Below are 144179 nucleotides of genomic sequence, written 5' to 3'. Positions count from 1 at the left end.
TCCAACAAATAGGAATGGATCTACTTGGGCCATTCCCGGTGACCTCGTCGCCCAACAAATGGATAGTCATCGCTACCGACTACTTAACCCGGTACGCCGAAACCGAAGCTGCTTCCAAGCCAACTCGTATGAAGTGGCCAAGTTCTTTGTACGCCACATCGTCCTACGACATGGTGCACCGTCTATTCTCATCACCAACCGCGGTGCAGCACTTACAGGCGAACTTATGGAGGACGTTCTCCAGCTAACGCATTGCTCTCATCGCAAGAGCACTGCTTATCACCCGCAAATCAATGGATTAACTTAACGTCTGAACAGAACGCTGGCTGATATGCTCTTCATGTATATCGACGTAGAGCACAAAACGTGGGATGAGATTTTGCCGTATGTAACCTTCGTGTAAACACTACTGTACAAGAGACTACACAGTTTACGCCGTTCGAACTTGTATACGGGCGCCACGTCACGCCAACACTTGACAGCATGCTACCTCTGGCTGATAATAGCCCGCCCAGCAAACGCGCTGAAGAATTCGTACAAAGAGCCGAAGAAGCACGCCAGCTTGCTCGGCATTGTATCCGAAGCCAACAGCATACCGACTCCCTTCGTTACAACCAGGGTCGACGCGACGTCCATTACAACACTGGCGCCTTCATGTGGGTCTGGACGCCCATCCTTCGCCATGGACTCTCGGAAAAGTTGCTCCGCCGGTATTTTGGTCCCTACAAGGTTAGACGCCGCCTCAGTGACGTGATCTACGTAGTCGTCCCTTGCAGTTCTGACCCCGGTTCGCTCCGTCGTCGTCCTCGCCCGGAAGTTGTTCATGTAATGCGCATGAAACCCTACTATGCGCGTAGTGAACGCCGAGATGCACCTGAGGAGCTCCATTTCTTGTCGCCGAAATGGCGCCAAGAAATGTCGCCGGGGGGGGGGGGGGGGGGCAATTGACACAATGATGTTGGGCTCCCGCACCGCGGCACGGCGCGCGCAAAGGTCGGCGCCATGAAAGACGATGAAGCACGTGAGCTGCACGTTCTTCTCCTGGCCCGCCATTAAACAGAAGCGTCTATTTTGTAAGACTCCGTCTTTCATCTGCGTTACAATATTATTCCCAAATTAGGCTAAATACTAACGTACACATTCAAAACGCCGTCTTATACGTTAAAACCCTCAAATATGACAATTGTTTTGCTGAATAATAACATCTTTATACCACTGTAATTAAATGTCGAAGAAAAGTTATTCGAAATGAAGCCTGTACTCAAGAGATCACGCGACGCATCATCAGACCATTAACCGCGATCGGGATAGCCCGTGTAACTCTGGCGGACTACGGCTCGCGTTAACCCTGGTTGAGCGAGTTAACCACGGTTAAGTTTAACCGCGGTTAAGCTGTCCGTGTAACTAGGGTATAAGTAGACAAAAGAGAACAAGAACATAGCTTCATTTTTTTATCCTTGAAATGGGCAAGACCTGGAAACCTGCCGACGGACTGTAATGGCCTTGGAGGGGGAGAAGGAGTTAGGGCCGGCATGATTTTCCAGTGACATTCCCCTTTGTTTATAATGCGTGTTCAAGGAGCTCACCATCTGCTGTAGTGTACATTTGGCATCTCATAGGCACATTTTCTGAGGCGTTCTTGATCATGGTATAGGGGATGAAGTTGCACACTTGACTTCTTTTCCTTTTAGGTTCTCTGATGTTGTGATTGGTGTCCGGTATACTTCATCCTTGGTGTAGCCCCAGAGAATGAAATCGAGAGGAGTTCAATCTGGTGACCATGCCGGCCAAGCATGGGCCTATGCCGCCCAATCCACTGCTGCGCGAATACTTAATGCAGAGCTTTGCTGCTGCTGTGCGCGGGAGCACCATAATGCTGATACCATACCCCTGTATGCCCTGAGGCATTTACCCTCGCATTAAAAATAATATATCATTGATCCTAGCCAATGGAACTTCGCAAAGAAAATCCTCAAGCGTCTTATCAAGGATGTTGTTGATATATCTTTCGCCTATAAGCATGTCATCGAAGAACACGGGGCCAAGGATAGTGCCACCATAAATTCCATGCCACACATCAACCGACCACGGATATTGGTGATGTGTCTTCAAGACCCAGTGACGGATTTCATCGCTCCAATAGCGAGCGCTGTGGATGTTCACTTGGGCATTACGTGAGAAGGTAGTTTTATCAGTCCACACTAATTTTTTGGCAAAGCCTCTGTCCTCTTCCGTCTTGATTACAATCCAGTTGGCAAAGTCCTTTCGTTTTTGGAAATCGCAGGGCTCCAACATCTGGTGCAGGTGCATGTGGTACGGCTCAAGTTGCCTCTTCTAAAATACTCTCCACACTGAAGACTTTGACACTCCAGCTTCAGCGCCCATACTACAAGCACTTGCATGCACTCAAACACTCAAGAAAACTTTGACAGAATATCTTTCTCCACATCCTCGCCCAGGATTGGAGTTATATGTCGTTTTTTCGTTAAAGCCCCAGTTTTTTTCAGCGTTTAATATGCACACACAATCGTCATAAAGCTCGGACGCATACCTGGATTTCAGCGTTGAAATCGCTCAACTGCGCGCCTTCTATGTCCCCTTGACACACTAGAGCCAGAACGATATCTGCTCTTTCCTGATTGGGGTAAGCCATATCTGCTGCTCAACGCAGGTCACAGGCAAATAACGTCGCTGTGGAGAGCACGCAGGGATACGGGCGCCTGAGAAGCACTGGATGTATAGAAGTTGGCGGGAATTCGTTCAAACGACGCACAGTACATAAGGTATGATCTACATCCGGTAAACTGGAAGATCCTTCGGGCGCACTCTCTCAGGGACTGACGCGTCGGTTTTCGTGCACAATGGTGAAGCCAGACTGGGCCACCCAATATTATAACCACGAAGTGATGCGTACGTGCGGCCTGCAAGATCAAAAAAGAACGTCTGGTAGGCAGTAAGTGTGAGAAGGAGAGCAGACTGAGCCAGCACGAAAAGAGTCCTCGTCTGAAGAATACATGCGTAATCATCCTTGAATACTGCCAGCGTTTCCTTTTACCATTAGTTAGTTTTATCTCCATGGGATTTATCCGCTGGTATTGGGTCCTAAGTTTCAAAGTCGTAGCATCATCGTTCAATTCGAAAACTACTACAAGGTTATTTGTGTACAAACGCAAAATTGTAGCAGCCGCCATCGCCTTCCATCGTTCCCACGCGCTTCGCCGTTTCCTTCTTTGAAGCAGAATCAAAATGCTGCTTTCGCCTTTTCCTTTTCGTGGCCTTAGGCATTTGCACCGTCAATCGATAAGAGCCGCATGCCCAGATATCTACACCAGGCATAACGCCATGTCGCGGGCCAGTGTTGATGCAGCTGACTTTGTTCATCCATCGCAAGCTTGGGAGCAGCACAATATCAGTGCGCAAGCGCCCCGTCACGTGGTATTTTTCTTTTTCATTCTCGCGGCCTCTCTTTGGAACGCGAAAAAGGGACCACGTGAGATAAATCGTGTTGGAAACAATTTATTAAGAGGTTTCTCAAGGAGCCCTACAACCTTGCGTATCACACTTGGGGTCTGCAGCCAATACTTAAAAAGGTCACTAATTAAACACACGTAATCCGTCAGTTAAGGGTGAAATAAAAAATAGCCTGAGTAACTCTAAGCCAGTGACAACATTATCCATTCCGTTCAACACGCGTCAGGATTGCCTGTCGTTTTTAACACTTTGGCTGAAGGTATGTGAGGCAACATATATATATATATATATATATGTTGCCTCTAACACTTTGGCTGAAGGTATGTGAGGCAACATATATATATATATATATATATATATATATATATATGTGTGTGTGTGTGTGTGTGTGTGTGTGTGTGTGTGTGTGTGTGTGCGTGCGTGTGTGAATAGATTTTCAAGTACACTTTCAAACTTTTATGCCTATTCGTTGCGATATCTTGAACTTATAGATGAGGTATGATTATCGGTATTTTCTTTCTCGTACAGAACAGAAATTTGACTGCAAGGTGCAGACTTTAAGTTCAATGTTATGACCTGCTTGGCGACGACCTTGGGAAGCTTTTTATCTGTGTCCGCGCGATGTCCGTCCAATCTAACGTTCATTGATTGTCCCGCTTCACTCACATAGTCTTTCTTATATATATATATATATATATATATGTGTGTGTTTGTGTGTGTGTGTGTGTGTGTGTGTGTGTGCGCGTGTGTGTGTGCGTGTGTGGGTTTCCAGTTGGCTGATAAGCATGAATCTTTGCTTTAAATGTAACTTAGTCGTGCTAAACGTGAACATGTTGGTCCACACAAGCGATGCTGTTGCAGACCATGCAATGGCACAAAATACCAGAGTTTTCAAGACGCCTTTTTCGCAGTAAGGGACTTTCGCATAGGCGAAGTTGTCAGCGTCATCGAGTGGTACAGCGCAAAACTGTTTTTCCAATTAGCAGCGCCGTGCGTCCGTCGTTGAAGTTGCTCTCACTCGACTGTTCCAAACTGACAACAATATTTTCTTTAAAGGACCTCCAACAAAATAAGGCGACAGCGTTTTCGGGCTGTCTGGCTTGTATCGATTATTGCAAGCGTTTGCTCGCTCGTTGTCTGGAATTGTACATGTATAAGCGCATTCGCTTCATGCTTCTCAGACGCAGAAGCGGACCGGGCTTTCCGTAATTAGATGAAGCGTTTTCAGGCAACTGACGTTGTCTCGCTTTCCGCCTTCAAGCAGGGAATGAACACGCACAGCTCCCGTTGCTCAATGCTGGCCAACTGCAGAGACGCCTCTCAAACTTGATTAGTGGCCTGCTTTGCCTGTGGGCATAGAAAAACGTAAGAGCTCAAATTAGCCGCCTGCCGCCGCGACCCATCGGAGTGCTCATTCTTTTATTTACGTTTGATGACAGCAGTGTAGACAGGCAGCGAGTCGTGTGTCTTCGTCAGCCCACATATTATGTCAAAGAGCCTCTTCGAGCAGAAAACAACAAACATGCTTAGGATTGCCTGCCTCTTCGTGCACATGACAAGAATTGCGCATTTAAATATCAATGTGGAGCTGCTTCTATTTTGCGAAGTGGCAGAACCAAGCTCATTGTCTGGAACTTTCAATGGGCTGCAAAGTCAAGTTTGGTAGTTGTTTATCGTTAGAAAGATCCATCAGCAAAATGTGGGCCTTTATGGTGGTAGTGCATGCAGGACCAGGAGCAGTGGCTTCTACCGCCGCAAGCCAAAGGCTTTAAGCAGTCAGCAAAGTGAAGCGACCAGCGCATACATTCTTTGGGATCACGCGTACAGCATGCAGAACAGCATACGCTTCAATAAAGAAGCACAAACCAATCATCCGAAGCACATAAACGATGATAAGGGGCTCCTGATAACAGTGCGAAACACATAACGCTTCACGCATATGTTTCCCGGTAAAACTGTTGCCTAAGCTGCCGCGCCGACCACAGCTTGGGGCGTGGGGAGTAACAACCCCAACCTTTCGTATATAAAAGAACCAGAAGAGCAACTGATTTCAATGTTCTCGCAGTAGCGCTATATGTGGCGGCGTTGTGTCAAAACTACAGTTATCCGCCGTAGTTTCTCAGTGGCTATGGTGTTAGGCTGCTGAGCACGAGGTCGCGGGATCGAATCCCAGCCACGGGGGCCGCATTCCGATGGGGGCGAAAACACCCGTGTACTTAGATTTAGGTGCACGTTGAAGAACCCCAGGTCGTCGAAATTTTCGGAGTCCTCCACTATGGCATGCCGCATAATAAGAAAGTTGCTTTGGCACGTAAATCCCTATAATTTTTAAAGCGAAAGTTTTACTGGCCGCACACTTGCGATTTCGCCGTGGCCGTGCTCCGAGGAGGCACATGACGTCACACCGCATTCCTCGTCGTTGCGTTCACCCCTGCTCAGTTCGCCAGCTGCGTCGCATGCCTGATAACATGTCGGAGGATTGAAAAGGAGAGCTCGCGTGTGCCGCAGCCACAGTTGAGGCGGCAGAATGGACGGCGCATATTCTGATAAGCAGGAGGAGGCCTAGAATCGACATCCGAATGAGATGAAGAGGAAACGAATCGCCCAGGAAACAGACGATCAGCGCGCCGAACGACTGGCGAAACGCCGCAACATTGCCAGACAACCAGACTAACCTGCGCTTGCAATCAAGATTAACTAAGGCTAACCATGCTATGCCTTAGTTTTTGCTACGTATATCCTGTCATAGCCGAGCCAAGCCGCTGCCAATTATTTAAAACTACAGTTGCTCCCATTACTGCCAATACACTAAATTACCATTACTACAAAGCAATAAAGCATTGCAAGCCGCCGTCAGTGTTTGTAGGGATAATTTTCAGCACTTTACTGGCCATCCACTTTCGCAGGATAGGGATGGTGAGTAAATTTTTTGTAGAACAGGGAAAAGGCAAATAATACCAGATGAGCGCAGCACTCTGTAGACTAGTCCTAAAGAAATGAACATAAACTTTATTGAATTTTAGGGGGGCTAAGAATCCCTGAGATATTTAAAGAATGGAAGAAATTCCGGAACCCTGAAACCACTAGCACTGAGAAAGCGAAAGACGGCTAATATGATTTCAGCCTCGCAGCTATTGACCAACCTAACATTTCGCAACATTTTAGCAAGTTAACTAATATCACGTATAGTACTGTTCCAACTGAAGTGGAAATTGAGGGAGTGACGTACTGTCCACCAGAGTTGTCGAATAAATTTATTAATCTCTGTTTGTGTGGTTGTACTACAAGTAGCTAACCTCAGCTGGAACAGAAACTTATAATTTTAACTTACTAAAGCGCGTTACTGACGGGATTCGCTCGACAAGGTCCGTCTTTCGAGAAGGGGCTGCTAAAGTGCGTAGTGGGGTTGCAACCGTTGATCCCGTTCCCGACAGGATTTCGCATGTGGACGCTTGTGTTTGCTTGCCCGATTTTTGGACTTTCGTTGGACTGCGAAGCATGTGTGCATTTATTTTTAATGTGTGTCTAAGTGTAACGTAACTAATTTTAGCTTCACACTCCTCATAATTTCATGCAACAAAGAAAAAATCTGACTTGCCGCTATGGCAGAGTAGGTCACTCCCGCGCGGAGTGCCCGGGTTCGAACCCAGCAGAAGATGTATATTTTTATTTATCATTCCTGGCGATAGCTGCGACGGATACCGGCGAAGGCGGTCAACATCGCCAACCGAAAGCGCTAATGGAATGAGCCCATAACAGCTTACGGTGTAAAAAAACGCGAGAACTCATGTCACGGTGACAGCCGATGGTAATGCGATTAGTGTTCGAGCAATATTGCGACACAACGTGTCTAAGAAGTCGCGTTATTTGACAACAGTAGTGGTCAATCTGAGATTTTAGCTGCTTCGGCTATATGTGACACACTCCTATAGTGTCCCACTTTGCTATAACACTCGCTTGCCATAGCTCGCCATGGGCATCGGGGCATGATGACAGCTTTCACATCTATCATTCCTCGCCATTTGGAAACTCTATATCATCATCTTCGCCTGAACACTGCCTATGGAAACGGCTTCAGGTACCGCTTCGGTCAAGTGAGAAGTCCACACTGCAACAACTGTGGCTCAATTGAAACCGTGGAGCATATCCTGTTTGAGTGTCGAGCGTATGCCGATGAGCGTGCATTCTATGAACATTGCATGCATTCGCTTACACAGAGACCTTTGTCATTTGACTGTGTCTTAGGGCCTTTAGCCTGCCTCACACAATAGAGGTGTGCGATAAACTTTTTATTCACATACTTAGAAAACACTGGTCAACTCGACAAACTTTAGTTCTTCTCTGTCACACTCATGCACCTTTCTCGCAGCGAATTCAGTCACCTCATTGTAGGACGGTGCATTGTACTCAAGGACTTTACCATAGCACTCCATTGTCCATGAATCAGAAAACGCAGTGCCCAATTTTTACAAAACTTATTCTTTTTTTGTGCCTCTCTCCTTCTCTCTTTCTCTCCCCAATTCCCTTTCCCATGTGGAGTAGCATGTCAGCAATGTCTGTACACCGGCTAAAATCTCTGCCTTTCAAAAAAGGGTTCTCTCTCTCTCTTTTTATGACGTTGATACAGTCAGGTCGATGAAATGACGAATAAGTAATGACGTCGATGGAACGGAAAAGGCGGCATAAAGACGACGGCATGACGAAAACGAGATGACAGCTCTTAAATGATGACAATGGTACAACAACGAGAGCACGGCGACAGCAAGGTGAGGATAATGGTATTACAACCGATGTATGACGGTGATGGCGTAATGACGGTGGTATGGTGGAGCTGCAATAGTGATGATCGCACGAGCACGATGGCATGACAATGGGCGTATGGCAGTGACTGCATGATGACAACGTACTGAGGGCGATCGCAGGACAATGGCAGCACGATTACTATTGATTGATGAATAAGCAATGACGTCGATGGACCGGCCAAAGGCCGTATGACAATGATTGCGTGGTGACAATGGGATGAGGTCACTGAAGTGATGATGGTGTAAAGCGACAGCGCGAGTACGACGGCATGACGACAACAGTATGACGATGGTTGAGTGACGACGGTGATGTGGCGAAGAATGTATCACGAAGTGTGTGTGACGGCAATGGTATAATGAGAGCCGAATGATGAAGCTGGAGGGACGACGACGGCACGACCACGACGACATGACGACGAAAGCATGGCAACAGATGCACGATAGCGACTGTCTGACGACGACGCAATGACAACGATTGCATGACAACCGTGGCATAATCACTACTGAAGGGCGCCCGCATGATTTAGATATGATGGCGAATAAGTATTGGCGTGACAAAGCGACGAATACGGTGTGACGACGACGGCATGATAACATTGTGATACGTACTGAAGTGCTCACGATAGTAAAACGACAGCGGGGCGACAAAGACATGACGACAATAAAATAAGAACGACCCTGTGATGACGGTGGTGCGACGGTGACGGCATGTCAGATAACGGAGTTAGAATAACGATGGTTTAACGTACGCCACGGTATCATGACGACGGTATGTAGATGAAGGAAAAACGACGGCTGTATGATGACGATGGCGTGACGACGATAGCATGATTAGAGTCGGATAAGAAAACTAATGACCACGACGAAGGAAACACGGGGGCGGGACGACAACGAGCAGATACGCAGTGGTCCAAGGTATTGGACAACTTGGGTCACAGGGTCGCCGTAGAAGGCGCAACGACCACGGCAAGATCTTGAAGCTGCAATAATGACAATGCAGTGACCACAACAGCATCATGACCAGGAATGGGCGGACGGGCGGACGGGCGGACGGACAGACATACAGACAGACAGAAAGACGGATGGACGGACAGACATAATGACAGATAGAAGGACGGACGGACAGAAGGACGTACGGATGGACGGGCGGACGGGCTCAAAACGGCAAAAGTAGCTACGGAATGCTATTCACATTGACGCTTTATTAGCCTAATTAAAAGGCTTTACAAATTTTTGAGATAGCAAATGCTTTATTGTCTTTTTATTGTCGTTTATTGTCTTTTTGCTATAGCCAATTTTCCTCTGTTCAGCATACTGATATGCTTGTCTAACTTAACAAGTGTGTGATGCATTATTAGACCTAATACTGCTAAACACATTGTTGCTTGTTCTTTGAACAAATTAATGTTGAAATGAAATAGCAAGCCAGCATTGAACAAAAAGAAAGGCAACAAGAAAAAACATGTCTGGCAGTCAAGGGACCCAATGGCAACAAAAAGTTCGCAAGGGAATTAACATAAACGCACTGGAACATAAGGTTATTTCAGATAAATCTGATAAAGAGAACCGATACAGCAGGTCACACAAAACACATGAGATCGCAAAGTCCGCTGGGGCGAATACAACAAAAAATCACGACAGAGGTTCCTTGAAGTCAGCTTTCATACATGCACTAATGCGGAAAGCAAGAGGCCGCGTCACACAAATTTACATTATTACTACACTGACCACCGGTTTCAACAATAATAATTAATTCCGTAACCCACCAGAAGGTCACTAGCACACAGCCTTGTAATATATCTGGTGGCCTTAGACTTCAGATCTTTATAAGGCTAAATACATAGGGTCTATTCCGATAATAGTGCGTGTCAGATGGCATAATTCAGTCATTGTTTGGTTCAATGACACCATAGCCGTTAAACTTTGCAGGACGAGTAGCTCTGGCCGTGCTATTAACCTGCAGTATTTTCCTGCTCCTGGCTCACCAGGATGTCGGTTTGCCGGGCAGAAAAAAAGCGCGGTGAAAAATACTAGCACTGTTTGAAAAAGCAAGGTTTGCTGTTGTCGCAGCGAGAAGAATACGGTTCAGCAGCTGCATAATTAAGCTTGCTCCACCGCACCTGGCTAACTTGTTGTGGCTCTGACGGTCATAACATACAAGTAAAATGAATCTCCGATAAGACTACAAAAAAAAAACTAAGACGGACATCATTGTATTCTTCTGTAGTTACGTTCTAATTTCAGGTGGATACCAAAAACCTCCTTATTCAACAAAAATTTGGCATTAGCCACGCAAACGCTTTTAGCTGTGTAAACGCTCTTTCCGCAGACAAATGTCCTCATGCAGGTGTGAAGATTCCTTATTCAGATAATTCTATAAAGAGTACAGCAAGAGAAAGGAAAAAAAAATGCTTAGCTTCTGATAAGCTTTTTACATTTTCACGAAGAATGACTGATTTAACCCTCGTGGACTCGAACTTGCAATTGCCTACATGACGCTGCCCCTAGCGAATATTATATGTGTATATAAGAACGCAAAAGAAGTCAGCCGAGTAGAATATGGAGATGTACTTCAACGGAAACCAATGTTTCCGTTCAAGTCAAAAACTCGGAAATTCTGTCAGCTGTAAATGACTATGGGTGACACTATTCTGCAGGAGTGGGCTAAACTAGAGTGGTGGCTACATCCTCCTTAGAATGGCAACCTAAGGCGGGGTGGTGAGAGCACGGCATACAAGGCGCAGTTGTCTGTTGTGCTCTCAATGTCTGGTCTTAAGGGCTGTTTCTATCCGTTTTGGTAACTATCTTAGACAACGAAGTGCCTTGGAGTAGGTTTCTACAGTCAAAGGCTCCAAAGGCTTCTGAAGGGCAAGGCAGTGCAGCCGGATGAAGACAAATAGGAAGGAAAACAGCTCAGCGCTTCTGTTGTCTCGCTTCCCATCAGTTCTCGCCTTTCTGCGCTGTCTGGCACTCCCTAAGCCATGCAACTTCAACAAACACGTCATCGCGCACCTGATACAACCAGTTGATGCAACCAACTTCAACTGATACTAGAAAGTAAACGTTTGATTCTGTGTATTCAAGTTCTCGGTCCCACAATGCTCTGCGGGTTTGGTTTCGTGTCTTTTGAAACTGATGGCTTCTGGCCTTTTGCTTGAAGCGGTCCCGGCATCTCCCTCTTGATTGCAAACGAGCTCAAAGCAGACGTTCAGAATGATTCAGAATTGAACGTAACGCGTTGTCAGCCATCTATTCTGCTGTATTTGCATTGCGACTTCTCATGGGGAATTTTTCTCTTACGTGCACCGTCGAGCTCGACTCTACTTTGCACACACTGCGACGAAGAACAAACTACAAGCAGCTGTCCGAATTCAAAGTTGATCTTTGTGAAGTGGTGCAATCCAACGGGAACGTTCCGTTCGCCCCGCTCTGCAGGAGTAAGCGCGTGCCTGCGGCTGCAAGCGCCAAAGCCACCGCCTTAATCAAACCGACATTGATGGGTGGGCGGCGCACCAGTGTACAGGACTGCAGGCCGCAGCAACAAATAAAAAGTTAAAAAATCCCCTTCGAGTTCAGAGCGGTGAAGCAAAAGACAGAGTAATGTACGAAATAAAACTCAGCTAAGGTTGCGATGGCAGCCACAAAAAAAAAAAGGCCTTCCCTGGTGACCCACAGCACAAACGGAGCGCTTTCGAGCACGCAGTCGGTCAAACAGGGTGAGGACCCTCAAGCTAACTGACGAGACACACCCAACGCCCAACTCTCACTGGACCCCCTCGAAACCAAGAGGTCTCGGGGATTGTAATATCGTTCAAAGTCAACAAGTACGTCCGTGAAGCAAACGAGGTTTCCGCACAAGTAAAAAAAAACAAAATGGGAGCGGGAAACACGTGAAATGACGAAAAAGAAGACTCAACCGAAAGAGCAGGCAAACACATGCAACGTGCCTCTCGAGCACTGGCAAATGAACGAGGGAGCAAACGGGCCGGCGAAACGAGAAATGGCAACAACGCGGGAGAGCCTTGTTTGAGCGTTGGCGGCGTTTTCGGCTTGTGGCGCTGTCGGCGGCGTCTGGGCGAACGCTGTTGAGCAAACACGTGCGCTTGCTGTTTCGAGCCACCTCGCCATACCCTGCCTCCCTCTTTCCACTTCCCCTATTGCTTCCCTTCCCAAGCCAGTGCGGGCATCGCACTCGGGTGGGATGCGATGCATCGCACGTGCGCGGAGCTATCGACCACAATTGCGACTCAACCGTGCCGGGTAAACTCTTCCGGAACACACAGGTCGGCGGGGGTCGAGTGCGCCTTTATATCGCGGGATGCTAACATAGGCGTTGCGACGCTCCATTTACGTCCTTTGGGAAAGGAAACGAGCACCAAATGTGAGCCCGGCACTCTGGGTCTCCCTAATTCAAGACGCAGCTGAGAGACTGCCTCCCAATGGGTTCCCAGGCTCGAGGTGCGAGGCACAAAATGAACGTCGAACACAGTTCTGTAACTATAGACCAGTCGTGTTCGCGATTATTTGATGTGTGGCGTTTCCCTTCTCACCTTGTACTAGTTGCTTCATTTGCATACCCGCATCATTTTTTCAGAAAAAGAAGGAAGAAACGGAACGGTACATAGAAGCGGTAGGAGCAAGGCAATGCATTTCAAAAGCGTAATTTATGGATTAAAGCAATAAGGTACTGCATAAGCTATGCTACCAAATATGCTTAGACTAAATGCCGCTCCAGATCGTTTTGATAGCTTTTTGCGAATAAAATGATAGGTTTTATTCTGATGCATCTTCTGTGATTCAGCCCCGAAAATAGGCAGGATCGCTTCTACGCAGATTACGGCTTAATTTTCACTCATCTGTCCCCTTCTCTCTTTGTGCCGCGTCTTACAGCGCAGTTAATACCCATGTACCCATTGTTGGCTAAGAAAGCAGTTAAAGTTCACGCAACCTTGAAGTGGTTAAGACATTATACAGTGAATTACGCAGTGAATGCACGTTCATACAAGAAGGGTCGCTACTAATTTCGGCAAAATTCACGGCACTCTTTACATCTACAGCCACTCAGTATATTGTTGCGGTTCAACGTGATCAAGAGACAACACGGGGAGCAAGACGGCGGAACAGCCTGTTAAGAACCACCAGAAAAAATACGTCGTCTTCGTCTCCCTATTCCCCCAGCCCCATTACACGGAGTTCGTTAAAGCACGTATTTTCATCGTCGTCAACATGTCGACATACGGCAAGCGTCATTTTCCCTCTCTCTAAAAGAGCATCGCCCCGATGCTAAACAATAATGTTCGCTTGATGGAAAGGAAAGTCCGTCGTAGAGTCACTCGCTGACATAGGGTTTCATGCGCACTACGTGCACAAGTTCAGAACGGTGTTGGCGGCGCCTTGTGCAGTAAGGGTTATCTGGAACGACGTCGTATGTGACGTCACTTAGCCATCGGAGCACTTTGTAAGGTCCGAAATATCGACTGAGGACTTCCTCAGATAGCCCCGTTTTTTTTCGCGCAGATTCATACTCTGTCACCGGGTTCATAAGTTACAGGTCTGTGATGGGCATTATAGCGCCCTGTGTGGTAATCTTGCTGCCGGTGTATTCACAGGCGTGCGAACTGCCTGGCTTATTCTGCACTTGGCGTAAACACATCGACATTTATGTGAATGCCGTCAGGTTCGTGTCCTAGCATTACATCGAGCATCGTCCTTAATTCTGGTCCGTGACAAGGCTGAGCGGGGTCATCCGTGTAGTTTATTGTTTAGCCGTGTTATAAGCAAACGTGATATAAGGCAGAATCTCGTCCCAATCTTTGTGCTTTATATTCCCGTACATTGAAAGCATGTCTACGAGTGTTTTGTTCAGGCGATTTCTTATCCATTTGTTTGTGGATGGTAGGCTGTTGTCTCTGATGATTTGTGCCACTTAGCAGCAGGACGTGGTCTAAAATACGATTGTGAATGCGGTTCCTCAGCCTGTTATGACGATAGTAGGTGCGCCACGTCTCAGGACAACATTTTCAATGAAAAATCGTGCCAGCTCTGCTGCTGTGCCTTCCTGGATAAATTTTCTTTCGGTGTAGCGAGTAAGATAGTCAGATGCTGCAATTACCCAACGATAACCCGTAGTAGAGCTAGGAAGCGGGCCCAAGAGCTCCATACCGATCTAGTGAAATTGCGTTTGCCGTACTTTGACGGGTTGTAGCATACCGGCTGGTTCCGTTGGAGGTGACTTGCGCCACTGACAATATAGGCAGGTCCGAAACTGGTGTTTCACGGCAACAGGCCGTCCCGGCCAATTGTGTGTTTGTCGTACTCTGTTCAGCGTTCGCGTGTATTCTATAGATGATCAGAAGTGATCTCGTTGTGACATGCTTTCAGTCCTTCACAACGAAGAGCAGTAGGAAATACGAGCGAATAGCTGCATCCGCTCCAAGAGAAGTTAATTTTGTACAGAATTTGTTTCTTACGCAAAACGATAACGATTCTCTTGCGAAGGCTTTAGGTGTGGTCTGTGTTTGTCCGTCCGAGAAATTAATCAGGCCAGTCAACTGAGGGTCTTCACGTTGTTGTTGTGCATTGGTAGACGTGTCGAGAAGACTGAAAATTGATGTTTCTTCTTCATCCGAAGAAGGAGCCGACTCTATAAGTGACCGAGACAGGCAGTCCGCGTCAGTATAGCGTTTTCCCCTACTTGTACGTGACCGTCATATCAAACTCTTGCAGCTCCAGCGTGCTAATCGCCCGGAAGGGTTTTTCAAGGTTTGTGAGCCAGCAGAGCGAATGATGGTCACTGATAACTTTGAAGGGCGACTGTACATATATGGGCGAAATTTTGTAACCACCCATACGGCGGCGAGGCACTCCTTCTCAGTTGTAGATTATTTTGCTTCTTTTCTTGAGAGTGCTCTGCTTGCATAAGCGATCACTCTTTCTGCGTCCTCCTGGCACTGCACAAGCACGGCTCCGAGACCAACCTTGCTGGCATCAGTGTGAAGCATTGCGGGCAAGCATAGTGGGTGTTTGTTAACGGTTTCGGAACTCGGTAAATGCAGCTTTCTGTCCGTCACCCCATACAAAAGCAATGCCATCCCTCATGAGTCCAGTTAACGGTGACGAAACTCTAGCCTCTCCAAGCAAAAGTGACATTTCTCAGCCTTTGGGCTGAGGTCGGCGGACCGCATTGGCTAGAGAACTGCTTTAGGCCAGTAAAGGTGCTCTTCAAACGTTGCGGAAAACACGGTGACATGGTCGACATAGACAAAGCAGGTTTCCACTGCATCCTCGAAAGCACGGTATCCATAAGCCGTTGCAAAGTAGCAGGTGCCGAGCACAAGCCGAAAGGTAAGACTTTACATTCGTATAGCCCATATGGCGTGACAAAAGCGGTTTTCTCGCGGTTTCTCTGATCTACCTTAATTTGCCAATACCCAGTTTTTGTGTCCTTGGAAGGGAAATAACGAGCGTTTCGAAGCCTATCAAGTGAATCCTCTATGCGGGGAAGTGGATACACGTCTTTTTTAGCCGCCTGATTCAGCTTTCTGTAATCGACACGGCAACGCTGGCTGCCCTTCTCCTTGTTTACCAAAACTACAGATGATACCCAGTGGCTCTTGTAAGGCTGAATCGTATCGTCTTCAAGCATTTGCTTTACCTGGTGTTGTATCGCCTCGCGTTCTTTTAGGGCCACACGATAAGGGTTCTGGCAGATCGGTGTCGTTGTGTCCTCTGTGATTATTCGCTGCTTGGCTAGGGGCGTCCGGCCAACCCTTGACGTCGACGCAAAGCGGTCGTGGAACTCGGCGAGGAGAGCAAGAAACCGCTCTTGCGCGTGTTGCGGTAAAGTAGCGTTCACGTAAAGCACAAGTACTGGGACTTGTGCAGACGCTTCCTCGTGTTATAAAAAGCAGCCATGAACATCAGCGACGTCGTCAAAATAGGCCACAGCCAAGTCTTTTGGTAGGTGCCGTCACTCTGTGCTAAAATGGGTTAACAATAGATTCATGCGCACATCGGTGACATTTGGGATGTCTCGTGCAACGGAGATACCGTGAGTAAATACCAACGAGGTTACTTGGTCTGAAACCCCTTCACAATCAAGCAGTACGTCACATGCCACCGGAACAAGGATACATGACCGAGTTGGGACGACCACGTCATTTTCGAAGAGACGGAAGGAGTACTGTTGCGGTGATAGGTAGGAAACTAAATCAGGACTCTTATGAAACGCAACCGAGTGGTCCAGCATGTTGAATATGGCGCCATATTCCCATAGAACATTCATGAGTATATAAATAAATCTTTATAACATGCTGGAGGAACGACGAAAGTGGTGGCGAAGGAAGAATCTCCGATGGTGATTCTCCCAGTACAGCTTCCAGCAGGCATGAGCAGGTGGCCACCCGCAGTCCTTATGTGGTGTCCCGTCCAGGGTGTTTTTACTTTCATGAGGCGAACAGCTAGACCTCGAGTAAATATGAAATAATGGGCACCAGTGCCGAATAGCGCTGTCACTTGCTGTACGTGAACGGAAACAATAAGATTTGCGCTCACAATTTCGTCGGTATTCACAATTTCGCTCGTATCAGGGTTTGCCGGTTTCACGGCGTCTTGCAGCGGGGTTACTGGGTTTTTTCATCGTCTTGTTGTCGGCCGTCAACCTCACCCCCAGAGGTCGCCGTCGTTAGCTTCCCCGGAGTGGGCTGGACCAACACCACCTAGACACGCAAAGCCTTTTCACTCCACTTCGTGACGTCATGCTACCTGGCCCGACTGCCATGTAATCTAATGGGGTTGCACCCGAGTAGGCAACGCTGATTTTTACGTCACCGATTTCATCACGTCAGCCTTGTCAATGGTAATTTCGGGATAGCGTGACGTCACGGATCGGAGTAAACAGGCCTTGGGCTATCTAGGTAGCGTTGGCTGGGCGACCTTCTTCCCGGGAGTCAGCAAAAGGACGTCTATTCGGTGAAGAAGAATGTAGAGGGGACGGAGAGCGTGACCGTCTGCCGAAGTCAGTCTGGTGATTAGGCAGAGAGTTCGTGTTTATCGTGCGCGTTACAGGAGGACCTTGAAAAGCAGTGTCGCCATGGCGTAGCATGTAGTCGTCAGAGGTGCGTCGACCGTCAGACCAGAATTAACGATGCCGTAATCAGGCGTCGCGGTATCAGCAACATCGCACAATATGGCCAGTGCCTAAGCAGTTATAACAGAGGGGGCGCCTATCGACAGTGCGCCATACGTCCGTGTTTCGAATTTGCGGAGGCCTCGAAGCCCCGTCTTCTGGCGGTAACCAGATTGCAGCTAACGGCGGCTGGCCGTAGGACGGGATCGGCACAACGGGCGTACTTCTCAAAGTTTCATCCGGGGTTGATGATCAAGGTGAGGCTCTCGGTGGTTGATGGTAAGACCGCATGGGCTTAACAGAGGGTTGACGTCGGACAGCGTCTGCGTAACTTATGGGGAGCTGCTCGTGACTAGGATCGCCTGCCGAGAACATTTGCCTCATTTCATTACGGACGACTTCAGTGACTGATGCCACGGGTGGGCTCAGTACCGGTGTCCAGAGCTTCCGAAGTTCTTCGCGAATAATCTCCTGAATTAGGTTACGGAGGCAGTTGTGATGTCTAACGGTCGTCGCGTCGTTCAATACCAGTGGCTTCATTTATAAAATCAGCCACGGTACTCGGGGAACTATGCACACGTCGGGTGAACAGTTCTTCTTTGACTCCGCGCATAAGGTTTCGCAATGTTTCCTCAGGCATGTGACTCTCAGCTCTACGACACAGGCAGGTCATGTTTTAGCCAAACAAAGTTACGGCTTCTTTCGTTGTCTAGATGCGCATCTCAATTAGTTGCTCGGCATGGTCCCGTCGATCGACACTTGCAAATGCTTCAATGAGCTGAGGCTGGAAATCATTCCATGTAGCGATGTTCTCATGGTTTTCGAGCCATGTACGAGCACTACCGACAGGGGCGAAATAAAGTTGGGAGAGCTTTTGTTTAGCAGTCCATCCATTGACTTTGGCAACACGTTCGTACTGGTAAGCCAGTCTTCAACGTCGTCATGTGCACCACCATGAAAGCGATCGGTGACCTGTGGTTGCACGACAGTTACCTGGGACGTGCTGTGAGTAGAGCTGTTTTGCGGAACTCGTAGAACCTGTGGTGGGCTGGCGGTCGCCATTGGCAGAGGTAGACAGCGCCCGCAAGAACGTTCCTATAAGAGATGGGAGCTCGGGAAGAGAGGTGCGGGAGCACCAGTACGACGTTTAATTGTTGCTTGCTCTTCGTGTAGTTCCTCGCCTGTTTTTCTGAGCACAACTTCTCAGACGTCACATGGCCTGGGTTAGCTTCGTCTGACCTTGCTCCGTCCTTTTTCGCCGGGCACGTGAATCCCACCGAGTGTTTGTTCTTGTACTACCCTGTCACTGCGATATGTGACAGCTTCGGCGTGTCCTTCAATCTTCTGCAAGTCAGTCATCCCGGTGGTCTGCCCCTTGATCAGCCAATTACCGGCAACTGCCGGTCTATGACGTCAGCCACCAGGAGTATAAATGTCCGGTGCATCAATCCATTCCTCAGTGGGCTAGGTGGCAGCAGGACCAGTACGATGTTGATTCGTTGCTTGATCTTCGTGCAGGCACATTACTACTCCAATGCTGTATGTATCCAATCTGATGATCGCTTTTTGCTGCTGCTTCCTTGCCCAAACATTCTTGTGCCTTATTGTGTGCCCGTTTTATATTGAACGAGTTGTCTTGTCTTGAGCGGGGATGTCGAACTGCCAAAGAAGGGGAATAAACCTCGAGCCTGGAGTGCCACCGGTTCTAACTCCACTCTTGATGAGGCTGCTGATGCACATTCTTCTCCTTCACGCCATGACACTCATGATCTTTCTGCTTACGAAATGTTCCCTGAGCTACTAATCGGGCAAAAAAGTTGGCTCGAGCCATCGCTGACATCAAGTCCGTTCAATAGACTGTCGCCTGCCATTTTGATGCTTTAGAGTCGCATGTTGGGGCACTAGAATCCGCACCTAATGACTCCAGTTCTATTTGTGAATTACGTGCAGAAATCAATTCCTTATCTTGCCAAACTACCAAGCTGGTTTTAAAAAATGATGACCTAGAAAATTGTTCTTGAAGAAATAATCTTCTCCTAAAAAACATCTTCTCCTTCTAAAAAATTTTTGCTTCTCTCTTTTATCATTCCTTCAATAACCGCGCTTTGTGTAGGGTATCTGTGTGTAAGTATCTTGGCGTCATTTTTACGCATAGCAGGTCATGGTCTAATAACGTTGACTACATTTGAAACAAAGCACAAAGAAAAGTTAGGTTACCTACGTGGTACACTATAAAGCTATCGAAAAGATACTAAGCTACTATTATATGTATAAATTGCTTATCCGTCCTGTTCGCTATGCATCTGTCGTTTAGAACCCTTATAATCAGTGTGAGATTAACCAGGCAGAAGCAATTAAACAAAAAAGTTCAAAGAATTACATGTCACCGGTATGATCGTGACTTTTCACCCTACTCTGCACTTGGTTCCTTGAATTTACCTTCGCTCCATTCACGTCACCGCACAGTTTTCCAGCTTGGTCATGTGACTCTTGTCATACCATCGTCGTCGTATAGGCTTCGCGATACAGCCGTCGTCATGCACTCGTTGTTATACCGCCGTAGTGATGCCGTCGTGGTTGTCTCATCATCGTGGCTCTAACTACGACGTCTGACCATCGTCCTGAGGTCGTGGTCAGAGTCATCTAATAGCGCTTTCCTCATTCGTTCGCCGAAGTACCACCTTCGTCGATCCATCCCTTCACGTCAAACTCTTTAGCGATCTCCGTCTTGAATGCACTGTGTATGCGCCACTCGCCGAGTTTAGTCACTGAATACGTGCCGTTGAGTGCGCGGCAAGCGAAGGAACAATGCTCAGCGTTCGTAGGCACCGACTTGCCACGCTTTTCGTCTCAGAGGCCACGCACGGACTTCTCGGCAGTGTCTCTACATGGCGCAGCGTGTTCAAAAAGAAAATCTCAAGAGAGGAGCCCGGTTGCCGCATGAGGCCTTTTTCAGCGTTCGCACGCGTCAGCGCGCCATGCAGTTCGGAGGCCACGCAAAGGCTCCGCAGCGCCGGCGCTAGGTGACACCAAGTTTTCTTAGCGCAGCGCGATGGAGGAGTCCCGCTACAGTACACGCCTGATACATAACTTGTTTCGACTGTAACAATTCCTTGTGTCGCTAACTGATTCAATGCTAAAAGCCATTACTGTCGACAGTAATCGTGAGACGTGTCGTGCCTCAATTTTTCACTTTCAGTCGTGCACAGCTCTTTTGAAGGGCAGCCGCAGCAAATCGGCTACTCACAAGCCATGTCTAGGTTTCTTCCAAAAACTGTCGAAATCTTGTTCTGGGTACTCGAGAATACTTTGAAATTCGGCGTTCTTAAATTCTAAGAATTCTTTCATTCGTTCTAGAGACATTGTTGGCGCCAACTTGTATTTAAGGAAAACAATTGCGATATCCGATATTCCGCGTTAGGCATCCAATTAAACAACTTTTTTGCGAAGATATGTGCGAAAGAAAAGCAAGGCCAAGTAAGCTGTTTCAATTAGCATTGACAAGCCCTCCCATGCCGTGCTAGAATAAATAAGTATGCAGTGTGAAGCAACATTATCGACTGTGCGCATGGTGGTAGTGTGCAGTTAGCATTCCCGGCACCTGGAATGCTAATCGCATCAGTTTGTGGTATGTCTATATGCATCAATGTCCGCACATAGAATGTTTCCCATCAGCAGCGGGATGCCTAGTCGGGGAAACGGGGTTCGAACCCAACCGTCGGGCCAACTTGGATCAATTGATACGTTACTCATGGTAGATAGTGCTCTTTAATTAATCTCTCTGACGTCATGTCTCATTGTCTATAAGTCGCTATTCAATGAACCTTTTTCACGCAAGCTTGGGCCACAGGGTATGTGTAGCTTATCAATGAACCCTTTTCACGCTAAGTTGGTGCACGGGGTATATGGCGCTGCATATTCGCCGCCCTTCAGTGATCCAGACTTTCACGCCATCTTCTGCCAAGGGTATTTGCCGCTCTTGGATAAACAGATTCGACGCCAACTTTAGTCACTAGGTATGTGTCACTAAATGTGTGCCATTATTGTAGTAACCGTTAGGAAAAGCATTTTAACAGCGATAACCCGCAAACTGTAAGACAGAATGCTAATAGCATTCACGTCGCCAGTCTTCGCTAAATGATAGATGCACTACAAATTTTTTTTCAGGAAATCAGGGAAAAATATAAATAGCTTCTGACTTATTATTTTGTTGTTTCCGCACTTGCAACCTCACTGCTTCATTTGACTAAACAGGTGTTTCTCTCTCGAAATAGCTGGGAAGATGTCAAGTACTCAAAGGCAATGTAGAAGATACCTAATGTGTGGATGAACCGCGCGCTTTCATATCGCATTGAACAGTGACGAGGTTACCCATGTTCACACAGTATATCAACCTAAACATATGGAGCAAAAGAGTTCATCGATATGCATGAGGAAACTGCGAATGTATTGTGTGCCTTTAATGCAGTGGCCAAGCCACGAGACGCTGAAATACATCCCCGGTGTCCAAATCTAGGACATATTGAAGAGAGTCAAATGTGGTTGCAACTTTGTTGCAATTCCATGCTTTCTTTTAATGCAAACAAATTGACTGGAAGATTGCTGGATACGAGAAGCCGCATTGACTTCAAAGAGCGGCGCGTTCTGCGAACATGAGACAGTGACCACGTTATTCTCTTCCGTGGCGTCGTTTCAGTGCCATGATTTTAGTTTTTTTACACCGCATAAAGCGTCGTAGAAACCATTAAAGGCCACATGAAAACGAGGTTCAAGTTTGGATCGTCGATACCGCATCAAAGTATGATTTTACAAATGGTCCAAAGTCTCGCACAGACTCCTCTTGTGACGGAAATCTAAACACATGGAAGCTTTTTATTTTTATGCACAAAATTTTCTCTTTTTTACCGTTCCCATCTATGTGTTACCTTTGACCATTAGCCTAGCATTATTTTGACTATACTTGAGGCCTGCAGATGTCATTACAGCACCTCAGAGCGGGGGCATTTGCGTGTCGTATCGCATACTCATTACTAGACATTTCCAAAATCCTTCAGTCCATGGCTACAACGAGATTAGAAACTATTTGTAGAGCAAGTATTGCCGCTGAGTTTAAGGTTGTTATGTAAGGCTGAAGCCACAATCAGTAGTAAGTTTTTTTTTTTAACCAGCATGTGTAAAGAAAAATAACACGTTAAACATTAGTCTCTCGTTGATGCGACAAAGACCTGTGAAGTGTAAAGTAGCTCCAGCCTCACTTCCCTGCTGCTGTAGGCTAGTAGGCAAATATTTTTCTAAATTGTGATAATAAGAAATTAAACACCAGTACGCATTTACGTAATGAATAATTTATCCTATCGTGGCTGTCGACAGCCAAGAGCAGCGTTTCTTAGTGCAAATACTTAAAAATCTGAACACATGACCTTAATTTTAAGTGAATAAATTATTATGAAAACTACTTGATTCGACATCTGGCAGTAGCGATGCTGGATATTGCACCAAGGCTTTACAAAATCTACGAAGAGCGCACCAGTAAAGGGTGGAGCATTATTTACACCGTCAAAATAATGTGATTTTTGTACTTTGGTTGCGGCGATCAAACATTCACAGAACCGACCACATGCTGGGTGTACTAAATAATATGCACCAACCTTTTAGGAACATGCAAATGGCACGTAGCTGGACAGAACAAAGGTAATGTTTGCCGTCGCTTGAAAACAGAGTATTTCTTGAATTCTGCCTAATACATAATTGGCCCTAATTAATTATTCAACTTCTAAGACATTAAAATTGCAATAATTGTGTCAATGAGAAAGTCTAGAGCAACATGAAAAACTCCCGATATAGCTTTCTGTTTCTCAATACGTGCTACATAAAGGTGTTTTTCCGAGCGTGGGCGAAGCCTGCCAGTACACACACTATTGGCGTGCGCGGCCAGGCGCGCGCAAATTCGCGTGTATTGGCGGCCTTCTTCTTTTACGCTAAGCAATCCAATGAAAAATAAGTAAGTTTTGTTGCCTATAATTCCAAATTTAGCATAGCCAATAGATTCTAAAGTTCCCTTTGAAACGTAAATGCCTACGGGTGCAGTGTCTTAACTTATGGATGAGGTAAGTTTCTTTGTATTTTCTGTCTCGCGCAAAGCGTAAATTTCAGTCTAGGATGTAAATTTTGTAACAGATGTGCTCGTCTCTGCAATGTGCGTTCGGCGTCTGGAAAAGGGTCACTAACACAAGGCAGCCAGAACCCGAAAAACTGACAGAGCGAGACACACACGAACGTCAACTTCCTTCTTGCTGACACAGAACTGGCGCCGAAGTGCCCCAGTACAACACTCCCCAGGTAGAAAGGAGCCAACCTGGCAACCTAGGCAGAAGACAGCACAGGCAGGTCGTAGCAGGGTTTAAGCCGTGCGACATGAACTGTTTTGTGCCCTCCACAACGATTGTCGGGAGCTGGCTCCACCGGCTCGATGACATAGTTCATGGATGACGTTTGCTCTATAAGGTTATGTGAGGACCGTAGTATTTGGACAAGAGCTTGGTAGAAAGGCCTTTATTATTCGGCTCGTCGTGACCACTTACATAAAGTTAACGTACCCCGTCATAACACCGTCGCGTGCTCACAATCATTCCTTCCTAGGACTTCAGTCGACTGGAATAATCTACCAACATCTTTAGTAAGCATCAGTGACCCCACTCGTTTTAAGAATGCACTAATCAACATAAAATAATGTATGGTAGCAAATGGCATGATTATGTGCTTATTCGTGAACATTGTCTGCTTGCTAAAGTGTATTCTTTGTGTATTATCATGTTATGTAAGCCTCTGATATTTGTTATGAATGTATTACTACTTTTTTCATATTGCTTTTGTTCGTTGGAAATTCCTTGAACTAATCCTGCATTTTTTACTGTTCGAATGTATTCTCGCCCCTCCCCTCTGCAATGTACAATTATGTACCTTGAGGGTATCACAAATAAATAAATAAATAAAAAAAGGCCGAGTGTGGTGGATGGAACCCATAGCCAAACCACCATTCCTAGGGAATAGCGGGCAGTAGATGCAAAGGCCTCATGGCGAGCTTTTTGATGACAGTGGTCTTGGTGGTAAACGAACGCGCCAGTTGACGGCATTCTTCCGCATAAGCAGCCGTTTCAGATATAGGTTTCGCTTCAGAAATGTCAGGTTGGTATGGCAGATTTGTGTCTATGGAGTATAATCGTTCACGTCCATAGAGAATAAATAAAGGTAAGAAAGCACTGGTAGCTTGGGCCGCAGATTTATAAGCGTAGGTCATGAATGGAAGTACCCGGTGCCAATTCTTGTGATCGTCGGACACGTACATCACCGGCATGTCGGGAAGTATACGACTGAAGCGTTCGGTCATGCCCTTAGTTTGAAGATGGTAGGCTTAGGCGGTGTGATGTACAATATGACATTCTTTTAAGAGGGCTTCGATCACGTTTGAGAGAAAGACGCGGCCACGGTCGCTTAGTAATTAACGTGTCGGACCATGTGGCAGAAAGGCGTGATGAAGAAGCAAGTACGCAACGTCTCTCGCGCTGGCAGCTAGCAGTGCAGATACTTCAGCATGCCCTGTGAGTTGGTCAACGGCGACAATGACCCACCGGTTGCCGTCAGGAGTGTTCGGGAGGGGACCAAAAAAGTCGACTACAAGGTGGTCGAACGGTCGGGTAGGGCAAAGTAATGGCTGTAGAGGACCGGTGGTGCTGTGAGGAGGTGTCCTGCTGCGCTGACACGTAGGGCATGACCAAACACAGTGACGAATGTAACAATACATGCTGCTCCAGTTGTACCGCAGGCGAAGACGGGAGTATGTTTTGAATGTGCCAGCGTGGCCACATTGAGGGTCATCGCGGAAAACGCTGCAAATGTCTGAACGCAGATGACGAAGAATAACAAGGAGCCACGAGCGTCCGTCAGTTAAGTAATTGCGATTGTACAACAAGCCTTCGCGAACGCCAAAGTGTGGAGCTTGACGACGAAGGGTGCGTGAGGATGAGTCAGGCGAAGATTGAGATATATCGTCAAGCAGCGAAGCAATCCCGGTATATTTGCGCTGTTCCGCTGGCATGTCGGTGATGGTAGTGTCGGCGAGTGGTGGTGGCGTCCTCAGTCACTGCAGCGGGAGATAGTAGAGTACGACTGCGGAGCTCCAGGACGAGGAAAGGCACTACCCAGCACCTCCGCAAGATGTACCAGGCCGCCCTGCTGTTTGTCTCAGCAGTGTGGGCACGGCGTCTAGAAAAGGGCCACTAAAACAAGACAGCCAGAGCCCGAAAAACCAACAGAGCGAGACACACGAATGTCAACTTCTTCCTCCGTGCTGGCACAGAACTGGTGCCGAAGTGCTCCGGTACAATATGTAGTATATGGTAGGCAGGTCATAACTTCGATGAAAATACCCACCGTGATTGCTTGGTGGCTGTGGTGTTGCGTTGCTCAGAACGAGGTCTCGGGCTCGAAATGCGGCCACCGTCACTGCATTTCTATGGAGCGAAATGCCAAAATACCCGTGTACTTATGTTTAGGTGCGCGTTAAAAACCCCGAGGTAGTACAAATTTCAGGAGTACCCCACTACAGCATGCCTCATAATCAGATCGTGGTTTTGGCACGTAAAACCGCATAACTTAATTTTTAGCTTTGATGAAATTACACTCCACATACTACAGTCAGATTTGGCTTCTGCGCGAGGTAGAACATACAGAGAAGTTAGGCACATGCAACCAATACGCATCATCGATTTAAAGGGAGCTTTAGAGTCGAATGCGCTATGCTCACTTTTAAGCTATATTCAACGGCACTTAGTTATGTTTCATTGCGTTGCTTAGTTCTTTTGTTATCGGATGTTCAATAATATTCCAACCTCCCTTTTCTTTCAATGATTCCCTTCGTTCTTTACTTATATATTTATTCTTTCTTTTTCCAGGAGCACCATTTTCAGCCGCTACTTTCCTTCTCTCTGCTAGAGAAACGATAGTTCACTGACTTCCAGCAGAGCACATGATCGCACCCCTCGCTCCATCCCCGTCGTGCCGGCCCTTTCTACAAAAAGAGGAAATAACAGTGCCACGTAAACTGGCTGACACATGGCGCTATCTTACATTTCTCCACCGACATCCAGTAGCACAACTTTCTTTTCAGTTCTACAACTGCGGAAGGGGCGGGGGGGGGGGCTGCGAACACCGCTGGGTCGTTGCCTCTGCCTATGCACGTTAGCCTCCTCCCCCTTTAGAAGAACCGTACCTCTATGTACGGTGCCGATGAGAGTATATGTCGCCTTGAAAGACAACTCCACTTGTCGAAACGTTGGCTCCCGCTTTCACCTTGTTCGCGTCTGGCTGATCGTCTTGAATTACCATTTCCCGCATTTCCTGTGTTTTACCTGGATTCATATGTAACATGCATTACCTGGCGGAGGACGCCATAAGGCCTCGGAGTATGGGGAAGTTTTCCGAAATACCAGGCCGCCGAGACGGAGACCAAACTAAAATAAGGGCGCCTGGCTCGTAGCCCAAGTCGTGATGGCGTTGGTCGTGATGGGTCTTCTGTCTTCTCTGTGCTTACGCCGCTGCGGCTGTGGCGTCAGGAGCATACTCAGTCGGCGTGTCCAATGTGGCAGAAAGCGAAGTCTTGAAAGGTAAAGTCGGCTCGCAAACCCGAATAGAAGGTACAAGGGTGAGTAGCGGGCAGCATAGTATAGTTTACCTAGCCGAGTTCACGGCCGCCTGCGCACGCGAGAATTCCTGAACTACAAGGCCAGAACCGCTTAGAAATCGTTCTATATTGAGTTACTCGTTCTGTATTAATCTAAACCGCTCTATAGCGGATAAATCGAAGTTTTTCAGGATGTGGGGCCCTCTGGGCTGTACTTGTTGGCGATAAGGTAGCCTCGCCGCCTACAGTACTATTTGACTGAGCTATGCCGAATGCTCGGTTGCTATAGTCAGAAGTTCGAATCCTTCTATAAGATTTTTTAATCATTTCTTTTATCGATGGTGAGATAAAATTTCACTTCCCTCAGTGCACATCTGCAGGCTTGGAGTGACGCCTGACACCTGCAAAAGATGCCGAGAGCGAGTGGGGCTATACTAACCCTGGTACAACCAAATTAGAAAGGCGCACTTAGCTTGAACAAAAACAATCCCTCACCAGAATACGAATTGGCCTCCCTGGTGCCATATTCGGCCACTACCTTCCTGATGATTCCTAGAATTAACCCATGGCCCTCAGTCCCCAGTAGCTGCGGAGCACCTGACCAAGGCGGTGGTCAGACCTGTAACTCGGGAGAGGGTGCTAAGAATCTCTGGGTTCGGACAGGCCGCCAATGGAAATGGACCGTGTCAACCTTTAACAGCCGAACTCTGTCGAGTGAGGCTAGCTTAGCAGGACTTTTTGAACAACTACCAGACATTTTTTGGGATATCATCAGCCTTAGTGAGATTAGAAGAACTGGTGAGGCTTATACATTGCTGAATAACGGACATGTCCTCTGCTATAGAGGTCTGCCAGATAAGAAGCAATACGGGTTTGAATTCCTTATCCATAAGGAGATAGCGGGCAACATTGACGAATCATGCAGCATTAATGAGAGGGTAGCAGTAGTTGTAATAAAACTTAATAAGACGTATAAAATAAAGGTAGTACAAGCCTACCCTCCAACATCCAGTCTCGATCATGAGGAAGTAGGTCAGTTTTATAAAGATGTTGAATTCGCGATGACAAAAGTACAAACTCAGTATATTGTAGTAATGGGCGACTTCAACGCAAAGGGGGGGTGCGAACAAGCTAGTGAACAAGCAATTGGCAACTACAGCATCGATTCTAAGAACGCTTGAAGAGAGACGCTAGTAGAATTCGCAGAAAGGAACAAGCTTCGAATAATCAACGCCTTTTTCAGGAAGTGTAGCAACAGAAACTGGACCTGGAAACGCCCTAATGGTGCAACAAGAAATAAAATTGATCTCATACCTTCTACCAATCCCAGCGTAGTGCAGGATGTAGAAGTGATAGGTAGGATAAAGGACAGTGATCATAGGCAAGTAAGGACTAGGATTCACCTCAATTTGAAGAGAGAAAGAGTAAAATTGGCCAAGAAGAAACAGATCAACCTCAAAGCAGTAAGGGTAAAAGTAGACTAATTCAGGCTGTTACTTGCAAAGAAATATGCAGCCTTAGAACCTACAGATGAAGATGACATAGAGGTGATGAATTGAACCGTAACTAAGCTGGCTTCAGAGGTAGCTACTGAAGTGGGAGGCTAGGCGTCAAGGCAATCAGTAGGCAAGCTCTTTAAAGTAACAAAAGGCCTAATAAAGAAACGACGAAGAATGAAAGTGCCCAACTCAAGAGATAACACAGAATTCACATAAATGTCCATACTGATCAAGAAGGCGAAATAAGTGATTATCGAAACTATAACGTGACAAAGATTGAAGCTGTAAAAAATGGATGCAGCCTGAAATCAGTGAGAAGGAAACTTGACATAGGACAAACCAAGATGTACGCACTGAAAGATAAGCAGGGTAATATCATCAGCAATCTCGAAGGTATAGTAAAAGGAGCGGAAGAATTCTATACTGACCTGTACAGTACCAAGAGTAGTCAGGATACCTCAATTATAAACAGCAACGAACAGGATACAGAAACTCTTACAGAGACTACACTCTGTACAGGGACTCTGTACAGATACAGAGACTACAATAAGCCTCTCTATATAGGTTTCATAGATTACAAAAAGGCATTTGATTCAGTAGAGATACCAGCCGTCATAAAGGAATTACGTAATCAAGGAGTACAGACCGCTTACCTAAATACCTTGGAATATATCTACAGACATTCCACAGCTATCCTAATTCTACACAAGAAAAGTAAAAAGATACCTATAAAGAAAGGGGTCAGACAGGGAAACACCATCTGTCCAATGCTATTCACGGCGTGCTTGGACGAAAAATTCAAACTAATAAACTGGGAAGGCTTAGGAGTAAGGATCGACGACGAATATCTCAGCAACCTTCGGTTTGCCGATGACATTGTTGTATTCAGCAACACTGCAGACGAGTTACAAATTGACAACCTGAACAGAGAGAGTGTAAGAGTGGGATTGAAGATTAATATGCAGAAGACAAAGGTATTTATGAACAGATTGGCAAGGGAACAAGAGTTCCGGATCGGTAGTCAGCCTCTAGAATATGTGGAGTACGTTTACCTAGCTAGGTCAACTAATCACAGGGAACCCTGATCGGGAGAAGGTAATTCATAGAAGAATAAAAATTGGCTGCATCGATTAGGGCAGACAATGCCAACTCCTGACTGGAAGCATACCATTATCATTAAAATGAAGGTGCACAATCAGTGCATTTTACCGGTGCTCACATAAGGGCAGAGACTTGGAGATTGACAAAGAAGCTTGAGACCAACTTAAGGACGGCACAAAAAGCGATGAAAGGAAGAATTCCAGGCATAACGTTAAGAGACAGAAAGAGAGCGGTTTGGATCAGAGAGCGAATGGTTATAATCGATATTCTAATTAACAAAAAATGGAGCTGAGCAGGTCACGTAATGCGCAGGTTAGATAACCGTTGGCCATTAGGGTTGCAGAATGGGTACCAAGAGAAGGGAAACGCAGTCGAGGACGGCAGAAGACTAGGTGGAGCGACGAGATTAGGAATTTCGTGGGCGCTAGTTAGAATCGGTTGGCGCAGGACAGGGGTAATTGAAGATCGCAGTGAAAGGCCTTCGTGCTGCAGTGGACATAAAATAGCATGATGATGATGATCATCATGATGATGATGGGGAAGTAGCCAGCGGTCTCATGGCGTGAGGAATTGTAAGCAAATGTGACAAATGCTAGAGCAGTGTCGCAGTCTCGATGATCGGGAGAAACCCACAGTCTTGTTCAAAAAACCCACTGTGAACGGCTGGGGAGCAGCTGCGCTCCGCTATCGCGGTGCTGCCACCGTCGGCGCGCGCCGCTGCTCGCTTGCGCCGAGGATAAAGATGATGAGGGAACATCGTCTCTCACTGTCAAGCATCGTTTGATAACAGCGTTCTTGAAAACTAGTGCGGCGAGCGCGGCGTGAACGCGACGGTGGCGAAGCGGATGCCACCCGACCGGCTAGCATGTCGTTTGCAGCGAATGCTGTATGAGCGAGCGGCCGTTGTTCAACGCGATACGCTCAAATTTCGTAATTCCGAGTATCGTATGCTTCAGTTAATATTTTTCGGGACCAAATTAAAGAACAACGCTATGAATAGCCCTGCGCATTCTCAAACACGGACACATTGCGAGAATGGTAGCTAAGATCTGACTTAAGCAGCTTAATGATATATTAAATAATGTGCCACAATGGCATCTCGTATTTGTAATCATGAAAGTAACAAGTAGCAAATTAATCAAGAAATCATAACATTTAGCTGGCACCTGCATCTCTCGACGAAATCACAGGGGGAGCATGCCTTCAAGGCATTGAGCGTGGCTTTGTCTGTGGTTGCCCCGAACAATTACAGCTTGCCCATGTGGTTCACTGTAAACTAGCCAAGGTCTCTGGTTTGAAGGACGCTACGTATAGCCCCTTTTTTAAACTGCCTGTGAAGCCCTTTTTCGTAGAGATGAACGATACCTCAGTAAACTATATCCACAATACTTCTTCTAGTGAACCCGTGACAGCAACCGCACCGCCGGTCTGACGCCTTCACTATGCAGAAATCCTACAATCTCGTCAATCTCGGCGTCAGACCGGCGGGTTTACTTTACACCAATCAAACGCGTGATTCTCAATGCAAACTGGATGAACTTACACTGGCTTCAGCTGTGCATGAAAGTGGGCCCTAACGACGATGAGGAATTGTGCAGGAAGATATCAAAGAAGGCCAGGTAGTGCGCATTTTACAATATACCGAGGGAATGGGTCTAACTCAATCGACTACTCAGGCAGGGCAAACGTCTTCTAGTCCCAAAAGGTTTTCATAATTTCACTTTGGGTTTAATTAAAGAACTTCAATGCCAAACGCACTCGTGTGGTCGTTCCTTAGTGGAAAAGTGCGGTCAACGTATTTGAAGTATTGTTACGGTTGTTACAGGCCCTTTGCGAAGAGAGCCTTTGTAGTCGAAATTACTGCTTCTGGTCTCTGGGCGCTATAACGTAAAACTATTCCAAACTTTTCTATTCCAATTCTGCTATCAGCCCTCCACGACTGGTCATAAACTTTTTTCGACCACCCCCACTTCACCTGTCTGTCACGCGACGTCACGAAAACCGCGATACCTCCCCATCTGATATGATGTGTACACACTGATTATGCATGATTTGACAGAAAAAAGAAAAACAGTTATTTCTGATTCGACCCCTTTTCGACATTAGCCCTCGGCTATTGGTAAAAAGTTTTCGGGCTGCACCCACTTCACGTGCCTGTCACGCCACGTCACAAAACAGCAAAAACTCGCCGCGTCAAAGTGACGTGTACGCGATAAAGATGCATTAATATGCCGAACAAAACTGAATTTTCTTCGGAATAGCCGCAGGCTGCCCCGTTCCGAAGGGAATAGAAGATGGCTGCCGCCGATCGCTCAGACGCTGGCTACTCGCACCTGCCAGACAGCATGGGTGTATTTGCGAATAATAAAGCTTCTTGCGTGGCCGTGTAACGTTTTCGAGCACTTTCGGCACGTTTACCCCTCATTCTGCCAACTCTTCTTTGCTGAGGGTCCGTTTTAGCGTCATTCTTGAGCTTCCGTTGCATGCCGCCGCGATTTTCGACCAGCCATCGCAAGCTAAGTAAGGGAAAGCCGACCAATCGCCGACGCCGGCACCACCCTCTTCATCCGGTTATCGACTTTCAGTGCAGTGGCTCGGCCCCATCGAATCCCTCTCCACTTGAGCGTTCTTCTCGCTGCTTGTCAGCCAATTAGATACGACAAGCCGCTCAGTGTAGGCAATGTTATTCGTTTTTCAAGCAAACAAAAGTTACCTCCTATGAATGAGGAGAGCGTTTCATTGGTCTGTTCAGACAACCCTGAGGGTGACCGCCCGGTTCTTGCGTTGGTGGTTACGCAAATTTGACGTCACGAGATTGGAATAGAAACATATTGGAATAGTTTTACGTTATAGGGCCCTCTTATAAACGAACGTTCATTGAATTTTCCACATATTACAATAAAATCTGGAACAACGCTAGACAGCACTGGGAGATGTCAGTTTACATTTTAACCCTTGTTTTAATCGCACAGTGAAACATATTCAAAAGGTTTATCTAAAAGCATAATGCGAAGGCTCTCGCCTTTAAATGTGTAGGGTAAGATTGTAATAGGTAATTTAGATGATTAGGATCATTCTTATAGTATAATTTGCTGCATGGAAGCCGGGCAGTTTTGCCCAAGCGAGCGCATTTACAAACACGAACCGCCGTACCACGGCGGCCGCAAGACGACCTCGCAGCTGGCAGAACGAACGGTGCACTAGTTTTTCACGGGCGCTGTTATCAAAGGATGCTTTAGAATAAGAAACTTGCTTCCCTCGCCTCTTTAACCTTGGTGCAAGCGAGCAGCGGCGCGCGCTGGCGGCGGCACCGCTGCGGTAGCGGAGCGCAGCCGCTCCCCGGCCGTTCACAGCGGGTTCACGTTTTTTTACCACGACTGTGCAGGGAAAGCATGTCAGTTGTTGTCCGGTGCAGGCGTTCGGCAAGGCCGTTAGTTTAAATATGGTAGGATATGGCAAGCTTGTGTTTAGTTGCACATGATTTAAGTCGTCGATGGCTATGGCTAGGAAGTATTGTCCGTGACCGTTGAAAAGTTTGCGAAGTGCGTCGTGGTGTAAGATAATCTTGTGAAGCAAGAAGTCAGTGATGTTTGTAGCGCAGCTGGTTGGTGGGGCTTTTTTATTGGCATAGCGGGTTTTGTAGTCGTTAGCGGCTGCAATCCACTAATTTCCGGCATGCCGTATAGGAAATCGCCCCATAATATCAACTCCAACGCGAAAAGAAGGCTAGATCGGTATGTCGGGAGGTTTCAGCACACCAGCAGGAGGCATAGCTTGTGTTTCACACACGATCACATAGCGGCAGACAGAGCGGCTGAGACCGGAACAGAAAAAAAAAGTCGCCGAATGCGGTCATACGTCTGAGAGACACCAAGGTGACGAGCGGCAGCAACGTCGCGCAGTTGCTTGAGCACAGCCTGTCGAAGATGAGACGGAAAGTAGGGCATGTTGCGGCGATACAGGGTGTCATTCTTTAGCAAGAATTTGTGAAGAGATGGGTCAGATGGACCAGAGAGCAGGCGTTTCATACGCTGTCGTAACCATTATTCGCGTCGTTGTTCAGCGCCAATGTCGTTCAAGGCAGCCAGGAAGAGAACGCACATCGGTGCGACATTTACTAAAACGTCCGCTCAACCGACTGGATAACGAGTGTGGCAGTCAGGGTCCTGATGTAAACGACCCGACTTGTAAACCAGAGTGTATGTGATTTCCTCGAGGTGTAGGCCCAGTGACCGAGACGACCGGTGGGATTATTGATTGACGAAAGCCAACAAAGGCCGTGGTGATCGGTGGTAACTGTATACGGTCGACCATATAAGTAGGGTTGGCACTTGCCCACAACCCATACGAGTGCCAGACGCTCGCGCTCGGTAATCGAGTAATTGGCTCGGGCGGAGACAGGAGGCTGTTGGCGTAAGCGATAACGCGGTCATGCCCACATTGGCATTGAGCTAAAATTGTGCCACTTACCTAAGCACTAGCTTCAGCGCAAATTTCTGGGGTAGCAGAAGTGTGCAAATGTTCGAGAACTGGAAGCGTTGTGAGTAGCGTGATGAGTTCCGAGAAAGCAGTAGCTTGTTCGAAGCCCCAGCAGAAAGCAACGTCTCTCTTTAAGAGGTCAGTTAGAGGGCAGGAAACATGCGCGAAATTTCTAACATCCGGGTAAAGTAAGAGCTTAGGCCAATAAAGCGTCGAAGAACTTTAGCACATGTCGGCACTGGGGAATTCTGCACTGTAGTGACTACAGTGGGGTCGGGACGAATGCCTGACGAATCGACGAGATGTCCGAGCATGGTTATTTGGCGGTAGCTGAAGTCGCATTTGTACGAAATGAGCTGCAGGCGAGCGATGCGGAAAACAGAAAGAACAGATGAAAGTCGTTCAAGGTGTGTTGCAAAAGTTGAAATGCTTTTGCTAAGTAGCTTGGAGACGACTTCAAACAAACACCTACCCCAACCCCGTAGCCTATCACCACTACTACTCGGACCAATACCATAATAGGTGTAACCAATGTAAGAAAAAAGCGGATCGCTTCCATAATATGAATCGTGCCCAGCAGAAAATTACACAAATCACGATATAAGTAATACTGAGCAGTGAGAGGCCGTGTTCCTCAGCTCCGACCCTGACCTGCAGGCCAAGGTCATCAAAAGAGCTGAAGAAGCCGCCCGAGCCCAGGGGCTCGTGGCTGCCTAACAACAAGGTCATCCGTCAATACATTGTTTTCAAATAATGTCTTTACTCACTCACTCTGCCATAAACTACCTTGGTAAATAAGTCAGAACGCTAAAAGTAACTTGTTGTTGGCCATGCTGAACGATTGTTAGCCGTTTCGAAGAAAGGAAAGGTTTTGAGGAGATAGATATAGAAAATTTGGCAGCTGCTACACTCTTGTAACACAATAAGGCGAAAGCCTGCTGCACGTAATGTAATACATGAAGTTATGCAATCGGGGTTAGACTTCGTTGTAAGACATAACGGTAATGCATTGAGTTTTGCAATCGGGGCTAGTCTTGTCGCAAGACATCACGAGCCGCAATGGGAAGTACATGTGTGGCACTAAGGCGACATCTTCAACGCCATCTATCAACACTTAACGTGGTAACTAAAGTGCAGCATGTAAGTGCACGCACTAGGCCACACTTTTAGACAGCGAGATGACTGCGGCGTGACGTATGCAGTCACACATGCAATAGGCACACGTTTAGTAAGCCAGAACCGTGGAGCAGCAGTGACTTGAGGGAAGCGTGCTCGCCTAGGATCTCGGAGGCCCGTATTCGATTCGCACCCAGACCGAAATGTACCAAATTTTATTTTCAAAGCCACAAACTGACTTTGTTTACAGGAACCTCCCTGAGAAGAGGGACGCAAATCCGAGCATTTTCTGCAGCGTCTACCATTTCTCGCCACGGTGCAGCTTCGTCAACGTCAACCGCCAACATGTACAGCTAACGCATTCGACTTAGTGGTTACGTCCACGCAGCACAATAACAGGAAGCTTAAGCTGTGCGGCAGGAAGTGAACGCAGAGTGCGGTTTCCCTACGCCACAATTAACTTTATTTTATTAACACTGGAAGAACGAAGCTTGAGGTAGAAAAATTTCTCATACCTAAATATCCCAGTCTGCTGCTATGATCCTATCCTCAAGGTGAACCACCTTTCTGACTGGGTGGTAATGCTATTGATTTCGTTCCACGACCTGCGCTGATCCAAAGGAGTGTGCTAGTGAAGGTGAAAGAAAAAAAAAAAAAAAACTTGAAGCCAAAGTTATTCGATTTGTGAACAGGCTGCAATTTGGTGAAACTGCAGCTTTTGCAAAGCAACCCCGATGAAAGAAAATAATGCACATGAATGCCATCATACTTAATCGCTAAGACACAGAAAACTGATATTGTGGAGAATACACTCCCCTCTTTTTTGATAAACGCGGTTACGCCAAAGTCTTGGTTTAGTTACAATGAGGCACCTAGTTTACTTCACATTGATACAGTGAAATTGGATACTAAGTTTATTTCGCAGTGACACCAGTGGTGCAGGAAACGCAGGGTTTCTGGTTAGACGAACGAAATTGGGAGTTCCCTTGAGGTGCAGAAGTTATCAGTAGCATAAGAGTGCGCTTTATCATAATTCCAAAAGTCATCATAGATCCTCAAGTCTAAACAACTGCATCCGTAAACTTTGTTTCTGTAAATGCGAAAATATTACCCGCCAAGTAGCATAGGCCAATATTTCTTGAAAGCAGGAAGCGGAAATGTTAGATATTTTTATTGAATTAGCATATATGTGTACACTCTAGACGCATTTCTGCCGTCGCCGTGAGGTTCCATATAAAGTCCCTGCTGTATAAAGCCATTGCTGTTACGTGCAAAGCCGCATGCTGTACGTGCGAATGAAAGCGTGCGCAGGTGAGCTGGCGATCGTGGCTCAGTCTCATGGACGCAAGGGTGGAAAGTGGGCAGAAAAGGCGCCCTCTTCAGTTGCGCGCAAGGCTCCGTGGCAAGCCAACCGAAGGGGGCCGCGTTCTACTCTGAGCGGCACGGGCAGCCGTGCCAGCCCGCCCACGCCCCTGTATCTCGAAAGCCATCTGCGACAGAGATAAAGTACGGCGTGCGTTGAGCCTTCGCTAGTTAGTTCGCTTTGATGCGAGACGCAGCACGAAGGTCAATTCGCTCGCTGCTGCTGCCGCGCTTCCTCACTGCAGCGTTTTGACAGCAAGTTTCCGCGAACATCCGGTGGCATGTGTTCATGTTCCTTGCGCGCGTGTGACTCCAAGCTTGTTAATTGTGTTAGTATGCTTATGCCTACAAGTTTATATGGCTGATAAAATTACTATCCTTACTTCGTATAGGTGTCCAGTAATTTTCTATCGCTATCGACGCTTCGCCTTTCGGGCGAAGCTGCTACTTTCTTGTAGAAGTGTTCTAATACCCGAACTGACGAGCATATCCCACAAATGTTACTAACTATAACCGGCAAGGTCTCATGATGTTCACCCGAATGAAATGAACGACAGAAATTAGGAGCCCGCTTCAGCTTAACCGTTATGAGTGGAACGCGCTTGAATTCAAAGATACTTCACTGCTTCTCACGCTTCCCGGTAACTGCAGCGTATGTAAACGTTATGTTTACCGTGAAACGCTGGCGGCGAACGCTAGGCATGAAGGCGAGCTTTCTGGTAGAAGCGCAGCCTCTTGCGTGCGCCGCGCAGGTGAGCGCCATCCGGATGGCGTTTCAAGGAACCGAGCGCGCCACTCTATGAATGATAGAAACGCTGGAAAGGGGGGGTGTGTTTCAGTTTCCGCGCAGTTTAACAATGTTTTCTAGTATACTCAAATTACAATCCAACGCTATCAGGTCTGTATGTTGTGTGTCAGTCGTACTTTATGAATTTTCTGCCGAATTTTACTTCAATGACTTCAGTAACACTGGTCGCCACACGGGGCCCTTAACGCTGTCAGGTTAGTGCCAGACATCGTGGCCACATGCTCCGCGCAACGCACATGGGTAAATAAAGCGAGCAAACTAGAGGAAGCACGCGTGCTGCCATAGTGTAACAAAATAATAAAAAAAAGTTTCAGTAACGCTTCCCTTCGTGAATGTGAGCCACGCGCAAGCGCGTTGGTGCTATAGCGCACACTAAGCTATTGGCCCATGGTGCGACTAGATGCCTACACTGTACGCATCGCAAATCGTATTCAAGACAGAGCTCGCGCGGCCACGCCGTACGCAGCAGCCGCCGGAGTAGAACTCCCACTCCTCCCTCCGTGGGAAGACGGCGTGTTTTCGCAGCATCTCCCCCCCCCCCCCCCCCGCCCGTGGGAATACGGCGCGCTTCCCACACTTTCCTCCCTTGCACACGCGACATTGAGATTACTCCCTTGCGCACGATTTGAGTAGCTCACACAGCATAGTGCGCGCGAGGTACGTCTGTATCGCAAAGAAAACCTGTAGCAACTGCCAGAGACGGTCAACCCACCGTGCCTACGCCTACCTTCCCCCACCGCGACGCGCCACCTCGTTTCTCCTTCCCCTTTGGCTCAAGCCCCCTAGACTTCCCTCAAGGTGGGTTCTTTTTTACGTCAGCACCGCCTCTGCAGCGCTCCTTCCCCCCTCTGCCGAGACTGCTGCCCGCTGGAAACTGTACAGTACCTGCTCTGCAAGTGCCCGGCTGCCGCCACCGCGCCAATATCCCTCGTCAACATCTACCGTCAGTATAGCCTTCTTTATTCAGTGGTGGAACTCATTCTGCCAATTTCGGGCTGCAACTTTCCTCATAGGGTGTTGTCCCATGCTCTACCAATCTTCGACGATCATGCCGGTCTTTCCGACCGTCTTTGAGCTTATCCCGTGACGTGCCTAGCCATCCTCTGTTGTCGATCCTGCTGCCATCGCACCTTTCCCTCTCTTCCCCCTTGTGGATGGATCAATGGATGTTATGAGCGTCCCCTTTGGAACGGGGCGGTGGGTTCCGCCACCGAGCTCTTGCTATTATACTGCCTAATGTCCTACCTAGGTTAAAAAAAAGAGAGATAAAAACCAATATGAACTCCCACAACCAAATTTTCTGACCACATTTTGCGAACTTTGCTCTTGTACGTCTCCATTTTCTATCGTTTCCCTACTTTTCTTCCACTAATCTTCCAATTGCCTCTTACTAATCTGAATTGCAGACATGGTTACTTTCCCCTGCTCTCGCTGAACCCAATGGCTTCAAGGAGGCCAGTGGTGACTAAATCGACCGCTGGGCAGATGTCTTCACATTCTAATAAAACATGTTCCAAAGTTTCCCTAGATCTACCGCAGCAAGCACATGCTTCTTCTTCCTTCTTATATCTCGCTTTACAGTTGCATGTCCTAAGGCATCCCGACCTCGCTTCGAAAAGTAATGAGCTTCTCTTTGAGTAATCATAAATTGTTTCTTTCCTGATTTCGTTTCTTCCTCTTAAGTAGTTACTCATGGCCAGTTTCTTTTGCATTGCCGCCACCAATAAGATTATTTCAGCATCTCTGACTATCCGCTTGACGTTCCTTATTGCTCTGTTGCCCATCCTACAAGCTGTATACTTGCTAGTAAGCTTCCTAGTTCTTTTCCTCCACTGTGCACCAATGTTTTTCCTGTACAGACACATCAACACTCTCCCAGCCAATTTAATTTTTCCATATTCCTCAGTCGTTCTTCATAGTCAATTTTAGTGCGAGTTTCCCTCCCTTCAAAGCTAGTACAGCCCATATCACCCTGCACAGCTGCATTTGTAGTCTTCCCGTGAGCACCCAATGCGAGGCGTCCCACTGACCTTTGGTTCCTATCGAGTCCTGATTGTACCTCTGATTTCAAGCACGCAACCGCATTTCCAAAATTAAGTCCAGGAACCATTACAGCTTTCCACATACCCCGGAGCACCTCGTACCTATTGTATCCCCATAGCACTGTGTGCTTCATTATGGCTGCATTTCTCTTCGCCTTGACGGTTATGGCTTTTTCCTGTGTTTCCATATATCTATTGCCTTCGTTTATCCATATACCAAAGTATTTGATTCTGTTACCCGAGGTATTTCCTGGCCCTGTATTGTCACTGCCTGCTCACTGTTTTCATTGAATACCATAACACCTCATTTTCTAACACAAAATTTCAAACCAAAATCGTTGTCTTTCTGTCCACAGATATTAGCCAGACGTTGCAAATCATTTCGCTTGTTAGATAGCAACACAATGTCGTACGCATAAAATAAACCTGAACGCTGCTGCTTTACTACTGTACCCGCCTGTTTGTATGAGAGAATAAACCCGATATTACTTCCTTCCAGCGCCCTTTCCATCCTCACCATGTACATCATAAACAGCAGTGGGATAACTGGCACCTCTGCCTCACTCCCTTGTTGATATCAAGTTTCTCCTCGCTCCTCATCCCTTCCCATTCAATGCAAACAGTACTTTTAGGTAAATCTCTCTCAAAAGCTGTAGACAATCGTAACATAGGCCTTCCGCTTCCAAAATATAATCACAAAATGTTGCGGTGTACGTTGTCATACGCTCCTGTAATGTCTCAAAAGGCCACATATAAGGGTCTGTTTTCTACTCTTGATATTTGAATACACTGAGTAAGAACAAATAAGTTATCATCCTACGCCTACCTATTCTGAAACCATTCTGAAGTTCTCCCAAAATGCCAGTATGCTCTGTCCATGCTTGCAGCTTTAATTTGGTTGCCTGCACTGCTATCCTGTAGATTACCGATGTAATGGTCAACGGTCTATACGAGTGAATTCTGTCTTCCTCCCCCTTAGCTTTATAAATTAAATTCATTCTACGTTGTCGCCAACTGTCTGGTATCCGTCTATCTTTGAACGTTTTGTTCGCTGTTTTCACCAGAGCTTCCTTACTTTTGGTCCTAGTTCATTATTTAGCCTAACGGAAACCTCGTCTTGACATCCGGCTGTGCGCTTAGGATTTTTCTGTTCGGTTTTCTTCCAGTTGAAATTTGTCAGCACCAGCTCCTTTTCCACCTGGTCCTCTTTCATGCTCTCTTTTTTCTTCGAACACAACCTCGTCATTGGCTTGGAAAGATTCGGCTGTTATTTTTCGGTTGTAATTTAAAGCCGCTTCCCCTCCCAGTTTGTTTCCATCTTCGTCTAGAATGTGTTGTAATGCTGTGGACTTCCTGGCTAATAATTTTATGTGGTTCCTAAATAGTCTAGATGCGGCTTGCTTTTTCTCACGTATTTCTGACAACCAACGTTCACTTTGAATTTTTATCTTGGCGTGCACTAGTATTTGAACCAGAGACTTTTTCTCCCGGTATATTTCCCATTTACTGGCTACTTCATCCTGCAGTAACTGCGCCTTCATTGCCCGCCTGTGCTCTCGGGATGCTCTCTGTCGTTCGGCGATCGCTTCTCATTTCTCCCTGTTCCACCAGCTTTGCGGTTTCTGTTTTCCTTTCCATCGAATATGTTCTCTCTGTTTCCCTACTTTTGTCGCTATTACACTTAGAAGCTCACTGTATTCCCACTCTTTACTTGGCGATTTGCCAAGTTCTTCCTTGATTCTAGTGAATATACTAGTTATTTTTTCAGCGTTCAGATTTGGACAGGCCATTTTGCACTCCTTGCTCTCTTTCCCAACTACGGATCGCCATTTTCAAAATGATGCGTTTATGTTCGCTCCCTATGCTGCTGTACCCTCCCTCATTAATGACCATTTTACTTAATTTATCATGACTTGCTTCGGTCATCAGACAGTAATCAAAGGTTGATTGCCGGTTTCCCACTTCTCACGTGATCTGCCCTTCACACTTAGGCCCTGTATTCACGATGGCCTTCCTCACAAAGGTCTAGCATTGACTTCCCCTTGTTGTCGGTATATTCATCTAAATCCTGTTTTGGGGCATTCATGTCACCTAATAGGATAATTTCAGCATCATTCCCGAAATCCTCTATATCAGCACTTATGCATTCCACTAACTCTTTATTCTTCTCTTTGCAATTATTTCTGTTTCGCAAATACTTAAGGCGCAGTCAAGTTTTTCCCACTCATTGTATCTGATAACCGAAGATGTTCTTCACATATTGAATTTACTCTTTCCCATTTCATTCCCTGATGAATGAGCATTCCGACTCCCCCTCCCTTTCTTTCCGATTTAGTTCTGTTACACCCTTCCCAAATATAATTGTCAATCACTCGCCGCTCTTCCGAGTCTCTAAGGTGCATTTCTGCAACCGCATACACCCCTATTCTTTCTCTTTTTAATTGCTCTTCAACCTCTGCCCACGTTTTCTTTCTTCTGCCACCCTTCATACTTAATAGCCTGTGGCATGGCGAGCTCCCTTTCTTGCTTTCCTCCTTTTTCTGTTATTGACGGCCATGCTATTCTGAGTTTCCCCTGGGGACCTTCTTCATCAGTACCTGCTCTGGCCTCCTGAGCGCCCGTGTGCCCCCATAAAAAGCAACAACGTGACAACCAAGTCGCCAGCGCACTTCTCGTGCCAGCCTGTAATTGAAGTGAATTCGGTATCTTTTAAAACCACCACACCTTCTCACTCCCCTGCTTATTTAGACAACCTCGAAACCTTTCTCTCGGCTCATTTTCCATATCGCCTCATTAGCAGCCACTAAGGCTCTTTGTACGTTACTGTAACGTACAGGCACCTCCCTCACCGAGCACACCACGATCTGCACCTGAGGGGACAGCTCGCGCAACTCGTCCACCCCCTTCGCTGAGCGCTGGGCTAGTGCTGTCCCTTTTCTGTTTAAGACGGCATTTAAAAAAATTAATTAGGGGGTTTTACGTGCCAAAACCACTTTCTGATTATGAGGCACGCCGTAGCGGAGGGCTCCAGAAATTTCGACCACCTGCGGATTTTTAACGTGCACCTAAATCTAAGTATACGGATGTTTTCGCATTTCGCCCCCATCGAAAAGCGGACGCCATGACCGGGATTCGATCCCGCGACCTCGTGCTCAGCAGCCCAACATCATAGCCACTGAGCAACCACGGCGGGTTTTAGGACGACATTAAGCCCACCTGCTACTATGACAAAGTTGCGCACGTGGGCATTTTCTGCGATTTTTTCTTTTGCACGCTGCATGACAGAACCCAGTGTCCGGCCTGGAAATCTCCCTACCACCACTTTTTTATCGCATTTCACCCTCTCCACAATTGCTTCTGAGCACCTAGCCAGGTTTGAGTCACCGGCGATAATCACCGTTTCACTCCCTCCCACCTCTCCCTGCTTTTCTTTGTTCTTTTCCGCGTGAATCGGGCTCGACAAGGGCATTGTCCCCTGTGCTCCTGCTATTTTCGCGTGGCGGCTTCAAGGTAGGTGCCGCTCTTTCCACCTAACCCTTCACCACGTTGCACCCATTCCACGTACTTTGCTGGCACTCCCTCTCCTGTCACGTCGGGGGACTGCGTTCCATTGTCACGACCATTCTCTTACACAATGGCGATCCTGTTCAGCTTTTCCACTGCTGCTTCAAGTCTTTCTTCAACTACCTTCCGTGCATCAGGCTCCCTCTTTAGCTCATTTTTGAGCTCTTCCACCTGTTTGACCAGCTCTTCCTGGAACGCCTCTATTTTCTGCAGCTTATTATCGACATCTCAGTGCGTGCCGGTTGACTCGATTCCCTCTCCATTCTCATCCGTCCCCTCATCTGCCTTGAGGGACCCCCTGCACCCTGCCCGCTTTCCCGGCTTTCTTGCCATTTATTGCACGGCTTCTTTTGATGCGAATACTATAATACTATAATAATGCAGATCACGTGCCTTTCAGCAAAAACCAATACGCACAGGATCCAAATCCTCATGATGTCGCGAAGCAACTCTCACCAATGTTTCAAAAGCAGCCAATGCCGCGGAGACCCTGGGTATGACACGCTCTCGCACGCGCTCCACGCCGCGCTCAACCACACGCTCTACCACGTGGCCACGCTCTCACCTTCCTACCAAAACACACCCAGTAAAGCCACTAATAGCTATTATTCTTGCCACCTCCAAGCTGCCGTTTAAAAACTACAAAGACTCAACGTCTCACCCGGCTGCACGTGTTGAAGCACGTGGCGCCAAAGGACGCTCTAACCACCTTGCAAAACGAAATGTACACGAAACACACCCGCGTAAGCGAAATAAGATAGAGACAAAAAAGAAATAAAAAAAATAAAACCTCCCAATTAATACTTAAAGGCTAAAACATCAGCAAATCAAAAACAGAAGCAAGCTCAAAGCATGCACAAGAACTTATGATTCCGTCGCCGCCACGGAGCCCCGAAAAGCAGGTCCATTCGCCACAAAATCTCAAGCCTGTGCAGTGCGGTTGAGGTGTCTTCTATTGAGAGACAGTTACCGCGCCGTACTTAGCCGCACCTTTCCGCCCCCCCCCAACCAAGAATCTCCCTCTCCCTCTAGGTGGCGCAGCCTTGCCGCGCGCTCCTTCGTGCTGTCCCCGGCGAAAGATTCTCTTCCCCTCCACGCGCCTTCCTACTTCGCTTCCTTGGCATCTTCGAACAAACATTCGCCGACTGCGCTAGCATGCCAGTCACGCTTGCGCATAAACAACGTAACCCACGCATTTGCTCTACTCTACGGGAACCATCAATGAGCACCGCATAGCAATCAGATAAACCCTCCCTCACTGCCAACAATGACCTCGGGACACACAACACCAACACCCAGTTCGGCGAGCACATGTTTTGTACTACAATCAAAAAGTATTTCTTTCCTCCACGAGCTTTTCATGCACATCAGCATTGTAGCGCTACTTTTCTCGTAAATTTGTCTGTTTTTCCGTAACGCGACGCACTCGATACTTATACATGAGCTCCTAGAGGAGTATACATGAAAATGTCTTATCAATGCGCATGACCGCTGAGATACATGATTATGACATTACGTATTGAATACTGAAGAGGCATTAAAAGCAAATATAATTACTAAAATGTTAACGAAATCAATAACGGTGAAAGTAAGCCTAAATTAAAGCTAATCAAGGCTAATGAAGCCTAATGGAAAATAAATATTAATAAACAATTATATAAATAAATTTATACTTAAGCTCATCAATAGTAATTATTGAATAATTCATCATCATCAGCAGCAGCAGCAGTCTGGTTACGCCCACTGCAGGGCAAAGGCCTCTACCATACTTCTCCAACTACCCCGGTCATGTACTAATTGTGGCCATGTTGTCCCTGCAAACTGCTTAATCTCATCCGCCCACCTAACTTTCTGCCATTCCGTGCCACGCTTCTCTTCCCTTGGAATCAAGTCCGTAACCCTTATTGACCATCGGTTATCTTCCCTCCTCATTACATGTCCTGCCCATGCCCATTTCTTTTTCTTGATTTCAACTAAGATATCATTAACTCGCGTTTGATCCCTCACCCAATCTGCTCTTTTCTTATCCCTTTACGTCACACCTAGCATTTTTCTTTCCATAGCTCGTTGCGTCGTCCTCAATTTAAGTAGAAGCGTTTTCGTAAGCCTCCAGGTTTCTGCCCCGGACTTGAGTACTGGTAAGACACAGCTGTTATATACTTTTCTTTTCAGGGATAATGGCAACCTGCTGTTCATGATCTGAGAATGCCTGCCAAACGCACCCCAGTCCATTTTTATTCTTCTGATTATTTCAGTCTCATGATCCGGATCCGCAGTCACCACCTGTCTTAAGTAGATGTATTCCCTTACCACTTCCAGTACCTCGCTACCTATCGTAAACTGCTGTTCTCTTCCGAGACTGTTAAACATTACTTTGGTTTTCTGCAGATTAATTTTTAGACCCACCCTTCGGCTTTGCCTCTCCAGGTCAGTAAGCATGCATTGCAGTTGGTCCCCTGAGTTCTAAGCAAGAAAATATCATGAGCGAATCGCAAGTTACTACGGTATTCTCCATTAACTCTTATCCCCAATTCTTCCCAATCCAGCTCTCTGAATACCTCCTGTAAAACGCTGTCAATAGCATTGGAGAGATCGTATCTCCCTGCCTGACGCCTTTCTGTATTGGAATTTTGTTGCTTTCTTTATGGAGCACTACGGTGGCTGTGGAACCGCTATAGATATCTTTCAGTATTTTTACATGCAGCTCGTCTACATTCTGATTTCGCAATGCCTCCATGACTGCTGAGGTTTTGACTGAATAAAATGCTTTCTCGTAATCAATGAAAACTATATATAAGGGTTGATTACATTCCGCACATTTCTGTGTCACCTGATTAATAGTGTGAATATGGTCTATTGTTTAGTAGCCTTTACGGAATCCTGCCTGGTCCTTTGGTTGACGGAAGTCTAAGGTGTTTCTGATTCTATTTGCAATTACCTTAGTAAGTACTTTGTAGGCAACGGACAGTCAGCTGATCGGTCTATAATTTTTCAAGTCTTTGGCGTCCCCCTTCTTTTGGATTAGGAATATGTTAGCATTTTTCCAAGATTCCGGTACGCTCGAAGTGATGAGGCATTGTGTATACAGGGTGGCCACTTTTTCTAGAACAATCTGCCCACCCTCCTTCAACAAATCTGCTGTTACCTGGTCCTCCCCAGCTGCCTACCCCTTTGCCTAGCTCCAAAGGCTTTCTTTACTTCTTCCGGCGTTACTTGTGGAATTTCAGGTTCCTCTAGACTATTCTGTCTTCCATTATCGTCGTGGGTGCCACTGGTACTGTATAAATCTCTATAGAACTCCTCAGCCACTTGAACGATCTCATCCATATTAGTAATGATAGTGCCGACGTTGTCTCTTGACGCATACATCTGATTCTTGCCTATTCCTAGTTTCTTCTTCCCTGCTTTTAGGCTTCCTGCGTTACTGAGAGCAAGTTCAATTCTATCCATATTATACTTCCTTATGTCAGCTGTCTTACGCTTGTTGATTAACTTGGAAAGTTCTGCCAGTTCTATTCTAGCTGCAGGGTTAGAGGCTTTCATACATTGGCGTTTCTTGATCAGATCTTTCGTCTCCTGCGATAGCTTACTCGTATCCTGTCTAACGGAGTTGCCACCGACTTCTATTGCAGACTCCTTAATGATGCCATAAGATTGTCGTTCATTGCTTCAACACTAAGGTCATCTTCCTGTGTTAAAGCCGAATACCTGTTCTGTAGCTTGATCCTGTATTCCTCTATTTCCCCTCTTACCGCTTACTCATTGATCGGCTTCTTATGTACCAGTTTCTTCCGTTCCCTCCTCAAGTCTAGGCTAACTCGACATCTTACCATCCTATGGTCATTGTAGCGCACCTTGCCGACCACGCCCACATCTTCTATGATGCCCAGGGTTAGCGCAGAGTATAAAATCTATTTCATTTCTAGTCTCGTTATTCGGGCTCCTCCACGTCCACTTTCGGCTATCCTGCTAGCGGAAGAAGGTATTTATTATCCGCATCTTATTTAGGCCTAAATAAGAATCATTGAGTTTATCCGAACATTTTAAGGATTGGTAAACAATAAATTGATTGAGGCTAACAAGGATTAAGATAGGGTAATTGAGATGAAAAACTATCTTTATCACCAATTACGAATGCTCTAAAATTCAGTCAAGATTAGCGACCGTAATGAAAATTGTTTTCAACATATTCATTAACCCTAATCCAGAATAATTACGATTATGTGTGCTTTGCCCAATAATATTTATTGCGGCTTATTATGTCCCCCAATTTGGTAATTGAAACTGTTCATGGCAAACTTGCAGCGCAAAAAGTCAGCCTTGGCACAATCAGTCGCGCTGTACCTAACTCGACTATTCAATCAACCATTCGTTGCAGGAGTGCAAGATGAGCGATTAGATATTTAGCTTCCACATTATCTGACAAGTTCCCCTATTGAGTTTCTGCTGTACTGTTTCACGAGAGAGCTGACACTGCAGAACTGTTTTTGCAACATCTACTATGGCAGAGCCTGGGCTTATCGGGGCAGGCCGTAGCAAAGCTACGCACGTGTCTTGTGCGAGTCAGGACATTTATTTCTTTTATTTTTGTTTTTGTTTCAGGCACTGAAATCTCCTCCCTTTACTGCATCCTTTCTTACTCCTATTTGACAGTGGGCGTGGCCGTGGCTTGATGAACAAAATCTTGCCATTTTGTCTCAGTACAGCCACAGTGCCGTAATTTTTACACAGAAAAATGCGTAGAAGATGCGCACAAAGATGCGCATATGGAGCAATCAAAATAAATTCTTACTTTTCTAGAGTGTAAAATGCTCTTTATACATCAGGGCTGGCATTCACAAATAACCTTTACGCTGGAATTGTTCATAATAGAATTTTTTTCTTTCCCCTATGCTGCACGGGCAATAGCGAAGGCGGCTTGCCTATGGCAAAGATAACTTACGAACGATACGTTTATTGGATACGGCCCCATATCCTCGTTTCTCAAAAACAGTCGCCGTCTACATATCCAGCCTCTTGGCAGGTGCTTTTTGGGACATGCAGTGAGTTCTTCCAAGCAAACCTAAATAAAGAGCATTTCTTTCGAGCTTCGACTATACAAGTGTTCTTACAGCTGGTATGCACCCGCAAATGACCAGCCCACAAACTCGGCAGAACACGAAACACTGCCACCAATCCAAAACCATTCTGCAACAGAAGCTTCCACGTGTGTCAGAGAACGCATTAGCACAAACAACCTATTTCAAGTGGACATTGGTGAGCAAGCTCCACCTTCCTTGATAGGATGCTTCCTGTAGCAATCGCAATGAAAAGAATGGTACGCCCGTACCTATATGCAGCCTCTCTCACGTATCCTTGCGGACACAGAAAAGTCGGAAGTAGGAAGGGTCGGACTTGCCGAACGTAATTTGTATTCACAATAGATGGCACCTTCAATGGCTACTGCGGCTCCGGCCTCGGCGCTCGTAGTGCAACTTACTCAAAGAACACACGAGAACGGAATGACTCTGCCCATTTCCGAATGTATCACGTGACTGGACAACCGAAAGAACAGGCTTCAAGAGGCCACGTTTTCTTTCTTTTTCTTATAACGACACAAGCTGACGTACTTGCATCCATTGACGCGACTCACGTGTCTACGCGTTTTGTGAAATTTGCGCTACGAAGTACAGTGGTAGCACATATTGAATCTACCTATGTCATGTTTGCTTTTGTCAATTAAGCATGGTGACAACGAAGCACAGTAAACACGCGATGCAACGGAGGACTCACCAGCGACCCATTCACTTTTGTGAACTTAAAAAAATATATTATGGGGTTTCACGGGCGAAAAGCAACTTTCTGGTTATTAGGCATGCCGTAGTGGAGGACTCCAGAAATTACGACCACCTTGGGTTCTTTAACGTGCACCTAAATCTAAGCACCGCGGCAATGGAACTAGCAATGGAACTGCAGAATTTCAGGCGCAAGCAGGGACTCCTGCAGCAATTCATTTATACCAAAGGCACACCACCAGATATAATTATGCTTCAAGAATCTAATTATACACCCATGCTGCGAGGGTACAAGTGCCAAGAGAGCGGACGAACCGCAACCCTCGTTAGCAACAAGATTATAGCCATAGCCCATGACGAGATTGAGGTTACACAGATTGAACATGTAATAACAGAGGTTATACCTTAGAAGAAAAGGAAAGCCAGGAGCACCTTCATAGTAAACCTATACAGCCCCCCAAGGCAGAAGAAAGCAGATTTTATTAAGCTCGTCGCCGGGTCGAACAAGCTGGCCGGGAAGAACACCCTATTTATAGCGGGAGATTTTAACGCTAAGAGTCGGAGCTGGGGCTACCTCAATGACGAAAAGAAGGGGCGAAATATCTGTGTAGCTGCAGAGAGCATCAGATGCGAGCTCCTTACGGATGAGAATCAACCAACTAGACAGGGCAACACCGGTATCCCAGACACGTGTCCCGACCTAACCTTCGTCAAAGGAGCAAAGCAAGTGGAATGGGAGAACCTGCTAGAAAACCTTGGCAGTGACCATCACACTATAAGAATAAGCACCGTAGCAGAAAATGTCACGAGGAAGATCGGCACAACTCGCCTCACGGATTGGGACGCCTTTAGACACCACTGCCGGCAGCTGGAGGGCAACATCACCTCAATAGGGGAGTGGTGCCAACAACTTAAACAAATACAGGAAATGTATACCAAGGAGGTAGATCGAACCGAAGAAACACCTGAGGTAGACAAGCAGCTACTCCAGCTATGGGAGGCAAGACGCGGTCTCACCAGGAGGGGGAAAAGGCAGAAATTTAATATGAAGTTACAGAAGAAAATAGCTGCGGTAACACTCCAAGCAGAAGAGTACGCTACACACCTAGCCAGGCAAGCGTGGCAACAGTTCAGCACCTCGCTGAATGGGACACTTAGCACGGCTAAAACATGGCGTATTCTTAAGGCTCTAATGGACCCTACTAAGACTAAAACAGAAAGCGGCAAAGCAATTCAAAGGCTAGTGCACCAATATCAGGGAATAGAGGAGCAGGTCCTCGATGAAGTCAGAACCAAATGATACGGCACTGACGAACCCAAGGGATATGAAGGAGATTATCTCGGAGAAGAAAACTCAGATAAGGACAAGCCTATCACCAGAGAGGAAGTCACCGTGGCAATGAGAGCCATCACGAAAAACACAGCGGCAGGACCAGATCGAATTAGAAACTCTCTCATAAGGAGCCTAAGCGATGAGGCAGTAGATCAGCTGACGGCCTACCTCAACAAGCTTTGGGAAGAAGGAAAGATACCAGCCGAGTGGAAGCATGCTGTGGTAGTCATCATTCCCAAACCAGGCAAGAAGCTGCAGATCGAGAATCTCAGACCAATCTCCCTCACTTCTTGCCTGGGAAAACTATACGAGAGGATCGTCACGAAACACATCCAGCAACACCTAGAAAACAAGAGGCTGTACCCAGACATCATGTTCGGCTTCAGGGTGAACCTCTCGACGCAGGACGTGCTTCTGCAACTTAAAGAAGAGGTCCTGGAGACAATGCCCAAGAATGGGGAAAACATAGTCATGGCACTTGATATAAAATGTGCTTTTGACAACGTCAGCCATGCCGCTATAATGGAGGGGCTAAATAACGCCAACTACGGGAGAAGAATCCAGGACTATGTCAAAGACTTCCTGACCAACATAACGGCCACAGTGGGACTAGGGGAGTTGAGGAGTGATGTCTTCATCACCCCAAGCAAAGGCACACCCCAAGGCTCAGTCATCTTGCCCATACTCTTTAATGTGGCGATGATCAGCCTAGCAGAACGACTCAGCTGAATCCCGGGCATCCAGCACGCGATGTACGTAGACGACATCACGGTCTGGGTGAACCATGCATCCCTGGGAGAGAAACAGCAGAAGCTACAAAAAGTAGCAAGCTGCGTAGAAAGATTTGTAAAGGAAAGAGGACTAGCCTGCTCTGCAGAGAGGTCTGAGCTACTGAGGGTAGGAAGGCACCCCTCTGATGCACCACTCGAGGTGAAACTGGAGGGGCAATACATCCCGGAGAGGAACATATAAGAGTCCTGGGAATGTGGCTACAAGCAAGCAGGAAATGCAGCCACACACTCAGCCTGCTCAGCAAGTCGGCTAAATAGGTAGGCAGAATGATAACCAGAGTCTCCCACCAAAGGCATGGGATGAAAGAAGACGACACGCTAAAGCTCGTCACAAGCCTCATAGTCAGCAGGGTAATCTACTCGCTGCCATACCACCCCATGATCAAGAGCGAAACGGAACAAGCAGAGACAATCCTGCGGAAGGCCTAGAAGGCGGCACTCCACCTACCAAGAAACACACCGAACGACAAGCTGCTACAGCTAGGGATCAGCAACACCTTCACCGAACTGGCAGAAGCACAGCTTGGAGCACAGTTTCACCGACTCAGAGACACGGCTATGGAAAGAGCGCTCCTGACAAGGTTAGGTGGCGACCCAAGGAGGCATCTCGATCGATCCGCCGATATACCCGACAAGATCCGTAAGACCCTGCAGGTCAATCCCATTCCGAAAAACACGGATCCAAATCTCCACGCGGCCAGAAGGCAGGCGCGGGCAGATTATGTGAAAAGGCATTTAGCCAAACTAGAAAACGCGGTTTTCACGGATGCAACGCTGTATCCATGGAATAAACATACAAATTACATTAAGGCAGCTTCGATAGTGGTTGACAACGCAGGCAAGCGAATCACCTGCGCCACTACACGTAGCGCCAGGATAGTGGAAGCGGAGGAGGTCGCTGTTGCGCTGGCAGCGGCTGAGGGCTATCGAAAAGACAAATCAATGGTCATTTTAACGGATTCAAAAGAGACATGCAGGAACTACACAAAGGGTAAAATGTGCAGGGCTGCCTTAGCTATCCTCCGCAAGGCAGAACACCTTAGACACACCGCAACCCAGAAACTAAACTGGATTCCGGCACACACGGGAATAGAAGGAAATGAAAGGGCAGACAGCTTGGCTCGCGAGATCACGTACCGAGTCGAGCGGCCACACGCCCTGGAACAGCACTTCACCGTGGAGTTCGGCTATTCAGAGTTACTGGACTACCACAGAGGCAAGAGAATTAGATACTCCCCGCCACACAAAGCCTTAACACAGCAAGAAGCAGCTAGTTGGCGGAGGCTGCAAACGGGAACCTTGTCTAACTTACATATACTAAGCAAGATGTATCCTACACAATTTAGGAACACATGCCCGTGGTGCGGGGCAACCCCCACACTTTACCATATAACCTGGGAGTGTAAACGTAACTACACATTCCACCAACACAAAACCCCGAGTGCGGAGCAGTGGGAGAGCCGGCTTACCAGCTGCGAGCTCGCCGCCCAAAGGGCAATGGTGCAGCACGCAAGCGAAGCAGCGCGGCTCAGTGGAGCCCTGGACTAGGGGCCCAACCCTGCTGAGAAGGTCAAGCGTCTGCAGCGATGAAGACGAAGACCGAACGCTAAACCTTTAACGGACCAAATAAAGTTTTCTCTCTCTCTCTCTCGCATTTCGCTCCCATCGAAATGCGGCCACCGTGGCCGAAATTTGATCACGCGCTCAGCAGCCTAACACCATAGCCACTAAGCAACCACAGCGGGTACTTTTGTTAACTTGATCCACCTGAATCACGACACACAAAAAAAGCGCAGCAGCTACGACGATACAACAGCGATGGTCCGTAGCCGTCGGTCGAATAGCACAATTTGCGTCCACATTCCTGCCGCACTTTGGGCGGAATACTTTTTTAGGATTTAGGCTTATAAACAATGGACAAGCTATCGTGCTCCGAACTTTTTTTAATAGAAAGCAGGAATTATTCTAGGCGAATGAGTCTATGTGCATCTTCTTTGAAGTCTCGTTGACAAACCACCAGTAATTTTTTATTCGCTGACATCCAAGTATGAAATGCAGAGCAATAATTATCTATGCTTTATTGGTGCTTCTGATTGTCAAGATGTCAATTAGCGGTTGTAGATAATAGCAATACATATTAAAATTAGTTCTTTCCAGCAAGCTGAACATCGTGTGTCAAGTTTTTCAGCGAAAATGAGACAGTCCGCGAATGAGGAATAGAAAATGTCGCATAACTACGCGCCAGCGCACCGGGAACGTGGAACCGTTCCCATTTCGCGCGATTTCTTTCTTTTCTTTTACAAAAAAAAAGCAAGAACGTGATCAGCATCTTGGTCTAAACACCTTTGTCGTGTGTTAAGGTCCTCTGCAGCAACCCCACTGACATTTCCACACTAAGAACAACAAATGAAAAGGAGGTTGCAAGCATCGCAAATGGAGCGAAATGGGCCGCGATTGCATCTCTACTCGGGAGATCTCGAGAGGTAGCGCGTGGGTGACGAGTATCCAAAATTCACAGCAGCCGCCGCAGACAAACAGACATCCACTCATGCAGTGCTTTGTTTCCATATCGGGTATTGGTGAATACGCTCGCCGCGTGCCATCGGTTAACAGACGGCGGCGCGCTGCTCCGGCGCCATCTCGCTGCGGTCATCGCCGCAGAGCCCGTCCTGCGCGGCACTACGCCTTTCCTCTCACGCTTACGCCATACCCTTCTCGTTCCCTTTCCTCCTCGCGCTCTCTTTGCTGTCGCCGTCTTTCATCCGCCGCTGCGATCCGAGTTCGTTTTCATCCTTCGCTGTGCTTGTTCGCTTGGTTACGCCGAGGGAAGACAACGAAGAATGACAGCGATATACACCGACGATGAGTGCAGGAAAGGTCGCCTAAGAGCTGCGCTCTGAAATAGCACTTTCTAGGTGCGACAAAATAAACAGGCACAAAAGACATCACAACCTTTTTCATCTGCATAGAAGTAAGAAGTTTGGTTGTGAATAGCAAGGTGGACAGCGTGAACTACGGTATAAAGGGCAAAAAGAGCAACGCATGCGCTCCTTCTCGTCATTTTTATTCTCTACGCTGTTCGCCATGCAAAATGGTTACTTTAGGTGGTTGCTTTACGCACATGGGAAGCCATTTCGCCTTCTATCACTTTATTTTATAATCCGATTCTCTATGTGTAAGTAAGGCAGTAAATAAATATATTGTGAACTTTTAAACAATTCTATTTGTATTTCCATCAGGAAACTTATCCCAATGTGTTATATCTCGCCCAAGCAAATAAACGCCGGAACCTACTTTAGTCGTGCAACTCAACACCATTGAGGTGAATTGCAAATAACGCAACAAGACCAAAGAAATAAGAGTTGCGAGAGGACGTGTGTTTACTGCGCATTATTGCAAAGATGAGGATTATTGGCCTTGCAGAGAGTTATCACACAACTAAATATTCTGCTAAATTTGGAATTATGTTCTATGTCATCTGCACTCATTCGATGTCGAACGGACTGGTTGGAAAATCGGCTGTAATATTTGAAGCGAGATTTGATAAGATGCCCAAAATGGCTGCATGAAAATTTGCTATGCAAAAGTGCCTGTACGGGCAAGTTTTACTAAATACCTTAGAAATAATAACTTTTTGCACACGTTCCAACCATGTAGTGTAAGCTATGTAGTACTGACAGCCACACCTCGTTAGTAAACACGCTAACACGAACATCTCTTTCGTAATATCGACCTTTATATTACAGGATACGATGTATGGTTCATGCTACCTGCTATCTCATTCTAGCTTTACTGGACCAACCTAACTTTAACATCAATGCATCTGTAGCAGATTTTTCTGTAAGTGGCAGTGGTTACATTACACTTTTATTTGCCCGCAAGAAAGACAATATTTCCCATTTTCCGATTCTGTATCCATTGTGACACCACAAGCTTCACACACAAAAAGAAAAAGAAGAGGTGGCAATGCAATTTTTGTCGTGGTCAATGCAGCGCGAGCTTGGATTCTCTTCAGAGTGCCCGCATGAGAGCCGTCTGGTTCTTAGTTCGAGTCGAACTAATAAAGTAAAATTTCTTTATTTATTTTGTCGAAGCATTCCGGATTCCTGCTACAAAGGTGTTTGAGTTCTTATATTTTAGCTATTTGGCACTGCAAAAAAGCGCCTTAGCTTTCTGTTGACTTAGGTACGAATAAGGCCGCAAAATGTCAACGTATATGCATTGGTTCTCCTATAGGGCCAAGCGATTAAAAAAAAATAGCTTAGTTCATTGCAAGCACGCCAGTCCATGAAGCATTTTAGCAAGTAACCTATTTCGTGTAGCTTCAGTTCCTTCTTTTAGGTTCAGCCTTCTATGTGTACACGTGTCTTGTGTTTGCTCAACGTTCTTCGAAAGAGCATTCTTAACTTTGTGTCTATTTGCATGCGGTGCCACGACGGCTTGCGCAATAATGTCGCCGTCTCTGCTGGTGACAGCTCTGCGACTTCCCTTAACATGTGTGCAAATAGGTAAACATCCAGGCCAAAAATAAATTCGCTTCTTTCTTCTTTATTCGATACTAATATTTGAAAAACGCTGGCAACTTGAAACTAAAGGTACAGAAAGTTAAATCGGTTATTTCACGTTGCTGCGAGCTCTTGGATGCGTTCTAGAAACTAGAAAATGGCAAGAGTTAGTATGGTTTTTTTTTTTTTTTTTTTTTTTTTTTCTGCACGATCTTTCTATCTCAGTAAAGCAGACTTTGAGGGTGCATGGAACGAATTAGCGAAGATTATTTGCACGTTTACAGGTTCCCCCAATAAAGAGTTTCGCGATTCAAACTTTTAACGCGATCGCGTTAAGGGCTTCGTGTCGCAACAAATCCGGTGTCGACACCGGCGGCGGCACCTCTAGCCGCGAAAATTGTCTCGAACTACGTATCCCGATCCGCGCACGCTCCCAGCGTGGCGCAAAGGCCTTCTGAACTGAATGCGTCGGAAAATTCGTAAAGTGCGACTTACACACAACGTCCCGTATTCCACTAGGTTGTTCTTGAAGAGCAAGTGCTATATGTATGTCGCGTCAACCGATAGCGTGTGCGATATGTCTTTGACCAGCGGTCACCTGTAGCGCATACTTGTTTTTTGAAGCAGGTGTTCACACCTCTTTCAAGTAACGCTCGTTTGTCATAGCTACCATCTCATCCAAATAGTTAATCTAGCGATGTTAGTTTTCTTTTTTTCCAATGCTGGCAGTGTTGTTAACAAGCGTGATAACCTTTCTGATCTAACTGACACGTGTAGTACTGATGTCTTTCTACTTGGGGAGACATGGATGTCGTGCAAAGTACGTCTTAGCGAAATATTTGAGTGTAAAAAGGTGTTGGAGTTTTACCGCTTTGATCTTGGCTCTAGATCAAGAGGAGGTGCTATGACAGCCGTTTCTGATCACATTGCCTGTTATCATATTCCCATTAGGTCCGCTTTAGAAATTGTTTGCGCATGCTTAAGCATTAACCACTTCCATATAACTTTTTGGGTTTGCTGTCGGCCACCTAGCGCTGGGTGTAATTTATCTTTTGATTTGCTTTATGGTGTGAATGCTATTATCGTTAGGTTCCCTCACTCACCCATCTTTATTTTAGGTGACTTTAATTTCTCTAACGTTGATTAGTCCGGTCCTTTTGCTGTTCTGAAAGAGTCCTCAAATGAAAGTGCCGCCTTCGAGAAAGTAACGATTTGATTTCAACTTCACTTAATTAGTTACTTCTCCAACGAGAACTACTTCTTCAAGAGCTAACGCACTTGATCTTGTTCTAACAACAGCTCCTGATCTCGTGTGTTCACTTCTTTGTTTTTTACCTGGACGGAGCAACCACTGTGTTATAAACTTTTCAATAAAAGCAGCAGTTGAGCGCCCCACCAGTGAACGAAAATAAATCAGGGCTGATTTTTGAGTTATTAATAGTGAGCTAGCAGCCTTCTTAGGAGGCTATATGCCCAGCTCCTACGAGCGCACTGTCGAGGAAAATTGGGCAATGTTTTAAAAATATTCACCGTCTAATAAGCAAACATGTACCTGTGCGGGTCATCCTTCGCAAGCGAAGGTCACCTTACTTTAATGTGTCCTTAAAGTGCCTTCAAAATCTGAAGAAAGCCGTTTCCGAAAAGTACAGCTCAGGAAGGGTCACGGTAACTGAACGGCATATTAACAGATCGTCCGCAAATATAAAAGTGCAACAAAAGACGCAGAGCACACTTTCTTTGGCACTACTCTACCTGCTTTGTTAAAAGACGACGACAAAAAGTTCTCGAGTGTTGTTAAGGGTGCAAGCGAAAACGTGTTGTCAATAACTGATGACCGTGGCGTTGCCGCATCTCATTCGCAATGTTCTTACGTAATAAACGAAGTATTTTCAAAAGCATTTGAAAACGAGAATGTTGGGTGCCTGCCAGAATTTTGTGACATGAACTTTCCTACAATGGTTGCTGTAGTAATTGATTACGATAGTGTTGCTGGTCTTATTAACAATTTAAATGTCTTGTCATCATGCGGCGTCGATGGAGTAAACGCAATTTCTTTTTGAAAAGTTCTGTTGCCTACTCGTCCATTTTCTTGTATGAACTTTTCGCTCAGACTTTAAATTCTGGAGTGTTACATTGTGATTGGAAGGTGGGCAAAGTAGTGTAGTTGCTTAAATCTGGTAGCATTCATTCTGTGCTAAATTATAGACCTATATAATTGACCAGTGTTTCTTGCAAGATCTTTGAAGATGCAATCTATTAATATCAGGTTAACTTTCCTGAAGCTAATTTTTCTCTCACTTTTTGTCAGCATGGTTTCAGGAAGACGTTCTACTGTGATTAACTCTCAGTAGCTCAAGAGTTTGGATTTTATGTTGGTTGTGTATTCTTAGATTTCTCTAAAGCTTTTGACCTTGTCTCCCAGCAATTATTTTCTTTTATGATCAGTCAACTAGATCTTGACCCTAACATTATTGCATGGATAAAAATCTTTTTCATGAAGCGACAGCAATTTGTAACAGGTAATAGCTACGATTCTTCTCCCTGTCCTGTCCTTTCAGGAGTGCCCCTAGGTTCTCTCTTTGGGCCCCTTCTTTTTCTAACTTACATGAACGGCTTACCTGATTGTATTAACTCTTCTATTGGGCTTTTTGCAGACTACTGTGTTTTGTATTGCTTGATTTCCACTGATTCTGATATATCACTACTACAGAATGACCTTAACAATATTTGTGATTGGTGTAACACATGGAAAAATTTACTCAACGCGACGAAGTGCAGACTAATGAAAATTTCTCACAAACTTTCCACTAACGCTTGTAAGGATAACATAAATGGTTCCCCTCTCGAAGAAGTGACTACTTACAAATACTTTGGGGTCCACATTAATTCTAACCTGTCTTTGCAAACAAACGTTACTTATATTGTCAATTCTGACCGCATGCTTGAGTACCTGCACGGTAATTTTACAATGGCACACTTCTGTTAAACTCCTTCTTTATAAAACTTTCGTTCGTTCCAAACCAGAATATGCATCATCTGTGTGGGATCCATTTAGTGAAAGTCGTATTAGTCAGCTTGAAGCTGTGCAGAATCGTAGCGCACGCTTCATTTTTTCCAACTACTCCCGTCTTTCAGTGTTTCATCTATGAAAACAGCGTTACGGCTTCCGTCTCTTTTCTTACTCAGGAGAATAGCGCGTCTCTCCTTGTTTCCTAAGATTTACTACCATAATTAACCCTCGTCTTCAGCAAGAATTGCTTTTCTATCCTTCATTCATAAAACCTCGTATCGACTATCGTCATAAAGTGTTTCTTCCTCATTGTCACACTAACCCACACTTTAATTATTTCGTTCCTCAAACATGTGTATGATTGGAACCACTTGCTCACCTCCACTGTATCTATTACGGACCCCAGTGACTTTAAAAATGCGCTTGAATATGTGGCCTTATATTTTCTCTGTGTGTTTTTTTTAAGTATTTATTGTTAGCACTCCCTTCTGTAACGCGCTATGGGCCCTGAAGGTATACCAATAAATAAATAAATAAATAAATAAATAAATAAATAAATAAATAAATAAATAAATAAATAAATAAATAAATAAATAAATAGGTAAAAAAATAAACCTGCAGAAATGATAGCGTCGTATTGCTGTTGTTTTTTTCACTATACGAGTAAACTTAAGTATGGTACGCAAAAACTCGAACACAATTCCAGCTGCCGTTTGAGGTATTACTAGGAGCGCCGCGCCTACAGTTACTGAATGCGGCTTCCGCAGGGAGCCATATACACTATAACTCTAGGCGTGGCTCGTTCGGCCCCTTCCAACACCATCAAAAAGAATAAAAGAACCACAAAGCTCGTCTTCGTGCATAGCGTTCGCCGCCAGCGTCTCCAAGAAAACTTTACGGTTACACACGCTGCAGTTGCCGGGAAGCGTGAGAAGTAGTTAGGGATCTTTGAATATTATCGCGTCCCACTCTCTTAAAGGGGTAAATATAGCCCAATGTAGCATGAGCGTACGCACACGTTGCGTCGCATTAGCGAGTACCACAGCGTCTATACTTCGACCGATGACTCGACACTGTGGCGCTGCCGACGTAGCCAGACACGGCCAACGCGCTCCGTCAATATTAATATCGTCGGACTATATCGCGCCCTCACTGAAAGGCGAAGCTTAAGCGTCCTCCAAAACTTTTATGCGAAGCATATTACTAGAGCTCAACCCAGCTCCTCAGGCGCGGCGGTGTCGCCTTCAATGCCACGTGACACCATGACGTCACGACAGAGGAGAAACGGGGCTCCAACTCGCGCCGTCGCTCGCGGCGTCGCGGCGGTATATAAGCAGCTGCGCTTGTTTCTAGGTGGCTTTGGCTCAACTCTTGCAAGATGGGCTGGGTGGGAATCGAACCAGGGTCTCCGGAGTGTGAGACGGAGACGCTACCACTGAGCCACGAGTACTTTTTTTTTTCTTTATTTCCAGCTTGGCTACAAGCCTCAAAAGTGTTTGTGATCATAGATCACACCCGTTTTATATGTGTCAAAGTATCAAGCATTGACACCACATCTTCATCGCAGTCATTCACCTTGTACACGTCACGCACCTTCACAACCATTTCCACAAAATATTCATACACAGTTCGGCCTTTCACATCGCAATGTCTATATGCCAACAGACTACGCCATACTGCGTGTAGTCCAAGTAAAAAGATAACATCCATCTGTTCAAAATTGCGTTCAGGGGGTAAAAAACGAATGCCATGTGGATTGAGGGGTAGGTCTATCTTTAACGTTCTCTGTAATATGTCCCAAAAGAATATGGCATTATTACAATCGATGAAAACATGTTCAATCGTTTCAGCTTTGTTGCACAGAAAGCATCTGCTTCCCCATGGCACATACATCCCTCTTTCCTCTAGCCACGTTTTAACAGGCAAGGTTCCCGTGTGAAGCTTGAAGAAGAATGTTTTAACGTTCGCCGGTATACACATATTTTTAACCCTTTTAAGTACGTCTTGCCCAGGCCCTTGTTGAAAAATTAACCGATATAATGGAACAGGGAACACACTTTCAATGAGATCCTTCATAAGACGCTTTCTTTTTACATTGGAGAGGTACTCAAGGGAAAATCTCGCCCTAAGGAAACGATAGGACGTTACAACTTCACGCAAGAACCTTGAAATTGTGTAGTGAGGGCCAATGGCTGAAGAAACAAAAAAATCAGGCATAGAAACTGTTAACATGGTTTGAAAAAAACAACACAGAAACGGGTCTCTTTCGTCCCTTATCAATATGAAACGTGATACAACTTGCTGAAGAAACAAGTGGCACACCGACAGACCACCTTTCTTTACTCGACGAAACAAATTTGTCCTTGATGTTCGCTCCCACGTAGAACACCAGATAAACGTGGCAAATATTCGGTGAAATTTTTGAATGTGCCTACGTGTACAATACAGTGCCTGCAGAAGATACATAATTTTCGCAACGAGAAAAACGTTACAAATAGTGGCACGTGCAAAAATCGACAACTCACGGCCACCCCATGCTTCGGCCATCGCACGCATTTCATCCGTTTTTTCGAGCCAAAGTGACTCGTTCTCACGATACCCATCCAAAGGTAAGTGCTAGGTGTCGTGAGCCACCGAATATTTTCAAAAACACAGGGCGTGGCATTCCAATGGCCATGCCAGAGACCAATACTCTTTTGCTTATTGATTTCACTGCCGCTTTTCTCGCAAAACCTTTCAGTAATTCTTAATAATGAGCTAACACTCTCCCTATCTGCAGCAAATAGGGCAACGTCATCGGCATAAGCTAGAACACGTACTTCACAGGACTGTATCTTAAACCCCCTGATTTCTGTACTATTAACTATTTTTCTACAAAGCGGTTCCAAAAATAAAGCAAAAAGTAAAGGACTTAACGGGCAACCCTGTCGAACGGAAGAAAGTACTTGTATGCGTTGTGATAGTTCACCATTAACAATTAAATTGGTACATGAGCTTTGATATGCCATTTTGATGCCTTTACACATGACGGAACCAAGCCCTACATAATTAATTAATAACAAGAGAACACTATGTGGTACCATATCAAAAGCCATAGCTAGATCTATTTGCAGCATCGCTACTTTGAGGAGAGCGCTATCGCAATATTCTAAAATGCTTCTAGCTGTATGAATATTTGTAAATATTTTCCTACCTCTGATGCCGCATGTCTGATGCGGCCCAACTAACTTCCGTATAACTCCCTGCAGCCTTGCTGCAAGAACTTTCATGAAAACCTTGTAGTCAACATTAGTCAACGTAATTGGCCTGTATCCCGTTACATTACGTAGTATATTTTTTTCTTTGCCTTTTGGGATAAGTACTGTGTGCGCACGATTGAACGATGGTGGTAAAGTCCCCCGCTCGAGTGCCTCTGAAAATACTTCATGCAATGCTGTTGCCATGTCCGTCTTGAACGCCTTGTAAAATGCCGCGGTAATCCCATCCGGACCAGGAGATTTGCCCGAGCTTAGTTCCTCAATAGCCCTCTCAATCTCTTCCATACTAATATTCATTTCTAATAAATTCGTTTCCTCTTTGCCTAGCGTCGGCATTTCTGCCAGAAAGTCATCCTCGTAGCCCGGTGCCTTTGGCTCACGACACGCAAACAAATCTCTATAGTAACTTTCAAATGCCGTCATGATAACTTTCTGTTCTCTGAATATCCTACCATTATATTCTATTTCCAATATTTCATTTCCTCGAGCGTACACCTTTTCATCTGACAAAGCTCGCTTTGTAGGTACTTCCCCCGCGAGGTATTTTTCGGCTCGTGCTCGTATAATTGCACCTCTGTATTTATCCTCCTCTAAGCTTTCTAGTTTTCTTTTAATGACTTGCAGTTCTTGAGTCACCAAACCCGGATTAGCTGTTTCGATTCGCACCAAGTCTTCGAGCTCCTGCCGCAACATCTGTTCATGTTTTTGAGCCTGATACTTCATATGCCCACCTCTTTCTATTGCGTTCAATTTTACCCTTTGTTTAAATAACTCCCATTTTTCTGCGGCACTGCGTAGTGTGTCATTAAAAAATTGATGTATTTCTTTTTTTGTTTCATCTATGAACACGTCATCCTTGAGAAGCTTGGCATTCAATTTCCATCTTTCCCATTCAAGCTTCCTTTTTTGCTTTTGGCCGATCTCGAAGGTCACTAAACAATGATCACTGAAAGAAACAGCATCAACATCGTAGTTCTGACACAAAGGCGCAATCTCCGAACACACATGCACTCGATCTAGTCGTGCATGGCTGGTGCCTTGAAAGTGTGTGAAATGCTGGCGACTTCCACCTCTTGCGAACTGTGCCACATCATTTAAAGAGAATTTGCTCACGCATTCTTTAAGATACGCAGCACTTTCTTCATTTACACTAGCAGTGGTTGAACGGTCATCCTGATTAAGGACACAATTGTAGTCACCCAACACAATCAAACACCTCTCACAATCAAAATACATACTCAATTCGCGAAAGAACAAACATCTTTCATGCGGCTTTGTAGGTGCATAGACACAAATAAATCTAAATTTCGCTTCCCCGTAAGAAAGATCGCACAAAACAAAGCGTCCTTGCAAGCAACTTGTAACCGTTTCAACGACAATTCCAATTGAATTTTTAACAAACAACATACACCCGGCTGATGTTCCCACCGCATGGCTCACGCATACATTATACCTCAAAGAAAATTTTGCTACCAAGCCTTCGGTCGCCTCCTCTCTGCTAACCTTCGTCTCCTGGACCGCAAGCAAATCTAGGTCTCTTTCTTGCATTATGCGTTTGACTTGATATTGCTTGCGACTAGCCCCTAGACCCCGTACATTGAGCGTACCGACGCGTAATGGTGCAGGTATACTAATCATGGTGATTGTAAGCGCGAACCACCAGTACAACGCTAACCGTGGTTCTACCTTGCAGTGCGAATACCAGGGTATTACTTATCGCGTCCCTGACCCCGAACCGGCGACGATGACGCCGACCGGACTTCGGGGACATATTTTTTACCCTTGGCGCCAGCAACGCGGTGCCACTGACGCTCCAGGCGTTTAACCTTGCGTTCGGTGCTGTCCTCCGTCAACTTCGGAATGCCTGTTCTGGGACGCTTCCCGCGTCCCGCGGTCGCCCCTGTAGCGTCTGCTTGATATTCGGCCGTAGTGATCTCGGTGCTGTCACTCATGTCTTCCTCTTCACTTGCTTGACTTAAGGGCAGTGACTCTTGCGTGCAGCCTATTTCGGCGCTTTCCTCAGTTGCCTTCGTCAAGTCCCGACTGTCAGGTGTCGTCCCTCCAGTTTTCTCGGCGTCAGTCTCCCGGGCCTTGTCTTCGCATTCCTTGGTGTTGCTGTTCGGGGCAGACTTTTCGGCCTCCTCCGCGTCCATTATGTTCTCTTGTACTTCTTCTGTTGGGAGAACCGTTTTAGTTACTCTGGCGTAGCTCCTTGCACAATCATTACTTTCGTGTCCGAACGCCCGGCACACACCACAACGTGGCGTCTGGCAGTCCCGTCGAATGTGTCCTTGCCTGCGGCACCTCAAACATAGCGGGAAGCGGCCCGGGGCCACAAGAAGGACGGTGCCACTTCCCAACTTGAAAAGATGAGGCAGGTCATCAAGCTCAACACCTTCCTTAAGTCTCATTCGCACGACTCTCGTCGTGGATGTTGCATGTTCAAAACCGGCGACGGACCAGTTGTCGTTCGACACGTCAAGGCCGTCACCAAAGCTGCTCAACGCTTGCCGAAAGCTCTCACTTTGGACAGCAAAGTCGACCCAGTGCACTTTCACGGTGACGTCTTGTTGGACGGGGTCAATGACAGCGCAGAAGCCGCCCTTGACCTGAAGACCGCCCGTTTTCACCAGAGCATCCTTGTCCACCTTGCTGCGCAACTTGACTAGCCAGACGTGATTCATCTGGTAGGCTCCAATACCCGTGATGTTCTTGATGATACCAGCGTCCTCCAATGGCTCGCGAAAATCTTCCAGCCGATATGGTCTTCTTGCCAGGTCCCCGTGCAAAAAAACGCACTGCTGCATGCTCTCGCCTGAAGGCAATGTCGGCAGCAACATCCTATAATCCGAGGGTGCAGAAGAAAACCTGTCACCGCGGCCAACGGCGGCCGCCAAAGAACCTCGCACGGAGCGAGCCATCACGCGTCCTTTCTCCTCGAAAGCCGAACGCGGAGTGGTGAGCCACGAGTACGATGCTTCAAAGCGGTACAAAGGCGCCTCTAGTGAATGCGGTGTTGCCTTAGAAACTAGCTGTTTCTAAGGCTCAGGCGTGCGTCGCTTGCTCAGGCGCACATTTCGTTGCCGCGCCGAACGCTGCGTTGCTCGACGCTCACCGCGTCCAATGCGGGGCGCGTAGTCGCTGCGCTGTAGCCCATTGTCTTACACCCCTTGGCGGGTCGACGGGAACGCTGTCGCGTTCCACTCTTGAAGGCGAAGCAGAGTAACGCATGAGTTGTTTCTTCGTCTAGCCGAACCAAATATAGCCAAGCAACAGCCGTTCACCAGGCTAAGCAGTGGTTCAACAACTAAAATAAAGGCTAGTATGCTTCGCATCCTGGGCTTAACCTTAGCTAAGCCACAGCCATTTTTTTGCTACTGTGTTGCTCATCGTCGCTACAACGTGACACTATTTTAGTGTGCCACTTAACAGCTTGTCAGTGAACCGAATGGCTCTAGAACTGCAAGGTTCGGCAGAAACCCGCGTCTAGTGAAAAGGAAGCATTGTAAAGAGCAATCAATGAACGTTAGCCTCTAGAGAATAAACCGAAAACGAAATCAAAAGACTCTCTTACTGCAGGGTTCATCGCATATACTCTGTTCGTGCGCCAGGCTATACCGTGCGTAAGGCGGGTGGGCCGTCCGGTTCATTTATTTTTTCAGCGAAGCTGTTTACCTCTACCAACCGGCGATTGTTTCGCGGCGGTCCACAGAAAACTCGGCTACATGTTGAGGGAACCGCACTCGATCTCGCTTACCTCTCTGAACGTGAGATCGCTTGGTCTTCATTCCAAAACTGTAATGCATGACTTCGTACTGAAGGAGGTTCTGGGGCTGTCTCTCGGAAACGTGAACTGACATAGTCGCTGAAGTGACCGGCTACGTTGGAATAACGGCCCCGTAACGAGTGACAACCGCTCTGCCGGAGTCACCGTCTACGCAAGCAAAGAAGCGTGCGTGAGCGCGTACACGCTAATGTCTGACCCGGTCGACTGCGGCGATGTGTGTGCCGTAAAAACTCGCAGTGGAATCGTCACCGTGTACATTTCGCCGAGTACTTCCAAGGCCGGCATAGAGCGGCCCATGCGGTGTTGGCGAGAAATAACACTACGCCTTTCGTTATCGTGGGGGACTTTAACGTCGACATTTAGAACCAGAAAAACAAGTGGTTCGTAGAGCTTGTCTAAAGTGTTACACAGAAAATAAACTACCAGCCACCATCCGTGACTGGTGGGTCGACCTAACGTTGACGAAGAATGTGTCAACTGGCAGAACCGAAAACCTCAGTGTATACCACAGCGATGATAAAGCCGTCGTGAATATCATTGTGGAAAAAATGGTTTTACAGTGTATTTTACGGCGTACTCATTTCATTCATTAAACTAGAGTAGGTTTCGTGGATGGTAAACGCTTCGCTGGCAATCCGCCTTCACAGAGTGGATCGGGCCTTGAATTTTTTTTTCTTTTTTTTTCTTTTATGGCCGGCGTAGCGGTAATATTTCACATTTTAAAAATGGCTAGTGATTCCTAATGCTTAAGTTTTTGAATGAAAGCTTTGCGGTTGCCCTTATCTCCCTCCAACTTACGTTCAATATTTCAAGTTTAGCTATTGTTATATCAGCACACCAATCAAATTGCTGCAGAAGAGCAAGCCGGAAGACTCTGATCCAGTCCAAATTATCGCTAGCGTTGGCAAGAACGAAGACTCAAGCAATACGCTAACTTCAAACTTTTTATTGGTGATAATGATAATGTCTGGATAATACCAAACATGTGCGGCAGCACGTGTTCTTTTTTTTTTTTTTTTGAGTGGCTCCTGCACTGGTAGCGTCACTGCTAAGTGGCCTACAAACATTACCTATGCTTTTCTAACTTGGCCAATCTCTCAGCACGTTGACGGATTGGCGGGAGTATCTTTGTTGCGAGAAGTACCCTGTCCACGTCGCTCTTCGCCCTCAGAAATTGGAACAGGTATCAACTGTTAGCTGTGTCCCGTTATTACGTGGACTACTCACCTGGTTCAACCTTGTACGCCCCTAGTTGATAAATTCAACCCGGGGTAGTTCGTTTCCTGATCTGCCGTGTAATATATCCCCGCAGTGCTTTCGTCGCCTGTTTAAAGATGTCTTGTGTTGTTGGTCAAAATTTGGTTTTGTGATTTTGCCTAGCGAGATCTTCGTATATACCCAGGAATCCTATGCCTGGCAGTTGCGGCTCCAATCTGTCTTTGTTGCTAATAAAGTAGCCATCAGTTTTAGTCTCTTGAAAAGGCTACATGGGGCATAGGCGCTTTTCAAGAGCTTGCGATATAGGCGCGGATAGTCGTGCGTGCCTACTGTGCAGAAGCAACAGCTTTACAGCTGCGCCAGGCAAACGATTGCGTTGCGGATAGTTATAACTAGAAGCAACGTGTCTAAAGCTATCCGCTTTTCGATATACTCTCGGCGTCCGAGCAGGTAAAAAAAAACTGAGGACTGTTATGCGCTCTATTGTCTTCTACATGCTATTACATCGGACATACAAAGATGGGCTTGCAATGGTTTATTGCAGCAGTGGTGGCACACTGGGGAACTTCCCTATCAATATCGATATCACTATTATTAGTGGACAGTTATGGACTACCAGATTGAGAAGGGTGAGAGAAAGGAAATAAACTTCCCTTCACCTCGAATTGATTTCTTTTTCTTCATCTTTTTTTAAGGTGCTTTCATTTCATTTACCCTACGCAATGGCTTATCCTCCTTCTTCGCCACTGAAGGAGCGGAAAAGGGAGTTGTGCGTGCATGTACATAAAAAACGCTGCTTAGGAAGGCAGTTGCTGCGCTGGCGAAGACAACTGCCCTTGCCGAAACATTGTGTCCAGCGTCAGTTCTTGTTCTACTGTGTCTCTCATTTCGAGCCTCATTACTCTGAACTTCTTCTTTGTTAGACAGGTCGTAGTAGGTCGCTATATCAACCATCGCTTTCTCTGCTCAATATCGGTGGGTGCTTGGTGATCAGCCAGCGATCTAAAGAGTGCATCATACGCAGTCATGTCGAGTCGCAGTCATGACAATATCCGTGCAATGTCACAGGAGTACAAACACGTGTCTTTTCCTTGTGTACGGGGCATCAGGACGTCGGTGGGCTTCTTCACGAAACGAAGTACCTTCCTTGTAAATTTGGGTGAGACGGCGCTCATTTCCAGTCATGAGACGTTATGCATAAATGAGTGTTTCGCAGCTGCTATACTTTACCAAAAGGCAGCTGCGCTGCCTTTTGGTGAAGCTTTAGTTTCAGCGAAGCGGGTGAGATAGTCCGTCGCCACGACGATCCACTTATTCCCGGATGTTGACGTTGGAAACGGCCCCAACAAATCCATCCCAATCTGCTGGAATGGTCGGCGAGGAGGTTCGATCGGCTGTAGTAAACCTGCTGGCCTTGTCGTGGTGTCTTGCGTCGCTGACAGTCTCGGCATGTCTTGACGTAACGGGCGACGGTGGCGGTCAGACGCGGCCAGTAATACCTTTCCTGTATCCTCGACAGCGTCCGGGAGAATCTGAGGTGCGCAGCGGCTGGATCGTCATTTAGGTCGTGCAGTACTTCTGGACGCAGCGCTGACGGTACAACAAGAAGGTAGCTGGCGCGGACTGGTGAGAAGTTCTTCTTCACGAGCAGGTTGTTTTGCAGCGTGAACGAAGAAAACCCGCGCTTAAATGCCCTAGGGACAACGTCGGTGTTCCCTTCCAAATACTCGACAAGGCCTTTTAGCTCCGGGTCTGCTCGTTGCTGTTTAGTGAAGCATTCCGTGCTTATTATTCCAAGGAAGGCGTCGTCGTCCTCGTCATCTTGCGGCAGGGGATCGATGGGGGCGCGTGATAAGCAGTCGGCGTCAGAGTGTTTTCTTCCGGACTGGTATAATACGGTGACGTCATATTATTGCAGTCTGAGGCTCCACCGCGCCAGCCGTCCTGAAGGGTCCTTTAAGTCAGCTAGCCAACACAACGCATGATGGTCGCTGACGACTTTGAATGGCCCGCCATAGAGGTAAGGGCGGAATTTTGCTGTAGCCCAAATGACGGTGAGGCATTCCTTTTCAGTCGTAGAATAATTGCCTCCCGCTTTTGACAGCGACCGGCTAGCATAAGATATCACCCCTTCAAGTCCGTCTTTCCTCTGGTCAAGCACGGCACTGAGGCCTAGGCTACTGGCGCCAGTGTGGATTTCGGTATCGGCGTCCTCGTCGAAGTATACAAGTACCGGCGGCGACTGCATGCGTCGTTTGAGTTCTTGAAATGCGTCGGCCTGCGCCGTTTCCCACTTGAACTCGACATCACATTTGGTTAGATGTGTTAGCGGCTCCGCGAAGCGTGAAAAGTTCTTGACAAAGCGCCTATAGTAGGCGCACATGCCAAGGAATCTGCGCACTGCCTTCTTGTGGATTGGTTGCGGGAACTTTGCGATGGCAGCTGTCTTCTGCGGGTCAGGGCGTACTCCAGATTTGCTGATGACGTGGCCTAGGAATAGAAGCTCATCGTAAGCGAAGCAGCTCTTTTTCGGCTTCAGAGCGAGCCCTGATGACTTGACGGCCTCTAATACTGCCGCAAGCAGCCTAAAGTGATCGTCGAAATTTCCGGCGAAGACAACGACGTCATCCAAATAAACAAGACACGTCTGCCACTTCAATCCTGCTAACACCGTGTCCATGACACGTTGAAACGTTGAAGGCGCCGAGCACAGTCCGAATGGCATGACCTTGAACAAGTAGAGGCCGTCTGGCGTGATGAAGGTGGTCTTTTCGCGATCTCGCTCGTCGACTTCTATTTGCCAGTAGCCAGACTTGAGGTCCATCGACGAGAATTATTTGGCGCTGCAGAGCAGATCCAACGCGTCGTCTATCCGTGGAAGGGCGTACACGTCCTTCTTAGTGATCTTGTTCAGTCGACGATAATCGACGCAGAAGCGTAGGGTTCCGTCCTTTTTCTTCACCAGGACTACAGGAGATGCCCGCGGGTTTTTCGACGGCTGAATGATGTCGTCGCGCAGCATTTCGTCGACTTGTTGACTAATAGCTTCACGTTCTCGCGTCGAAACTCGGTTAGGGCTCTGGCGGAGTGGTCGAGCGCACTCTTCGGTTATTATGCGATGCTTTACAACTGGTGTTTGTCGAATCCTCGATGACGTCGAAAAGCAGTCTTTGTATCGTCGGAGAAGACTTCTGATCTGTTGCTGCCTATTCATAGGAAGACTTGGATTTACGTCGAAGTCTGGTTTGGGGACTCTGCTCATCGGGGTAGATGCGGCCGAATCCGAGAGGACAAAGGCATTGCTGGCTTCCACAATTACCTCGATGTACGCGATTGTCGTGCCTTTGTTGACGTGCTTGAACTTTTGGCTGAAGTTGGTTAGCATAACTTCCGCTTTCCCTCTGTGGAGTCGAGCGATCCCTCGTGCGACGCAAATTTCACGGTCGAGCAGTGGATGTTGGTCACCCTCGATGACGCCTTCTACGTCAGCGGGAGTTTCGGTGCCGACGGAAATAATAATGCTGGAGCGCGGCGAGATGCTCACTTGATCTTCGAGCACACTCAAGGCGTGGTGACTACGAGAGCTCTCCGGCGGTATCGCTAGCCAAAACCGGCATTTCTTTTTGTAAGCCGTCAGCACGAACATGACTTCAGTTCCCGTTTAGCACGACTTTTGAAACATGAGATGTTACAATACTCTTATGAAGAAAAAAAACATAACCAACAGAAGCTGGTGCCGCAACGCCTGTTATCACGCTTATTTTGCAACATATTTTGCACTTATCCCCGACCATTATTGAAAACGCGTTTAGAAATAACGTGTCCACTTACGAAAATGCGTACGGTGTTTTCGTTTTTCTCCTGCATAAGGCGACACCTTAATTCAAAAATAGTTTTTACACGTCTTCATGGACGTAAAATATTAGATGTTATGTAGTGTTGTGCTCGCAAAATGCACCTGACCAAACTGGTTCCTATGTCAGATACAAGAATCTTGATTAAATGTTTCGAGCAGCTTGCCTATAACCGCAGTATCCCGGTTCAGAAACTTCGTTAGCGTCCTTTACGACAATTATTGTGCACCGTTACTGTTGAATACTATATCATTAACGTGAAAACGGCACTGATCTGAGGCTGATATTGTCACTCACACGACACACACATTTACTACAAATAGGATAGTCGCTATCGGCACCGCAGAAAGAAATATCAAATAACACACTCTACTGACACCACTAGCATCATTGAGCTGACGCTGTGCTTACCTTTCCTTGAGAGAAAGTGCCCACTATACTCAGATTGATATGTTTTTGTGTTGCTTTTTGTGAAGTTACTCATCTTTCTCTTTTTCGTTATATTGAGTTTGTTTTTGACTAGTCCAGTTGATGTAGTGTTGACACTTCAGACGCTACATATATGAATCTCTAGGAGACTTGTGTGTATTGCACTCGTCGTATATGTTGAACATAACCACGCGTAGGTATAATAGGTCAGGTGGATGAGAAAATGATCTTCCTCTTATTTTTTTAATATTTTAAGCATGCAAGAGAAACCCTGGGCAAATTATTTCGCACCAGTGAAAAATTTATCTCCCACGCAGATGGACGAAGTATCCGCAGTGGCATGCTCTTTCTTTGGGCAATAGGAACATTTATCTGCTGACGCAGTGACCTTTTGTTCTGTTACCTTAATGTCACGCAATGCGTTTCAATTAAAGCCCGCGTTTTCACGATATACGCGAGGAGGACACCCTTCGCTATGCCGTCATCTTGAACTCCGAGACCCAAAAAGCCATTCTCTTTGCAAGCAATGTGGCGCGCATCGTTAAACGACCCATAAGGGACGTCTAAATGTGCGTACCTCGTGCTTAGGTCGTTTCATCTACCTCCGGGAGCTTGTAAAATTACAGGGCGCGATTGCTAGTTCCGCAATTTCTTAGGAGCTTGAGACACTTGCCCGGCATTAGTCATTATTGAACGTGGGCCTATATTTAACCTATAGTACTTACAAAGCTTAGAAGAACATCAGTTCTGTATTTCAGATTTTTTTTTCTCCACTGTTAGAAAAAATGCTAAAAAAATAGTAGTTGTCTGGAGTTTGTGTCATTATACAAGACTAAATGTGCCCACTTCCTTGAAGGTGTCCTTTGGCACATTCGTGTTTCCTGTACTTTACGTCGAAAGGAGACCTAATATCTGCAAAAGACGCCAGCGCAATAAGTTCAAGTTAGCCAAATTTTATGAATGTATACATTATAAACATTCAACACATGTCGCATAGTATTGTCTACCATGCCTTACTTTCGTACCTTTTCGCAATTTCTGCCCTTTGCTACCCGTTTCGTCTGAGTGTTAGAGACGAATGGATACATAAATGGCCCTGGCCGGTGCAAGTTTGTCGATATTATAATGTGCACAAAGCGTGGACTAGAAGTAATTTGTGTTAGCGTAGTGGCGCTTCACACCGCTGGCTTCGGGTGGCTACAAAGCACGTACTGACTGCTTATTGCAACAACGAATGCCGTAGGGCTTTGGTTTCATTGGGGCGTTTAAAGGAGATGCGCCTGTAAATAGCCACCGCTGTATTCGTCGCGTCTGACAGGTTAACTGGAACGCGAGATCGAATCACTGATTGAGCTCGCGTATTGAATTCGTGAATCAGCCAATCATGTAAATCCGCCTTTTGCCACCCGACGGCACTCAGCGCAGCTTCTCATAGCAAGGTCTATGTAAAACTATCACTGCTGCTTCCCGCTTTAGATGCTCCAATTGCTAGTCACAGTTAAAATAAATAAAACCTCAATAAACGACAAACCTGTATCGGTAGTATATTGAACTTATTGCGTCTTTCTTTATTCGCCAGCATCTAAAAAATGATTTTCGTATTGGTAAGACACGACGTCAGCAGTACGGAGTAGAGGAAACTGGAGTAGGAAACGGTATTGTAATTTAGAATAACCCAAACAAATGAATTGCCACAAACAGCGCTAATACATGGGACACAAGGCAACAACGCGAACGGTCGACCGGACAACTGAAGTCAAGTTGACAGCGTAATGCGTATCGCACGTGACTACTGGTTTACTAGAGTTACAGAAGGAGGGGGCGGGGATAAAAGTAACATAATCGCAGACAGAAGTAGCTTGCGCAAATTAGGCAATTTGGAGAGATAGAAGAGAATTATGCGACGTAGCATTTATGTCATAATACCATGATGCAGCCGCGTTCTACAATTATAGGACGCTAACATAGCGTAGCTGCTTTACTTGAAGTCATACTTATGAAAGGTTTTCTTTTTATTGACATTCTTTGGCTTCTTCTTATATGTAATCCTCTAATTCAAATTCTTTTCATAAAGCACTATCATTCGTCCTGTGAAATTATGATGGGTCATAGAGAGAGAGAGAGAGTTGAAATGACGCAGGGATGTAAACCAGTCAATAGTGCGGTTGGCTACAGCCAGCTGGGAGAAGGGATAGGAGGAACAAAATGAGGGGGATAGAGACAGAAGGGTAGGGAGACGCGCGCCGACAGAACTACAGAATCAAAGCGCTCGCACAAGCCAGACGGTATGAGAAAGCACAAAAATGCGTTATCTGCCTTCTGAGCCAATGATAAGCGCGGTCGGTGTTCTGGTATTTTCTGTTCACTCAGAGGACGATCGTCCAGTTTCGTGAATGCGTTGCACATCGATTGTATTTCTGCTTCAAATTGGGGACAGTGGCAAAATAGCTGGTCAATGTTCTCTTCGCAGCCGCAGACATCACATACAGGACTGTCAGCCATTCTAATTATTGCTAAATGAGCTTTCGTAACGGCAGCTTCAAGTTGCAACCCACACAGAAGAGACGCTTCATGTCGGTGCAGTCCGGCAGGAAGTCCGAGTTGCTGCAGCTTCGCAGAAACAGTTTGGGCTTTGTCTTGCAGCGCAGACGGTTCGGCTGGTGCTCAAGCAAAGCGCGGTTCGTCATTCGCTAACTAAGCAAACTATTATTGCACGATATGCAATAAACGCCAACAGCATAGGAGAGCACGTAGACTGCGACTAGTCCAAGGTGAGCAGACAGAAACACGCAAAAATCAAATAAAAATACCATGTCATCTCTTACTAAGGCATCAACTCCAAAACTTACTTCGCCGCTTACGGCATTTCTATGTGGTCATCATCAAGGTCATCAATCTATTTATGCCGACTGCGAGAGGGGGCCTTGCAACTATCTGAAAGTATGTGTGTCTTTGCCTAGAGTGCCCTCATCTTATGCTTGCAATTTTTCTCGTTTTGTTTCAACGTTTTGTTTCTATTTTCTTCTCGTTGTGCCCAATCTGTGCCACTAGTAAACCACCTGTTATCTGCCATATGTATTACATGTCTTGCACGACTAACTTTATTGTTACTATCGTGAACTATATTATCGTGTACCATCACTTGTTCTCTAAGTCACACTACTTTCGTCCTGCCTCTTAACGTCACGTTTATAAGTTTTCGTTCCATCGCCCTTTGCGTGGTCTCCAATTTATTCTGAAGTTCCTTTCCTTACCTCAGCTTTCTACTCCATATATTAGTACCGGTAGAATGCAATCAATGCAGTTTTCTTTTCAGGATTAGTGCAAAGCTGTCAGTCGCAACTTGGTTATGGTTAACCTACAAACATCAATCCATTTTCATTCTGTGAAATTTTTGCTCATGCATAGGGTCATCTTCGAGTAATTGCCTTAGAGAATTTCACTGATTCTGCAGACTCATCAAGAATTCATCTAGATGATCATCAGAATTACAAATTATTGTTCTATTGTCGGACAGTGAAACTTTACCTTTGCCTTCTGTGTATTAATCTTCAATGCTACTCTTACACTTTCTCCCCTGAGGCACTAACTCAATTGTTGGAATTCTTTCTAACCCTTGCTGAGCAGGAAGAGGTCAGAGGTCAGAGGTCAGAAACAGATATTCGCTGTTGATCATCACTACTAATCATTACCAATCCATCGCCTTAAATATTACTTCTAAGCATGCAGTGAATAGCACTGGAGAGATTCTGTCTCCTTGGCTCATCCTTTTCTTGATAGGTATTTTCCTGCTTTTTTCTTGTGGAAAATTACCATTTCTGTGGAGTCTGTGGAGATAGCTGTGGTAGCCACCACATTTAGGTAGCTCTGGAGCTGTGGCGCTATGAATTACGGTAGTGGTGGAGTGCCAGTTTTCATCCTCATGTTAATGAAAAGTGGGTATAAAAGAGATACAGCTCTGAATCGTGTGTAGCAAAAAGCATGCAGCTGGATTACTGAGAAGTAATCAAGCCCCGTGACTGCATTGCCCATATTTACCAGCACGGCTTTCCTTGCTGTTCCAGCATATGTTTCTGTCGAGTGTTAAAGATAAATACTTCAATCAGAGTGCACAGACATTGTTAGCCTGGCAATATGCAAGAATAGAAAAGTTAGGGTTCCAGTACTTGGCTAAAGGGCCCAGAGCATCCACACCCTGTCGTTCATTGTGCGATAGGAATTCACTGCACGGCTGTACGATCAAGAATCATAGTTCCCATTCTAATGCGAACGTAATCCTCGGTGACCAAAATCAAAAGGCGATGTCACATTAGCACCGTTTCAATACCGTACTGCTAAATTACGCTGGTTTCTGACAAATCTTTTTGTTTCGCTAAACAATCACTAGAATCTCTAAATCCCGTGAAATTTCCCTAGACTTCGCAGCACTGCTTGTTGCACACGCGCGCATTCCAGATGCACAGCTCGTTGATCATGGTCAGATTTGTAAGTACGGCAGTGGCCGACATGCTTCGGAAAGGGGCAGGCGAAAAGCCAGCCACATTTCCCTTCATAGGGCATGTCAAACGCATTAGAACATAACACATATCCGTGCTGCCCCAATGGAGTGCAGGAAAACAATTTTTTATAGATTTCTGATGCAAGTTCTGAAGCACACCTTTCTGATAGTTGAAATTTGGAGCCACACTGATGGCATAATTTTTTCACGTGCAGGTCTCAAAGGACCGCACAAATGCGGTTCGAAAAATATAGCTCTGCATTAAAGTTGTTTAAAGTGAAAATATCGCAGTATGATAAAATATTGCGGATAATTATCCTAGTGGTGGCATGGAAAGGAGGTAGGACACGAGGCCTCAAATCTGAAGGCTGCAAGTTCGAATCTTCGTCCAGTCCACTACATCCGGGCTTGGAGTGTCGCCTCACATCGACAAAAAAATGCCAAAAGCCCGGGGACTACACAAGTTAGTGCAGGTACAGCCAAAATAGGAAGGCACACTATAAGCTTGAACAAAAAACAGAAACACTCCCTCATCAAAACAGGAACTTGCCTCCCTGGTGCAGTATTGGACCATTACCTCCCGCATGGCTCTTACAATTAGGTTATGGCCCTCAGCCCTCAACGGCTTCGGAGCACATGACCGACGCAGCGATCAGGCCAACGACGCGGCAGAGGGTGTTAAGAATCACAGGATCCTGACAAGCCGCCACTGGAAACTCAACCTGGCAAAGTTTATTCCGTGAGCCCTCTGGACTGAGTCTAGCTTAGCAGGGCTCTTTGAGGAATTATCAGGCATTGCTTGGGATATTATTGGCCTTAGTTAGGTTACAGGAACTGTTGAGGCTCATACGGTGCTTATTTAAGGCCATGTTCTCTGCTACAGAGGCTTTCCAGGTAAGATAAAATGTGGGGTAGGATTTGTAATCCACATGGACATAGCGGACAACATTTCTGAATCCAAGAGCATTAATTAGAGGCTAGCAGTCGTCGCAGTTAGGCTAAATAGGAAATATGGATTAAAGGTAGTGCAAGCTAACAATCCAACCTCTAGTCATTATGACGGTGAAATAGAACAGCTTTGCGAATATCTTGAAATAGTAATGAGAAATGTACGAACTCGGTGTAGTGTAGTCATGAGTGGTTTCAATGCAAAAGTGTGGAAAAAAGCGGCCAGATGAAAAAGATGAAGATAGTATATAGGTAATGAATTAGACCGTAACTAGGCTAACTTCAGAAGCAGCAATTTAAGCGGAAGGTAAGGAACCAATGCAACCAGTAGGTAAGCTCGCCCAAGTAACAAAGAAAAGAATGAAGAAACGACAAAACATGAAGAAAAAACAGCGTTCAGTACATGAAATATTTTGCAGAAAAACGTAAAAATCAGCTTCAGTTCGCTGAATCAAAAAGGTATTCGAAATTATAACGTGGGAAAGACTGAGGAAGCAGTAAAATTTAGGTGCAGCATGAGATCAGTCAGAAGAAAACTTGGTATAACACAAAGCATGATGTATACAGTGAAAGATCAGCAGGGTAACGTCATCAGCAATTTCGATGTTATTCTAAAAGCAGCACATGAATTCAGTACTTGCGTACAGTACCGAGAGAAGTCATGCTACATTCACTGGAAGTTGTCATAACAAGGTAACGATGCTCCTTGTATAACTAGATATGAAGTTAGAAAGACATGTCCTAGAAAAAAAGTTGCCAAAGATGCTGGACTAACAGGCCATTTAATCAGAGATGGAGGAGATATCATGCCAGTAAAGCTTGCGGCCCTTCATACGCAATGTCTCACGATTTCAAGTGTAAAAGAGAGCTGGGATAATGTCAACATTGTGCTAATCTGAAGCAAGGGAGAAGTTAAGGAATCGAACAATTAGATACCCATTAGCATGCATTAGTATTGCATGTAATATTCATAAAGCGATGTACCAATGTAATCAGAACAACACACGACTTCAATCAACCTACAGGCTGGCTTCAGGAAGGGATATTCAAATCTCGATCACATCCATGCCATCAATCAGGCAATTAAGAAATCTGCGTGTACAATCAGCTCGTATATACGGCTTTCATCGAATATGAAAATGCACTTGAGTCAATAAAGATACCAGCAGTCATGAAAGCATTGCGCAATCAAGGACTACACGAAGCATACCTGAATATCTTCGGAAATGTCTACAATGTTTTCACAGCTATGTGGCTCTCCACAAGTAAAGTAGAAAATTACCTATCATTAGTGGGGTCAGGCAAGGAGATCATCGCTTCAAAGTTCGTGTAGCTCTGCAGAGCACAGTTACCTACTCATACTCATTCTTGCCGATAACTTTTCTCGAGTGGAACCGCCTGCCTGCGTCGCTATCGCTATCACTGATACAGACCATTTTGGCAGAGTAATTACAAACGAATTATGAACCTACTTCAAAACTACGTCACTACCGCGTGGTCACTTATTGCTATTGTTTCTTTCATTGCTTTTATTCCGTGTTTTCGTTTTTATATTCTTGTTAATTGATATTTAAGTGTTTCTTTTTACTGTGTTACTTTGGTGCTCATTTACCTGTAGTTGCTGTATTTTCCTTGAGATATAACTATGTTCTTCACTTGTCCGTGTGTTTATTTTATATGTACTGACATACTAAAGCCGCTCCCTCTATACTGCTTCTTGTGCGCCCTGCGGGTAATAAATAAATAAATAAATAAATAAATAAATAAATAAATAAATAAATAAATAAATAAACAAATAAATAATAAATAACCAATCGCTGCAATGATATTCACTACATGTTTTCAAATATTTAGACTGGGATGGCCTAGAAGTGAGCATCAATGACGATTACATCAGCAACCTTAGGTTTGCAGACGACATTCTCTTGGTCAACAACACCAAAGAATAAATCTAACAAACGATTAAGCACGTTAACTCAAAAAATGGGTCTGAAGCTTATTATGCAGTGTACGAAGGTATTGTTCAATAGGCTGGCATGATCGCCAGTAAGCCTCTAGAGACTGTACAGGAGTACGTTCCTGTAGGTCGGTTACTATACAAGGGGGCCTGGCCATCCGAAACAAATTTACAGAAGAATAAAAATCGGTTGGAGTGAATACAGCAAGCATTACCAAATCCTGAATGGTAGCTTCCCACTTTCATTGATAAGAAACGTGTCCAATCATTGCATTCTAGCGGTGCTAACACATGGGGCAGAAACTTAGAGGTTAACAAAGCTCGAGAACAAGTTAAGGACTGCGCAAAGAGCGATAGAAAGAAAAAAGCTAGGCTTTACGTTAAGAGACAGGAAGAGAGCCATATGCATCAGGTAGCAAACACAGATAGCCGATATTCTGGCCGACATAAAGACAAAAAATATAGCTTGGCAGGCCATTTGCTGCGTGGGTAGGTAACCAGAGGACCATTAATGTTGCACAATCGATGCCAAGGGAAGTAAAATGCAGTAGAGAAAGGAAGAAAATTAGGTGAGGTGAAGAAATTAGGAGATTTGCAGGTACAAGTTGGAATCAGATAGTGGACAATATAGGTAACTGGAGATCGCTTGGAGATGCATTCGCCCCACAGTGGACACAAAAATAGGCGGCCTATTATTATGATGATGACGAAGATGTTGGAATCTTTACAGATATTTGTTAAGACATTCATTCCTCCGTTAGGCGTAGCCTTGATGACTGCTGGTATTTGCACTGAATCAAATTCCTTTTCGTAATTTATGAAAACCATATACAGAAGCTGGTTGTGCTCCGCCGATTGCTGAATTACCTGATTGATGACATGGATGTGATCCATCGATGAACACTCCTTCATGAGACGAGCTTGCTCTGTGGATCTACTTAAATTCAATATTGCCGTTATTTCAATGGCAATCACGTTGTGAGATATTTTGTGCAATACCAAAAGTAAGCTAATGAGCCTATACTTGCTCATATATCTTTAACGTTTTCGTTTCTATGGGTTATTACGACCTTGACATTCTTCGAACTTTCTTCTTCAAGTCTCGATTCTCTGAGAATAAAGGGTCGCAAGTTCTTCGAAGAGTAAGTTCGCCTCCATTTATGATTAAAGGGATTGCTGCTCAATTTTCTCGGGTCGATTCGCCCCTGGACATTTCTTCTAAGGCCCATTTAACATCATCGCTGTTACAAGAAAACTCGCTTTTCCTGATTTTCAGTACTTCCAATCAAGATTTCGTGGCTTTTGAGAGCATTAAAGAGTTCAGTTTGGACATTCCTCTGCTGTGCTTACTGTATCGTCAAAATTGCTCATGGCATTACTCTTCTTTTATTAAATACTTATTCTTATTTTATTTTACACATACTGCGAGACACTTCTCGTATCCAAGCTGAAGGAGCCTCCCCTCTTTCAAAACAAAACAGAACAACAACAACAAGGATACGAGCAAGCAATCTAAAGAAATACAGAATGTAAATAACATATAAATGGCAGTCTATATACCAGCTGTGAAATTGACGCTCCAGTTCGTGCACAAAATCAGTGCCATCAAAAATACTTGCAGGTAATTCACTCCACTCAAAGACAAGTTCAGAAAAGAAACTGCACCTAAACGTATTTCTACCGGCGAAAATAGGCGCCAGTGCTATATCATGTTCCTAGTCGTTCCTAATGTTCCTATTTCAGTGGGGCGTTACACTTTTTCAGATGGTAAGTTTAATATTTCCGGAAAGACAGTTAAAGAAAGCGCTAGGCGGCTATCTTTCCTGCGGTACTTAAGAGAAAGAATGGTGTGCAGACGCACAATGGAAATGGCGAGTGATGTGTTCCGTACATATTCGAAAAATCCCCCACTGTCTTTCTGTGAACGCGCTCGGGTGTTCTGATGTCGTTTTCACTGTGTGGTGCCCACATGATCACGGCATATTCAAGCTTTGCTCTGACACAAGCGTTCTATGTGAGAAGGTTAACACTAGCTGGCGTATTTTCAAGTTTTCTCGGAAGAAGCCACATTTTTGCTGTGGCCATGAACAAACAGCGTATATGTTTCTTGACCAATAAAAGTTTTTTCCTTAAGGTGAATGAATTAATTGAATTCACAAGTGTTACATGCGGAAACCACGGTTTCATTATGAGGGACACCGAAGTGGGGCTCCAGATTTTTTACTCTCAGGGGATCTTCAATGTGCCCCGAATGCACGGGACAAGTCCGTTCTTGCATTTCGCCACCCATTGAAATGCGGCCGCCGCGGCCAGGACTTCATCCCGCGTCTTCGTGCTTAGCAACGCCACACCATAGCCGCTAAGTGACTCCGGTGGGTTTTTGCTGTTTAAGGTGGCGCTCGGCTACTCGTATTGATTCACCTGTAGCGGGGGGCGGTTTTGTGTTAATAAGTATAAGTGCTAAGCTGCTTGTTCTTATGCGGAACAGGACCGTGTTGCAGTGCTCAATTCTATGTTCCAGCGTAAGCATTAATCATCGATGTAATGCAAATTATTTTTCCACCACACTGTCATCTTAGCAATATAATTTCTTAAAAATAAAACAATCATCCGCCAACAGCAAGATGCACAATCATGAGAAATCGGGTAAGTTATCCGCAAATAATTAAAGCATGCCGTAGTGGTTCCAATACACTTCCTTCGGCTACGCCAGAGGTTACAGGTGTATATCTGTCTCACACTGCTTAATATATACAAAGTACTCTCCCTGCCTAAGGTAAGCCACAATCCACTGAATAAAATCACCGCTCAACCACTGATTAGCCAGCGAAGCTGAAATCCGCGGCCACAGTGTTTATCACTTGGTTAATCCCGACGGTTCATTACACGACGGTTTGGTAGGCTGCCGGATCTTTGGTACGCAATTGTTGCTTGCGCTTGGCTGCACGGGCATGTTCTTGTGCCCGGGCTGCAGCATCGGTACGGCGTAAATGAGATCGTTCCCCATTCTGCTCGCTGCGTTGCTAATCGAAAGCTGCTTGCTCCTCAGGAGTATGTACGACGCGTGGCCTACCCATTTTGGAGCCGTAGACAAACAGTATTGACGTCACAGATGACGCAACGAATCGCGCGCCTCTTTTTCTCTTTGTTTTCTCTCGCTTGCGCATGGGGTTGCGCCGCAGTAGTTTTCGGCGTACAGGTGACAGAGGGGCCTATGGACGAATTGGCTCGCCAGGTACAGCTTCGCTGTAATATGCAATGAAAGAATAATACAATCAAGTTTACGTAACATCTTTCCATGAGAATGGAATGGAATGGAAAAAATTTATTGCTCTATATGTCAGAGAGATCGGCGGTGTGCCGGTGTCTTCATGACTTGAGCCCTGGCCGCTTCACAAGGTCGCCGCCCCTATTCCAGGGCACCGCTGAGTCTTGCTGCCTCGCAAGCGTGCTGCACAATTGCCCATTGGGCTGCGAGCCCGCTGCTGGTGAGCAGGCCCTCCCATTGTTCCGCACTTGGGTTATTTACTTTATGGAATGCAAAATTACGCTTGCATTCCCACGTGATGTGGTACAACGGGGGGGTTGCCCCGCACCACGGACATGTATCCCTGTACTGGGCAGTGAACATTTTGTGTAGTGTGTGCAGGTTGAAGAACGTACCCGTTTGCAGTCTTCGCCAGTTGACTGCCTCGTGTTGTGTGAGCGATGTGTGAGCGATGTGTATTCAAGCCTCCTTCCTCTGTAGTGGTTAAGTATTCTTGCACACGTCGGCTCCACCGTTAAGGGGGCCTCCAGGGTTTCCGACTGCCCTGCTCGGTGCGTGAGTTCGCTAACTTGGCCGTCCACCCTTGAGTTGCCCTCTATCCCGGTGTGTGCCGGTATCCAGAAGATCCTATGTTTTATGTTTTTGCTGGGATGCTCTGTTTCGAGAAGGATTCTCAGTGCTGCCATACTAACTCTGCCTTGTATGTAGTTCCTGCATGTTGCTTTGGAGTCTGTTAGAATTAGCAGATATTTGTTCCTGCGGTAACCTTCAGCCGCCGCTAGAGCTACGGCGACTTCTTCCCCCTCCGTTACCATGCAGTTTCTCAGGGTCGCGCAGCTAATTGGTTCTCCCGTGTGGTCTACCTCGGCTGCCGCGACTCTAAACATTCTAGTGTTGCGGTCCTATGGTTATACGGCCGCGTCTGTGTATTCTAAAAAAAATTATGGGGTTTTACGTGCCAAAACCACTTTCGGATTATGAGGCACGTCGCAGTGGAGGACTCCGGAAATTTCGACCACCTAGGGTTCTTTAACGTGCACATAAATATAAGTACACGGGTGTTTTCGCATTTCACCCCCATCGAAATGCGGCCGCCGTGGTCGGGATTCGACCCCGCGACCTCGTGCTCAACAGCCTAACACCATAGCCGCTGAGCAACCACGGCGGGTCTGTGTTTTCTAGTGTGCCTAGGTTTTGTTCCACGTAATCTGCTCGTGCCTATCTTCTGGCGGGGCAAGAGAATTCACGAACCACATGCTTTTGGTAACTCCAAAACCGAAACATTATGCCTTTAAGCTAGGTCACAAAACTAGCGCTAATTCAAGCACGGTCAACACAAGCTGCGTGTTTGTCGATATTTGTTTCCGAAAGTTCTGCAAATGAGATTAATGGGATGCTCCATTCCGTTAGAAAATTATAAATTCAGGTCGTGATCACGTCTTATTAAAGCTTACAACTTGTATTAGTGATGAAAATGGGCCGATGGTTTGTTGCTTAAAGCCACCGTGTTTTTTTATATATGAATTGGAGTATAAGCGACTTGCTCTAGTCATTCGATGTTTTCCGCATAGCAAGTGACAGGTCAAGGAAATGTGTCAAAAATTGAACGATTTGTCGTGAATAGTAATACAATAACCATTTCAGATAATGTCCGTAGACTATGCCCTTTCGTAGGAAAGCATTTTTAGCAAAAGGCCGATCGTAACGTACAGCGCAGAATCTTGGTGAAAAAGCGTTTGAATTCTTGAAGACATGTGCTTGCCTACTTGCTGATCCCGTCCCGGTTCCCGGTCAGCTGGCAAGTGTTCCCTAGTAACTGCGCGAGTTATGATCAGGAGAGGTTTTCGTTGTATAAATAGTAGCGTTGACACGTCTACTACCGAGTAATTGATGACACAGAAACAAGATTATGTGCGAATGCAATATAGCGAATCGATAATAACAGTGACTGCACTCGTCTGCTCAAAACCACTATATGGCAGCGTCAAAGAACACATCTCAGTCAGTAACTGGGCTCAGCACATATCTCCAAAGCTGTACACCACTTAGCATGACAAACACCTTTTATGAAGCGGTCCGATTGTTAAGCGACGCAATACATAAGACTTGGTTTGAATGTGGTGAGTTAGCTTGAACGGAGGCACACCGTGTTTTTAAGCTTCAAAGAGCATCACGCCGTAAATCTCGGAGGCCATGCGGCTGACACCTTTCCGCGTGGTCCATTTCATTGCGTTTGTAAACAACAAGCACGTCACATTTCCTTCAGTTGAGCGCCCTTTTCCGGTGTAAACGCCGGCAAGTAAGAAAATATTGCAAGATTGTTTTAGGCCTACCTTAGTGTAACCCAGTAAAACAGTCTTGTAAACTAAAGCGCAAGGTTATAATGCTAGTCTCTTCAGGGTGGAGTAATGGGCTTGGAAGTATGTTCGAGAGCCCACATTGTAGCCATGGTGGTTCGGTAAGACCGCAACTAATCTCAAGTACGTATTTATTTACGTTGTCCACGTGTTCAAATGGGATGTTGAACATAACATGTTCAATTGGTGTTTCATAGTGTTCTACCAGAGGTATAAGTAGTGAAAGACATACTGCGCAAGGCCTCCACCCCTCCTGCCTACGCACCATCATCTCATCCGCCCACCTAACTTTCTGCCGCCCCCTGCTAGGCTTCCCTTCCCTTGGAATCCAGTCCGTAACCCTTAATAACCATCGGTTTTCTTCCCTCATTACATGTCCTGCCCATGCCCATTTCTTTTTCTTGATTTCAACTAAGATGTCATTAACTCGCGTTTTTCCCTCACTCAATCTGCTCTTTTCTTATCCCTTAACGTTACACCCATCATTCTTCTTTCCATAGCTCGTCGCGTCGACCTTAATTTAAGTAGAACTCTTCTCGTGAGCCTCCAGGTTTCTGCCCCGTACGTGAGTACTGGTAAGATACAGCTGCTATACACTTTTCTCTTGAGGGATGATGGCAGCCTGCTGTTCATGATCTGAGAATGCTTGCCAAACGCAGCACAGGGGCACATAAGCTCTGCTCGACCCCCCCCCCCCCCCCCCCCCCCCGTCTCGCCGCTGAAGAAGGAGAGTGTTGAACTCCAGAAAGTCGGATTCTTAAACAAAACTTTTTGGGAGTTTTCTTGGTCTTTGATGAAGTTATTATTACCTACTAGTCAAATATCTGCACGCCGGATATTTACTTCTGAAGCTTTGAAGCCGTATTACGAATATAAGCTGTCCGTAGTATGGATTAATCTGGATCCCTGACGCTTACTTATGCTCGCCGATACGATTAGTTGGTTTATTACACTATGTTTGTAGAGGACTCAGATTGCTCTTAACTTACGAGTGAAATATGGCAAGAGATTCAGAAATAATTATTTAGCAGTAAGAGATACTGGCGGCACATGGTGTCATTAGCTGCATGGCCATCAAGCCGTGATCGCCAGGGTTTTCGTAAGAGTCCCGATATTACTTAGACTGTCCTTAAGGTAGCGTTGATTTATTGCAAAGTACATAAGTGATTTGAAATCAGTAATATTACCTATGTATGTCTCGCACATTGGCAATGTTTTCACAATGAATTGTAATTTTTATTTATGCTGCCACCGTGATATTACTTTGAGAATTTTACCTCCTTTTCTTGTTTTATCTATGTGCCGGCATCTTTAAACTGAAGAGCATATTTTTACATAAAGCAAGACGGCTGATATTGTTACGGACAATTTGCTTTGGTTCTCGTACTCTTCTACAGTTTATTACATGCATATTGACTAGGAGCATAGCAACCTAATATTTTCAAAAGGTTGTCTGTTTTCTGCGCAACACTGAGGCTAGCTGGCAGGTTCCGGCGCTTGACCTCCACTTTTGACGTCATTGGCACCGAACGAAAATCGCGAAAAAGAAAGAGCAGGGCAATCACGCATATGTCGGTGACATTACTCAGGCTACGCGAGCTCATGCGCGACATTTCTCAAAAGATGTTTATCCTCGACTGCCGTCTTTGCCACAATAAAACAACAAATAAAAATGAAATGTCTCGTGATTCCCCAGAATTTTAGTGGCACTTAGCACATGCCCGAATAGGTTGCTGCTCACGGTGAGAGCGTCAAGAATTATTGCTAACGAAGCAGCTACGTCACGTCGCAGAAGTTCAGCACATAGCAACAAGTGGGCGGCCGCTTGGGGCCACACGAAGCAGGGACAGTGCAGATATGCGACAGCGTTTCTGCGTCTCATCCTAAATGTCCGAGAGCTATAAAAACGAAGAAAGAAGCGCTGTAACGACGAACGTTACAAGCGCCCCGTGAGCGGAAAAGCGTCAAAGGCTGTTTTCGCGCCACATAAATGGTTTTCTTCCCCTTCTCCCCCACGCCCAAATACGGCCGCTAAAACAGCTCTTCGGATGGCTCGTCCCTTCTTGAGACGGGCGATGGATTATGTATTCTCGCACGCGCAAACAGCGTCGGTGGGTAACATGGAAGCACGTCAGAGCCGCTCGGCGTATATGTGGGCACGAGATGGACGCGTCACGCGTTCGCCGGGCCAGCCGGGCGAGCGCTAGGGCTTGGTCGGCCGGGGCCCGGGGGCCAATCGACGGCCGAACCGGGCGGGGCGGGGCGGAGTCGAGGCCACGGCCGGCCTCTTCGGCGGCGCGCTTTTTAAGGCGCCCGTGACGCTTGACCGGCGCGACGACGTTTAAGACGAGCCCAGGAACCGATCAGAGCGCGTGGCGGCACGTGGAGCTAGCCAAACGTCATCGTGCCCGAAAGTGAGGAGATGCCGAGCCGCGGTGCCTGGGGTTCCTCGTCGGCCGCCTGCCCCGTGGCAGCGGGCTGCCTGCTGCTCACCCTCCTGTTGCTGCAACAGCCCCACGCTGTGGAGCCGGCCAAGCGATTGGACTGCCGGGCCTTCTGCCGCCTCACGGGCTTCCGCTTCAACGCGGGCCTCTGCAAGTGCGGCTACATGCTCTTCGCTAGCAAGCGCTCGCAGCAGCCCCCTCTGTGAGTTCTCCTTTGGCGTTTGCTCTTGCACATTTTGCTTAGTTCTCTCACTGTTCATCTCCTTGCGCCTGTGTTCCAAGCGAAAGTGCGCAACTTTTTTTTTCTCCACTGTATTTCCGACTTACGAAACTGAAAGAGCGTTCCGCATACATGTGAAAAATATACACCAGGGGGGGGGGGGGGGAGGTATTCTGTAAGAATCCGCCTAGTGGACTGTCCATTTCGGGTGCTGCTGATTGGCTAGGGCCACTCGTCTCTTCGTCTCTCGTACAGCTGCATCTAATCAGCAGCGGCCGAAATGGACAGTCCCCTAGGTGGACTCTTACAGAATACCCCCTCAGTATTCTATTCCTTCTTACTGCTTATGTACAGAAAACAATAAACATATTATACGTCGTTACAGCAAAATAGAATTAGTGTCATCAGGAATAGCGTTGCTCCTATATTTGCTTATTGCCAGGAAATATTCTTTCTTACATTAGATTCTAATAAAAATGAGTTTTCCACCCGAACTTAGATCCTCACTGACGATAGCTATAGGGTGTTCGTACGGCGCTGTGTGGGTCAGATGTGCTTTTCTGTTGTCCTTGTTCAGCTTGTGCTACAACAAAATTAGACAGATCCTCACACTTATTGCTATTTGGTTTTTTAAATGTAAAAAAAAAATATCCAATGCGGGGAACGCCGTTCTATGAAGCTAAAACAAAATATTTTCAAACGTTTTTTTTTTTTTTTTTTTTTTGCCTACAGGTGGAACCAATGTTGAACGAGATTAGCGGTTCAAGTTCCTTATGCAATTGGAACTACATTTCCAAAGCATTTCTTTGGTAGAAACTGCTTCCCTTTGCTAGCGGCATGTCGACGTCGGTAGTTTCTAGCGCCTGCTCTTACGAACGATAAAAGTTCAAGAAATTTCTCAACATGGCCCCTAGAAGCACAGTTCCCACTTTCATCGTTCATCAGCTGCTCGTAATTGATAGGCCACCTAAGGAAGGGGCATGTCTTATCGGACGACTGGCTGTCACCTGTACACGTGTTGTATAGGTGTTGTATAATTATTGTATACGTGCGATCTATGTTATTACGCGCTCAGGCAAACACAGTGATTCTACTTGGCGTTAAGTATTTGTCCTCAACTGAAAAGTTACGAAAACCATGTCCTAGTTAACACGAGCATGATATTCTACTTTTCGTAGATTTAAACTTTAATTAGCGACCACGTGTTACCACCAGGGTGTTCAAGATAACAAAATCACATAAACAAACAAAAGCAATTGCATCATTATAGCAGTCAAGGATAAACAGAGACTGATTGGCAGCAGCCGTGTGTGGAGGGCACCTAGACTTTGTTCAACTTCGAAAACACCTTACGTGAAAAAAGTTTTTTTTTTTGGGGGGGGGGGGAAGGGAAAGGGGGCGTATTCGACAAGAAGTTCTCGCATCGCAGGTCTCCGTTCAGCTTTGGCTTCTCAAACCGTATTCCCTTTAACGGAACGTGGGGACTGACAGGTTCCTTGATGGGGTATAGGATCAAATTGCACCTAAGCGTGCATGTTATGCTGGACTCATTGTACACATAATTCGCGATGATTTAGGGCCAATTACCAAGAGCACTTACGAAGAAACTGTTGGGTCATTTGGCGCCTCAATGCGGATCTCGGATGTAATTCACGACATTTATGAATGATAAGGGCGCTCCCTTATTTTGCGGCCCCCTTCGCTAATAATATATCCGACACAACAATTTCATAGCATCCGCTCTTCTAGCGTAAGAACGCCTTCTGAATAAAGCTCTAGTTCCACAAATCACTTCCTAGTGGTACTGCTATCCTTGCGTTGACATCTAAGTGGGTGTGATATAGTGGGCCTAACACCAGGAACATTATGAAATGGCGTACGCTGGGGTGCAGCATTTCTGGAATGTTTGCTGGGCTTCTTTGTCGTGGCTGTAGCAGTAGAATTGCTCGTGTCTTGTTTCGTCTACTTCGTGACTTCTTCCGCGCGAAATTATTCAAACAATATGGAGGAGCGACGGGACAACGTATTCAATAATAATTTCTGTCAGCGTTTGCTGATATCTATATGTAACAGTTGAAGACTCTTTAGGGGTGCGTTAAAAATTCTCGACGCATTACACCGTTGACATAATTTAGTATATTTACCCCCTTTCATTACTGTTTTCAGCTATTATAACTTCAATAGGCCTGAAAAAAAACATCGCGTATTCGTTAGAACCCTCGGGAAATTGTTTTAGTACTGCTTATTCTTTCACTCACTAAATACTTTGCAGATTTCTCGCTTCTTTAGCAGTTATTCGTATACCAGGAGTTTCATCTACGTGCGTAGTTGTCGAGTGGACCTGCGAGTTACGGCTCCCTAGCTCCTACAGCTAGCAGTACTGCTAGGCTCATCACGTGAATTGCATTCGAATATATTGAGATGAAAAATACTTACGTGCAAGTGTACACAATGATATTTAAATACACGCAACCTAACACAACACTGAAATCTCGAGACGAAAATATAATCATAAAAGTATACACCTTAACGGCAAGTTGCCGCAACTGTAAGCGTATTTAGGTTAAGAAAGCTGGAAATAATAATAAAAGTTGCTACAGCCGGCTCTCTAATACAATGACACCAAGAAGAGTTTCGTACGCTTGGTATCAAATTGATGTTAATAACACGAGCTCGGCGAGTAATGAGCAGGTGAAAAAAAAAATAGACTCATAACTTCAGTATGAATCCACATGCATCGCAGTACTACGTTGTCGACTGACGTCTTCGCTGCGCTAAAGAGAACGTTCTCGCTTTCGGGCTTCAAATCAGAAAACGAGGGTTCACTCACAGTTCCTCCCTTTCCCTATTTACACGGATAGCGTGTGATGTGATTGTGCAGTAGATGTTCCCGCACTGACATGGCCTGGTTAGAAAGTTGAAACATAATCTAAAGCCCTATTCTAATCGTCATGATCTAATGGGCCAATCGCAATATATTCTTAGTCTACTGAAGGAGAAAAAGACACAGACACGGAAATGTAGAAAGGCTACAAAGTCTGCCTTTTAACTGATCGTTTATTCAGAGGATTTAACTCTTACATATTGCGACACTGAAAGACAACATGAAAGTGAAACAATGAAACGTTCAAAGGCTCTATGACACGGTCTTCGAACCTTCTCAATTTAATTTTGCAAATGAGTGTAGAGGGCCTCATGTTGTTACAAACACAGACAGAAAATAAGAACTGTGCTATCAGCGCTCATTTGTAACTCGAAATTTCAACTCGACAGGGGTGCCTCTAGACCAGTCGCGCCGATTGCAACCGTCATTTTGGCATGTAATGTGTGACGTCAGGAAATCGTGGGCCAGTACTGCGGCGTCTGCTTTGCAGCAGTGCTAGACCCCATCGAACATTTAGCTCTGCTTGCACAGGCACACGACGACGCAGCAAGAGCGTCACCGTTAAATTGAGCCTGCATTTATTTCACTTGCGCGATAAAAGGCAGAAGAAAAGCACCTAGGCAAACATGTAAATAAAACCTGACGCATAGTGGCCATGACCTATTTCCAGCTTTTCTAACAAGTTCCGGTGTTAGCAATACACAAGCACACGGCCTGCGAAATTGCCGTTTGCTACTGAAGGGAGCCATTCTTGGACGTGCGAGTTCATTTCGCCACCACTCAGTCTTCCCAGACTTCTCTGCGGTGAACTGTGAAGACCGAACTAACAAATGAATTCCCTACCACGCCGACTTCCTTCAAGTTTCGACACCTTGATATGGTAGGCACACAGCTGAAATGCACGGCATAATACAAGCTCTAGAATTTGGTGCCACAACCCCTTGAATTAAAACTGCGAGGATAAAAGAGAACTGTGACAATAAGGTGTAATCAAGACAGCTAATTGGTATTCTTTATGGACTCGTTTTGCTTACTCACAGACAACTGCACATATTTTCTAATATTGAAAGCTCTTGTAACTTCATGATTCATTTGTCTATGTACCTCGGAGAAACGGACGTGTTTGCAAACGCGAATGCGGAACCACATGGAGACATTGACGTGATATTTGAATCTAATGGTGTGTTTTTCCAGTGAATTAAATTATCCTTTCAAACTAACATAAACACAAGAACTTGTTAGGCCAGTGTAAACCTTGACGCCAGTCAGCGGGTATTGTCAGCTAAGTTCGTAAAACAACACGCAAAGTGCGTGGCTTGTTTTTCTGAGTGATTGTTCCCGTACCAGAGTGACGCATGTTTGTATCACCCCCCCCCCCCCCCATTCATTCGCTCTAACTAATAATTGATTCGCCCGCATTAATGGCACGCACAACAATGTCTGTTCCCATGAGTCTACAGGTGTTCAGATAAATATTACTTTGTTTTATCTACTCTTTTTTTCTTCTTTCTGTTTTAACATTGCGTGCATAGAGCCATAACAGCTCTCCAGAAACCTTCAGCTGCAGTCTCTTGTGTAGTCTTTTGTTTTTGCAAGTGTCTATTTCATGCTTTATATTGCGACCAAATCATACTTTGCAGCGATACTCTACTCTACACTTGACACCAGAACTCCATATTCGTAAGATTTCGCACTTGCGCACATGCTACTGTGAAATATGGGATAAAATGGATCGCCCAGGGTGATATGTCCTTTCTACTGCAATTTTGCCGTACCTATTTTGCTTTCCCTGCAGGATGCGTCTTCGTTTTATCGCTCTTTAAGAAAAACAAAAACGACTAACTGGAGAAAGATTTTTGTTTTACATAAAGTAACAAAGTTAATGCACCCGCAGTGCTCGCTGAGGATGATCGGTTATATTCAAGCTGTGAAGAGGGATGTGAGAGCACACATACACAAATGAATATTCGAAAACAATATTATCCATACCTTTTTTATTTATTGAAAGACTTTTCCCACCTTGCACTATAAGAAAATCAAATATAACACTGCTGAATTGGTTTAACAGGTCGTACCTCTAGACCGTGTATTGCGATTAGCAGGCGGGCCAGAGTGGTCGCCTCGGGCCTACAGCTGGATCTTTTTGGTCTCCTCGTTGAGTACCAAGATGCCTTTACATTCTCCGCAAGATGGCCTTAAGCGTTTGAAGCAGAAAGAGAAATCCTTGCGAAAAATATGTTAAACTAAACCACCATTATTATTGACAATGTGTTATGCTGCGCAAATGTATTACTCGAGGGCGTCGTAAGCTGGAGATTATTTCCTAGGGCAGTCGGTATTCGCAAAGGCCCATGCGGCCTGCTTTTTGTAAATCAGTGAGTCATGCGTAATTGGAACTTAGATCTTGACTTTTCACATCCGCGCACAGACTTGTTAAAGGGTCGCAAGCCTTGAGATAGCGCGATCGATTCACTCTGCTTCATTCCAGATTCCACTGTGCTTCCCTGTAAAACTCAAAAAGAGTTCCAAATTAATAAAGAAAGCCTCTTCACCTTTATTTTTTGGCAATAAAAATTGCATTTGTACAGAAATAGTTGTAAATTTTATTCGCGTAAAGACCTTCAATATGATGATTGTTTAATTAGTAATTGCATCTCTAAACTATACACAGCTGAAACTTCAGTTCAGGATATTGAAAGCGCCACTAAACACTATGAGCTAAGTTTTCACGCTTAAGTCAGAATTTTCAGTTATGAAACTCAGCGTGGCTTCAAAGTCATAACTTGTCCATCGCAGGGTTAAAAAAGCGCTGTGTGTTCTGGTATGCAATTTTGCAAGTGGAGTGTCGCCCTTGCTAAACAGTCCCAATTGCTATATGGAGAGGGATTTATACTCTCCTGAAAGGAATGATGTCAACATTTCCTTAATACTTCGAACTCCCCGATGTTTCTTGTGACTATGCATGTGACTTTGCTGAACCGGTTCTTGGGCTAGTTGGTACACACTTATGGCGCATATAACAGGGGACAAACAGAAGCTCTCACTATCATTCTTAAAATATTATGCTGTGAGCCGGTGCCTTCTAGTGGGACCACAAATGGCAAGAGCATCGGCATCCAATGACAGAACAACACCTTTTTGCCAGCGAGGGCAATAAAAGAGGATACTTTAGCACGCGGGCAAATTTGATATTGCTGTTCATATACGTGCAAAAAAAAAAGACAGGCTCTCATTAGGCGACGGCTCAAACTGTTTAGGGAGATTAGTTGCATTTGAGAGAGCATGTTTAATTCCAGTCACGCTTGGCAGAGGAATTTAAATTTATTGCTTCAAATATTTTTCCAAAATTGCTGGAGATTGAGAAGCGAAATCAAACCTAAAGAAATACAAATCTATTACTCTGCACTAAAACATGTATTAGATTTCTGTAAGCTGCATTTGCCAGAGTACCTAAAGTGAAAAAACCCGGCATTTGAGTTCACAGCTTACGCAAAAGCGTCAGAGTGATTACGAGGACTTTGTAGAATTTCTACTCTAAAATTAATTGGCTATTTAGGAATCATGTATGACGCATCATATTTGTATGTTTTATATTTCCTGAGAGATGGAGTTTATATAACGTCGATAGCGTTTCTATTGATGAGTTAAAAAGCTGTAAACTGCTTTGACCAGTTTTCTGCATCTTGTGAAAGCCGAAATTTTCATAAAAGGTTGAATCCGATAAGTGAAAAGGCATCTTGTCCGTCTATTGTTGCAATAGCAGGAGAAAAGTGTCCTCACCTTACCCAGGTGCTTCGCGTGCTCCACGACGATAGTAGCGACAGTTGCTGCAGTGTCAGCTCTTGTTTGTTAGACAAGCAATGGTGTGGCATTGCCTAAGACACGGCCACAATGGGCCGATATGGCACCGTTGCCGACAGGCCGGACAAGCCGATGCCCCTCATCGGCTGACTAATTGGCAGGCCTTATCGTTCAAACACCATTTCATTATGTCGTGCCCAAAGCGAAGCCGTCCGACTATTCTACCACAATTTTTTGAAGTATGACTTGGTTTTCGGCAGGAAATACCGACAAAACTTGTCTACGTAGCATCGTCCAACAGGTCTCCGCGCAATGGGCCGCGCAGAGAGCAAATTGCACTCGGAACGCAATTACCGCAATGTATTCACTACATATGTATATATATATATACATCATAAGAAGCCAACAAACATTGTCACCAAGCACAGCATAGGGGAAATTACTTGCACTTACTAAGTGAATTAAAAAAAATCATAAATAAATGGAAATTAAAGTGGATGAAAAAACAACTCGCCGCAGGTGGGGAACGATCCCACATCTTCGCATTACGCGTACGATGCTCTAAACAAGTGAGCTACCGCGGCGCCGTTTCCCCATCCAATTACTTGGGTATTTATATTTCGACTAGAACCCTGGGAATGTAATATACATATATATATGAGTGTGCGCTGAAAATGAGCTGCTTGCTCAAGCAGTTCACGTGGATAACTTCAGTACTCTCTTACATTGCCTGTAAAGTTCGAGTTCGAGTGCATGTCCAAGCCATTCAGTGGAGGAAATCCTTAGCGCACTCGACAAGTAATATGGGCCATGCAATCATGCTAAGAAAGCTGCTAGTTCAGGTCAACGCTTTGTTCCTATGATGGCTATTCTGTCTTCCAGACAAGTGCTCCCTACGGCTGTTTGAACAGAGTGTTTAACGTGTGCTGGAGTGCACCGATGTACCGCTTAAATTAGATTTATTTTCGGTCAATTAAACTGCTGTAGTGTCCCTAAAGCGGGCGCCAGTTGTCATGTTTTCATACAAGACGCCTCTTGGGAAAAGATATTGCGCACTACCAACGATAAAGAAAACAAGAGAAGAAACGCGTTAGCTTGTTTCTTTCCCATTTCGTCGCCATGTGTTCTAGACAATATATGTTCTCGAGCATTATGAACTAACTCGCCAAGCGGCTATTTTTATTAGGATACTCCTTATTTGTTTCTGAAAGAAGGCACCTTTTCAGGCACCAAATTAGCAATGTTTCTTGTTCATTAGCACTCTTCGCCATTGGAATGCAGCCTTCACTAATAATATGTCCAGTGACAGTATGGGCTGTAGTTTTCTCTCACGAACCTTTCTAGCGTAAACGGTTTTCGTGCATACAGGCCCAGGGGTGTTATGCAGGAAGTCCCGACTTTGGCTAAGTTCAGGATCTCTGCCCTCAGATGAATGAGTTAAGACAATCGATACATAACATTCAACCCAAAGAACGTCTCCACTTTTATTGGCTTATCTAGATTCTTCTTGAACAACCATCGCTTGGGCGCTACCACAACATTAGCAGCCGATAAAGGAACCACGTGGTCAAATAGCCGGTGCCGTTGATTTCTTTGTAGTTTCAGCCTTTGCCTTTGAAAGTAAGTTCTTGAAAAAAAATTTGTGTTTTTATTACGTACTTTGTAATAGTTTATACGGATCTTAATGTGCGCAACACGTGCGCGGAGCGTTTTAAAATAATTTGCAACTCATTACATTTGGCAATGTACCGCGGGGGATCAGCAGGTAGATAATATCCGATAGAGGAGACATACCTGTGACACTCTTGAGAAAGGTGAGGAACGCGACTTCCGCCAAGTGTATGGATAGATAGCGGGGCAGTCACGGTATGGTGATATTGTAATATTACTTTGATAACAACACGGGGCGCTGGCACGTTGCTTTGCCCAGCCTACTCTCTTTGAAACGAGGAACGGGTGTGCGGAGGGGGCGCTCGTGTTGACATACGTGGCGTTTCCTCCACATTTATTGCTTGCTGCTTTCGCACTCTCCGCGCTACCTTTCTTCACTGACTGCTATCAAAGAAACTCAGGTGACCGAGAAACTCAGGGCGTCCTGTCTGCATAGATGCCCGGATTGCAGTATTTATAAGGTCTGCAACAGGCAGACAGAATTACGAAAGCCTTTTAATGGCTAGTCTTCTTCGCCATTCGCTGTCCGCATTTGCTAATGTTATGTTATTCTGTTGTTTGCCATTGCCATTCGTTAATGATACGTCCAACAACGCCAGTACCTGGCAGCCATCCTTACGAACAGTTTTAGATTAAGTGTTCGTTTGTGAATACGGATCCAGGCCCGTGTCACAGACAGACCTTAAGTTCGAACTCTCTTACGAACGATTGTCCAGTGCCAGTAGCAACAAAAACTCGCATGCAAAAGAAACCATGCACGAATTCTTCGTGAGAAGAAATTACAGCCAGTGCTACTAGACATCATTAGCCGAAGCAGCTGGGCAGTGGCCTAGAGAACTTGCAAATGAGAAGTTTTGTCAATTCTCGAATCTTCCCGCATCAACATACTCACCTTGAATGAAGTCACTGTCCCGCAGGAAACGGTACTAGAACGTTTGCACAAATATAAAATTTGGTACGAGCAACAGTGACCTACCGTTTTATGTGTGTATTCCAGGCATGTAACTTATATTGCTTAAGTGTCATCTATGAAATGGATCTAACGCCAAATGGGTAACCATAGCACCGCCAAATCCTATTTTCTCAAAGTAGAATGTATCGTACAACTGTACACGACATATCGTCACAAATTAGCGAGGCCCGCTTGATGAGACTTGTGGCACTTTTTAACATTGAGTGCTTATAACTTGTGAAAAACTGTGTGAGAAAACCTCACTTCAGTACTGTCCACCGGGGACAAAATAAGAACTATTATTAGTGCATAGAACAAAATGATATATAGAAAATCAGCCAGATTATTATACTAAAGCGCTTTTAGTTTGAAAACGAACTCACGCTCACCTGTATTGTACTTTAGTCGACATATGACCTACGTGTGAACGACCTGGACTGATAGGTGTAGTATGACAGAATTGAATTTTATATTGAGTAGGCATCAGAAAACTTGATTCGTTTATGTCAGTTGGGTGCGAGAACAAATAATAATTTATCGTGAATGCCTTATTTTCACGCTACATATTCCAAACACGAATTTGGCCCTAAATATGGCACAACATCACAACTTACTTCTTTCTATTTGCCCTCATATTGATTTGTTCGGGTGATGTCCTAATGAACATCAGTCTTTCCAAGCCGGAAAAAACACCCAGGTTTAGCAGAGATACAATAGTGCTGCGGAATCACCACGGCAACACATAAAATTTTTACCATGGTACTACTGTTTACGACTTGAAAGTAAAAAAAAATTATGGGGTTTAACATGCCAAAACCACTTTCTGATTATGAGGCACGCCGTAGTGGAGGACTCCGGAAATAACTTGAAAGTGGAAGCTGTTTTTTTAGGCTTGATAAAACAGGCTTTAAAGACAGATAAGTTGTTCCTTTGAAAACAAAGGCTAGGGTAGTAGCTGCCTGTACCTTTTAGGAAAGTCAGTTGATGTGTTGAAAAGAACCCTCGGTGACAGCTTCCAGCGATGTGTGTGCTGCAAGGTAGTACAGATGGACTAGTCATTCTCTTCAGAACAGGCACTGATTTTATGAAGTTAACAAATGTGCGTTTCTTGAATCTTTGAAGGAAAACGCGCACTGAGGCCGACTGGTTTGACAGCGCCACTCTGCGCACTTTGGTAATGAAGTAAGCAAAATTCAGTTCGTTTGTAACATTACCCTTCTCTTAGTTTGTATTGCGTCATATTGTTACAAACAAGTAGTAACAGAGAATCCGAGCACACCTAAGCACTTCTCATGAGTTGTAAATGTGGAAGCATTAATGTCCAATGGAAGGCCGCTGAGCGGTGCTGCGAGTTACGAACTCCTCGCGGGCAAGCGAGTGCGTTGAATGCGCTGGCCCAGCGCCTCCTAGATAGCGCGAGACCGCTGCACTTGGATCCGTGACGTCATGCTGCCTTGCCCGACTGCCATAGAGTATAAAGGGGACGCGCGCTAGTAAACCGCGGTAATTTTGAGGTCACCGCTTTTGTCACGCTGGGCTTGGCAATGGAAATTTCTGTCGAAGTCGCATGATGCCGTAAAGCAGAGTTCACAGGCATACAATCCAGGTGCTGGTTTAGCCCAGTGGGTAAGACACTCGGCTTTGATTAAATTATCGGGCTTTACTTGCGGAGCGAGGAGAAGGGCGCCACAGAATCAATCATGAGGAGGAAAGCGGAGGAAGTCACCTTGAAGGACCACCAGGTGGCGCTCACTTCGGCGCATCCACGGCACCGGCCGTGCGGGAGAGAGAAATGGTGGTGGTGGTGGTGGTAGTTGTGGTTGTGGTGGTGGTTGTGGTTGTGGTGGTGAGTTGTGGCAGCAGGCGGGTTTAGCCTGGCGTTTAAGGCTGGCAACTGCTCCGCCCGAGACTCTCTTATAGTATCAATGCACTGTTTCACCACATATCCATCAGACCAGTCTCTCTTAAGATTTGAAGAAGGAGACGTGAAGTTTCTTTGTGGACTGCAGCTGATCCTTCGGGGAACACAAGATGTGGCAGGCAAGCATGCAGAAGGACCTTTTCTTGCAGGTTTTCCAGGAGAGCGTTCCTTTCATCTTGGAATTGCGGGTGGGGCCACAGAAAGAGTTCAATGTCTCCTGTCTCGTCGCATGTCGTAGAGTTCGGAGAACTGAAAAGGCTCCTCTTAAACAACCATGCTGGTGTACTAGCAGAGCCTGTCATTCGATTCAGAATCGAGGATTCCTCTCGACGAATTCTGTTGGATACGCAAGGCATATGGCGTCGAAACCAAAGTGACCCAAACTGATTTCGAATGTCAGACTTTTTTAAGCTTGATTAGTTTTTGGTGCCTTGACTTTGTGACGACTATGAAAAAGAACCAGAAAGCTTGCCTTCGCGCACAGCGTTCCCCGCAAGCGTTTCTCGGTAAAGATTAGAATTGCATAAGCGGCACTCGCTGAGAAGCGACAACTGTGTGGCTGGTCTTTATATATAGCGCCGCGCGTTATGCCTATGCCAGTTAGTGTGGTTCTTCAAAACGTCGCGATATGAAAACCGTATTTAGCTGCGCTCAAACTGTTTTCTCAATCTGATCGTGTTTTTATAGATTAGTTGCTTTATAACGATTACCGAGGCTAAGTTAGAACGCAGGCGAGAGCCTGCGCTGTCGGAGAACGCACGCATAGCACAGACTTCCGAGAGCGAGGTTGACGTGGCGTCGCGGCGATGCTCTCTCTTCCCACGTGACATCTAACACGCCAGCTCAGCGGCCGGTATTCTCTTTCGCCCGCTTTGCTCTGCACGTGACGTGGCGTCGCATCCAATGGGATTTGAAGTGCCGTTTCGCTGTTGCACGCCGGCTTTCAAGCTCAATGAGCCATTTTATGCTTTCGCATCAATAAAGCATCGGAAAGTGAACGTTACTGCGTAATTAAATCCTGACACTCCTCTCACAATCAGTCCAACTTCACCTGCAATATTACCGGAACAACTACCACTTCACATAACCTAACAAACGTCTGCTTCTGCAGAGAGAAGAAAAAATTGTGGAAGCTACTGGTTAGGTTGAAGTGTGGATGTCATAAATAAAACGTGGTTCTTTTCTGAACAGGTACCCATGTTTGAAAGCAACTATTGCGAAAACAAAATTATCTGATAGCCGAGCAGCCCATGATTTAGCAGTTAACGATCGCGTGCGTTTACGAGGGCTAATAAGAAGTAGTCGTTAATATAAAAATACCTTGCGAACTCGGCTACTAGCGTGACTGGTTCGAGAAAATATCGGGAGAAATTGGAAACAATTAACAAAATCAACAGAATAAAGCATGCAGTAATAAAAGAACAATGGTAATGATAGCCTTGTTGAAATAGGTAGTGTACCCGCCGTGGTTGCTCAGTGGCTATGGTGTTGGGCTGCTGAGCACGAGGTCGCGGGATCGAATCCCGGCCACGGCGGCCGCATTTCGATGGGGGCGAAAACACCCATGTACTTAGATTTAGGTGCACGTTAAAGAACCCCAGGTGGTCGAAATTTCCTGAGTCCTCCACTACGGCGTGCCTCATAATAATAAAGTGGTTTTGGCACGTAAAACCTCATAATTTAATTTAATAAACTCGCCCACACAAACTACAGGCGAAGAGAACTTCAACCTCAACCAGATGTCCGAGACATGATAAATTTATCTTTTCGGGAAGTGCTCTGCTCAAAGCATGGGAACTAGGCTGCAATCATTACATCCGTGTAAATCCCAACATGTATGTCGCCCATCTTGTTCCAATGCGAAAATAGATTTTAGTTTTATAGTAAACGTTTATTGCTTTCTTTCTGTGTAGACACTCTATAGGCGGGTGGCACAAGACAAAAAGCCGGTAGGCCGCTTGCATCCTGCAAGCATAATTTTAGCGTAGTGCCAACTAGTTCGCATATATACGGTGCGTCGATCGATAGATAATGGCAATATGACGATAAAAGCTGGAAACTTGTAGATAAGCACGAAGTGTGCCCTGAACTGTTCACTTCTATGCATTTGTTCCTGAGTGCTTAAGTAGTAATATAACTTATTTCGTAGGATGGAGCTTCAAGAGAGAGTTATTGGGGTACCTCTTTCGAGGCTTAATAAAATATTGTCACTGTGTATAAATGAAACTTTTTTGATCACACCTATGATATTCTATTTTCCTTTAGTTATGCGTCTGGAAACCACAGACTGTGAATAATTATTCGTGAATGAATAGTACAAGGGGGCCAATTTCATTGCCGTAAAGTTTCTCTAATTTTTCTTCGGTATCACTAAAATATGTGGCTTTGCGTCGTATTACATAGTTCATTTCGTTACGGTTGTAACGCTTACTCCTTTCTTGGCATGCCGTTTCCAGCCAGGATGAAATGGTTAAATCTTGCAATGATGTTGTTACAGATCACACATACGGGGATTTTTACGAAATGCGTTCGAAATTCCTTAACAACAGTGAAGATAAGATACTTTATGTCATTTTCTATCGTTTACATTTACGACAGATTCATACATTTGAAGATAACTCGGTGTAGAAACCACCAGACTAGTATTGCACATTAGGATAATTAACTTTATAACCGCAAGCGCTATGCAGTTTATTCTGTCGTAAACTTTATTCAGGCCTTCGGATGAGCTTATAACTCTTACTAGAAATCCAGAAAGTGAATGCGTCTATTTTAGAGCCTAACGAATTCCGGCTGACTTTATAAAGAGGGGTGAAACTGAGCACCTGAAGAGCGCGAAATCCATGCCTATGGTAGACGCACATGAATGGCGTAACTGTTTGTGCCTCACAGGTGGGCGAACGTCAAGCGAGCATTGTTATCAAGAAAAAATCTCGGTCGATCACGGTCCCCTACGATAAGGCGCAGGGACGCACGTCACTGAGGGGTGTCTAGTAAGGGCCTGGCTGTTGCGCTTTTAGGCGGCACAGTTTAACTTTCGTCTTAGAAATTGGCCGGAATCCGTTACGCCGATGACAAAAAAATTAACTGACCACGTCAATTTGTTGCATTTCTGGAAACATTTATCAGCTCCTCGGACGGCACGCTTCAAGTGTTGTTTCATTGAAATCAATGACGTAGTTTTCTCTTAATAAAAACGTCATTTGGGCATTTTTTGCATATTCAACTGTCTGTTTCCACTCGTGCTGCGTGTGGCAAGGCTGTATTGATGGGAAATAAATATTATTGTTATTATTACTACGATACAATTATAATTTCTATATTGACCTATTTTCAAACTTGCTCCGTGGTTAATGCAGTTAAAAGTAAATAAGTTAGTTTTCACACCTTTCACGGTTTTGAAGAATTTTGAAGGCATTTTGTGCAACAACCCGGTACAACGTCTGACAAACGACAGGCACCCGTCGCAACGCCATACGTCCAAGTGTACGCCCTACCAGCTGATGAGCCATGCTGTGAGTGGCAATGCTGGCGCGGTGAGGGGCTGCAGCTGTTTCAGAAACAAGACTGATTGGCCTGCGTATGAGCAATCTGCCGGCCTGTACTTACGTTGGTGGTGAAATGGTTGACAAATGTGAATTGAGGATAATAGAGAAACAAACAAATATGATTTCACCGATGACCTTCGTGACACGTTCGCTTTGCCGTGCAGGGACCAACTTTGTAGAAATAGAGAAAAACGGTGTTCCTGCGCATATATATATATATATATATATATATATATATATATATATATATTCCCGAATTTTAAATGTCCGCATTCTCCGTTCTAGTCCCTGTAGTAGAAGTAGAAATTGCATTTATCGGGAGGTCGCTTCGACGAAATTACTTAATGACAGTTGAAACGTTATATTGAGTAAACATTACGCAAGAGGTAATTACGCTAGAATTACCAGTGCACTTTGATTATTCAATGAAGAATATATGCTAACTATTTTTGATAGCACAGCCAACGAAAAATTGAATATATTCAAAAGCAAAGTCGCAACACTAGTACCGGAATATGTACCAACTCGGGATCTTTCTTCAAAGAAACGCTCGCCCTGGTCTTTAACTGCACTCAGAAGCTTGGCAAATAAGTAAATAAAAACGGCTTTTTTTTTTCATATAGCGAAGTAGGCCAGAACATCAAATCGTTCACGCGCACATAGCGAGGTTTTGAGCACTCACTGAAAAGTGATTAGGGAAGCTAAGCAGCGTTCTTGTTTTTGTTTTTTCAATAGTACATTAACTTCACTTCTTTCAAGGAACCGAAATAAGTTTCGCATTACAATCAGGCCAGAAAAAAATTCTTTATCCCTTGCAGACACTGATGATAATGTCGTAGGCAGTTAAGATTACACTGCTGTTCTAAACGACACCGTCGCGAATGCTCTTCACCCCGTGCATAATGAAACGCTTTTTTTCTATGAAGCCCGTCGTTATTCAGTTTGCAGGAATTTTGACGCTGATTCAGGATTTGAAGTTGTCGTCTATAGCTTTGGTGTTGACGAAATTATTGAAAAGTTTTCTTTTTTTTTGAAAAACGCTGCAGTCTATTGATATGCGTATTTTATGTACTTTTTCGCTCAGTCCCACAAAAGTGCGTGATTGCCAGCAGATAGGAAAGTGTGGAAGGTGGTCCCTTCCACATTATCCTTTTTTATTATAGACATATCTCATTAAGAAGCGTTCCCGGCAAGCTTCTTGAGGATGTATTCTACTCGCACAATGTCTCCTTTCAAGAATATAGGTTGTGGGCTCGAATCCCGGCCAAAGCGGAGGCATTTTGATGGGGGTGAACGCGGAAACATCCGTGTACTTAAATTGAGGCGTACGTTAAAAAAATCTGGTGATCCAAATTAGTCCAGAGTCCCCAACTACGGCGTGACTCGTATTCAAATCGTGATTTTGGCATGTGAAATCCAATAATGTAATTCTTCTTATTAGAATCTAAGGCATCCTTCAGCCCTTCTCCTGCAGCATGGTTTCCATGAAAATTATTCATGTGACACGCAATTAATATCCTTCACGAACTTAGCTTCCTCCTTAGAGTTCTACTAGTCGATTGTACCTTCCTAGACTTCCCAAGGCGTTCGATCCCGCCCCCCATCAAAAGCTCCTCCTAAATGTAGATTGCAACATACTGAAGCGGAAAGAATGCTTTCTAACTAACCACACGAAGTTTGGAACCGCGAATGAGTTAGTGTCGCAGAATTGTGCAGTGAATTTTGGTGTACCACAGGGCTCGTTTTAAGACCATTACTGTTTTCTAGCTGATATATGTTAGTGATCTCGTCAACGTATTCACACCTTCAAGTAAACTCTTCGCAGATGACTGTGTCCTTGACCGCGAGGTAACAAGTGTGCAAGGATTGTTCATTCTGCGGAGTGATGTTGACAAGATTTGTAACTGGTATTGTCTGTGGCAAATGGCCGTAAACACAACCAAACGCAAAGTAACAGCAGTTTCCTGACAATCTAAACTTTCTAACACCGTTCACTAAAACGTACGTGGTGTTCCAGTTGAAGCAATCACCTCACATCAGTATCTTGATGTGCACGTAGTTAAGTATCTTTCCTGGCAAACACACGTCACTAGAATTATCAGCAATTCGAATAAAACACTTGGTTACTTACGCAGAAATTTTTCACAGCCCCACAACACCGAAAACTCCTTCTGTAAAATTCACTTATCACACCCAAGCTAGAGCACACCTCATCTGTAAGCGATCCTGGACACCGCACACTAGCAAACAACATTGAATCAATTCAATACCGATCAGTTCGTTTCATTGCTTCTAGTTATTCGCACACAGCTGGTGTTTTATTTGTTCAGTAAAGTAAAACAGTGTTCAAGCCAATATACAGGTTAGAACGAAAACATTGAGCCTCTATTTGTCTCATAAAAGTTTCCTTTGGAATAAACAGTTCAAATGCGATTTTTTTTTAAAGAACCATGATATGTGTCTTCCCGAGTTGATCGCACGCAAAAAGATTTGGTTGCTTTTTGCCGAACGAATGCATTCTTTGACCCTGTTCTGCTCATGACGAGTACTGAGCGGAACCACCTTCCCTCTCTCATTACTTTCATTCAAGACACAACGACTTGCAAAGCAGGCCTCAGTGGCTACATACGGCATATATTGCGCTGGTTCTGCAGCCATACCTTGACAGTATTTTGTGTGATGTTTGTGGTACTTCTGATTTTCTTTATTGGAGCGGAATTACGCTGGAATTGTAATATAATTCTTTTTTAATTTTTATCTCATTACCTTTATTTTCAGGCTCTCTTTTTATGTGTATTATACCTACGCCCTCTATAAGAGCCAATAGGCCCAGTGGGTGTCGTAATAAATTCATCACAAATAGAGAAATTGCAATTTTTTATAGCACGACCCCTAATCAAGAGGCATGCTACATTATATTGACTACACTCAATTAGAAGCGAATATTAATGCAGATAGTAGTTTAATTTAGAAGAAATTTAAAAAGAAGTTCATTATCAAATCTATTTTCCTGTAAGGTGTTGGCCGCATAAGGTGCATTATAACAGAAACAAATGACTGTGGGATATCTCTTTAGTAACAGATTAGAAATGCACTTCACCACCGAACGTACTTCTAGTGCCGTAACCCGGGTGCCAAATCACAAAGCTTTTCATTCATAAGTGCTTTTTGCCATTTGTCAGCCCCGTTTACTAATGTAACGCCCGTCATCACTATTGATTAAAGTATGCTCTTACGAAGAGCTCTTTCGTAATACTCTTTTGTGGATATGAAACTCATAACCCGTGTTGACAAAAAGCTTGTATGTACTAATTGTTCGTTAAAATAAAGTCCATCCAATCCTAATTCAGGAAATACTATCAGTGAAGGCACCCGGTAAATTTCAAAGAGCACTTAAGAACGATACATTTATTGAATTTGGCCCAAAATTATTGGCGCAGTTCCTGTTTTTCAATCGTCTATGCACTTTGGTATGTTTCGATTGAAAAACTGCAGTGCAGTGGTGTCATGTGTTAGACTTCGTTTCCGGCTTTCGTATATATTGTTTTACATGACAGCGCTTTCGGGTGGAATTGAGTAAACTCCGTTTAGTATATTGATAATGGCGCTGACAGCGTCATTCGAGGCTTTGTAGCGCAGGCCAATACAAATAAAATCCCGCTCTTAAACGACGCATTCTATTTTTTCGGCTATATGTGGAACACACTGCCTGCCTGACGGGTCCTCTTTGCTATGACCCTCGCTCGTCAGGGTCATGCATGGCCATGATGGCATGACGATGGCTTTATGAGAATGAAGCAGTGATGACGGCGATGGAAAGGCGAAAGCATAACGGCAGTGGAAATGACGAATACAGTATGCCGGCGACAGCATGGCAACAACGGAAGCTGATTCCGAAACGATGACAATGGTATAATGAAGACAGCATGGACGAAGCCGCGAAGAGGACCGCGGAATCGCAACAACTGTATGACAACGGTGGCGTGACAAGGACTGAGTGATGACAATGACGTGATGATGGTGCTGTGACAACGACGGACGGACAAGTGTCTGATGACGAAGCAGGAATGACGATGATGGGTGCACCACGGGAGCGCCACGATGGCGGCATGACAACGAATGCCTGAAGATCACCGTGTGACGATGACTCAATGGCGACAATGGTAGGAGAACGCGGCATGATCCCCATTCAATGAAGACACCATGATTACGGTGGCTTGATGTCACGAGGCTGGTAAAGGTGTTACGTGAAATTCCTAGACGCCTGTCTACGGTCTAATGCGCAAAGTTCGAGCTCATATGCATAGATTGTAGGGTTCGAAACCAACCGTCGAGCAACCTTTTTTTTTAAGTCATGGTATAGCAGTTATCCAAAAAAGAATTATGGGGCTTTACGTGCCCAAACCACGATCAGATTATGAGGCACGCTGTAGTGGGGGACTCCGGAAATTTAGACCACCTCGGGTTCTTTGACGTGCACCTAAATATACGTACACGGGTGTTTTCGCCTCCATCGAAATGCGGCCGCCGTGACCGGGATTCGATCCCACGATTTCGGGCTTAACAGCCCAACTCCATAGCCGCTAAGCAACGGCGGTGGGTAGCAGTGCTCCAAAGCGGGGTTAATAGGCTAAGAATACCGACCGAAATAAACCTAGCAAAATACGAGAAAGAATGTGCTATCGCCTTTAACATGAGCTTCAACGCGCATATCATGCCATCCCCCCCTCCAAGACCTCCTCCCCCCGGTGGAGCTGTTGCATCCGTGGACGTCAACTTGTGACACCCTGGAGAAAAAAGCGGAAAGCGTGTCGCCATTTCATCAATGCGCATAACTCTGCTTTCCGCGATTCTTGTGTTTCTCAGAACCATAATAAGTTAGTAGCATTGACTGTTGAGCCAGTAGGTGCAAATCGTAGTGTCATTTAGCGAAATAAGGGCGGAAAGGAACGACGTGGACAAGCACAGCAAATAATACCAATAACACGTTGGTGCACCCAGCAGCGTGGACGTCTTTATACGGCAGCGCAACCTGTTTCGGCGCCAGTGCAAAACCTCTTAACGCTCGTTCGGGCACTTTTTGTTCCGGAACGATAATCGTCACCTATATTGCGTGCCTTTTCTTTCTTTAAAGGGCTGTACCCGATATTTCCAGGCCACTATCGATATGCGCGTTATCAGCCTGACATCGCATTCTTGACAAGAGAGCTGCGAGTCCAGAAACCGTCGCGGTATAGCTTTGTGGCTATGCTCTGGCGTTGCTAAGCTCGAAGTCGTGGCGTCGCTTCCAGCTGTGGTGACCACAATTCAGTGCTGGTGAAACGCAAAAAAACGTACGTGTACTCATATTTAGGTGGACGTTAAAGAACCCCAGATGGTTAAATTTAATCCTAAGTCTCCCAGTGCGGTTTCACTCATCATTAAATTGTTCTTTTGACTTGTAAACCCCAAGAACAAATTTTTCATCTCATACGGAATTCTTCAGGAAGCGCGGACAAGACACATATCGATTATTTACGAGCATAGGATGAAGGTACGCCCCAAATAATGCAAACTGTTGTTAGAGTGATCACGACCCGCACCCTACGACTTCGCAACTGTTGCCGCTTTTGTTTTATCTATCTATCTATCTATCTATCTATCTATCTATCTATCTATCTATCTATCTATCTATCTATCTATCTATCTATCTATCTATCTATCTATCTATCTATCTATCTATCTGAAATTTTCTTCTTTATTTTCTTGCCAGTTGTTTTAAGGCTGCGTGTAGAAAGCAGACCATTTGAAATCACCGGCCCATGGCGCATTGCTGGAATGGCTAAACCTCCTGCAATTTTTTATCAAGAGTGTCGCAAGTTAACGCCACCAGCTCGACCGGCAGAGTGCTCCGGCCACGAATCCCACGTTGCGGCTCATACAGAACCTGATTGCGCGCTGGTGTATGTAGCATGCTTATTTTTTTGTCGCCAGTTGCACGATTGGCAAAGCGCGGTGGACTGGGCGAGAAATCACGCTGTCGAGTCATGTGGTAGCATTGGGTCGGTGATAGTTAGCATTGCGGGAACGATATTAACAGCCACTGAGTAAAGAAAATGAAACCAGTAATAAGCTTTCTACTGTGCAGGCGTTAGGAGGCCCGGTAAACAAATGAAAATACTGAGATCTCAACTGAAGCAACCTTCAAATGGGAAGTAATATCGCGCTCTCTATAACCTGCAACGGCTGCGCACGTTGCAAGACGCTCTCCCAGGTTGAAAAGCAGCGTCGATCGGCGCCGTGTTCCCGACCTGAAGGCAGAGCGTTCTCCTGTTCAGCTTTCGAACGTTGCTCCATCATGCCTTATTTCACCCCTTTCCAACAGTTTCGTCTTGGTCTTTCCCTCTCTCTCTCTCTGTATTTCACTTACCCATCGCCCTCAGATGCAGGGTAGCAAACTGGACTCAGTCTGGTTAACCTCCCTGCCTTTCCTTCCTCCCTTCTCTCTGTCTCTCTCTTTCTCTATGGTATTTCACGGATCTCGGTCTCACAAAAATGGTAAGGATATACGGTGGCCCCATTTTGTACTAGCCATGCGTCATTGTTCTGCGCACTTCAGCAGGCGAAATAGCGACGTTTATATTGCGATTGCCCGCAGAACGAGAGAAAGGACGAATGTAGGCATTGAGTGGCAATGCAAAAAACAGCTTCGTGACGGCTCATTGAGGGGCGATAAATCAAGGTACAGGCAGTTTTCATTTGCAGAAGCATGAGCAATACTCAGCTCGCACAAAACGCTGGCACCCGTCTGTTGAGAATATTTTCGGGAGACACATTTCGTCGTAGAGCCTGAAAGAGAGAGCGAAAACCAGCAAGAACCGGAGACGTTCAAAAGAGTAGCAGCGAAAACCTCTATAAGCCAAGAAACCACCGGTGCCAATCGCCAACCTGAGAGAGAGCTTTGCGAGTTCATGATCCTAATTAGAATGGGAGAATTCGTTCAGTGGTACAAAAGCCTATAAGTAACGGGATAATGGTGCGCCTTCCCACGATGTCAGTAGCGCGCTCTTACCAATTTGCATACAGTTAAACGAAATGCTAAAGTGATCGACTATGTCAAGCACTCACGTTCAGAACTCACGTTCAGGACCTTCCATCAGTTTACAGAAACAGAATATTACGATGCGATTCATTTTCCGCTATGCAATAGGTACTACAGAATATACCGGGTTATGAAAGGGCGCAGCCCTTTCATAACCTTCAAACTTAAAAGTCTTTCAAACTTAAAAGTTCAAACTCATTCAGCACGCGGCTCCATGCACTTTCCTGATATGTAACCCGATAAGAGACGCTGTCGGAAATGGAGTTTTGAAGATAGTGTGCTAAAAGCTGCATGTAATGCCTTTATTATAAATCGCTCCTCTTTAGAGTAAGTTAATGTAGTAAGCCAAGCGTAGGGTGTTTAAACTTTGCCCGTAAACGCGTCATTGGGCTGCTGTGTTCTGTGTTGTGGTCTCTCGCGGAACATCCACAGTGGTTGCGCTTACACAAGGCTTTAGTTCGTAATATATTCGACGTACTACGAAAAGATGAGCAACCTTCCGCCCTTCATGTTTTCTTAGTCTTCCGTTCCGTTCATTATACTCCACAGGTGCCCGTGTCGGTGCCATGTCAGCAGTTTCCTGCGAGCTCCCTTGCAGCTAAGCCTTCCGGTTGTTGCACCATTTCACTTCAGCATCTACTCTCTCTCCCCCTTTCACCCGTCAACTGCCTCTGCCTTCCACGCCGAACGCGTTAAGATGACGCTTCTCAGAATGCGTGCTTGCCTCGCCGAATGACGGGGCTCGCCTATGCTTTCGGAGCGACGCGCTCACTCGGAGTTCAGGCCAGTGGCTGAATGGACGCCGAGGAAAACGTGAGAATGTTCATGTCTCACCTCCTTCCCCTCCCCTCCTCGAGCGCCCTTTCGCTGGGTCTCGCCGAAGTGTTGAGCGACGCTCGCCAGTGCCAAAATTAGCTGGCCTTCGCAGGCAATTAACCTGCACGCGGGAAAGCGGAGAACAGGTGGAGAGTATATCGACCATAAAGCTGGCGGAGCATCATGCTTGCCCCCACTTCATTCAATATTCACCAGCTCTAGCGTCAACGAAGTCGTCCCCCCCGCTCTTTTCACGCCACACTTATTTTTTTCCTGGCTCGGAAGCGGTGTTATGGCTCTTCACATCCGAGGATGGGGAAAACTGCCACTGAACGCCGGGCGATTTGCATTTCACACCTCGCTGAGACAAGCATGCTTTGGAACGAACTGCATGGATGTACGGCAGCATAGTTGCCGAGTCATCGAAATAGTGTTTACCCTGCTTGAATGGCTTAAACGTGACGGTGTGCCATTTGAACGCCACCATGCTCAGATGACGAATGCGACACTTCCCAGTTTTGGTCAATGGCTGAGAATGCGACTTTGAGATAAAGTGATATGTCATTTTACGTTGAAATCCCTTCTGCAAATTTATGGCTTACTCCTTACATGCCATTTGAATACTCAACGCGGCGACGCGGAGATATTAGGGAACAAATATTGCAGTTTATTTTTTTCACTAGCATGCCACCAGCGACAGGTCAGTTGCCCTGCATGCCTCCTATTCGGTCATCTAATTAGGCTTTCCTCTGTGCACCCTGTGACCTTCTAGGGACAAATTCAATATAGTACCAACCCTCTGCCCGAGATAAACATAGCGGAAGTACCACTCGACAGGATCTTCTGTCACTGGTCTTGCGGTGACAGACTTGCGTTCTTAACTGTGGCCTCTTTTGCGGCACTGCGCACTTCGGACAACTGCGAAAAAAAACGTATTCCAGTGTTGACTAAAGTATTCAAGCAGAACTTTTTGTTGAGCTAGCTGGTACATATTACTTAAGTACTAAAGCGCCAAACAGACGACACAAGAATAGACACGGACGAGCGCTTGTTCGGGCCTCTTCTTGTGTCGTCTGTTTGGCGCTTTAATGCTTCAGTAACGCTGACTAAAGTATTTGACATTTGGAAGCTAAATATTCTTTCTGAAATAATTGTCTGGTTGTGTTGGGTAAATTATTGTACATTACCAGCGTCGCCACATCCTCAATTAAAGCATTCTGTACGCCTTTTTCCTCTTTTGTCTTCCTTTTTCGACAACCAGTCCACAAAAAATGTCGAAGAGGCATATGTACATCAGGGCCTCCACCCGTTATTAAGATCTTTTATGAAACTTTCTGCTTGTCATTCGTCTTTCCAGCCTTGAAAAAAGACTTGTTCTTGTTATATCCCTGACGTTGAGTGCCATAAATCCCACTTTACAATTACATACATTGAGATAATTAGCTAATTAACATTTATATTATTCTCCTTGGGACAAATTACCTATACGTCAAATTGAAGGCATGCGGTAGTGAACTAATGTTCGGCTAAAAGGAATCCTAAATTTAGCTCCACTTTCAGGATACCCATTCACAAAATCAGCGAAAATAGTCAGTGGCGTTGTGCATCTCGGTGCAAGGTGCATATCGCACACTTTTGGGAAACCGTTAACAGAAACGCCAAGGTGTCTTGTAGCACCCTTTAAGGCTGGACGTGTCTAAAGTGGAGCTGGTCCCACGATTTCTGGTAAGCTAACATGATTTCATTCCAGCTGGTTAGAATTTTGCAATTATAAAATGCAACAATTGACAATGTCGACGGCAGCAGAACTCGCAACGCTTCGAGTCACACAGCACTTTACACGGACAAACCAACACAAAAGACGGCTCGAAGACGGCACTACGCCGCGGTCCGCATGAACAGTTGGTATTTGAAATCACAAAAGCCATATGCTACTTGACTACGAAAGGACGTGAAATAATTTTTCAGTAGCTAGCAACACTGTAGTATCAGCGACAATGAACGTGCCGATCAAGCTGCTCGTTCAGCTCGTGCAGAGTACAACTGCCTATCGATCCCGCTGTCTAGGAGACATGCTGCAAGGATGATCCGCCTACTTCCACGCCAATGCACTACGTCAGAGCGGGATGAAGCACATTTTATGCACGCTCGTTTATACACCCTGTATCCAACTTTAAGCCTCCCACTTCCACCAAGACTTCCCCGAAGAGACGCAACCCTTTTGTGTTGGCTGTGGCTGGGCGTCGTGTTTACCAACAACTACGCGTTTTGCGAATGGATGGCCCACACCGCAGCATGTGGCGATTGCGGTGACGAAACATTCGTCATCTTCTTTGCCAGCTCCCGCAGTACAGTGTGCAGAGGCAATCGCTTTCCGTCGTGCTGAACCAGTTGGATGACGGGCCTCTATCGAAAGAAAGAATTCTGGAACATCGATGCGACTTGACTTCGGATCAGAAGGCCATACAAGCGCTACTGCGCTTCTTGAAATCGACCGGCTTGTGTGAACGCCTGTGATTGTAACGCCTTTTCTGTCACTGCTCCTTTTTTTTTCCTTTTTTCCTACTATTTTCTTTTTTTTTCTTTTTTCGTGTTTTTCTTCCTGGCGCTTTGTTTTATTTACAACCTTAACGTCCCCTACCCCAAAGAAAGGTTGCAACGCGGAAACTAGCATCTGGTTAACCTCCCTGCCCTTTCACTGTCTCTCTCTCTCTAAAATGTGACTTAACATAGTAATTACGGGTAAATTAGTGAATATTTCAATGAGCCAGGGAGGCACAGCCATTTTATATGCAAATAACTTTTGCCTCTTCTACAAATGCACACGAAAAGATTGCTTTCATAGGCAATTTTGTAAAAAAGCATGGTAAAATAAGAACAGCAAAAATTAAATGATAACATACGTTTCTTCACTACACCCACTCGCCTGTAGACGCTGAGGCAAAAAAAAATGCGGAAAAGTAAGGGAACCGCTGGTAACCTGCATCTTGATGATTGCAGCAGAGGCGGCACAAGTGGTGGTCCCTAAACTCCCAGTGACCAGTCAAACATTCATGACGTGGCCTTATATTTTTGACACATGCATCAATAATACACAACGTCGTTTTCTAAAAAATTGGCAGTGGCTCAGCTCGGCTATGCCAGGATATACGTAGCGAAAGCTAAGGCATAGCATGGTTAGTGTTGGTTAATCTTGATTGCAAGTCCGCGTTAGTCTGGTTGTCTAGCTATGTTGCCGCGTTTAGCCAGTCGTTCAGCGCGCTGTTCGTTTGTTTCCTGTGTGATTCGTTTCCTCTTCATCTCGTTCCGATGTCGATTCCAGGCATCCTCCTACTTATCAGAATTGTCTCCGCCCACACTCCCGCCTCAACTGTGGTTGCGGCGCACGCGAGCTCTTCTTTTCAATCCCCCGACATGTTATCAGGCATGCGACTCAGCTGGCGAAGCGAGTGGAGGCGAACGCAACGACGAGGAACGCGGGGTGACGAGGAAAGCGGTGTGACGTGATGTGCTTCCTCGGAGCACGGCCACGGCGAAATCGCAAGTTGGCGGCCAGTAAAGCTTTCGCGTTAAAATAAAAAAAAAACGTTGCATACTTATTTCTGCGCCGTGATGGTAGCGCTCTCAGACGTGCCGTACCGCCGTGGTTGCTCAGTGGCTATGGTGTTGGGCTGCTGAGCACGAGGTCGCGCGATCGAATCCCGGCCACGGCGGCCGCATTTCGATGGGGGCGAAATGCGAAAACACCCGCGTACTTAGATTTAGGTACACGTTACAGAACCCCAGGTGGTCAAAATTTCCGGAGTCCTCCACTACGGCGTGCCTCATAATCAGAAAGTGGTTTTGGCACGTAAAACCCCATAATTTAATTAGCTTTAATTTCAGACGTGCCGCGTATTACGGAACAGCGTATCGAGCTTGCTGTGTGGCCGCTTGCTGTGCTGTGACGGATCATTGCCACATCGAGGCACATCATTGGTGTAAATCCAGCGCCGGCGTCGCTGCCCTGAAATGCTTAAGTGACTGGCTGGATGCGGTGTTTGTTCATGCACGCCACGTTAGAGAGCGCTTCAATCACTGCCACAAATGTGCAAGTCACTGGCATATTTTTCAAAATTTTAGCGCGCTTTCTTTAGGACGCACAAATTTTTTTTTAATGTAAATGTAGGAAGTTCAAAGCTGCTGAATTAGACGTTTCCGAGAGGCCTCTACAATTTTATCATGGGGGAGTTCTGCTTCAATGTCAACACTCACGAAGTCTGGTAGTTATTCTCTACTAATTATGTAATTAAGTAGAACACAACATAATTGCATGACTTGCTCTGTACAATAGCCAAAAATATGCACTCACTTGCGTCGTGCAAGAGTGCTCCGGTATATTTCTAAACTTCGGTTAAAATTAGCGGGGCAACTGTGTATATAAGAGCTAGGAAAGTGTGTCGGCCAGGGCTTCTCGGAAGGCTAACCAGGTAGCCCCGATTCAAAAGACTGGTAAGCCAGCAAGTTTGCTATCAGATCTAAGACCATTACGTTTTATTAACTTCATGAGGAACATCCTGGATTAACTGCTGAACTGCAGCAGTGCTAGTTTGAGTTGCTCAAGGTTTTTCTGAGAAAATGTCTGGTATCAGTCTATGGTACAGTGTTTAGACTCGGTTCTAATCTTCATATCACTGACGTTCGCCACGAAAACTCACCATGAAGGATGACAATTGCTGCTTTTCCGGACGTATGACAGGCTTTCTAAACAGTTAGTCACGTGTATATTTTGCATGTGGATGGTGGTTCTGTTTAGTTTTAGATTTCCTACTTTGACGCAATATTGTCACGTGGTGGTGACGTAGAAGAACACAGTAGCAATACTGTGAACGAGAAAACTAACTTTTATTGGGCGAACTTGTGCCCACAAAACAGGCTACACTTCTAGCACAACGAAAGCGGCGAACACAGTCGGCGATCGTCGGAAATCTGATCAGCGGGTCAAGCGCGTCGGCTTTTATACAGCATTCATCGAATGTTCCAGACTAATTCTTCGGACCCGCGTGCCTTCCACAAAGTTCTACACCATACGCGTCACGCGATGAAATCAGATAACACAAGGTTCGGCGACAACAGACACGCGGATAGAAGCGTCGATAACTTTCCAGAAACGTCGGATACATGCAGGCGCGTCCCTCGCTGTGTGATTACAGTTAAGCGGCGAAACGTAGTTGCCCGATGAAGATAAGTACACGTGTCAATATCTTCATGTTGGCGAGCAACGGTGCCAGCACGCGTCACGTGTCTCAAAAGCAGGGGTGCTTCGAAGAAGCGTGTCAAACCGTATATATTTCGACCTAGGTTTGCACAAATCGTCCAACTACTGCCCACGTCAGTCCTGATATCAATGTATGCAGACGATGCCTGCCTATTGTCCTTGGACTACGACGATGCTGAAGTACAAGAAGTCCTGAAGGCATATTCTGTATAGCAAAGCGCTTTCTGTTAGGGTGCGATGTCGGCGGATAATCCAACTTAGCGGAACTACAGCCTGCGTTGCGTGGTGTCCGAAAGAAGGTTTCTCTCGGTTAAGATAGTGTGACTTATACAATCCGTTGTAACTTAGGACTTACAGCACACACATTGCTTTTCGACAGCAAGGTTTTTGAAGTGAAAAGTCCGTAGCGCGGGCCTTTGCAAGGAAGCGGCATCACAGAACACCTGTACAAACTTAGAGAAGGGAAATTGTACCTTCCGCGGTGCAACACAAATAAGAGTAGCGATGACGTGGCGAACTAATGTGTGCGACCGAGAGATGGTGCTGGCACTATTATCATCATCATTACGTAGTGAGCAATATGGCCGCTACGGTAGCGGCTGGAGGGGTTCGTTGTGCTGCTCGCTCACTGGTTTTGGGTGTTTTGCTACCGCTTTCGGGCCGGTGTTTGTGTGTACGATACTCTAAAATGACTATCGATACTTTATTATATCGCCAGGTGACCCAGAGGCCTCAACTGGCAAAAAAAAACAAGTCAGTCATGTAAGCTTACATGGTTTATTGTCAATCGTGAATGAAGCAGTACATGACCACAATTTTCGTACAGGTCAGGTGGAGCTAATGCTGTCAGTTACTGAGTTTACAACATACAGAAACACAGATAGTAATCTATTTAGCAGAATTGAAAGCTGAAATAGAGAGAATTTTTCTCATCGCGTTTGGCGTGCCGCTAAAGCAAGAACAACGATATTATGCTCGCCTGCGCTAGTACATGTGTTGCATACAGTACTGTTTGACGTGTTCCATACTATATCTATGTTGTCTGCCTTCGACAATTTCAGCTAGATTAAAGAAAGAAACATAAGAAGTGCTCAGCTAACATGTACTATCAGTAAGGTAAGCTCGAGCTCCAATGTCGCATTGTTGTCATAACACATTGGCGATAGGCGCGAAGTCTAGAGGGGAAAAAACGTTATGCTAAATTTTAGATCACATATTGTGTGTTCTTGATATTTCTACTGCGCATTTATTGTTCAGCAGCGGCAGTAAAGACTTTGATACAAGTGGAGTACCTGTAGGAAGGCCGGGAACGTTATGGAGACGACAGTGCCTACAAGGACCTCTGCCAATATTGTGTGTAAACAACGACACTAAATAAACATATAAGTATGCCCAATTAATGTTCACGGATCCTTGTAAAATGCAATTTACGGTTTCATGTTGAAAAAACATCTCGGTTTGCGTGTTCAAACAATGCAAAAAGGTTACAAGGAGATGAACACGTCAGTTGAGTTACAGATGTGAGCAAGGGAAGCCTAATCCTGTAGCCAACGTTTCAAAACTCAAACATATTTGTGAGGGCGGTGACGATGATAAGTTCCCACGCTGCGGCTTCCCTTACTCGTCCACTGTTGATTGGCTGAATGTTAAGCCAAACTTCGAGTATATTTCAAAAACACACTGTCCTCAGGTATGTCATCTGCTTTTTGAAGAGAAAGAAAAATTGATTTTATTGGTTCGTCATGTTTGAGAAGTGTGGAGTAGGCCAGTTGTGTGAAGTTGCCGGTTCTAGCGGTGCAGGGCTAGCCTAGTTACAGATTTTCGCAAATGAAAAATACAATATACAGATCTACTTCTAACCCTATTACTTACCACCTTTACAATGCTCCTTTAGATTTCATCATGTGCTATAAATATATTGGTGTACACATTACAAAAAACTTTAATTAGACCAATATAGAGTGTGTCATTAACAATGCAATTCACCTGCTCGGGTACTTACAGTGCAACTTTTCCAAAGCGCTGTCTACTTTAAAACTACACCTTTACATGATGCTAATATGCTCAAAACTAGAATATGGATCTGTAATACGGGATCCCAGTCGCGTTAGTCTTACTACTTCACTTGAACTAGTACAAAATAACTCTGCTCATTTCGTTCTTTCTAATTATAACTGTACCACGAGTATAACCTTAATGAAGCTAACCAGCACTTATCCCCCTAGCTAGTCGCCATGTTTCGCTATTTCATAAAATTTTCCGTCATACCACACTTCACGACGACTTCATACCGCGGCCTCAAGTACATTTCAATCTACATCGATCATCGCACTTATGCAGGGATTGATTCTTGCTACACAAAGTTTTTCTTTCAATCTTTCATCCCCCGTACCTCTCAGGAATGGAACCACCTTCCCTCAAGTATCGTAGCCATCACCGATAACAAACTTTTTTTTGCAGAACATTAGCTAACATTGCATAATCAGGGGAATCATTGTATTACCAAAACTCACTGCTCTTGTTTTTACTCTAATGCTTTGTAACCACTTCCCTCTTTAATGGCGAATGGCCCTGAGCGTACATTAAATAGAATATAGAATAATAAAGTGAAGAGTGACTGCCACAGTTTCAGTGAACATGAAGCATCATTTCCTCAAAATTGCACTGAGCGGCTTTGAAGGATTTAAAATTCTTTGCAGTTTCATGTAACAAATTAACGCTTTGAAGGAGCATGTGATACTCGTTGGTAATGCCCGTCAACTTGATTTTCAAATAGCAGATGACAGAATTTGTGCATTACCAAGTAGAAGCTTGCTACATGACGAGAAAAGAAACAAGTTGGGACTCAACTTGTTATTTCTCCGATTGTCATGAAATCCCCTTAAAATCAAGCAAGCTTGTATGTCCCATTTTAGCGTTCCCGCTCGGTATGATACAATACTGTAGACTGTTGCTTTCTTGATAGGGCTCACAGCCCTCTATCTGGTAAACTTGCAAACATTTCATGGTGAGGCACGTAGTTCAAGACGACCTATTGTCATTATGGTGTCCGCTGAGCTTCTTATGGCTTGGCGCGGGCAGCTTGCAAACCTATAATCTTTATTTTGTCCTTCTTCCTGAAAAGAGAAATCATGAAGCCATGACAAACATGCAAGCAAAGAATGATGAAACAAAAGTTAGTCTAATAAATAAAAAAATCACAGTTCTTATTGAAGTGTTCAGAAACATACCTTGCGAGGATTCTGGCTCTGTGGTGACACATTCACTGGTGACTTGTACGTCCAGAGACAATAGAATCCAAAGTGGTGATCGAATGTGAGCAGCATCTTGGAGGGTGGAGGCAAAAGAAGAAAGCCTCAGTTGCATGGTGGAAGCGTGGGTGAGTTTGTGATTCATGTATGACTAAGAACAGTGCACAAAACGCTCCATGACAGAAAACACACACACACACAACACTGTTTTGAGTGTGCATGCATTTCTTTCGATGGTGCCCTTGTGCGGGCTGTGATTAGTCAAGCCTCGCTTAAATTTTTTGCCAGCTACTGCGTAATAAAAACTAATTTTATTATGTATCAAATGATATTAATCCAACTGTATCACCGGAAGTACACTTGAACTAATGTGCAGCGAATTTATCGCAGTGTATCATTCATGCAGACACAGCCAAACTATTTTTATACTGTACTCCGTGTTAGCGATTTTTGCAACGTGGCAAAATAACAAGAGCCTGTTTTAATTGCCTTTAAAGAGCAATAACCTTATTATGATTTTCCACGTTGCGAAATATGACTACAGCAATCCGTTTTACCCGCTCAGCTCCCGAAGAAATTGAAAGTCGAAAATGCGAAGCAGTGTTTTTTGACTCACCGGTGCACACACCCAGAAGCTGCAGGTTAATCCGCTTTCTTGGGTAGTTTCCAGACAGACTGTGCTCGGTTCCAGCGATGTGTTTTCACGCTAGCTAATGCATTTTATTCAAGCAACCGGTCATTACGAGGCTAGACGCGGCAGCGTGATGAAGCAATTGCAGCCTGATGAAGATGCTAATATTTTATACGACGAAGTCTTGCACAAAATACCAGAGTTGTATGAATGCGCTTTTCCACTTGTAACAATGGCAAAGTGCAGAAAAGGAAGGAAGCCTTGGATTACACGTGACCTGCTCAGGCGAATCAAGGTACGAAATGGGCTTTTCTCCAAGTTTTTAAAATCTGATGACTTCACAGTTCTGAAAGAGTATAAAAAAAGTTAGAAATCAGTTACGTGCAGACATTAAAAATCTAGAATTCAATACTACGCTCATAAATTTTCAAATATCTCTTTTGACCCTCAAAAAACGTGGCGTACAGTCAAAGATCTTCTACAGAAATTATTTAAAAAATGTACCTACATAAATGACAATTGTAGGAACGGTTCTGAGTGGTAAAGCCCTTGCCAATGAGTTCAACAGACATATTTTGGCATTTGCAGATTTTCCTGCAGGAACGCCCAGTAATATTGGAAAATACATGGAACATAATCTTCAGCACAGCCTTTTCTTATATCCAGCTACTCCTGCAGAGATTAATGATATTATATTAGGTTTCAAAAATAACTGTTCTTGCGGTTTTGATGGCATTAAGGTAGCACCAATTAAAGCAATTGCTGACCTTATAGTTCATCTACTTTGTAATATAACAAATATAATCTTGACAACAGGTATATTCCCCGAAAGAATGAAGTTGGCAAGAGTTGCTGTTTTGTTTAGAGGCGGTGCTGCAAATATAAGTAGTAATTAAAGACCTATATCTGTTCTACCGTTGTTTTCCAAAATAGTAGAAAAAATGATTAATACACGGATTACTGCCTATCTTAACCAACAAAAGTTAATCTGTGCCAGCCAGTACGGATTTCGGAGGAAGAAATCAACTGAATCTGCATTGCTCAGTATTAAGGATAAACTTGTTAACAACATAGAAAATCAATTGTACACATTAGGTGTTTTTCTAGATTTCAGCAAAGCGTTTGATTCTATTAAACATAATATACTTCTTAGCAAACTACCGTATTATGGAATACGAGGCACTTCACTTAAATTATTGCAGAACTACCTTTCCAGTCGTTCCCAGTATGTTGTTATTAATAATGCCACGTCTAATTTTGAGCTAATAAAATTTGGGGTTCCTCAGCGGTCAATTCTAGGACCTACTCTGTTTCTTTTATACATCAATGACACGGTGCCTCTCCCACAAACCCCTTCTATTATCCTTTACGCTGAAGACAGAAGTGTATTTTTTTCTGGTGACAATTTAGGTTCCTTAATTCCACGTGTAAGCTTATGGCTTAAGAATCTATCTGACTAGCTTGTTACAAATGAACTCTCATTAAATGTTGACAAAACTAAGTACATTGTTTTTTACCCCTGTTAACAGACCTGTTTATATTAATAATGATGTGGCATTCGAGTCGCGACCGCTAAAAAAGGCAAAAAATTTTTAGGTGTTCAGTTTCATGAAAACCTTCGTCGGTCTTGCCATATTCACTATATTAGGCGCAATATTGCACGTTGTATTGGTATGCTTAATCAGTTTCGCTTATTGTTTCCTCGTTATATACGACGTCAACTGTATTTTAATACTGTTCATTCGCGACTGCATTACTGCCTGCTTGTTTGGGGCACCACTACTAGTTCTAACATGGAAAGCCTCCATCGATTACAGAAAAGTGCGCGCTTTATTGAAAATCTACCACAACGTGAATCAACATCTGTATATTTTTCGCAGAATCGCATCCTGGGCATTGAATCACTATATAAACTGCGATTATCAGAGCTTGCATTTTCAGATTTCGAAATTGATCCACAACTCTTCTCTTTGAGGTATACCAAACATGAATCCCATAACGAGTTTAGGAGAACCAACTTCATCAAGTTTAAATGTAGGAGGAATTACGGGACACGACTGTTAACTTGGCGAATTCCTAATCTGTTAACCCTTTATCTTGCTCTGATTGACATCATGGAAAACTGTTCCTTTTGGCCTGCTTTCCGAAACCAGGCAAAGAGATTTTTCTTAAATCGTGTACAAACCAGTTAGAAACATTTTTTCCTTTGTTTTTTTTTGTGAAGTGAACATATTTGTCATGTAAACATTTTTTTTATTGTCGTATAGGAGATCCAGTTAGGATTCCCTGCTTTGTTTTTTTTTCTTTTGCTCAAGTGAACATGTTTGTAGTTATACATTCTTAATTAGATTCATTTGAATGTACAGTGTATGTAGATTACTGTATGTAAATTGTCACAGTCTTCCTGTAAACAAAGATTTGTTTGTACTTCGTAACTTACCGTGAAACTGTGCCTGCGTGAATTCAGGGTGTCTAGGGCCTAGTCAGGTGACCATGTGTGTCGCCTTTAGCGCTCTTCACCCGGACAACTGTATATTGTCTAAATTTCAATGAAGTCAACGTCAAAGACCACTGACGACGGAAGCCGTGCATGTACACATTACGCCAGTGAAACGCCGCCGCTGATAAAATTCGCCGGCTTTAAACACGATCGTCTGCTAGTGGTTAGCGAATGTCGGACGCATAAACTGGTTGAGATATTATTGCTGGCTAATTAAGACGAACCTGCGTGATACTGCACCAAGGAAGCGACCACCCCGTTCGCAAATATAACCACCGTACAATTTGAATCGATAAACGGCACGGACTGCAATTGATACCAGTGGGCTGCTGCTTATCACACGTCAACGAGGTCTCAAAACCTTTATTCGAGTATTAAACCACAGGTTTTAGTAACGTAAGTTTAATAAAAAGAATTGTCTGTTTATTTTGCAGAAAGTTAGACGTTAACTATGTTTGACGGTTATGTGTACATTTATAGATCAAACATTGAGCCGCGTTAAACTCCCCTAGCAGAAAAAATACAAATTAAAGTATGCGACCAAATGACACTACGTTCACTTACGCGCTTATGCTGGAACGCACCACGGTTGATTTTTCGCCCTCTGTGGCAATCGCTAGTACTTCAGAGTGCGCGGGGCCTGGCGGCATCACTCAGCCTCTCAGCCAATCACACTGTAGCGCCTGTTGTACGAATGCATCTCTTCCTTGAGGTTACCCTGGACCCAACGCTAACACGTGGGGAGCTCATAAATCCAACACTGAAGAGCGAATTAATCAGGGACTGAATATTTAACGAGTTATCGAAGGTACAAGATTAGGTGGCACAGCGGAATCCTTGGAGCGAGAACATGCACTTATCTACTACCGGTTATGCAAGGACCCGTCAAATTAACGTAGGCTAAACAAAACCGCTCGCAGTCTCCGAATTTCCTCCGTTTACCGCGTTTGATCCTCCGTAGCGCTATGATCACAGAAGCAGAACCCGATATTAGTTCTGAGAACCGACATTAAACAGCCTCCTTCACAGCCTCATCACGCTTTCCGGGACGTTTAGTATCGTCGAAATATAGAGGGAATTGGCGATGCGCTGCGTTTGAGCAAAGTTCCTTACGCTGCTGCAAATGCGTAGGTTCCAGGAGGGTTACAAATATCTATTCACGGACGAGTTTACATCAAATGACAGCTCGCACGCGGCTTTCCATATATCTTAAGTGGACAGAAGCAACCGACTTTCCCTGAAGACATTGCCTGCATAGCAGGCTTTTGCTATTTTAAAAGCAGCACGATTGATTCTCCCACGTAACCGCAATACATACTCAATAGTATCTTCCAGCACTAAAGGAATCCTAAACATTAAACCAATTTCCCCTTACGGGTGTTTTACTGTGGCCATAACAAACACGCTTCCACTTTAATAAAAACATTTCCACATACCGCAAGTGCCATACAATGGGTGCTATCAGTTATTATAACATCCTTATCTCGAAACGGTGCAAGGCATGCAATTGAAGATACTGCTTAAAGGCCATGCATTCACGCGCTATTCATTATTGCAACTATCTATTCCAGTGAAGAATCACCGGGCAGCACCACCTAAATAGGCTTAAAACCATTATGATAAATTCAGCAGAGTTTCTTTCTGTTGTAATTCTAAAATTTACAAGCGACACGGCGATGACTAAAAGACAACAGCGCTTTAACATTCAAGCACATAGTATACAATGAACAAAGCAGTCCACGCACAGAGCTGACAATACGGCACACTCGCATACAGACACTGCTCGCGCAGCCTTCATCAATGTACCTAATAACCGGCTCATATAACCGTGGTCTTCGAACCTACAGTGTAGTGCCAGTGGGCGAATCTCTGTTCTCTTTTATTAAAAAATAAATATCAGCACGATGCTTGTTTTAATAAGGTCAGCTAATGGGCACCTAAGTACCCCACAGATCTATTATTACAAAACTGTACTATATTTATTGCGTTTCAACGAACAACTCCCAATTATCAGCACAGGGGTGAAATGCACAAATAACGGTTCTTTTTGACAGCCCATAGCACCATACTCACCAAAAGCGTACTTGAGAGGAACAATACAAACTTACGAAAACTAATAGATTGCTTTCGTAATAAATACACCCTTGGTACCAACATTTTTGCGGACTTCCGCTTGGCGAAAGTGTGTTTTGGTGCTCAAACACGATTTAATAATCTATGAAAAATTAGGAAGCCATTCACCAAGGCATCTTTCGCTGGTCATGAAGTCGGTCTCCATTTGCTGGTCAGCTGTGTTGAGTAGTAGGAAATCAAATGGCAATTAGGTTAGCCTTCTGCATCGCTTATATTAAGTACTCTGACATCTATGGCATCTTCTTTATCAGGCACTAAGAATGTTATTTTCACCCTGCGACAGAATGTTTCGAAGACATTTGGTGTGACGAACCGTCAATCATCACTCATGTACCCCGTGGACTCGTTCCTGCAGTTTTCAGCGAACCAAAAGATTAATCGCACGTACGACACGCTTCTCCATTGATTACGCGCCGATGCCGCCTAGGCGTTTCACTTCTTGTGTCACATAAAAGAAATAATGCGTGACATATTGTTTATTTACTTATTAATTTATTTACAATTTACTGCTGTATTTTTTCAATACATAGAAGGAGTGAGTGCAGAATCGAAAATACTATGTTACAAAACTGAAAAAGTACGACAACGAAAACCACAGCAATGCTTACGCAGGAGTAGGGCGACGTAGGAGAAATAAATAAAAAAAGATGGTTATAAGATATGAAGTACAAGGCTAAATAATTGAAAGAAAAAGTACAAGAACAAAGCAGCAACATAGCAATGCTCGCATAGAATAATGACTGTATACCTCTTTAACAAATTCTTTGTTTGCTAAATTTCGCAGAGCACCATCGAGGCTCTTTCATAGCTCCATGATTTGAGAGAAAAAATGAATTCTTATGGAAATTCAGGTGAAATCTGACCAGTGCAATTATTAAGGGGTTGGTGCGTCGACTGTGACTGCCAGGATGACGGACCAGAGCGATGGGTGCTTGAATTTGTGACGATGCATGAGAAATCTGGTGCTGTGAGATAAACCGCTCGTACGTGCGCCTCTGATGCAATGATTAAAGCGAAAAACGGCGGCTGCCCGAAAAGCGGAAGAAGTTACGGTCATAGCATAGATCAATCTGATGGCTTTTAGGGATAGATTCAAGCTTAGCAACATGGCACGTGTGGGGAGGAGACAACGCCGTAGAAGCAAAGGCAAAACTTCGTTGAACTAGAGCCCTTTCTAAAAATTAAATTTTTGGCTTTTGCGCGTCAAAACCACTTTCTAATTATGAGGAACGCAGTAGTGGAGCAATCCAGAAATTTTGACTACCTGGGGTTCTTTAACGTTCACCTAAATCTAAGTACACGGGTGTTTTCGCATTTCGCCCCCCATCGAAACGCGGCCGCGGTGCCGAGATTCCATCCCGCGACCTAGTGCTTAGCAGCCCAACACAATAGCCACTAAGCAACCAGGGCGGGTACAGCCTTACACGCCGTTAAACTGCATTCTTTAGTTGCCTCTTTGAAGGATTAGTTTAAAAACGCGAGCTTCATAGGACTTTACTGCCTATTGCATCGATATGTTTGTGCCATGTTAAGTTATACGTGAATGTGAGACTATTTCAACTGCATAGCATGTTTTCATTTGCATGCGCTTCAATTACGGAATTTCATATAAAAAAGGACATTATAAAAAGACATTGATATTGCTTTTTCTATGCCATTTGCAACTCCTCCCTCCATTTACAAAAGCGTCAAAACATGTACACTCTGGTCATGGATGTTAGGGACATTGGAATACAGGATGCACACCTCCGCATACAAGCGGATGTTAACAGGAGCTTCAGCAACCAATTCATCCTAATGTATAATACTGATACATGCATATTGCGTGCTTCTTGTGACCAATGCACGCCGGCACGCCGACGAAGACGACGAACGCTCTCTGGCTCTGGAGCTTACGGCTGTACTGGCCACCGCTGCAGTTAACCTTTGCAAATGTACTTTCTAAACAGTCTCCAGTCTTAATCCTTTGTTTGCGTAACATTTTGGTGGAGGTGCGAGGCATCTGGGAGGGGAATACAGATCGCCGTGAGGCGGAGCAGTCGGCACCGGTCGGGCGTCAAGTAAGGAGACTGAGCAGGCAGCAGGAAAAGCTAGGTTTGAACATTTTTGCCCTGCAGCTGCCTGAATGAGAGAGATTGCTGGCGCTGGTTGGTCAATGGTGGGTTCAAGTGGGCGTGAATGGAAAGGCGCAGGACTTGTAGGCTCGAGTTTGCGGCGAACAATACGTGTGACGTGCTCATTTAAGGGCGGTGAAGTGGTAAGGTCAACGCAAGACCACGTCGCAGCCGTGTTAGGAAGCTGGGAGAACTGTGGAATGACGCGGCGGCATTCCTTGACAATGACGTCGATGGAGGACACATTGTTGAAGACCAACAAGTTGAACGTGTCGTCCGCGATCCCTTTTAGTACGTGGCTGACTTTGTCAACTTCGATCATTTTCTCATCGACTTCCCGGTAAACAGCGAGCACGTCTTGTATGTACGTGACATGCTATGCAGTAGAAGACTGAACTCGGGTAGCAAGCGCTTTTCTAGCAGTCCGCTGCCGACCGGTGGGATTTCCAAAGAGGTCTACGAGCTTTTCCTTGGAAGCATCCCAGCTAGAGATCTCGTCCTCTGTGTCCGGAAACAGACACGAGGAGTTCCGCCCAAGTAGAATAGGACATTGGCTAGCATAGTGGTAGGGTCGTAGCGGTTGTTTTGGCTAACACCTTCATACAGGGTATGTTGGCCGGAGAATATGCGAGGATCGCGGGGATTGGTAACCGTAACGTACGTTGTTGTCGGGGTGCCCGCGTGCGTTGGCCACAAGAAATACGCAATATGAATGTATTATAGCATAACAATATAAATAAGAAACAGTAGCGTCACAAGAACGGAGCCCTGAAATACAGCAGATCTCACTTTCACGGTGGTTGACTTTTCATGGTTTAAAATTACGAACTGTGATCTCATCTCTAAGTAATCGGCAATCCAGTCTAGTAGTTTAGTGCCACGAAGGAAAACACCAAGATTTGTTAGTATATAAGCTTCCAATACTGCCCAAATGTTTCCGAGTAATCTATGAATATGACATCGAGCTTATCTCTAAACTCAAGTGCAGATCCAATATTGTGAGCGAATTTAATAAGCTTCGTCATCGTGTAAAATCCGGCCCTCAAACTGTGCTCGTGACCTGAGAGGAGGTAGTTTTGTTGGATGATCATAACGGCTTCACTGAGCACCAACGATGCAACGCACCGAAAGATGAGACAGAGCTATCGCCGCCATCGTTTGCATTCCGTACGCGTTTCCCTGCGTTCAACCCGAACGCGCGCAGTGTCCATTATTACAGCCAGCGTCTCTGACGGCAGCTCGCCAAGTTTCAACCTTGAAGAAGCGTTGGACTCGCTCGTCGTGTAGCGTCGAAGTCGCTGCCACTTCTTGCCGCGCAACGTTTGGGATTTACCAATATCCTGTTGTAGATCTGTGTTTACTTGTGTTTACTTGTGTTTACGCAATTGCATACATGCGTAAACACATGCACGTGACATTTACAATATTGGAGACCACGGAATTTCGAAAATTTCTGGCTATTTGCTGGCTACGGTGAGAATGTAATCCACTGGCGGCTCCACACAAGCCTCTTCCGACACTACGGTGCCTCAAGCAACCTCCGCTCTTTCGTTCCACCTTCCGAAATTCCTGTCAGCATCACGTAAATGCATGCAGATGACATCTACAATGTCATCACAGAATCTCCTTAGTATAACCAAGAACGGGTTGGTCTACGTGACCATTTTAACATCCATAACAGTCTCCGACTCACAGTGGACAAAGTGCTGGGGCCGTGGTCGTGCTGCGATGAGAGGATTGCCGTGAGCGCTCTTAGCGGTTACTGAGTAGACTGAATTTATGGAGCCCACATAACTGAGGTTGCGGGCTTCGTCTTTCCTGTATTGTGATGCTGTTTATATGCATCAATATCAAGCCCATTGTTATGACCGCTACCGGGCAGGTATGGCATCCTGCCGGACGGCCAGGAGCATACTAACGCTCACACAAGAACGTCGACGCTGCGCCCATTTAATCAGTGACAGCCCTTTTGTCAAGACATTCTCAAGGAGCTCTGGCACGTGTGATGACGTCAGTTTGACATCGCGGCGAACGCGGTTTTGTCCTCTTCGTTGTCACTTTCACTTTGCAACACTCTTCCCTCCTTAAGGTGAGTACCGCTGTACGGATTTTCTTATACGGGTCGATCTACGAAGCATAGCTGCTTCAGCCTCTTCTGGTAGCATCGGCACACCAGCCGGTTGATCTTGCGAAGGTTGTGCCGGCACAGGACTGTATCGAGGACGGACTTGATCTATGTGACGTTGAAGCTCACATTCGGCCGCTTCGTCGGTGAACATTCGGGATCCTCTTGTTTCTATCACTGTGGGTGGCAGCCACCTTTCTCACTCTCCAAAGCTGCGAGCCCAAACAGGAGTGCCCGGGTTCACCTTGCTTTCTTGATCTGCCTGTGGAGAGATAGGAAATGTTACGGACGGTGGAAGGCACGTGTCTAACCGAGAACGGATCTGATATCCCAAAAGACGTTGAGACGGTGATTGTCCATCATCCAGGGGCGTTCTACGGTAGTTAAGTGGCAGTTTATCCAATCCTTCAGACAAGTCACCTGACCGAACCTTCTTGAGGCGATCTTTCAGCGTCCGCACTGTGCGTTCAGCAAGCCCGTTCGATTGGGGGTGATATGGTGCCGTATGCAAATGCTTTATGTTATTTTCTGTCAGAAACATGGTGAAAGTCTCTGACGTGAAGTGAGTTCCGTTGTCTGTCACAATGATTCTTGGTATGCCCAGACTACGGAAGATTTCACGCAAGGATGTAACTGTCGATTGCGCTGTGGCTTGACGCACTGTAATTGCTTCGATCCATTTCGAATGTGAATTTATGGCCACTAGGATCATGATGTTATTCACTGGACCAGCATAATCCAAATTTACACGTCACCAATTCTCGTGCGTTAGTGGCCAGCTTACTGGTATTTTCAGCGGTGGCATTGCGCTTGCTTGTATGCATGTAGTACAATTCCTACTGATTTGTTCGATAGCTCCGTCGATGCCGGGCCACCAAACGACCGTACGAGCCAATGCCTTCATTGCAGATATTCCCTAGTGCGTTTCGTGCAGGAGTTGCAGCATGTCACCACGAGCAGCCTCGGGAATCACGACTATGTGGCCCCAGTAAATGAAACCTTCGTAAATGGTTAGCTCATTCTTTCGTGCGAAGTATGGTTCCAACCGCGTATCGGGTGATTTGGGCTCCTTTGGCCATCCATGAAGCACGTGGGACGTGACATTTCGAAGTACTTTATATTTCTCGGTCAACTGTCTCATTGCTTGCAAAGAAAGGGGCGTGTCATCCAGCTGCTGCAACTAGTGCACGTACTCGTGTAGCTCCTCTGATGTGTCCTCGGTGGTTTCTAGGGGAAGCCGACTTAGCGCGCCTGCATTCAGGTTGTCCGAGCCACGTTTGTACTCTGTGTTGTACTGGTATGCTCCCAACAGCAAGGACCAACGCTGAATTCTTGCGGCAGCCATGATGGGCGTTGGACGATCTTCACAAAATAGACCCACCAGCTGCTTGTGATCTGTGATCAAGGTGAATGTTCTTCCCAGTAGGTAGTCCCGAAACTTTGATACCCCGAACACTAGGGCCAATGCTTCATGCTCAAGTTGTGAACAATTCCGTTCCGTTTTGGCAAGTCTTCGAGAGCGAAAACCTATAGGCTTGTCAACATTGCCAATGCGATGGGACAGCACCACTCCGATTCCGTTCGGTGAAGCATCGCACTCCAAGCGCAGCGGCAGTGAGGGATCGAAGGGTGTAAGCATTTTGGCATTGCATAAAGCATTTTTTGACTTCTGAAACGCTTTCCGTTGTTGAGAGCCCCAATTCCAGCGACGTTCTTTCGTTAGCAAATCGTAGAGCTCGGATAGCAGACTGGCCATATTGGGAATAAACTTGCTGTAATAAGTGAGAAGACCTAAGTTCCTACTTGGGTCTTCTCCGATGTGTGTCAATCCCCGATGTGTGTTAATGACAGTCAGCTTCTTTGACTGCTCATCCAGTAACGCAGTTCACTCACGCACTTGGGTGTTGGCGCCTTCATAATAGCGTCCATGTTCTTCTCCAGAGGGTGCAGCCCTCCCGTACTGATTTTGTAGCCAAGGTACGAAACCTCAGACATTCTGAAGGTGCACTTGTCGTTCCTTAGCCTGACGCCGTACTCTCGAAAGCGCTGGAAAACTGCCTTGAGGTTCTTTCCGCCTTCATTCCCCTTCTCGGCATCCAGGACTTCGTCCAAGCACGCCTGGAATCCCGGCAACCCGTTAAGGACGCTGTCCATTATTCACTGAAAAATAGCTGGGGCAGAAGACCCACCAAATGGCAGACGATTTAAGCAGAATAATCACCGATATGTGTTAATGACAGTCAGCTTCTTTGACTGCTCATCCAGGGAAACCTGGTTGTAGGCGTCTCGAAGGTCCAATGTGCTGTAAACGTCACCCTCGTGCAGTGCAGCAAAAAGGTCATTGATTACCGGTAGTGGGTAATGCTCTGTCACACAGCTGGCATTTATCGTTAGCTTCTAATCGCCACACAATCGAACTGTTCCGTCTTTCTTCATTACCGGAACTATGGGCGTCACCCACTCCGAGTGAGACACCGGGGACAGTACTCCGGATTTAACAAGCCTGCACAGCTCGTTAGAAATCTGTTCTCGCATTGCATATGAAAGTGACCTGCCTTTGAACAACTTTGGAACCGCATCCTCCTTCATGTATAGATGAGTGGGCGGAAACTTGAACAGACCCAGTTCAGGTCCAAACACGTCCTCGTATACTCACACAGGATTGCTCGCAAGTTTAGCCCTTGCTCCTTAATGCTGTACACGCTCAAATCCGCAGCCCCTTCATTGTTCAGTGCCTGGATGAGATCACGGCCGCACAGGCTCGGTCTGGAGACGCGAACAAGTCAGTGACGCCGTAACAGTCGTGCCGCAGTATAGGCAACGGACCCAAGTATCATGACAACTTCAAGCTGGATTTTTCAAGGCAGGGCCAGCTTGTGTGATGATAGCAGTAGACGTTCCAGGACACCACGCACACGGGTGAGCCGGCGTCAATTTCCATCACAATGGCGGCTCCACCCCAGCGAAAATTGCGTCGTAACGAGCTGACGAGTCCGTGCGGTTTGTTTCGGCTTTAGCGTATACAACTGTGCGGAGAGCTCGGCTTCGGTATTTTCTATTAAGCCGCTGCTCAGCGCCAAGCTCTGCTGCGGTCGCTTTCCTTTAGATCAACACACGGTAGCTAGGTGCCCCTTTTTCCTACAGTTGAAACATTTGGCGAGTTTAAAGGCACAAGCCGCCTCACCGTTCTCACGGCTTCCACACCGGTGACAGCCTTTAGACGATCCACTCGTCTTACTGCACGTTTTTCCTGCCTGTCGCTGCCGTCTATCGCCCGCTAGCCGGTGAAGCTCGGGCTCTTCCTTAAGTTCTGTCTGCTTCCTAAGCTGAACACCCTGTCGCGCAGCCTCTGCTGCAATTACGATGTTTTCTGCCTCTTGCAACGCCAGTTTCGAGCGAGAAAGCAGTGCCTTCTGCACGCCACTGCTGTGAATTCGGCATGCTATCCTGTCTCGCAACAGGTGGTTCAACATGGTCCCGAAGTTGCGTTTATCAGCCAGGCGTCGAAGCTCCACGATAAACTGCTGAGCTGATTCCTCTTCCCTTTGAATGCGGGTAAAGAACTTGAAGCTTGCGGCTATCTCATTTGGCGTGGGTGCGTAAAATTCTTGGAGAATGGTAACTGCTTCCGCATAGGTTAACTAGCTCACCTTCCGCGGGGCACAACGCCCACTCAGTACGTCGATAGGCTACGAACCCAGTGCCGAGATGAGAAGCGCCCTTTTTTGAGCGTTGTCGACGGTGTCATTACCTTCGAAGTACGATTCGACTCTGATGTAGTACGACGACCACTTGTCCTTTGCGTCCTCGAACTGTGGAACTGGGTCCGCCATGGCAGGTGTGTTTGCCGTCATCAAGGTTCTGGTTCGTTGCTCATCGCCATTGTTATGACTGCTACCGGGCCGGTACGGCATCCGGCCGGATAACGCTCACACAAGAACGGGAACACTGCGCCCGTTTAATCAGTGACAGCCCTTTTGTCAAGACGTTCTCAAGCAGCTCTGGCACGTGTGATGACGTCAGTTTGGCATCACGGAGAACGCGGTTTTCCCTTCTTCGTTGTCACTTTCACTTTGCAGCATCCGCCTATACATGGAAGGTCTCCAGAGTGTAGACTCTTTCACTCCCGTGTTACAGCTGAATGTCCTACAAGTATTCGACTGTGATTTCGTTCACGGTGTCCATGGAGACGCACTTTGAGAGCTTGGGCGAGTTTGTGCCTCTACAGCGCTTGTTTGTATTTTCTCTTTGCATTTCCTCTTTTATTGTTCATTGAGTAACAAACTCACAATACTGGCACAGCCGGCTGTAACGTAGCCTGCTTTTTTTTTTGCATTCTACATTTCAAAAAAAAAAGTTTTTCTATATTGAAATAAAAAAACGCATACTTATTGTGGATGACTGGCTGAGAATGGGCCAATCATCGACAATACGCAGTGGCATATTTCCAGTGGCTCAAAATAGGGTAGTACAAATATTTAACAAATGATAAATTCAAAGGAACCTTTGTATTTAATGGACTATTATTTAACACATCGGTGAGGTATGGAGATAGTTACTAACCGGCAGTACATATAGCAACTTTATATCTTTATTTCTTATTTTATAATGCCGTACCGAAGGGCACTGACTACCACAGCACTGTCAGTCAAAATTGCGTGCCCTATTCGCGACTCCAAGTAAATGCTCGCGGGCGCGCCGACAACCAGCCGATCAATGTTCAGCCGCAGGTTCACACATTACAGCATGCACTCCAACGTTGCCTCGTAGTTCTCAAATAATCGTGATGCCGCCGTACTCAAGCCCGAAAAGAAGTAAAAGTTGATGTCAAAAGTATTTTGCTGTGTACCATTATGACTATGTCGTTGTGGCAGAGAGATAGCAGTAGACCTTTTCATCGTTTCCTGGAAGTAGCAGACGACGGCAACAGAGAGCGATATGGGTAAGAAACTTGTGCATTGAAAAAAGGTGACTGGCATTATGGTGTGTTCTTTTTTTTGAAGCACTTCAGTCGGGCCGACTTCTTTTTTCCGGGCAAGTAGACCATTGCTTTCTTTTTATATATTTAAACATGTTGCTGGCGTTTCAAATAGTGGATTGCACTTTGTTTAAGCATATTTTAATAAATTAGTGATGTACACTTAATCTTTATTTGGCATTAGTTAGCTTAGTTTTTAACCCAGCATTACTGTTACTAATGGCTTAAGCAGCAGGAATATTCTCGCCAATGTACTTTTGTCCGCAGGCACCGAGCAGCAGCGATAGCTCGGAACGTCTGAAGCTGATCATGACACATGTTATGACATGAGGCGACATAGCGTTTTGATTGGATGTTTTAGTTTAGTGGTGCAAGCAAAAGATACTGTTTTCTGATTCAGTGCGGTGAGTTGTGAGTTTATTTGATCTCTCGGAAGTTAGAACCAACTGCAAAAAGCGCGCGTTTATGATTTGAACCACTCGGCCGGTCCACAGCGCCGCTATAGTTGGCTTTCCGGCACTGTGCACACAACTAAATTCTATTACAACTGGTTCTATTTGTTTCGAAATCACCGATTTGCACTACTACAGGTCACACTTCTCAAGCAAAAACCGTCACGAAATTTCTCAAACCTATTGGAAGAAACGCAAATTGCTCTAATTGGTTATTTACGTCTTACGTTTCACCGGGGTTTGAGAATTCCTACACCCTTAAAAATGTTTGCAGCACATGGGGCTTATTTTGTCCGCCAACAATATTCGTCAACTGCCTTGCTTGCATTTCATTTCTTGAAAACTCTTTGCTCGCAACTTTCCTGTCGAAAATGTTGTCTAACACTGATAATGGGCATGCCTTTCATGACCTAAAATTAGTGGGCCCACAGTGTTACCGAAAAGAAATGCGGGCAAGATAGGTGACGATTATTGTTGTGGTACAAGACAAGCCCCAAAGGGTGCAAATTTTTTACGAGTGTACGGGAAGTGGGTGGCTGCTATGTTCCCAAGCGTGGACCCAACCTTGAGCACTGCCTACTGCGAGCCCAAACAAGCGCCAGTCATCAAACGCAGACGACCTTATCTCGACGTATCAGCTAACTATGAAAAGAAAGGTGCAACCCAACTGGCAAACAAAATTCTCATTTCTTTCAACTTCAAGACAGAGTGACCGGTTAGTGTTGCGCTTTTTAGTTTCGTTCTATCAGTGCAGATCATCCGTATTTAGCTTCTGAAAGCACTACAGACGTTACCACCTGTATTATTAGATGCTATATATGATGTAATACAACTCGAGTGAAAGTACGGAGTTGCCTATGAAGGTCGAAAACAGTCAAGTATCGAAGCTGTGGCTGGAAAGCAACGCCGTGAACAAGTGCTTGCATCTTTTGGAGGCTCTCTATGCACACACACTTCCTTTCTTTAACAACCGGCTCGAAAGGCTCTTTTTCTTAAAAAAAAAAGACTAATGCGGCTCACTAGGCAAGCCACACGTTTGCAAGCACAGCGCAGCAACTTGCGCGGTTTCGTGCCTTAACTCTTTCAGGCCGATCAAAATATTTTAAACAACACCAACGACTTCGGCGACATACCCCGATTCTACACCACAAAAGAGAAGCTTGCACACAGTACAAGCGAAGCAGCCACCGTGAACCTGGCTGTCGCAGCCGTCTCTCCCGCCCCTCCACCTCCCAAAAGAAGAAAAATCGGCTTAAAACAGCACATTTCAGTACCTTCTTTGGCCCCAACTCCATTCACTTCACAAATCATTACTCGCTTACTCTTCCTTAAAGCTCTTACGTTTGTCCAAAGTCATTCAGCGCCGTACGACATTTACGTCTATAGGCATTGGAAATAGCTCCAACATAACGATAACGCTGGCGTCATGGCGACAGCATTGGCAACATTTAGGAGAACGTGGCAAGTATGCGCACCGCAGCGCAGCATATAGAGAGAAGGATAGATAGCACCTGTTGCTCGTGTGCGCAGCTCTTTTTGTTGTCGCACTACAATCCGTATTGTATAAAGTCTGCGTTCGCATGTACTAATTAGACGACTCATGAATTACAGCACAAGGTACAGTGTCACGGTGTAAAAGAAACGATAGACGGATGAAAGCAGCAGGCCTTATCTTCTGCTATTGGGTGGCATCGCAATAAACTTACAAACCAGGTCGTTTTGTTTGAATATTTATTCCTCAGCTATTTATATTCCTACTGTCAGCGCGCGGAGGAGCTAAGTGTAGCCGTGGAGGACAGCACTCAGTGTTTCCATTTTTTTCCTGGTCTGTTGGCAGTGTGCGCAGGGCCACAACGATAAAACAAACCATTCATTTGCTCTTCAACGCACATTGCCAGAGCATATAGTATACTGAGCTTAACGCGGAGACAGCTCAATAAGGAGAGTGGCTAAGTGGACTTATGCTGATACCAGTGAACAAGATGGGTGCTCGCAAATGTTCTAAATTATTAGAACATTTCTGTTGCTAGAAGAGCAATAATTTATGTGGTGCATTTCCATTCGCACGAGTTCATTTTTTAATTCCTTGACGCATGCGCACCTGGAAGTGCCTGGCAATTTCCCTCTTCCCACAAACACCTCTTCAAAGCTATATTTGTGTCAGAGCAGAATAAATCCAAGTAGTCGGTAGTCAGCGCTTTTCCTGTGTTCCTCCCTTGTCCGCGTTCTTTAATTAATTTTTCGCGCTGTATTTCACCAATGCATTGTTACCAACTATGTCGCATTCATACCCGTTTAAGTTCTAATTTTGTTCACAAGTAAGGCTCGTCCTAGGAAACGCCATGTCGCACAACCCCAGGCTTCATAGCATTTCGCCGCGGAAACTATGTCAATAGGTTTCCCCAGCAGCATATCTTTGCTGCTCTACACGGAAGCTATCAGTTTGATTTTTCGCAATTATTCTGCGAAATACTGTGCAATATTTCTAAAGGGAAGTTTTGTTTAGAACATTTCAAATGGTTTAGAAGCCTGCTACGTTTTTACAAAACCTGTGGGGATGAGCTGACGCGTCGATCTGTGAATCAAAAATGGAAAGGCAAGCCTGCAGCAAATCGCTCGGCTGTCCCGAAAGGAACTATGACGGGGCTGTATTGGATCACAAAACGCAACATGGTATGAGGCTGCCGTTTCACCAGGCTACATAGGAACTGCTCATGTGGCCCTACTTTCCTCGCAAGCTTCTCGGAGCACTGGCAGCCTGTTTACCAAGTCCAATCCCATTGCGCTCTTTTACCTGCATTAAATTTAGCGCCTGCTTCATAACGAATCAAGTAAAGTGTCAGGCGTAACAGCATCCGAGCCGACAGGCATGCTCGCTTGCGCGCCGGCGATGGCAGCGCCGGCAGTTAGCGGAGCACGCGCGTGGCAGAGCATAATGCAAAGCACCTTTGACAACCGTCCGAGAACCTACGCGCATTTGCGCGTTTCGTTTGGCTTAATGCCGGCAGCGCATTCTCGAGAACGCCTCGCTGAGACGCTGTTTCTGATGCCCCAGCGTCCTCCAGCGAGCTTATTTGTCTCTTCTAAAGAGATTTCAAAGGTCACAACGATCTTTCGTGAATCTTTTATAAGGGAATGCGGCGTAAATTGCGTTAGGCTTGCTTTCTGTGCTCTTATAAATGGCAGTGAACGAGCGAAAACGTGTGTCGACTATGTTCTATACAGGTTGAAGGGTAAGGCGCAATAAATCTAACATTTCGCAATGACTTAGAATGTTTATTCAAATTCAGTACCGCCAGAACTGCCCTACGTGCTAGAACAACTTCAAATGTAACACCGAGCGAAATTTTGTTTTTGGGCCAACTTGTGCTAGTTCTTGCGCGAAGGAGTATCAATTATTCTGAACAGGATGATCAACACACTTGTCTTACTTGAGCTTCGGGAACTTCTCTTATAAAAAGCGCAATTCTGTGCCATTTGGTCCTGAGCTGAACCTATTAACTTATTTTCGATATCAACCGCCACATGCAGAATTTCGTGGCCGTGTGCGTTAAGTTTTATGTACAAGTTCAAATGAGGTAGTTTTCATGTTTATCGTCTGTGGGCGATAATAATTACATTCACTGAAGTAAACGTTGAGTATCGCTGCTGATTTGGAGATCAAGGAAAGCGTAAGAATATGCACACACGGAAAGCTCCAACTTGTGGAACGTATCGCGACAAAGCTTTATTCAATATTGTCGTGGCCCCTCTTGCCAACATTACTTTCAATGCCTAAAAAAGTATTCTTAACATTCCGGAGGATCTCCACAACACACATTGAAACATAGTTCACGCAATGTATTTCTTTTAATGGAAACAAGAGACCTAACTGACTTCGTGTCTTTAGGTGTTTCCGGAACAATCTAAACAAACACCTCCGAGAAGCAAAACGGATGCACATGACCAATCCTTTTTCTCCCGAAGGGTGTAGGGAACGACATAGAGGAATCAATCTTATTAGACATCAATAGATGCGAGGCATTGACAAACACCCGATTAGCCGATTCCTTTAACGAGTACTTCACATCATTAGTCAAGAGTAAGCACGATCCGAATTGCCTTAGGTGCTTAACAACACGAATCATGGAGAGTACATTTTTTGTTTACCATTACGGTGCAAGAAATTGTAACTTCCGTCATGTCACTGTGAAGCAGTATGTGTACTGATCGGTGCTCATGACCTCCAGATACAGCCTTTAATATATGCTATCAATACAATCTCGGCCACCTTAGAACATGTAATTGCCCTTATGTTTTCCATCGGCACATTCGCCAAACGACATATCAAAGGTATCTGCGATGTTCAAGGGCCGTGATATCAAGGACTTCTCTAGTTACAGGCAAATTTCACTGATTCCCTTGTTTTAAAACTGCATTGAAGAGTTGATATATGCACGTATGTCCGGCTTTTCAATGAAGCACAGCATTATCACGCCATGCCAGTACAGCTTTAGGAGAGGCTGCTCAAGGGAAATGGTCTTTCTCAGCCAAAAAAAAAAACACATCTTGCAGTCTTTTGAAAATCGACTATATACACTAGGCATATTCGTTGATTACTCTAGAGAATTTCTATCAATTAGTCACTAGTCCTTACTTGAGAAACTGGAATATGGCTTTAGAGGTGTTCCCCCCCTTAACACTTCTCATGTCCTACTTTTATCATCGGCGACAGCAACCGCTGTCGACGATGATGAAAGTACGACATGAGAAGTGTTAACCGCTCTCTATCCCAATTAAAACAAATTTATGCTAGTGTGCCTCAGGACAGTATCTTAGACCCATTACTCTTCAAACATATATGTGAAGGATGTAGTAAACATGGACACTTAGACAAAATTTATTATATACGCAAACGATGCAAGTATTTTCATAACAGGATGTAATCCTTCTACCCTCGTAGGAAAAGGCAACGTATTCTTAAGTAAACTTCAGGCTTAGGGTCTCGCCAACTTGTTGAACTTGAATGCTGCAATGACGAAAGCAGTTTTATTTCTCATCAACACAAAACACTCAATATAACCAGCACTTTAAAGTTAGGATCATCAGATATACCAATATCACGCGAAGCTAAAAGCCTTGGCGTCGTTTTTGAAGAACAGATGGCGGTGACAGTTCAAGTAAATAAAACATTAACGGCGGCCGCATTTCGATGGGGGCATAACGCCAAAACGTCTGTGTGCTTAGATTTAGGTGCATGTTAAAGAACCTCAGATGGTCCAAATTTTTGGAGTCCCTCACTACGTCGTGCCTCATAACCAGATCGTAGTTCTGGCACGTAAAACACCACAAGTTAAAAGAAACATTAAATAAAATTTCAGAAGCTATAGGGGTGTTGCTCAAATATCGCTACATCCTACCTCAGAATATGAAATTTTTAATTTAGAAATCCCTCTTTTTTGTCTAAATCATCGTACTGTTATGTAGTCTGGGGCAGGATAACAAAAACGAACACGCAGAAGGTACAGCAACTTGAAAAGTAAGCCCTTTGCTATATCATTAATGCTGCGCACGACGCACACGGAACTAATATTTAAGGATTTAAATCTATTACCAGCAAATTACCTTTATCATAAAATGTTAAATAAACGCTATAGAATAGAATCAAAAAATAACATTCCATTTCTTAATAAATTGTGCGCGATATGCCAGCTTGATGGTGCCCATACAGTGAGTGAAATGTTAAAAATATTAGATACCTGTACTGGTCAATAATTAAGAGCTCCAAATATAATACAATACCACACCTATCTGTTTTATTTGCTTTGCTGTGACCCTCCTATTTTCTCAGTGGTTTCCTTTCACAATACGGTTTGTTATTTCATGTATTATGTGTGTACTCGTGTCAACCTGCTTGTGTCTACAAGCGTTGTTTGCGTAACACTTTTTATTATGCTTTCTCTTTTTACTACTACTATCACATTAGTATTGTTTACGACCTTTTAATTAATACGCCTGACTTCTGTACGATGTTCTGTTTATTTCTGTCGAAGTGATATATTTCTCATGCGCTTTATCTATCAATACTCGAGGGTGCAATCCCTGTAAAGCCTGATAGATAGCTTTTTGACTATAGCCGCCAAGTGCCTTTAGTCTTAAAAATTGATTGATTGATTGATTGATTGATTGATTGATTGATTGATTGATTGATTGATTGATTGATTGATTGATTGATTGATTGATTGATTGATTGATTGATTGATTGATTGATTGATTGATTGATTGATTGATTGATTGATTGGACATTTGTAAGAGTGTAGTGACACCTGCTACACGGGGCCAGATATAAAATAATGCTGGGCCGGTTCCGGTGGAAGTTCGGGGCCGAGCAACGGCCCGTAACCCTGTAAGGCAGAGGCTACAAGCACTGACTCACCAGTGGCTAATACCCTCGAAAGCACCGAAAATGGGGTAGTGTTTCAGTTTCCGCGTAACAAAATCATGTGTTCTCGTATATCAAATTACAATCCGACGCTATTATGTCTGTCGGTTGTGTGTAAGTCAGACTTTACGAAGATTCTGACGCATTTTAGTTTGAGAAATTCATTTAGCTCAGTAACGCCTCTGCGCCACGCGTGGTTGGGGCCCGGGATGATTTTTGCTGATGGACGACGCCACCGACGGCGGACGCCCAGATCCGGTCTTGTGCGACAAGGGGCCCTTAACACTGTCGCGTTAGTACATCGCACGGTTAGTGCGCCCCATCCTCATCCCCAACTAGGCCAGGAAGATATTCTCTTTCATCGGCTTCGATAAGCCGTTCAATAGCTTTACAACTTTTCATTCCTTACGGCCTTCCCGTTATTGTTAAAGGGGTCATAGTAAAAGCCAATGTCAGATTTCCACTGCATTGATCTACAGCAAACATTGCCCCCATTACCCCGGCTTATAACTACTAGCGCGTTTCGGCAAATCTGGTTCGTGTTTCGGGCTGGCTTAATGATTCATTACATTCAGCAAAACTAAATAACGGTTCTGAAAATCTTTTTTTTCTTCAAATAAGTTCTAGACTCTCTACTGACTCACCACTTGAACATTTTCCTCGTTTACGTTTTTCATGTTTCCCAAAATGTATACCTAAATAAATTACTGATTTAACAGGAAAGGGAAAGTGAGGAGCACGCTGGCAGCTGCCACCAGACGGGGCACAACGCCTGCCTAAAGGATTTTTATACAGACCATAAAACAGACACAATTGCGAGCAACCCATGCAAGTGCAAACTTCGAATTCAGTACCTTCACACAGAAAGCGCAGAAAGTCCTGTCAGCAGAAGGATTTTTTTTTCATGGCATTCAGGATAACGAGAAGCCGAGCTCTCCGTCCAGCTTATCTGAGGCTTATGTGAGCACACGCTTTCGCTACGAGTGTCATACATGCAGTGGTGGACGTCGAGCTTAATGCGCGTTCATTCGTTTCAGGACTTCGGGCTACCTCAGCGGGGGCCAGGACCCCAGCGAAGGCGGCGGCTACCGGAGTCTACCACCTGCCGAGCGCTTTCAGCTTGAAGTCGCGGTGCCCTCGCCCCTGTCGCGGCACCCGTCTGTCAGCAGCTCCGCCCTGTACGGAGGCCACGGTGCGTCGCATTCCACCGACTCTGCTGACCCGGTGCCCGCGACGGCGGCCAGGGCTGCGGCCGCGGCGCTCCTAGGACACAAGCCCGATGCCGGACCCGACGCCGATGACGCCTACTACCGCTGACTGTGGCCCCGGAACGACTACGGAACACGACCGGAGGCCTCGAGCGTCGAGGTGCCCACTTCCCCACTGTCCGTTGTCGTTTACCCTTGCTGAATCAGCGTCGCATCGCAGATTTTTAATGAACCATGAACTATTTGTGTTCCTTTTTGACCGTATTAGAATAATTTAGGTTTAAATTTGCATAAATCTTCTCAAAACTTGTGGAGTGAGTACATTTTCTTATAAACTCTGTAAAAACGATAACTACTAAAACAATAAGTACCAAAACCGAAGCTCAACACATGGTGTTGGAGAGCTGCTGCGCGTGGCGCCTTTGACGACGTCAGAACCTACTCTTAGCGAACACGCAGAGCGTCGGCACGGCATCGCCATTCTAGCACCTGCCGCTTAGCGAGCCTAAAGAGTTCCATCAAGCCCAACCAAAAAAGGCTTAAAAAACAAAAGAAGCCGTTCAATATCGCATCCTATTCCATATAGACGCCTGGGCTTATATATATATCATGAACCAACGTTATGCAAAATTATGGAATATTGTGCGACCGGCTTTAAATGTCGAAGTTTTATTGGTAATTGATGAACAAACGATATGCTCCCTCGTACAACTGTGCCCATACGGTTTTAACGAGTCCAACTACACAGTTGCGCACAACAAAAGAAATCGTGTCACACATCGCCCTGAACTGGCCTGAATTGATGGTACAGTTGAAGGCATGGCATAAAGCTATACCGCGGAATATCTGCTCGTAGTTTGTAGCCTTCTTAGATAATTTACCAGGTTTTAGTCAATGCTCTATACTTTCTAACTACTTTCGTAGATTTTCGGCAATCGTTTGAGTTTGCGATGTGGCTGCCATCCACGCTTTCCTTCCGTGCAGGACCAGTACTGAAGGGAAAGCTCCCTTTGCTCCGTTCCACTGAAACAAGTGCGCAGAGAAACTTGGATCAAGGCAGAAAACCATGGGCAATGGATGAACCCCTTCCAAGTCTCCCATCCGGCAGTGACATGGCATTGTCCTTCAGTGCTCAAAACCTGCCCTCAAGCCCACATGTTGACTCCATATGTCATTTGTGAAATAAAACCCAAGCAAAAGAAACGCGCGGTGATGCTTTCACTTTAATGGCTCCACAGAGAAAGCCGCTAAACGAAATAATTACTCAAGTTCGATTCTTTATGAAGTTCTGTATTATTTTAAAGTGTAAACAGGTTGCTCTCTGCTCGTAACACAATAAATGAATGAAATGAATATTATATGGCTTTGAGATACTGGCAAAAGTTACTTTTATCGCCAGGAACAGCTGCCGTGGCCACATCTCTTGCCAGATATGTGAATAACGTCAGCGACAAACATATTCAAATCGCTAGAACAACGCAAAAGAACGACGTTAACGGACAAATTGGCGTCTACGCGACCTCTGGACCAATGGCTGTGCCTCTGCGGCGAACGAGCTCGACACGCTAGCTTGCGCTAGCCCGCACTGCTAGTTTGACCAGTGTTATTACGTACGGCGAAACCAAAGGGATGCGTATTGGCACGGTCAAACAGGATTGCCGCTTCGAGAACCTACCCGCGCAGTCACCATGAGAATAGTTCCGCTATTTTGACAATGCACGGTAACACCGCCACGGTGCCATAGCATAAACAAAGGAAGGAGCTGCCAGCTGCAGCCCTTAGATGCTGTTTTTCATCGGGCGTTAGGCAAGTCGTAAGGCGCTTATTATTCCCCGCAAGTGCAGAGCAAGAAAAAAGGAGACACGAACACAAAAACGCAAACACATATCAAACTAGCACAGACGCTTACCAAGAGTGAGTGTTGCAAACTTCTAAAGCATTTCTGCTGCAAAGCCAAGGTCTTTCCATGAGGCTAGAATGAGGTCGTAACTTTCTTTCTGTAAGCATGGCTCCGCACTGGATGATGGCGACGTAGCAAAATACGCCACCTAATCTATTACCGCTCCAGAAAGGTCGTTGACACGGCCTAAGCACGTGTCGACCGCAGGATTCCGGCCTACGTAGAGGTAGCACGATCTCGCGCAAGACTGCAACAGCGCTCCACGTAAATCTAAGAGTAGGGAACAACGAAATATTAACTCGGCTCCCTTGGTAGCTCTACGATTGCTGTGGGGGCAACCGTAGAACACGAACACCTGTGGGAGTTGGCACTGCGTTTAATGGTACGGTAACTAAATACTGTAGCGTTAAAGTTGTGCAATTAGATTGTACCCTTCCAAGTTTTTATAGGGGGCATGAAGCCGTTATTGTTCCGAATACGTCAGTGGGACGGAATGCAAGCGGGGAAATGGTCTGACGAAGGAGCCGTGGGAACCAAACCGCCGGTGTCTGCTCCAGTTTGAAACTTGATGACGGGTTTTACGCTGAGCTCTTAAAGACACGGCTCCTTGGACTGGAGAAAATGTGAGTGCCGTTGCTGGAATTATAAAGTATCACTATCAGTGTACATGTTTTAAGGTATTTATTTATTTATTTATTTATTTATTTATTTATTTATTTATTTATTTATTTATTTATTTATTATACCTCAAAGGCCCCAGAGACGGGGTATTACATAAGGGATGGGCTTAGTTTAACAAAACAGTGACTCGAGAGCAGCCTTGAAGTGATGTGCGTCGGAGTGGTACATCGGCCGACAGACCGTTCCAGTCCCTTGCGGTTTTCAGAAAAAATTCTCGTAGATGGGAGGTAGTCTGCGCCGGGGGAGGATACACAGCTTTCCTGTGGTTAATGCGGCTGGACTGACGATGGGCCGGTAATATAGCTGAAATCTGGAGTGGCGAATGGTGGAACTTGTGCAAAAGACACAGTCTAGAAATATGACGTCGTGATTCTAGATTAGTAAGACCGGCACGGGTTTTTAGTTCTGACACGCTCGCATGACAAGAATATTAAGAGTAAATAAACCGGGCTGCACTGTTTTGAACTTATTCAAGTATATTAGATAGGCTATGTTGATGAGGATCTCAGACAGAGCATGCATATTCGAACTTTGGGCGGACATATATGTAACATAAGCTAATAATTTTACTGATGGGGAAGCAATTCTTAGGTTCCGGCGGAAAAAACCGAGGGTTCGATTCCCGGCATTGGCTAAGTTAAGGACATAATGTGACCAAGTTAAGGTAGTTGAAAAGGTTATGCCGAGGTATTTTGTGAGTCAACGAATGAAATTTCGAAGCCGTATATGGTGTATTTCCCTTATTGGTGATGCTGTCTGCGATAGAAACTAGTGAGGTTTTTTTTAGTATTTAAAAACATCAACATGTCGATAATGGCATATCTTTTTCTTCAGTTGATATACACATGTTCAGTGACTCCAATATTTTATAAATCTGCTATCGTGTGAGGCAACTACTGCGTTCAAGGTTTGCTGAACAGTGGTTATAAGTTTTACATATTCGAGAATTCAAATTGCGTGAGAAATCCTGGAACTCTAAATCGGCATCTACCACCTACGGTGTTGTAATTGTTTAATGTACAGGTGTTTTGCTGGCAATCAATTCAGTGCCTCGATTAGTTCTTTGGAAATGAATGGCACTACTTCCAACTCGCAACTGGGAAATGGCAGTTTAGTCATCTTTATTTACTGCACAAGAAGATGAGATGAGTCAC

General features: G+C 45.3%; 2 protein-coding genes across 2 annotated transcripts; both read left to right on the top strand.

Annotated features, from left to right (window-relative positions):
* Positions 1-50529: 50529 nt before the first annotated feature.
* LOC126530363 (putative nicotine oxidoreductase) lies at positions 50530-50886 on the top strand. The gene has a single exon (XM_050177673.1). The coding sequence runs from the start codon at positions 50530-50532 to the stop codon at positions 50884-50886; it is 357 nt and encodes a 118-aa protein (XP_050033630.1).
* A 35464-nt stretch (positions 50887-86350) lies between these two features.
* On the top strand, positions 86351-141647 carry LOC126530320 (uncharacterized). Its single transcript, XM_050177641.3, has 3 exons — positions 86351-86682; positions 140274-140604; positions 141429-141647. The coding sequence occupies exons 1-2, from the start codon at positions 86459-86461 to the stop codon at positions 140551-140553; spliced, it is 504 nt and encodes a 167-aa protein (XP_050033598.1). The 5' UTR covers positions 86351-86458; the 3' UTR covers positions 140554-140604; positions 141429-141647.
* The last annotated feature ends 2532 nt before the right edge of the window (positions 141648-144179 follow it).

This window comes from Dermacentor andersoni, chromosome 5 (assembly GCF_023375885.2).
Source record: "Dermacentor andersoni chromosome 5, qqDerAnde1_hic_scaffold, whole genome shotgun sequence".
Classification (NCBI taxonomy): domain Eukaryota; kingdom Metazoa; phylum Arthropoda; class Arachnida; order Ixodida; family Ixodidae; genus Dermacentor; species Dermacentor andersoni.
Note: the sequence above shows the minus strand (reverse complement) of the source record. Positions and strands in the feature narration are given on the sequence as shown.

What these genes read in the sequence shown, in the direction of transcription:
- LOC126530363 (XM_050177673.1), top strand. Translation starts at nt 50,530, where the DNA reads ATGTTCGGCTTCAGGGTGAACCTCTCGACGCAGGACGTGCTTCTGCAA.
- LOC126530320 (XM_050177641.3), top strand. Translation starts at nt 86,459, where the DNA reads ATGCCGAGCCGCGGTGCCTGGGGTTCCTCGTCGGCCGCCTGCCCCGTG. An exon ending in CGCTCGCAGCAGCCCCCTCT is followed by an intron (nt 86,683 to 140,273) that starts GTGAGTTCTCCT and finishes CATTCGTTTCAG; the next exon opens with GACTTCGGGCTACCTCAGCG.